Genomic DNA, 144,179 nt, shown 5'->3' with positions numbered 1-144,179 from the left:
TGTCAGGTGTAGTGACTTTTTTTTAATAGGTAAACGCGGCAGCCACTTTGTGCAAGGAAAATTCCACTAAGACCCATTATGTGAATAATTAATTTATCTGGAGGTTGTTGGCCAGGACACTGTGCAAACTTCTCTTCTCTTTTTGAATACTGTCACTAATCTTTAATGTTCACTTTTTGCCCACAGAATACACAGTCACTCCACTTTACAATATATTCTGTGGAGCACGTTGAGACATCTCAACAATGTGATGATGTGCTATATCAAATTCAAGGAACAGTACTATTATTATTATTATTAAACACACGCAGATGGGATCATTTGCAAAGTCATCTGAAGTACAGTACCTCTAACAATGCAGCGTTCCCCTAGTACTGGACTGTGAGCTAAAGTCCCGATTTTGATTGGAAAAACACTATTGGCTCTGAATGAGAATCTTTGATGTTAAAAAGTTAGATGCCCAGAGTAAAAACCAACCCCAGTGATCTTTGATGAGGCCACATTACTCGTCAGTAAAGCGTCAGCCTGGAGTCATTAATTTAGCAATGTCGCGGGGCTATGACACAGGATCCTGAGAGATTGCAGAGAGGAGACCTCTTGGTGTCATGGGTTATCTGTTAAATGTGCCATCTGATGTCTGACTCCCTCCTACATTGCACCTCCCTCCTTCCGACACATAGCTGCGAGCAGTCCATGGGAACAAGACCTTGCTTGCTGCCCTCACAAACCTTGCGCCTCATATTACCTGAAGTGCCTGAGGGTAATTGTCCAGAAACAGTTAACGGCCGAGATGAATCACAATGGTCTTTGAAGGAGTGAAGCTTAGGAGCTCATTAAAGCTAATTTTCTGACAGGACGAAGCAAAGAGCAGTCTGGGGAAATTGTTTATGACACAGGAGGATGAGCTAACATTCTTGTTTTAAGATAAAGTGGGGGGAGGAGGCAGGAGATGGAGATGTAGATGGGATTTTTTTTGATCAACCAGGTGCCAAACACATGCGGAAACCCATCACCATGCTTAAGAACATCCAAACCAAACTGAGAATTCCATGCATCCCACCTACACATGGATAGGATTCTGAGCTTATAGATGTGCAACAAAAAGTGTGCAACAACAACAACAACAACAACTTGGATTTATATAGCGCCCTCCACGCCGGACGGCATCTCAGAGCGCTTCACAGTAACGGATCCCGGGGCCGACCCAGGGGGAGGGGGAGGAAGGTGACCAAAGGCGCAGTCGAAAAGAAAGGTCTTCAGCAGAGACCTGAAAATAGGAAGAGAGGGGGCGAGGCGAAGGGAGTGAGGAAGGGAGTTCCAGAGCCTCGGGGCGTAGTGGCTGAAGGCACGGCCGCCGAGGGTGGAGCGGAGGACTCGGGGGACAAGGAGGAGGCCAGACCCGGAGGAACAAGGGCAACGGCCGCTGTTTTGAGGAGAGAGGAGGTCAGAGAGGTAGGGGGGGTGCAGAGGAGTGGAAGGATTTGAAGACAAGGGTGAGGATCTTGAAGTCGATCCTCTTTGGGACGGGCAGCCAGTGCAGTCTGGCAAGGACTGGGGTAATTGGGGAGCGGAGTTTGGTGCGAGTGAGAATGCGGGCGGCAGAGTTTTGAATAATCTGGATTTTATGGATGGTAGTGGAGGGGAGGCCGGCGAGGAGAGCATTTGAATAGTCCAGCCGAGAGGTGACAAAGGCATGGTCCAGGGTTTCAGCGGCTTTCGGAGAGAGGTATTGGTGGAGACGGGCGGTGCGTCGGAGGTGTAAGAAAGAGGTGCTGGTGGAGGAAGGATAACTGGGGGTCGAACCTGACTCCTAAATTACATATGGGTTCAGAGAGTTTTAGGGGGAGGTCGGGTAGGTGGAGGAGGTGAGAACCATGAGATTTTAGATGTTGATGAGAGCCAAAGAGTGCAGTCAGAAAGGTATATTTTCCGATGGGTTTTGAAAGCAGAGAAGAACAGCAACAACTACTTGCATTTACATTGTGCTCTTCAATTGGGCTAATGTCTCGGAGCATGTAAACTCTTTTAAAGAGTTTAGGAAAAACGAATCCAGAAAACAAGTGAAGGGAAAGTGTCTGAACAATATTTAACAATGGTGAGGCAGAGAAGGCAGGAGGCATGAAGCAGATCTGAGTTGACAGAGCCAAGGGAGTGGCTGGGGAAATAGGGTTGCATGAAATCACGGAGATAGGGTGGGAGCAAATCTGTAGAGGTAAAAACAATGATATTAAAGTTGATCCATTGGGAAACAGAGAGCCAGTGATGCATGGCAAGGTTGCGGGTGATAAGCTTATGGAGCCATATGCAGAAGAGACTTCAGCCTATATGAAAAGCTTGTGGCTGGTAGAGCAGGACATTCAATATGTGACAAAGGCATGAATGATGGATTCAGGTGCATTTGAGATGAGGTAGAGACGGAAGTGGACAATGTTGCAGAGGATGAAAAAATTAACTGAGTCAAGGATGAAGGGATTAAGTGGGGAATCAAAGAAAACACTGAAAATGTCACTGACTCCAACCGCACAACCTGCATTTCAGGTGACTGTGAGCCAAATTACACTTCATACAGGCTGAAGTACAAAACCGTGGGAGAAGTGTGACCCTACACAGCATTTAGTCCTGGGAAAATATGTTTCATTGGTAAAGCTTCACACATGGGTTAGTCTGCCATTTGGGACTCATTTCACTGAAAATCCCTGCCCTCCGACTATCAAAGAAACTTGGTCAATTAATGCCTCAAGTACCAGGTTTAATTTTCTCCCTTGCATGACTAACTGGTAAAAATGTGACAGATTTCATTATTTATCAGATATTCATTTTATTCATTGACTAAAGAAAGAAAAGAAATTCCTGCCAAAAGTGCACACTTAGTCTCGGGAGATGGGTTTAAATTGTAAGCTCATTATCAAATCTATTAAAGTCCGAATATTAATTCTGATGAGAATTACTTTCGCAGTATAAACATTATACCAACAGGAACTTGCATTTATGCAGTGCCTTTCATACAGGATAATTCTTGCATTTGATATAGCGCCTTATCACATCTTCGAGATGTCTCAAAGCCTTCACAGAATATACTGTAAAGACTATAAATTAATAAATTATAAATTAAAATTATAAATAAAGATATAAAGATATAAAGATATAAATCCTTGGAAGAAGTTACCCCCACAATCCCTAACCGATGCCTTGGAGTCCTCTGAACTCCTCTCCCTCTGGCCTTCAACCCTCACCGACCCCTCTTCTCCTCTCTCCCTCCTCCACAATATCCTCTCCTCCACACTCGATACTCTTGCCCCCATCACTTCCCGCACTGTCTCCTACTCCCGCTCCTCCCCCTGGTACACCACCCACCTCCGCTCACTGAAATGCCAGGTGCGGGCTGCTGAGCGCACCTTTGTCAAATCCGGCTTAACGGTCCACCGACAAATCTGGCTGGACCTCCTCAAAATTTACCGCTCCACTCTAGCCTCGGCCAAGTCGTCCTTCTACTCCAGGATAATCCTGGAGGCGAAGAACAACCCCAGGCTACTGTTTTCCACCACATCCCGACTCCTCCGTCCCCCCCGCCACCCCGCGCAGGTCATCTCCTCCAACCTTCACTGCGAGGAGATGCTGGATTTCCTTGAATCCAAGATCAAGGGAATCCGCTCCGCGGTCACTTCCCCTCCAACTTCCACCCACCACCCACCCCTTCCCTCCCACACTCCGACTCCTACCCATCCTCCCCTACACACCTTCGTACCCGTTTCCCCACCCTCTGTCACTGAACTCATCCTATCCCTAAAACCAACCACCTGCTCCCTTGACCCCATCCCCACTCCACTCCTTATCTCCCAGCTCCATTTTCTTGCCCCACACATCACTGACATCATAAACCTGTCCCTCTCCTCTGGCTCTGTCCCCATTCCATTAAAAACTGCCATCATCACGCCCACCCTGAAAAAACCCTCCCTTGATGCGTCGCAGCTATCAAGCTACCGGCCCATCTCCAACCTCCCCTTTCTCTCCAAGGTCTTGGAAAGAGTTGTCGCCTCCCAACTGCGCTCTTTCCTCTCCACCCATTCTCTTTTTGAACCCCTTCAGTCAGGTTTCCGTGCTGCTCATAGCACAGAAACTGCCCTGGTCAAGGTCACCAATGATATCCTGACTATCTGTGACCAGGGCTCCCTCTGTCTCCTCGTCCTCCTCGACCTATCGGCAGCATTCGATACGGTCGACCACGCTATCCTACTCCACCGCTTGTCCTCCCACCTCAACCTTCAAGGCACTGTCCTTGAATGGTTTAGCTCTTACCTTTCCCACCGTCTTCACTTCGTCTCAACGAATGGCTTCTCCTCCACCCCCCGTACTGTCTCATGTGGTGTCCCTCAGGGCTCTGTCCTCGGTCCCCTCCTCTTCACCCTCTATATGCTCCCCCTCGGTGACATCATCCGCAAACATGGGGTTAACTTCCACATGTATGCGGATGACACCCAACTCTACCTTTCCTCCTCTACTCTCAACTCCACGACCACCGATGTCCTGACAGCCTGCCTGTCCGACATCGAGTCCTGGACGAGAGACAACTTTCTTCAGCTCAACGTGCGAAAAACCGAGGCCCTCCTGATTGGCTCACGTCAGCGCCTCCGCACCTCAGGCGCTGACACCATCAGCATCCAAGGCTGCACTCTCCACCTCTCAAAGCCAGTCAGGAACCTCGGCGTTTTGTTCGACCCTGAGCTGTCCTTTCTCCCTCACATCCGCACCACAACTGGCACCGCCTTCCATCACCTCCGGAATATCGCCAGATTACGGCACTACCTCACCCCTCACGCTGCTGAAACCCTGGTTCACGCCTTTGTCACCTCAAGGCTGGACTATGGGAACTCTCTCCTCGCCGGCCTTCCCGCCACCTCCCTCCACAAGCTGCAGGTCATTCAGAACTCTGCAGCTCGTGTACTGTCCCGCACCAGGCTTCGGGACCACATCACTCCCACCCTCGCTCGCCTCCACTGGCTCCCCATCCCCCAGAGGATTGATTTCAAGATCCTCATCCTCACCTACAAGGCCATTCACGGCCTTGCTCCCTCCTACCTCTCCAACCTACTATCCCCCTACCTACCTGCCCGTACCCTCCGTTCCTCTGGCTCCGGTCTGCTCCACGTCCCCCGCCCCAACCGCCCTACTATCGGTGGTCGGGCCTTCAGCCTCTCAGCCCCGAGGCTCTGGAACTCCATCCCCCAGTGCCTTCGCCTTGCTTCCTCCCTTTCCTCCTTCAAGGCCGGTCTCAAAACCTTTCTCTTTGACCGTGCCTTCAGCTCCCCTCTCGACTCTCTTCCTCCTCCTCGCTCCCTCCCTTCCCTCCCCTCACCCTGACCATTTCCCCCTCCTCTCTCCCTCCCTTCCCTCCCCTCACCCTGACCATTTCCCCCCTGCTCGGGTCATGACCCAACTGTGCAGCGCCTTGGGACGTCCTCCTGACGTGAAAGGCGCTCTATAAATGGAATCTTGTTGTTGTTGTTGTAAAGACCCTGTATTTTGTGGGCGAAACATGGCCCACATACAGTCGTGGATTCAGTAAACAATTTTTTTTTAATTTTTCTTTTTTTGGGATGGATTATTACCCCTGACTAACAACCGGGTTCCTACTTACTGCTAGGTAAACAGAGGCGTGTGAAGTAAAGAAACTTGTCTCACGTTTTGCTCCACCTGGGAATCGAACCCAGGTCCTCTCGTTTGCGAGGTGAGTGCTCTAATCACTGAGCTACAGTTTGACGCCAAGCCAGGGAGAAAGGGGTAGTGACCAGGGGCAGTGTCGAAAGGGAGAATCTTTAGATGCAATCTGAAGAGGGATGAAGTGGCAGTAAGGTGGAGGCATTGAACCAAGGAGTTCCAGAGGTGCCAACATTACCTGTTTTCCTGTAGGAAAAAATATTATGCAATCGCAGCATGATACGAGCAGGGACAAGAATGTGGGCAGTTCCCACAGTTACTTAGAAAATTGGTATAAAGTGAGTGAGTGAATGAGTCAGTGACCAAGTGAGTGAGTGAGTGAGTGACTGAGTGACTGAGTGAGTGACTGAGTCATTGTCCATTCCTTTTAAAATAAAAGTTTAAAATTAGGAATGGTTACGCTGGTGTGCGAGATTAAATCAATGAGGTGGAGGTGACATGTTGCAGACGAGATATTAAACTGAAGTCTTGTCCAAACTTTATTATATTAACCCCAGTAATTAATATGATGTAAAGATTGCATGTTGCACCATTTAACTATTTATCCTGGTTGCCTGCACCTCCCTGCTCTGGATATGGTCTAAAAGATTTCAGCTCGCACATTCTGATACTGAAACAAACCCTAACTTTACATCACTGATGGTATTCAGATATCAAAAGTAGCTCTGTGTAGCACTCATGTTTTTAAGAAGGTTGAACAGAAAAATAACAGTCCAGAATATATTCCATGTGATACATCACATCAGATTGGCTGGAGGAGTGCTCCCCAGTGCTGTTAACTACATTGTTCAATTTGCCACTGATCTACGACAGACGTGAAAGGAGCCTGGAATCAGTCCCTAGATCACAGCCAAGGCAATGTTCAACTTAGATGTCAGCTTAGCTCAGTTGGAAGCAATTGGATTGTGGGCTCTATCCCCATGTCAGGATTTTTTGCCCACAGAATATTCGGTCAATTCACTTCACAGTATATTCTGTGAAGTCCTTTGAGATGTCTCGAAGACGTGATAAGGTGCCATATCAAATGTAAGGATTATTATTATTACAGCTGAGTCTCATTGAGCTGCTAATGGCTTTAGTCTTAGCACATTGCTGTTGTTGGTGTTGGTTCTCTACTTATACACTGCCGATAAAAGTGACCAATAATATTGTTTGAGCTTGTTTTGTGCACTGACACTGCTGTGTGCAAAGTGTCTGGTGTGTTTGGCTTAAGACTCTACACTTGACGATTAGTACAGTAAAGCACACTGAGACATTTTGGGGCGATGAAGCAGAGAGTTATTTTTTCTTCCTATATTGAAACTCTTGTGGCTATCAATGCCACCAATCTATTTCTAACAATAAGAGAGCTGACTGAGTCATCGATGTGTAGAACACTCACTGCCGTCAGAGATCAGTAGGTTGTACCTTGTGGGTACATTTGAATGCACGCATTCAGATTTCCGCCACCCTCCATTACACAGCGATGTGAGCAGCCAGTGTAACCATGGCTATCTATTATCACTGGTTAAAGTGTGCCAGAGTCCTCTGAAATGCACTTTAATCTGTAATCCAGAGTGAACACAATGTTCGGTCTCTCTCCACCAATCACCACAGGCCAATAATGATAATAATTATCCTTCCATTTGATATCAAACCTAAAATATCACACCAATTCTCAGCACTTCATAGGCATTTGTTGTCGAGTGTCGTGACTGTGTCTTTGTTTCAAACAATGGAACCCAATTTGCACACAGCAAGATGCCACGAACAGTCGTGAAGTGAACGATCAATTTATTTGGGGGATTGTTGTCCAGGACTCTGGAAAAAATAATCCCTTCTCTTTTCATATAGTACTAATTGGCTCTTTAACGTTCACCTGAATAGATAGTCGAGACCTCGGTTCAACATCTTATCCAAAGGATGACACCTCCAGCATTGCAGTGGCTCCCAGCACTGCGCTTGTAGTAAGTGAAAGAGAGTTCGTAACAATGAAAGTTTAGTTTACACTTCCCTCTTAAAGCAAGGGAAACCATTCTCTAAATTGTAATGAACTGCAGAAAATAAATCCTGCACATCACAGCAGTTAACATTGGCACTGGGTTTACTGCCTATTCCCCAACCTCAAAGAGAGATTAAAAAAAGATTGAGCGAACAGTAATGTACAATAAACCACAATGCTCATTTTATTTTTTGCAGAATACAGTAAACCTTTGTTATAATGTGGTACTTGGGAGTCATCCAAAACATGCATTATAGTAAGATTTCTCTTACAACTGGAGTCCATAAAATGCTGGTGGGGGGTGGAAGGCAGAAATTGTTATCTCTGCTGATAATATGTAGCAGACTCAGCATTAAAATATTAGTTTCTTACCTTAATCGTGTTTAAATACAGCATGTAACCCATTCACCTATAAATTGCACAATCATTTACACTCTAGAGTAAATCCTGTGACACACTTTGAGTGAAAGGCACTATATCAAAAGCAAGGAATGTTATTATTAAAACGTTGTCTCCTGATAGTGCAGGTCTATAATGGGAGCTGTGTAAGCTATACCAAACACTAGTAAACAACCATCAAAAGCCTTAAATGTGATTATGCAATACAGCAGTTTTAGTAGCTGTTTACTTCTCCCACATAATATATGATCCACATAATAGCTCCCGCTGTTTGCAATGACTTAAATAAATTAAATTCTTGTTTTTCATTTTTTTTAAAAAGCAACTCTAATTCCAACACTTGGGGAGAAATGTCAGCTAGATTTAGCCTATATTTATTGTATCTACAGAGTATTTTACACCGACCAGAATTTGGCAAATTGTTGAATTCAGTTTTACTTTTGAAGCCTGTTTTCTGCGGTTCTTAAAAGGAGGGAGAGAAAAACGACTTCAGAACTAAGGCTGTGTTGTAGAATAAAACTTGCCAATTTCTGAATGCTTTAAAATGCTACATAGACAAAGCAAACCTAAACCGTGACATTTCTTCCCAAAGTGTTGGAATTACAGATGCTTTATAAAAAAAGAAAAGCATGAATTTCATTTATTTAAGTCATTGCAAACAATGGGATTGATGATGCCGTTTGTGTAAATCATGTGTAAACACTATACAGGGGGAAGTAAACAGCCAATTAAAATAATTGTACGTACATACTTTCAGTTCATTTCTAAAGAATTTATTTGGACAATTTAACATTGAATTTTCACTGAGCTGCAAAACAGTGTTCCAAATTTGCTGAATTCACATCACAGTCAATAGTGCAGGTTAAAGGACACGATGATGACTGCCCAGCCAGCCTGGCTCATCAGCAGGACTTGGAGGAACAGAACACTGGTTGCAGCGATTTTTCCCATTCCGCTCCTGTTAACCCTGCAAGCCAAAAGTGCTAATTGATAGAACCGTCCTCTCTGGACAAGCAGTGGGAAAGCTTCATAAAACTATGCGGTTTTAGCTGGTTAAACTCCAGCTACCCCAACACACATTCTGGGGTCTCCAAGCCTTGGCACTTGCCAGTGTGCGCCTCATACTCTCCAGAATTAGCACATGAATGATCACGTTAAAAGGAGCAGCGGCTTTCTCAACCTTTTTGGGCACAGGACCCTTTTGTAAATCTTGATGGCCTGTTGCGACCAGCAAATAGCTTTATTCCAAAAAACATCTGGCTTACTAAATATTTCTTACAATATAGTGCCACCGATTCTTCAACCTCCACCTGAGTAGGCAGATGGGATGTTTCATTGTGATAATGGAACGTGGCGGAAATCTACACACGTGCATTCAAATATATCCATAAGGTACAACCTACTGATCTGACTGCAGTTCCTTTATATATACATGCTATATCAATTCTATTAAATGCAATTGTGTCCTATTATGGAGTGGCATTTCATAACATATTTCTTATGATAGATATCACACCAAGAATGATTTAAGAAACATTGCCATTTCACACTCATTTTGTGCTTAGTTTAAACAGTATTGTATGAATTACAGTAGAACAACAAGATTACATTTGTACAGTGCCTTTCACGTCGGGAGGACGTCCCAAGGCACTGGACAGTGTACAGCATTTCAGACCCGAGCTGGGGTCGGGGGGGAGAGGGGAAGAGGGGTGGCTGATGGCATAGTCGAAGATGAGTGTCTTGAGGCGGGACTTGTAGGAGGCTAAGGAGGGGGCGAGGCGGAGTGACTGGGGGATGGAATTTCAGAGGTTGGGGACAGACAGGCTGAAGGCTTTCCCACCAATGGTGGGGCAGGTGGGTCGGGGACGTGGAGCAGACCAGAGCCGGCTGAGCGGAAGGAATGGGTGGGTTGGTAGGAGGTCACAGAAGTAGGGTGGAGCGAGGCCACGGAGAGCTTTGTAGGTGAGGACCAGAATCTTGAACTGGATTCTCTGAAGGATTGGGAGCCAATGGAGTCGGGCGAGAGTGGGGAAGATGGGGTCACAGAGTTTGATGCGGGAGAGGGCATGGGCTGCAGAGTTCTGGATTATTTGCAGCCTGTAGAGGAAGGAGTTGGGAAGGCCGGCAAGCAGGGCGTTTGCATAGTCGAGCCTGGAGGTGATGAAGGTATGAACAAGAGTTTCAGCGGCCTGAGGGGTGAGGTAGTGGCAAAGTCGGCCGATGTTACGGAGGTGAGGGAAGGCAGAGCAGGTCATGGCTTGGATGTGGGAAGAAAAGACAGTTGAGGGTCGAACAAGACACCTCGGTTCCTGACTGGCTTGGTGAGTTGAAGTGTGCAACCATGGAGGTTGATGCTGCCAGAGCCTGAGGTGCTGAGGCGCTGGCGCGAGCCAATCAGGAGGGCCTCAATCTTGTTCACATTCAACTTAGAAATGCAAACACTTGAACCAATTATATATATTTGTATATAAATTTAAAAGCCTTTTGAATCCAAGAAATGTCATATTGTGAAATGTTGCATTCTGTAAATAGTTAAGAGTTAAATCTGTTGGACGAGGAGTCTCAGAAAATAAATTAAGTAAAGCTCTTTAAATGTGCCTAATGACAAAATTGGCAATGGTTGGGATGTCAAGTGGGTTCCATTTATTTTGACAACACTTTATCTTGAAGCCACCTGTGAAACTTCCTTCCCCACCCACCATCACCATAGTGATGGACTTTGGAAAGATTAGTATTAATGAGGGGGGATATGATAATTCAAAAGAAGTAAGAAAGCATAAAGTGTGTAAATGTCATTTGGTCATCAAATTGATAATCAAGGCAACCAGGAGGCTGGTTAGATTGTCAAAGTAGTTATGTTCAGATCCCCCGACATACTCAAGCTCTCGTCAGACACAGTACAGGGGAGAGTAATAAGGTTGATCATCAATGTTAGAGGAAGGAGCAATGATTATATAAGCCAGGGCTCTTTAGTTTTGAAAGGAGTTGTCTCAAAGAGACCTTATAAAAGCATTTAAGAAGTTAAGTGGGAATTAGAAATTAAACCCAGAACAATACTATTGGATGCACTAGGGCAGTAGAATGAGAGAACATAGGGTGAGAATTGCAAAGACAATTTCAGGATAGACACCACAAAATATTTCTTTGCTCAGAGGATAACTAATGACTGGAACAGGTTGCCAGGCAGGGAGTTGAGGCCAGGACACTGAAAGTCATTTAAACAATGGCTTTATGTTGTGATGGGAAGATGGTGGGATGGATATTCCTGAACGATGTAATCAAATGGCTGAAAGACTTTCTTCAACTGAACCAATCTCCTTCCACAGAAAACTTGTAACCCTCCCTGCTCAGTGCTCAACTCCACCCATAGTCTCCTGAGGCAAAGTTCTGACAATGGAAACTCCCTGATGTCTCAATTTAATCAAAAGGTCCATGATATTCAGCAATCCCCACAATTAGTTTGTATAGATTCATAGAATTATACAGCACAGGCCATTCGGCCCATAGTGCCTGTGCCAGTTCTTTGAAAGAGCTACTAAATGAATCCCACTCCCCCGCTCTCTCCCATAGCCTTGCAAATTTGTCCTCCCGAAATATCTATCCAATTCTCACTTGAAAGGTGCAATCGAATCTGCTTCTGCCACCCTTTCAGGCAGTGCATTCCAGATCCGAACAACTCGCTGTGTGAAAAAACAACTTGCTGTAGTGAAAAGAATTAATGGGAAGGTAAGAGAAAAGTCCTTCACACAGCAAGTAGGTTGAATGTGGAATTGTTTGCACATAACTTTGTTGATGCAGAGTTTGTAAATAGTTTTGAATTGTTTTAAAATGCAGTTTAATTTCATTGTTGCTAGAAAAAGAGGAATATTAAAGCCAAATGGGATTATATTAGCCATCTCATTGGTGGAGAAAAAACATCAACCAGACAGGATGGGCAGAATGACCTGTTTCTTTGCCGAAACACTGATTCTGATTCTCTGATCAACCTTTGGAATAATAACAGTAGAATAGCGGTGAGATTTTTCAACTGAAATTCACTGATTCTAACTGGGGTCTCACTAAATGCATCATCAAAAGACAAGAGTCAACACCAAAGAGCATTAAATGTTCTATTTCACCACATTAAGTAAAGAGGGAACCAGTGGTTGGATACACCAGAGATCTTGGGATTGTTTTCTTACCTTCCTTGCCTTTAACATTTATAAATTCAAACAAATTTGGGCGCCTGAACATATAGTTGGGAATAAATCCCACCTGGATCTAGATTTACTGTATTTCAGAATGCCCAGAATTTGGCAACGTGTTGAATTCAGTCTCAACTTGAATTTTTTTTTGTATGGTTCTTGAATGAACGAACAGAAATCTGGCTACAAAATAAAGATTTAATGTATTTAGGGATTTGCAAAATACTAAACATTCTAAAATACAATACAAATTGACATTTATATAGTGCCTTTCACTCAGGAGGTCTCCGAGGCATTTGACAGCCAAGCTGGGAGTGAGTCAATGCAGGTGGGGAAGAGAAAGATGACGGAAGGTATGGTCAAAATGAAAGGTCTTGAGACAAACCTTCTATGTTATTAATAATAATAATTAAAATGCCGTATTCATAGAGTAAACCTAGACCCAGGTGGAATTTCTCCCGCAAGTATGTACGTGGGAGAGGGAGAGCAGGGTTATTGCCTTAAGGAACTGCTTGATATGATTATCTCCACTCGCTGTACTGGCCATTACTCACTCCCGACAGTCATTCATGAACGATACAGCTGTCGCACATCTGCAAAATCAAAAATTACATCACACAAAGGTACGCAAATACCCACTCATTATCTCATCAGATCTCAAGCACTGCTCTCAGGATAGAGATCGTGTCAAGCTCGTGCAGGTCAAACACACCTCAAAGTATTTCATTCCTCCTTTCTAGTTCGAGCTTACAGTAAAAGGAACATTTGTTTTTTCCCCCAACTGCTCTTAGCTGGGCCACCGAACAAGTCTCTTGAGAGAGCGAGGATTGGATCACAAGGGGCCAGTCTGAGAGTTTGCCTGCTTTCTACCTCATTTACTTCACAAAGTTTATGTTTGACTCGAAAGGCAACTGAACAGCTCTATTTTGACTGCTGAAGTGCAACGAGACAAAATCACAAGCTCTGACCTGGAGAAGAGCAAAAGGTGGAAGAACTGGTAACAGATGGTATCATGCTGGGTACGCACTATCCAACACCCTTTACCAATCCTCTGCACATGTGACAAAACAAGAGGGTGATAGGAAGAAAGGACAAAGTTATAAACACCTTTTCAAAACCTACCACGGTCTCTTTGACCGTGCCTTCAGCTCCCCTCTCGACTCTCTTCCCCCTCCTCGCTCCCTCCCTTCCCTCCCCTCACCCTGACCATTTCCCCCCTCCTCGCTCCCTCCCTTCCCTCCCCTCACCCTGACCATTTCCCCCCTGCTCGGGTCCTGACCCAACTGTGGAGCGCCTTGGGACGTCCTCCTGACGTGAAAGGCGCTTTATAAATGGAATCTTGTTGTTGTTGTTGTACCAGACCCAGTCACACTGACAAGCTGTTAGACTGATAGGCTCTTTATACACCTATAACTATTCACGTCATGAGGGTGTCTAAAAACGTTTCACAGTATGTACTATCAAGCGTAGTGACTGTGCATTTTGTAGGGGAAGATGGCAGCCAATTTGTGTATAGCAATGTCTTCCCTCTGGAACTCCATCCCGGAACCCCTCCCCCTCCCTTTCCTCCCACAAGGCCCATCTCAAGACCTTCCTTTTTGACTGTGCCTTCAGTCATTTTCCTCCTCCACCGCCCCCCACCCACCCCATGCCCTCCACCCCTCATTGTCCAGTACCTTGGAACATCCTCCCGATTTGAATGGCAATAAATAAATGCAATTTGTTGTGGTTGTTATTGTTACAAATTGAGAGGTCAGAACAAACCTGGGATAAAATCCTAGGGTGTAAAGTTTCATAGTATTTCAGAGTGTGCAGAATTTGGCAAATTGTTGAATACAGTTTTAACTTTGAAGTTTTTAAAAGAAACTTATAGAAAACCTGCTTCAAAATTAGAGACTACTTAACAATTTTGACACATTTTGAATGTTCTGAAATGTGACATTAATAGAGTAAATTGGGTGCCATTTCTACCCATCCATAGTGTATGAAATTAAGACTGAATTTAAGGTGGAGTCTAGTAACGTAGAGGTTAGCACACTCACCTCGCAAGCAAGAGGACCTGAGATTGAACCTATGCTGGGCAAAACCTTCGGCAAGTTTCCTTACTCCACTCACCCGTTTACCTCGCAGTAAGTCAGAACCCAGCTGTTAGTCGATAAGCGGATCACTTTCCAGAAGTAATAATCCCTCCCCCAAAAACAATTTGGTCACTCAATCCACGACTGTTTGTGGGCCATTGCTGTGTGCAATTGGCTGCCACATTTCACCCACAAAATACACAGTCAATCCACTTTACAATATATTATGTGAAGTCCTTTGAGACATCTCAGCGACATGATAAGGCGTTATATCAAATGCAAGTATTATTATTTGAGAAATGTCCAAAATTGTACACTTTAAGAAAATTCAATATAGTAAGACAATGATCTTAAGGCTAAGACCTAGAGATATTCCAGGCTCCTGTTCATGATCTGGCAACAATACAAGAAGGATGGACTGGGAGAAAGATTTTACAAGGTTGCTGCCTTCAGTACAACATTTCCCAAGCATTGCATCACTGTCTTTCTAATCTAATGTCAGCAAAACCTCCCTACTTTTAAAACCTTCATAGTGCTTGACAGATGATAGCTAAACAGCTGTTTTGTATCTCCCTAAGACAGCACAGAATGCGTAGTGGATAGGGTTTAGATGTCACACCTGGCTCCTTCACACAGAGGAAAGCCCTATATTGTTATTACTTGGGAATCAGAGTGAAAAATCATGAATTCAACAAGAGGAACAACTGTATAGATACCAATTCAGTTGCAAAGATGAATTAATGCAAGTTTAATTTTTGGTACCATTGCTAAAGCACCGAATTGCTTACTGGTGTAATAATAATCCTTGCATTTGGTATAGCTCCTTTGACGTGGGGAACACATCCCAAAACACTTCACGGCATATAATGTGAAGTGCAGGGACTATTTTTTGGGTGACCATGACAGCCAATTTGCACATAGAAGGGTCCTATAAACAGCCATGAAGTGAATGATGAATTGTATTTGGGGGAAGGTGGCCAGGACGCAAGGAGAAACTCCCTTCTCTTTTTGAATAGATCAATGGGATCTTTAATATCCACCTGGACAGGCAAGCAACAACAACAACAAAATTACATTTATAGAGCGCCTTTCACGTCGGGAGGCCGTCCCAAAACGGGGCCTTGGTTCAATGTCTCATTGGAAAGACGCAACTTCCAAAAATCCTGCATACCCCCATTGCTCCACTGAAGTGTCAACTTATACCCTCCTGAGAGTGCTACCAACTGAGCCAGACTGACAGTATCACTCATAATATTGTGTTGTATTTTATATTACTTTTGACCACTGCATAATAACAGCTCGCTGAGCAATTTGAGAGCTACAGGCTGCATCAGAGACTGTCCTGCCTGACGAGGATGATGATCTTTAAGGAGGAGAAAGTTTGCAAGTGGGCTGGGAGAGGGGTGGTGGGGGGGAGTGCAACTGGGAGGGCAAGAGTGGATGGTGTATGTGCGTGGGAGTGAGGAGCTTATCTATTTATGTGGAATCCTTTAGAGTAGTGGTTAGAGCACTCGCCTTGCAAGCGAGAGGACCTGGGTTCTCTTCTCGGGCAGGGTGAAGCCTTAGGCAGGTTTCCTTACTCCACTCGCCTCTGTTTACCTAACAGTAAGTAGGAACCTGCTTGTTAGTCGATTGGCGGATCGCTTTCCGGGGGTAATAATCCCTCCAAAATAATAATGTGGTCACTCAATCCATAACTGTATGTGGGACCTTCTGTTGGCTGCCTCGCCCACACAAAACACACAGTCACTACACTTTATGGTGTATCCTGTGAAGTGCTTTGAGACATCTTGAAGCTATATCAGATGCAATATTATTATAATTATATGGCATATTATTATAATTACCATTATTATAATTGGGCTCACATATTTCAGCCCATCACAGGAATCGTTATCTATCTTTTCATTGGCTTCAACATTTTTCCTTCTGTGTCCTACCTGCACCTTTTCAAACAGATCAGACCTGAAATTCAAATAAGTTTGAATGTTCATGCGGATCAGGCTGATGCTCAGCGTGAATTTTTAAATCTGTTACACAAGTGGAGGAGGCAAGTTAATTCAGCATGATATTTAAAACAAGTGATCTTTTCCCTACGACTATCAATAACAACTTGCATTTATATAGCCCACTTATGATATAATAATCCTTGCATTTAATATAGTGCCTTATCACGTATTTGAGATGTCTCATAGTGCTTCACAGAATATACTGTAAAGTGAATTGACAGTATATTTTGTGTACAAAACGCCCACAAATATTTTGCCTTCACGAGGACCAGTGTCTCAGAACGCTTAACATTGGCGGAGCCTGACGCCGAGCCGGTGGGGAGAAAGGAGGTGACTGTAAGCACAGTCAAAAAGAAAGGTCTTCAGTCATGATATAATTGAAGAGAAGGTGGAGGCAAGGAGGAGGGATTGAGGGAGAGAGTTCCAAAGCTTTGGGAGTAGTGGCTGAAAGCACAGCCACCGGTGGTGGAGCAGAGAGGACAAGGGACAAGCAGGAGACCAAAGCCAGACAAGGAAGAGAACTGAACTTTACTTGTTTATCAATAATAATAATCCTTGCATTTGACATAACACCTTATCACAATGTTATTGAAATGTCTCAATTTGCTTTATGGGATTTATTATAATAAATTTTGTCTGGATTTTGTGGGACTTATATGTGCTAAAGTTGTATATTCAACATGCAAACATCTAATACTGTATTCTATCCAGACCACTAGCATGACATGAAATGTTTTTTTTAAATTATAATGTACTGCAGTTGATTTTTATTAGTGATAGGATTTAAGGTTATTGAATTTAGAGAGCATGGTAGATAATAATAAAAATAATAATCCTTGCATTTGATATAGCGCTTTTCATGTCGGGACGACGTCCCAAAGCGCTTCACAGAACACACTGTAAAGTGAATTGACTGTATATTTGTGGGCGAACGCGGCAGCCAATTGCGCACAGCAATGTCCCACAAACAGTCGTAGATTCAAAATGACCAATTTATTATTGTTTTTGGTTTGGGAGGGATTATTATTAGGCGTGTGGAGTAAGGAAACTTGCCCAAGGTTTCGCCCTGCCTGGAATTGAACTCCGGTTTCTCACTTGCAAAGCGAGTGCTCTAACCACTGAGCTACAGGACTCAGTGAAGATCAGGTGAAGTAATTCAGGAAATTGAATAGGATCATTGGATAGACATATGTGTACCCCTGTCTGAAATTGTTGCTGTGTTGCTTTTTAGGAGGATTCCTTAACGAGGAACCTATGAAAATGTTGTATGTGATGTGATAGTTATTCCAAGTACTAATTATTGCATACATACAGTCCCCCCCCCCCCCTCATCCGCATTGACTGTAAAGCTATAGAGCCAATCATTTAATGGTATCAGATTTTGGCATTGCAATGGTTTTGTCAATGCTAATGTAGATCGTGTCCAGATTTGATTCCTATTCCACTGAATTATAAAACTGTGGCAAGTTGTCAAAGAGGCAGTGCTGGCTCCAGTCTACTCTATAAAATAAAAAAATGAAGTTTTCTAAGTTCCATTAAACAAAGAGTTAGTCAAAATCTGCTATTCCATTCACACTTTTGGGCGAAAAATACACCATGCAATGTGTTAATTCTTGCTGGTGATACTATATTGTGAAATCCTTAAAATCTCCTTCCGATCAATGCCTCAGTTGACCACCCAGTCCTCCCCATGCCTCCTCCGGCTTCATCACAGTGGCTGGACACCAAGCTGCCTCCAGTGGCCCTTGAGAGATCCCCCAGTCATGACTCAATACTGATTTGCAGGAAACTGGTTTAACTCAGGGAGATACCTGCCCTTCGCTGCTCTGCTGTGCCCTGAAATAGCATAAAGGACCAAGCCTTGAGTATCCGACAGAATTTCATTCTTACTGTGATTTTTCATATTCCAACCTTCAGGCTTTGTGGCTCATGAAAATGTGAGCACCTTGGATTATTAATCAGACTTGTTGCTAGTTTATGAATTGATTGGGTTGCAATTCTAAGTTCATGGCTGCCATTAATGCTCAGTATAACCGCATTCTGCATCCCTTGCACAAAGGTTTCCCAACCATTTCAAAATACACCTACAGTGTCTACATCCCACTTGTCTGTAAATTTACTGAGGTGCAGACAGAAAATAGACATCACTGTTTTTAACAGATAACACAAAATAGCACACTTTGCATTAATGTTGGACTATTACCAATGGTAACGTATCACAATAAACGTGTGCTAACACGAAACCCCAACCACAGAACGATACAAGCAAACATCTTCAGAGCTTCCTACAGGCAGCAATAAGTACAATGTACACATTATAATTTAATACGTTTAACTATACTAAATATGGAGAGTACAATCAATTGCCCAGCTTAATATTTGGACGTCAAGAGACAGCTTAAGAAAAACATTAATGCAAAGCTTCAGTGAATGAAGTGGACCCTGAAGCTGTGCAGTATCTAGTAATGTATGACTTCCTTTTAAACTCTTTTCGCGATGTGGGCGATGCTGGAAAGGCCTGGTATGTATTGAGCAGGAAATCTACTGCTTTTGTTTCTACTTACCCTGTCAAAATCATTCCAAACTTTAGAAATCTCAGTTGACGCTCCAATTACCTCTATTCCAACAAAGCAACTTTTCAATTCTACATAACTATAACAATTCATACCTGGCATCATCCCAGTGCATTTCCAATGTACCTTCGTCATGGCTGTTTCATTGCAGAGAATTTGTAGACAAAAGCAGCAGCCACCTACTCCAGCAAAGTCTATATACAGCATAAGATGAACTGTTTATCTGGAGGATTGTTGGCTAGGAGACACCTCCAACAAGCCAACACTGCATTCAACTAAACAGGCAGATGTTACTTACTACACCAATGCAAGTCACATCTAGGCTTGACTTCTCTGACTACTCCAACTCCCTGCTTGTCGGTCTTTCCAACTCTTCCCTCCACAAGCTGCAGATCATCCAGAACTCTGTACCTCATATCCTCTCTCCCACCAGGCTCTGTGATCCCATCACCCCAAACCTCGCCCAGCTCCACTGGCTCCCCGTGCCCCAAACAATAGAGTTCAAAATCCTCATTCTCGCCTTCAAATCTCTCCACAGCCTTGCTCCTTCCAACCTCTGTGACCTGCTGACACCATATCGACCCATCCACTTCCTCCGCTCAGCAAGCTCCAGCCTGCTCCGTGTTCCCCACCTGACCCACCCCATCATTGGCAGTCTGGCCTTCAGCCCCTCTGACACCACCCTCTGGAACTCTATCCCACATTCCCTTCACCTTGCTCCTTCCAGTGCCTCCTTCAAGACACATCTCAAGATCCTCCTCTTCGACTGCACCTTCTGTCACCCTCCTATCCCTACACTCCCTGCCCTTCACCTCTCCCGATCCCAACCTCCTGCTTGGATCCAAATCCCTGACTGTCCAATCAATGCCTTGGGACATCCTCCCGATGTGAAAGGCGCTATACAAATGTAATTTGTTGTTGTTATTTGTATCATTGTTTTTCTTTATAGTGAACTTGTTTTGAATATAAAAGCTTATTTTGTTTGGGCTTGAAAACTCCCTAAATCACATGTTTTCCCTCCAGCAAATTCTCTGCTGAGAAAAGGCTATTTAATTTAATAACACATTAAATAAAACCTAGCACTATTTTCGGAGTTTTATAAAGTCAGAATTTGAATGGAAACACTTCATGCACTGTTAATGAAAAACAGATCAACAGCTCCAAATGTGGGGCATGTTGTTCAGATTCAGTTAGCCCATCCCGAGACTGTTCCTGATGCTCATCACCTTACTTAATGCTTCTTACCTTCTGAAAGCCTCAAATCCCAGAACAGAGTTCAAAGCTAACTATAAGAGCACTACGTATAGAAATTCCATCTTGGTCCAGATTTACTCTATTCCCTCAGCATTACAGAGCATCCAGAATTTGACAGATTCCAAAATGCAGTCTTCATTTTTAAGCAGATTTTTTTTATAAGAACATTAAGACTGAATTCTACAATTTTTGCCAAATTCTCAATGATCTGAAATACTACAAGAACTGAACAAATCTAGAACTTGGTGGAATTTCTCATCCCTAAGCCTTATTTAATAATATTTTTAGGCATCACAAAGATGAAAAGTTCCCCTTAATATCCTCAAGAGATTCAAAACATTTATTTAACATAGTCTGGCTTTTATAATTAGATTTGTAGCCTTAACTCTTGCTTTGGGGTACTTTTGGTAGCACTCATTCTAGTAAGTTGTTTTGTGGGTTGAAACCCAATGCTTGGAATTTGAACTCAGTCTAGGTTGACATTCCAGTGCAGTACTGGGAGCAGCATTGCATTGTCGAAAGTGGCATCTTTCAAATGAAATATTAAACCAAAATCTCATTCATCTTTTAATGTGCATTATTAAATATCTCATGACATTATTTGAAAAGAGGAGAAAAGGTAGTTTCTCCCAGTGTCTTGGCCAACAACCAAAGGACTTTACAGCACAGAAGTAAGTCATTTGCTCCATCACGTCTGTGCTGACTCTTTGAAAGAGCAATCCATTCATCCCAATGTGATACAATGCCTTTTCCCGTACATGCCAGATGTCAGCCTGGCTCAGTTGGTAATACTGTTGCCTCTGACTTTGGATTCAAGCCCTACATCAAGACTTGGAACCCATATACTTTATGCTGGCACCTCAATGCTGGAAGTGTGCTGTATTCTTGGAGGCCACATCCTTTGGACGAGATAAAACTGCCTGTCCAGGAAGACGATAAAGATCCCAAGACACCATTTGGAAAAAGAAGGAGCTTCTCCCTGTGTCTTGGCCAACAATCCCCCAAATAAAATTGGTCACTCACTCCATGGCTGTTTGTGGGACATTGCTGTAGGCAAATTGGCTATTGTAATGTGCATAAAACACACTCAGTCAAACCACTTTACAGTATATCCTGTGAAGCGCTTTGCAATGTCTCAACGATGTAATAATGTCCTACATCAAATGCAAGGATTATTATTTTTATAAAAATTACTGTTTTTTAGATATCTATTTTGAAAGCTAATATGGATTATATCTTGACCACCACTCCCGGCATTACGTTCCACATCTTAACAACTGTTTATGTAAAACTCCTTCTATTCTTCTCCTTTGCTTCTTTGGTAATTATGTTAAATTGAAGCTTGTGGTTCCTGAACTCACTGACCTATGGAAGTAATTTCTCCTTATCTATTATTTTAAAGACCTCTTTCAGGTCTCCTCTCAACCTTCACTGTTTTAGTGAAAATAGGCCCATGTCCTCCAACCTCCGCTCATAGGTCAAACCACTCATCCCTGGGATCATCCTAATAAATCTCCCCTGAACCCTGTCTATAGCTCTGGCATCCTTGCTAATTGATCATTCACCTCATGGCTGATTTGGGGATTCTGATGTTGCTATGTTTGTCTATAGAAACACTCCACCTTATTTCCTGCTATGCACTTGGTAATGTTCCAATGTGATATCGAGTTACACAGATACAAGTTTTTCTGATTGACGTAGGAAAGTGGAAAGAGTATTAGTTGTGTTTTATTGTTGTAAGTGTTCTGATACTTGTGCTCAGTGATTATCAAGAAATAGTTTCACAACCGTTCCCTCTGCGTCCACCCTAATATCCTCATGTTTCTATAATACTATAATAATAATCCTTGCATTTGATATAGCGCTTTTTCACATCTTCTAGACGTCTCAAAGCGCTTCACAGAATATGCTGTAAAGTGAATTGACCGTATATTTGTAGGCGAAACGCAGCAGCCATTTGCACACAGCAGTGTCCCACAAACAGTCGTGGATTGAAAATGCCCAATTTGTTATTGTTTGTTTTTTGGAAGGATTTTTTTTCTACATTCTATCTGCTTGTCAATCATAAGAGCCACTATACTAACCTAAATTACTGATGTTCCTTTACATCAGTCACACCCAGTGAAGCTGGGACATTAACGGAGGTCAGGTCAGGGTGTCAATTCACGACTTCTTAACCAAAACTAGTCATAAATTAGGGAGGCAGTAACCTGTGTGAAGAGAAGAGGCTAATGAATGACGTTTACAGCAGGTAGAATAATAATAATTATCCTTGCTTTTGATATAGCGCCTTATCACGTCTTCTAAGCGTCTCAAAGCGCTTCACAGAATATACTGTAAAGTGAATTGACTGTATGTTTTGTGGGCGAAAATTGAAAATTATAAATTGATCTCAATTCACGACTGTTTGTGGGACACTGCTATGCACAATTGGCTGCCACGTTTCGCCCACAAATATACAATCAATTCACTTTACAGTATATTCTGTGAAGCGCTTTGAGACGTCTAGAAGACGTGAAAAGCGCTATATCAAATGCAAGGATTAAGGATATGTTGCTCCTCGACAGCAGTGAATAAACAGCTCCTCGTCTCAAAGGTAGTGCTATGCCAGCACTGAGGTTTGCAGTGTGACGGAGAGATGATGGAATTGGATGGAACGGAAAAGACAAATTTGTCCTTGGATTAAATGGGTTTGCTGTAAAGCCACACATTCTCTGCACCCCCCACCCCATGCAATTATTGAAGTATGGAGTAAAGTGTCACCTAGTGGAATAAATGGGACATTGCATGTTCACTTGAAAATAAGATGGTCACCTTTCGGATGAGGGAAAATAAGAGGCGTGCAGATAACAAGGCAGAATAAGATTAGCTTCCTCTAGCTGACTGGCCAGCATTGGAGCTTTTGTTCTGGGTGTGTGCGAAATGTGTACTATCAGTATATTGTTTTCTTTGCTAGAACCGATCTTTACCTAAGTTACAACAACAACAAAAAGTACATATTTCAAGTCAGGAGGACATCTCAAAGCTCTTCGTACAACTGACTGGGAGCTGTTGGGGAGATTAAAAAAATGAAAATTAAGAATAATGAAAGATGGGAGCTGAGCAAATCTGTTTGATTTTCGATACAAGCAAGTCCGTCACCTCATATTTGGAGATAATAATAATTGGAGTGAAAAGCGCTATATCAAATGCAAGGATTATTATTATAATCCTTGCATTTGATATAGAGCCTTATCACGTCTTCGAGACATCTCAAAGCGCTTCAAAGAAAATATTGTAAAGTGAATTGACTGTATATTTTGTTGGTGAAACACAGCAACCAATTGTGCACAGCAGTGTCCCACAAACAGTCATGGATTGAAGTGACCAATTTTTTTTTAAGGAATTATTACCCCCGGAAAAGCGATCCACCAATCGACTAACACCTGGGTTCCTACTTACTGCTAGGTAAACAGAGATGTGTGGAATAAGGAAACTTGCCCAACATTTCGCCCTGCTGGGAATTGAACCCCAGGTTTCTCGCTTGCGAGGTGAGTGCTCTAACCACTGAGCTACAGGACTCCACATCTCCATGCGATGGAGGAAACATGGGAGGCTGGATGGAGGGTGTGGTTTGTGGTGGAGAAGAGGAGCCTAATGTTGCCTTTAGCCTTCAGGATGATCCTCCAATAAAAGGTGAATTTAATAATAATAATAATTTGACGGAGGTAAAAGCAAACTTGCCGGGCTGGGGTGATGCCAGGGACGAAATCTGAAATTGAAGTAGCAGCCAAGCAGGATTTTTTAAAAAGCTTCAAGCAACAATATTTAAAAGAATGAATAATTCTAATTACTCCAATTCATATAGTCTAGGCTGCCACTCCAATGCAGTACTGGGGGAGAGCTGCCTTGTTGAATGTGCCATCTTTTGGATGAGTCATTAAATTGAGGTCCTGTCTGCCTGTTCAGGTGAATATTACAAGTCCAAAGCCAATGTTCAAAAATAAAAGGAGTTTCTCCCATTGTCGAACAATACCCGAGATAAAAGTTGTCATTTGCCTCATGGCTATTTGTGGGACATTGCTGTGCATAAATTTGGCTGCCACGTTTGCCCACAAAAATACAGTTGTATTACATTTGAAAGCAGGTTTTCTGCAGTACACTAAAAGAATGGCAGAAAATAAGCTCCCAAATTGAAGCAAATTAATTTTCTAATTTTCTAAATTCCACACCATCAAATCAGTACCATCAGTCAACAACAAAATGACATTTATATAGCACCTTTCACATTGGAAGAACATCCCAACGTGCAATTAATGTTCCATTACCCAGCCCCAAACTTCGGAACCCTCTCTCAAAATCTCTCCATCTCGCTTATAAATTGTTGTTGTCAATCTTACATTTTGTGATAATGGTTGTAAATCAGAGAAAATTAGGATTTTTAGGTCTTGTTACAATGAGAAGCACAAAATGCTCCTCAGAATGAGTCAAAATGCTCCTTAGAATGAGTTCATTTAATATTTCAAACATTACTCCAGTAAATTCAGGTTGGAATTTTCCAATAAATAGAGACATATTTAATTTAATTAATTTAATTAACTTAATTCAAAGCACATCGAATTAATTCATTACAAACATAGGAGCTGATTTCTAAGTCTTTAATCTGAACTCTAACAGTGGGGCTAGTTATCCATTCAGTATGATTCAAACTCTTCAGTCAAAACAAGATCATCTGATTTGCCAACTTAAAATACTCTTCTCAACATTTAACCTGAGATAATCTATGTGTTTTATCAAAATGCAACATGCAATCAACATCAATACCTATATCAATTTAAGTACATTAACATTAGGTAAATGTTTATCCTCAAAGGTTGGACATGAAATTGATGCCTTGTGCATAGTTACGAAGGAGCATCTGGTTGAAAAATGTGTCAGCCGGGCTTGGCAAAGTGGAAAACACATGCTACAAAGAACATATAAAAAATTTCAGAAAATAATACATAAGAAAAACCTGTTAGAATTGGCCTTAGTCGCACTGGACTAAGTGACTAAGTGAAGGGAAAACACAGTCCAGCTTCCCATTTTTGAGCTGAACAATAATCGCAGCTGGAAAACACAGATAATCTCCATCAGTCCCCAACAACAACAAAATGACATTTATATAGCACCTTTCACGTTGGAAGAACATCCCAAGACGCAGTTACTGTTCCATCATCCACTTCCCCCCCACCCCACACACACATTACAATTGAATCGCTTATAACACTCACTGCCTTGATTCACAATTGAAACTTGGCCACTTGTCTTGAGCCTGGCCGCCTGTGGAAACATAACTCTTAACACCATATCTGCCATCTGAAAAGAGGCCGAGAAGAAACAATAGAAAGGGAAAAGAAAGCTTGTAATGAAATCCAAAGAAGCAAATAACAAAAACACAAGAAGGGCATTGTGCCAGAAAGTTGAAAGCAAGTTTGTGTATTAAAAACAGTAACTGTTGTCCTTGAGGGTTTATACAATGTTATTGGTGAAATGCAACTTTTACCCTGTCGGGTTATTTCACCACTGTGGGTAAGGAACTGGAGGATGGGGACAGTGGTGGTGAAGTATTCATTGCCAGACTTCTCATTAGACTGAGTTATATCTTATACTAATGGTAAAATAATAATCTTTTGCTTATGCCTTTTGAAGAGAATTTCCCATTAACGTAGGAAGATGATTGCTATTTTTTGCTATCTGTCTGTTCATGTGGATGTTAGAGATCCTTAAAGGACGAAACTTTAGGCAAATTTCCTTATTCCACACGCTTCTGTTTAAAAGTAAGTGGGATCCCAGTTGTTAGTTGATTGCCGGGGGTAATGGTTTCTGTCAGTTTGGTTAGCAAGTGGTCTGGTCTTCTCATGCTATTCCTTGACACCAGATTATGCTGCTTTCTATCTATCTAAAAGTGTGGTTGCTGTGCAGACAGCAACTTCTACACTATAAACAAATTCCCGCACTTATCTTCGGATATGAAGAGAAAACATTATTATAAAGGTACCATAACACTATTCTAGGACATTTCAATGTTATAGGTGAATAATAAATGCATCAATTTATTAATAATTCTGCATAGAGGACTCGCAAATGGCAAAAAGAGCTTAATTCTGAATAATAAATAACAAAGAGAAAAACTGAAAAGGAGAGATAAAGGAGAAAGAAAGACATAAATGAAGTACAAGCAAATCGAATATAGAATAACAAAGGAAGAGATTGAAAGATGAAGAAGGGAGATACAGAGAAATGAACAAGCAGAATTCAATAATGGTAAAACAAGACATTAGTGGATAGAAATCGAGAAGGGAAATACAAATAGAGAAACAAGCATCCAATGATAATAATTCAAAGGGAATACTGAAGGGCAGAAATCAAGAAGAGAGTTAGAAAGAGACAAATACATATAATTCAACGGTGATAAAAGGAGACACTAAAGGAAAAACATTGTTTAGGAAGATAGAAACAAATAGGCAAAATGTAATAATGAAGAAAAGGAAGATGGGAAAGAATGTTAGTGACAGAATTTACCAACAACAGCAACAACATTTGTATGATTCCATTTATATAGCACCTTTCAAACACCAGATTATTTTAAGCAAAAATGGTGACAAAATAGCTATAGCAAATAAAAAGTGAATAAATGAGAATATTATTAATAATAATCCTTACATTTGATACGGCACCTTATCACATCATTGAAAAAGGGTTTACTGGAAAGGGTAGTGACTGTATATTTGTGGGTGAATACAACATGTTTCTTTCATAAACATGAAAGAAAAGTTACCACTTTAAAAAACGCATTTTTGCCCAGCAATATTTCACAAACAGCCACAAAGTGAATGACCTGTATATGTGGGAATCATTGGCCAAGATGCTGGGAGAAATTCCCTTCTCTTTCTCGAGTGGTGCCATGGCACATCAATTTAACGTCTCAACTGAAAGACAGCACCTCTGACAATGCAGCACTCCTCCAGTACTGTACTGGAATGTCAGTCAGCCTTGACAATTAACTAAAAAGTCACAACAACGGGGTTTGAACCCACAACCTTTTGAATCAGAGTTGAGAGACCTACTACCTGCGCCAGGCGGTCATGTTAATAGGGAAAAGAGGGAGTATTCGACAGCAAAAAATATATACAGAGAAAAATAAAGCATAAACATGAAAGAAAAGTTACCACTTTAAAAAACGCATTATTGGGGGATAAGAGAGAACATGATATTTAATTCACTCGAGCCATTGCTGAAAATTAAGGACAGGCATGCTTAATAACAAATAAAATGGTAAGTCAGTCAGTATCCAATGACATACTGTGTTGTTGTGTACTCTTTGGCACACTCTGCTATTTATCTTTTCAATATTGATTATTCTATCGTTGATTTTAGTTTAGCCTTTGGTTTATTATGTAAAATGTTAGATATTAAACTGGGCGATGAAATTGAGTTAGATATTATACTAAGGATAGAAAGAAAAATAATAATAATAATAATTCTTGCATTTGATATAGCGTTTTCACGTCTTCTCGACGTCTCAAAACGCTTCACAGAATATGCTGTAAAGTGAATTGACTGTATATTTGTATATTTAATATAAAACATTAACTTCAACATTTTGAAGCTGTGGATAATAAACTGAACTAAAAAACTCACACAATGCTCAAATGGCATGTTTAGGGGACAAAACGTTCAAACATAGAATTACTTCAGATCTGAGGGGAGTGGGGGATGTTTAGAGCTCTTTAGCAATGGGTGCATTAAATGGGGATTTGCACAGCATCAGAGGATCAAAGGGGAATTACTCGAAGAAGGCAAACAGCAGGTCTCAGCAGGGAACATGAATTTAATTTAAAATTATAAAGCATTAATTACAAGGGAGGAGTTTTTTATTACATTTTTCTCTGATTTACTTTAATTGGAGAGTGCATAACATTGCAAGCACTTTCCTGCCTGTATTTACTCTCGTATTCCCCTTTGTTGGCCAACATAACACCATTCACTCCATTTCTTTACAAATAAGATGCTGTGTAAATGTTGCTGCTGCTGTTGTTTACCACCCGCAACTGCAGGGACTAACGTTAACAGAAGTGTGAGCTTTTATCTCTCTCCAGTGACTTATTTGAAGTTTGATGGTGTAGTTATAATTTATTCTCACCCCCTTGGTACACTGCAAAAAAGTTCAATCTTGCTAGTATAAAAATAATTATATAAATAATAATAATCCTTGCATTTGGTAATAATAATAATAATCCTTGCATTTGATATAGCGCTTTTCACGTCTTCTAGACATCTCACAGCGCTTCACAGAATATACTGTAAAGTGAATTAACAGTATATTTGTGGGCAAAACGCGACAGCCAATTGCGCACAGCAGTGTCCCACAAACAGTTGTGGATTGAGTGACCAAATTATTATTGTTTTTTTTTCTTGAGGGATTATTATCAGATATGGGGAGTAAGGAAACTTCCCCAAGGTTTCGTCCTGCCGGGAATCAAACCCATGTCTCGCGCTTGCGAGGCAAGTGCTCTAACCACTGAGCTACAGGACTCTACCGTGCGCCTTATCACCTCTTAAAATGCTTCACAGGATATGCTGTAAAGTGGATTCACTGGATAATTTGCGGGAGGAACACGGATGCCAACTGCGCTGAGCATTGTCCCACAAACAGCTATGGACTGACCAAATTTTATTTGAGGAATTGTCAGACAAAACCAGCAAAGAAAGTGAAGACTACAAAACAGCACATCTGAAAGAAGCAACTGCACAGCTTGGGAAAGTAAAAGTGGAGTTCTGAGTAAATTATCTATGAACAATGACCCTTCAGATAAAACTACATACAGACTAGTTTTGTGGTATTTTTTTCTGAGCAAAGATTACAGTGGGAACTATGTATGAGAATAATAATAATAATAATCCTTGCATTTTTATATAGAGCCTTACCAGGTCATTGATGACATGTCAAAGAGCTTCACCGAATATAAACTGTATATTTTGTGGACGAAACACCCAGTTTACATTAAAATGCATTCATCCAAATATAACAGTGAATTCCAACAATGCGCATGAAACAATTATGCAGCAATGAGGAAAATGTGTCCTCAATCTTATATTATATCTGGCAAACTTCATTAGCCAACAGTCCTTTAAACAGATAAATATTAACAGTGTAACCTTTACTTGTCTCTGCAGTCTACTCCCTCCACTGTTCTCTGTTTGGTTGGAGGTAATTACTGAAGCACTCCTATTCCATCATTTCCTGTCACAGTTAAGTAGTAGTGTATCTTCTCTGGCTTTTTTTTTATATTGTTGAAGTGGTTTGGGGCATTTTTTAAATCCCATTTGTTATGGGGACATTGCCTTTAACTGCCCAGTCACCTTGCTCCAATCTATTCACTGCCCTTTGGGATGGGGACAGCGTTGACCTTTGCCGAGTAAGGCTACTCATATCCCTCTGTACCTCATACATTATTAACTCTGAATTGAACTCTGGTATTTAATAATCCTTACATATGATATAGCACCTTACCACATCATCAAGATGTTTCAGTCTTTATGCACACACTTTCTGGAGCTCCATCCCAGAATCTCTTCCCTTCATCTACTCATCATCTCTTCCCTCACCTCTTCAAGGTCCATCTCAAGACTTTGCTCTTTGACTGTGGCTTCGCACATCTTTCCACCACACTGCTCTCAAATCCAGCCCCCAGTTTGGGTGCAAACCCTTGATTGTCCAGCACCTTAGGACGTCCTCCCGACGTGAAAGGCGCTATATAAATGCAATTTGTTTGTTATTTTGGAGAAGATCGGATGAACAAGGTTCTCCAGATCATTTGATCTCATTCTTTCTGGCACCCAACCTAGTGTCCTCCCGTTACAGCTTCAAGCTGTTCCTTAAATAAGTCCAGTGTCCTGACCTCAACAACCCTTCTTGATAACCCATTTAAGTAATTTACTCTCAGGGTAAAGAAATATTTCCTTGTAGCTATCCTCAAACGTTTGCAACCCTAAACCTGTGCCAATCTGTTGTGCTACCTTGGCATGTTGACAAGTATCATTCTGGGTTTACTCTTTCAATCCCATTATCATCTTCTGTATCTCCATACGATTCTCTCTGAAACATCGTTTTTCAAGGTGGAAAAGCTCTAGTTTGCCTAATTGTTGCACATAGCTCATTCCTTTAACACTGGGGATCATCCTCATTGCTGTCTGCACTGCCTCTAGAGTCTGTGCAGCCCCTTTTTGTCATGGTGCCTGGAACTGTAGACAGTGCTCCAGGCGTGTCCTGATCAGAGCACTGTGAAGCTTGAGCTTGGCAAGAACAACAACTTGCATTTATAAAGCACCCTCCACACGGGGTCTGTGTTTCAGGTCAGCTTTCCAATATATAATGATAAGTTAATTGAAATCTATCTTGGATTCATTATTTGGTAATTTGCAGTATTATATCAGGCCTCAATTGGGATACATTTATTGGCATTCTCGGTGATATTTAAGCACTGGGTTGTTGTGTATTTGTCAAATATCTTACATTCCACTGCTTGTAATTTAGTATCTTATCAAAGACTTTCCTGTCATAGTAAACATAGTTTATGATTTTATGAAGCCAAAATAACTACAGGGTAAATGCCATGGCCCAATTTCCACAAAAGGCACAGCTGGGTGGTGCATGATTGATTTTACTCCCATTATGTTCATGTGTACAATTAATTGCCCCCTTGAAATTGGGACATGTCACATCATCCCATGCAGACATGGGCACACATTAAGCAGGCTGTATCTGGACTGATGAGTGCTGCCTAGAATGAATTAGTTATAAAGGTAAGCCATTAATCAAATGTTGCCATCCCACAGGGTTTAGCAGAGAGGAAACTTTTAAAGAGACACACACGTACACACACACACACTCACACAAGCACGGACACATAAGCACGTACACATGCATGCATGCAGGCACATACACGCACAAACTGAAAATGGAATCAAAGAACAGGTTTCAGGATTATGAGGTGAAGTTTGTGGTGTTTTGTCACCCGTTCTATAATTATCACAAGGCACGTGTTGTGAAACGCCACAAATTACAACTTACTTTTGTTTATCTGCATTTGAAGAAACCATAGTGTGGTGGAGCTGGTAACCTGGTTTAATTTCTAATGTCAGAACAGGATCAATACTCTACTGTATCAGATGGCTGTTTAATCTGCTCAGCCTTGCAAACTGGAGCTCAAGTTTAACCAGCCTTTCATCATAGCTGAGCCCCTTCACTGCAGTAATCATTCCTGGTGAACCGTCACTGCACTTGCTCCAAGGCTAGTTTATACAATCTAAATCAAGCCTAAAATTGCAACGTGGGCCACAGCTGGACTGGAATGCTAGAAGATTTAACATTATTTAAATAAAAGAGGATGAGCATTTTTTACTCAGCTGGCCAGCAAAGTGCGCAAAACAGGCACAATTCCATCTGTATCGCTCATGCCCAATCAGTTTCAATGCATCTTCACAAGCCAAGTTCTGGCATCTGCAGGGACCTGAGTTATTTTAGTCTAAATAATTTACACTGTGGCAACATTAATGAGATGCAGCAAGTGTTAGGGCCTTACCACTCATTACCTACTTTTGTTTCATGCCCAAGTTGAAACCACATCACATCCAATAAGGTACAACCCACAAAGTACTATTTCTGTTTCAGTAAAACATCTTGCGTTTATATGGTCTCTTGCACGTAAACATCTCAAGATTTATTAGAAACAAAGCAAATGTGAAAGAGGCAAATATGGCAGCTAAATTGTGCTGGCAACGTCCTACTGACAATACTGAATTCGAACTTTGGTTCGATAATAATAATAATAATCCTTGCATTTGATATAGCATGCCTTCTGACGATGTGAATATAAGCAGGAAGATTGAGAAAAAAAGGAGCAGAAGGAAGGTCCCTTCATGTCCATCTGGACAACAAGGCGTTGTTTTCTGTTAATTAATTTTATTGGATAATTTATGGTAACTACAGGATCATTGGTATGATGGCATTATTAAGCCCTCCGAGATACGTGAAGGGCGCTTTACAAATGCAAGTTATAGATTAATTTAAGTTAAACGTCCTACCTAGCCTGTCTGAAAAGTCCATTTCTTTCTATTTCTCTCACACCAAGTTGCTTTCTTCTCTCAGGGAGTCTAGGTTGATATTCTACTGCAGTGCTGGATGAGCTCCGAATTGCTGGTGCTGTTCTTCAGAAGAGACTTTAAACCGAGTTGCTATCTGCCTGATCAAGTGGATGTTAAAGAACTCATGGCGTTATTTGAAAGAGAAGGGAGTTTCTTCTGATGTCCCGGTAAATAACCCCCAGATAAAATTAGTCATTCACTTTATGGCTGTTTGTGGGACATTGCTATGTGCAAGTTGTCTGCTTCATTTGTTTTGCAAAAACAGTCATTACTAGTGGTTACAATCCCGGAACTTTGGGAGCAGCATACCATACAGGATCTCGGTAAATCCTGTGCTTTGAGATATCCTACAGATGTGAAAGGCACTGTATTAAATGCAAGGGTTATTAGGATTTGTCTTCTTATTAGAAACTGTCTCATGTTGAGTTGTGGATCCATGGCTACGAGACCTTTCTAAATCTTCATCAGCCTTTCCTAAAGTGCAGACCTTTATTTTAAAGCACTAGTTTTATTGATGAATTTACCGCAGTTTAATATTAATGCTTGCATTTGATATAGCGCCTTATCATGTCGTTGAGACATTTCAAAGCCCTGCACAGAATATAAACTGGAGTGACTGCATATTTTGGGGGCAAATTGTGACAGCCAATTGCGCACATGTTGGAAATGCTTCCCCACACAAGGTAAGGGTTAAAATTGTGGTTTCATATTTTTTCTCTGCCAAAAACATTTGCTGAAGCTTATGTGGCTCATTACGGAGCAAAAAAATCAGCACAGATTTGCTAATAATAATAATAATCCTTACATTTAACATAGCACTTTTTACATTAGGAGTGTGTCTCAATGTGCTTCGCAGGATTTACTGTGAAGTGGAGTGACTGTATAATTTGTAGACAAAATGTTGATGGGCCAAATTGTCTGTTTCTATGCTGTAACATTCGATGATCCGACTCTGTAGTAGGTAGTGAGGGTGAAGAACAGTGTGCACAGCGAGTTATGTCCATGGACAAATACTGATGCCACAAGAACTAAAGGTGGGACAAAGGTATCCACAAAGACACTCCAAACAGCCCCACTTTGACCATTCACCTCAAGTTAATCATCAGTCATTTTCTGCACAAGCGGGCTCCGGCCTGTTTCACATCCCCGCCTTGCCTGCCTCACCTTTGGTGTCAAAACCCTCCTCTTCGACTGTGGCTTTGGTCACCCTCCTACTCCTACCATCACTACGCCCCCACCCCTACTGATCCCAACCACCAGCTCGGGTGCAGATCCCTGACTGTCCAGGGCCTTGGGACGTCCTCCTGACTTGAAAGACGCTACAAATGTAATCTGTTGTTGTTGCACAAGTCCTATTTTATCTCTGAACACAATGCAGGACAGTATCCATAGACACTCTTTTTACAACATTAGCTCCGGAATTAGTCTGAGAAAAAAAACTATCCGCTGAACCACAAAAACTGTACAAATCTCGACAGATCACAAGAGATTCGGATGAAGACATTTCTTCAGCTATTTGACCCTTTCAGTAAATCAACCATATAACAACAAGTCGTTTCTTAAATGAGTCCAGTGCCCTGGTGTCTACCTCACTTTCTCATATATCTTCTGTGCATTTTTTTTCTTGTGTCTGACCTAACCCCATGGTTAGCACACTCGCTTCACAAGCAAAAAAGACCTGGGTTCAATTCCTGGCTGGGGCGAACCCTTTTGCAAATTTCTGTACTCAACATGCCTGTTTACCCAGCAGTAAGTAGGAACCTGGTTGTTAATCGATTGGCAGATTGCTCCCTGGGGGAAATAATCCATCAAAAAAAGATTGATCACTCAATCCACGACTTTTTGTGGGACACTCGTGTGCGCAATTGGCTGCTGTGTTTCGCCCACAAAATACATAGTATGAGACATCTCAACAACAGGATAAGGTGCTATGTGAAATTCAAGGATTATTATTATTATTATTAACCCTGCTCTTCAAAACTCTGAACGTGATCATTCGTTATCTACTTCTTTGGAGTATTTTAAATTATTGTTCCAGTTTACATTCTCTATCCCATTAAGATAGTCTGATTGTTCTTCATATCTTCCCCTCTAACAATAATTATTAGCGTCATTGTTCTTCCCCTCTGTACCTCGAGGGCCTGGGTTGCTCCCTCATGTCACAATGACCAGAACTGTACTCAGTATTAAAGGTGTGGTTTAATGGGAGCTCTTTACAGTTTGAGTCTGACTTCAGAGGATCCAAACTCAGCTGATTTGGCAACATAGCCAAGCATCCTGCCTGCTATATTGCTGCCTCACAACATTTAAACAAGGTGAGCAATGAGTCACCTAACACCCTGTGGTATCTTTCACCCTTCCTGCGTAGGTCCTCTGTACGTGTAAGTGCATGTCATAAATATAACACACGCAAAAAAACACACAAAACGAGAGTGCCAGCTTTTTCGTGCTCAAACTTGCTTTGTGTCCTCTTTCTGAGCCAAATTATTTTCCAAAACATCTGTGGCTAAGTGCTTTGTCTTGTTCCTGTATATTTTTGTGAGGTTCACGAGACCACAAGACGAACATTATAAAATACATCTCAAGTGCCAAAAGTACATAAGTGGTTTTTTTGCACACAGCACACTGCTCGGGGAGTCATTTCAACTGATTGAAAACAGGCTGAGAGCTCCCTTCAATGTCACACATCAGGAGATAACAACTAAATCTAAAGCTCCTCACTGCTGATGAAAACCACTCTCACATCCTAACAGTGTACGCATGAATTGTTTTTTGCAATGTTCCGCAATTTCTGCATGAGAGTGTCGTACTCCGTACCATCATGCAGGACTTTTATGAAATAGATCTGATATAGAGTAACTGTGTGTTGGGTTGAGATGGTGTTCCAGGGGATGGGGGCAATTTTGAGTACGAATTTAAGACTGTTTTTCAACAACAACAACAACAAGATTCCATTTATAGAGCGCCTTTCACGTCGGGAGGACGTTTCCAAAATTCCTTAAATGGTCTGAAGCCTCGGAAGAACGTGAGCAATTTCGGGCACCAGGATTGCAACCATCCTCTGAAGCAGTATCCACCTCCTGTAACGTTATTTACTTTGGGATGTAAGGCACATAGGCCAATCAGATAGGATGGAATTGCTTCTTGAAATGTACAGTACATTAATTGTAAATCATAATCCACCAAACTTTGTAATAAAGCTAGCAAGCAACTTGATTAATTCCTAACAATTAATTCCAGTATTTAATAAGGCATGTTCGACATACTCCTAATACATGATTTTCTCTACTTCAAAGTGATCGCTAAAGCCCATGACTTTCAACCAGAGACAAAGCAGCTTTGGGTCAAACAGCCCGACGCCACTTTGCTTCCTCTGATCTCTGGAGACTAGGCAGCAAATCAGATGAGTAAATCATGTCAGGAATTTTTTTTTCGTTCTCTGTCAAAAGATATCATCAATAAATAATTGCACATTGGCTTCTTTGGAGAGTAAAAAAAACATTAAAATTTGCACGGAATATCTTGTGAGCTAAGTGAAAGTGCCAGCCAATAGCTTTCAGGATTGGCACTTGGAACCATTGGCTGCCATGTTTCGCCCACAAATATGTCAGGGGATAATAATCCTTCAACAAAAATAACAATTTAGTCACTCAATCTACGATTCTTTGGGAGACACTGCTGTGCGCAATTGGCTGCCGCGTTTCACCCACAAATATACAGTCAATTGACTTTACAGTACATTCTGTGAAGCGTTTTGAGACATCTAGAAGACGTGATAAGGCTCTCTATCAACTGCAAGGATTATTGCAGTGGAATGCGCAATATCTTCCCCAGAGGCAAACATCTTGCTTACCTAATTCCTGAGAGTATTAGGTGCAGCTTAGCAAGAGCCAAGGCATTCTGGTAAAACTGCATAGCTTGCCACTAAGAACAACAACAACTTGCATTTATATAGCACCCCTCACGCAGGGTAAAGTCCCACAACACTTAGAAACTGTCTGACAAGCTTCTTGCTGCTTGTCCAGCTAGGATCACCCTACTCAATAAGACTTTGATATTGCAGGGTTAACAGGAGCTAAGTGGGAAGAATCCCTGGCCCAGCTTAATCACAGCCAATGTTTAAATCAGACCTCCACTTCACATCAACTCCACTACTAGAAGTGCTATAGCGTTTCTTCCAGAAGTATCAACAGAGCATCAGTAGTTAGGAAGGGCACAAGTCACATCTGATCATTGGAGTCATTTGTTTTAACCATTCTCACATCAATAGATACAGACTCCGCCACTGCCTCACCCCTCAGGCTGCTGAAACCCTCACCCATGCAGTCGTCACCTCAAGGCTTGATTACGGGAACTCCCTCCTCATCGGCCTTCCCAACTCTTCCCTACATAAGCTGCAGATCATCCAAAACTCTGCAGCTCGTGTACTCTCACGCACCAGGCTCCGTGACCCCATCACTCCCACCCTCGCCCGACTCCACTGGCTCCCCATCCCCCAGAAGTTCGAGTTCAAGATCTTCATCCTCACCTTTAACGCCATCCATGGCCTTGCCCCCTCCTACCTCTCTGACCTGTTGACTCCCTACCAACCTGCCCAGTCCCTCCGTTCATCAGGCTCCGGTCTGTTCCATGTCTCCTGCCCGACCCACCCTACCATCGGTGGCCGGGCTTTCAGCCTCTCTGCCCCCACACTCTGGAACTCCACCTCATGGTCCCTTTGCCTCACTTCCTCCCTTGCCTCCTTCAAGGCCAGTCTCAAGATCCTTCTCTTCGACCGTGCCTTTGGTCTCCCGACGTGAAAGGCGCTCGATAAATGCAATTTGGTTGTTGTTGTGCTGCAATTGTCAGAATCAGAACCAGAAATACACGTTTTCAATACAATTTTCGAGATCTAAACCTGGCATAGCCAAACAAAGCTCTCTAGAATTTCATTTGCATTGTGCAAGCATTTTCTACGGTGAATTGGCAAAAAATAAAAGTGTACAATTGACTCCAAATCAATGGTTACAGTTCCACCATGTGGCTCCTGCTGGAGGTGCTGAGGGTGATACAAGCTACAAGCTCAGCAGCAACACCTCTAGGCATTCATTGGAATTGCAAATGTCTTGACATTCATGACCTGTGTCCAGATAAACAAAAAATTGTTTAATAACAATCCTTGCACTTGATATAGCGCCTTATCACGTTGTAGATACATCTCAAAGTGCTTCACAGGATGTACTGTAAAGTATCGTGAGTGTGTATTTTGTAGGGGAAGCGGTAGCTTCTTGTTTTAAACAGTGCCACAGCATTTTTAATGTCCGCTTGAACAGGCATAGGGCACCTCGGTTTAACGTCTCATCCAAAGTACATAGCATCCAACAATGCAGCACACCTCAGCATTAGGTTGGATTGTCATCTTAGAATCCACAACCTTCTGACACAGAGACAAGAGTGCTACCAACAGAGTCAACCTGACACGTACCTTATGGTGGATTTAACGTTAAGACATCAAGTCTTGTTGTGCACCCTCAACATTTTTAGCTGGATATATACTAATACTCTGTGGATTAAATCAATACAAATTAACTAAACCTATGTTATTTGTCAATTCTAAGAAAAATGTCAATGTTATGCGGTTGCTCATAATTTATTATTTATACTTGTAAAATCAGAATCACTTGTCATATTAGAATCAATTTTAAACATACTTAGTAAACACATTCTGATTAAGTGCTTACAATATATGACTTGGAACAGACCACCTTAAAATTATATGGTTATTTCTTGAGAGAATAGTTCAAAATATTGAAATCATGAATATTTGAAGCTCAGTGGGATAGCGTAGAGAAGAAAATATTCTGAGGTCATATGGGAATTAGTGTTCAATTATTCATTCATGGAAACATACAGCCATCACCTGTCAGTTGTCAGTATTGTTCTACTTGTATTTTTTCTCCCTGCTGCCATTATATTTTCTAAGGGAACTATTGCAATTAAAACTTTACCTGGAACTTTACATGCAATTATATTTAATCTATTTCATAGCTGAGGGGATAATGAAAATTGCATATCTGGCAGCTTTATAATTGTCTCTCCCGTCCCACTGATAGCAGTGGGGAGCTTTTGATCTTTGAGGACTCATTTTTGATCAGGAAATTTTTTCATATATATTACAATCACATCGTCGAAATGTCTCAAAAGATCTTGACAATGTATTTTGTAGGTAATGTTGTAGGTAGTTGCCAGTTTGCACACATCAATACTTATAAACAGACTTGAAGTGAATGTCCAATTTCATCTGGAGGATTTCTGGAGAAAATCCTTTTTGTTTTTGAATAGTTAGCATTGCTCAGTTGGTATCTCTGTTGCCTCTGAGTCAGAAGGTTGTGGGTTCTAAGTCTTATATTCTTAACTCACAATATAGGATGACACTCTAGTGCAGAGTTGAGGGAGTACTTCATTGATGGAGGTGCCCATCACTTGGATCAGCCGTTAAGCCGAAGTCCCATTTGCCTATTCAGATGGATGTTGAAGACCCCACGGGACTATTTGGAAAGAGGAAATTCTACTGGTGTCTTGACCAACAACCTGACTCGCTCGCTCCCCTCTTTCACGGCATGTCTCAAAGCATATCTCTTTGTTCGTGCTTTCAATTATTTTCCCCTTCCCACCCATTGGGCTTCCACCATTAGTTCAAGGGCCTATCCAGCACTGTGGATGTGCTTTGGCACCTGCTCTCAACATGCAGTGTCTTTCACGTCGAGAGGATGTCTCGAAGCGCTTTAGAGTGCTGGATGAGCTCTTGAGCTAATGGTGCAAACCCAGTGGGTGGGGAGGGGAAAGGTGCGGTCAAATAGATAGATTTTGAGACATGCCTTGAAAGAGGGGAGGGAGGTGGCAAATCCGAGGAACTCCGGTATGGAATTCCAGGATGAATTATTCAGCGAGTTAACAGCCACGTTTTTGCAATTTTGTGTATGCATTTTCTTCCCCTTAAGAAATGGCACCCACATTATTATTGTTTTAATGAAAATGTTTTAGGTGAACACATGGCATAGGCTCTTCCAATGACATGTTTTGCACGGTTATTATTTTAATAAAATATACAGTCAATTCACTTTACAGTATATTCTGTTAAGTGCTTTGAGACGTCTCGAAGACATGATAAGGCACTATTTCAAATGCAAGGATTATTATTGTTATTATAATGGGTGCATGTTAATTGGTGCATTTGAGTCATATATTGAGTCAAGCGCCTTGGGACATTACCCAGTGTGAAAGGTGCTATATAAATGCAATTTTGCTGTTGTTGTTGCATATTGCTTCAATAACATTTGTTTTTCATGCTATACAGATGTTTCCATTTGAACTAGAAATGTCTTTTATGAATGCACTGCTGCTGAGGAGGTACTAATCTCCTCCTTTGTCCTTTGTGAACTTGATTGTGAATCTGATTTAATTAATGGCTCATTTTAGATCTTCCAAATCACAAAAAAGAATCACCTTCATGGCACCCACATTAGCTATCGTCTTATTTTCATTTCTCTGATAGTTTCAAAGCACTTGAAATGTACTTTTGGTGTAGCTAAGACACTGATGACCTCGTTGATAAATTGCTTGCTCAGAGAATTGGATGTTAAAGAGAATTTGTCATGGTGTCCTGGCCAACAAACCTCCAACTAAACTGATCATTCATTTCATCGCTGTTTGTGGGACATTGCTGTGCACAAATTGACTGCTACATTCACCTGCAAACACAGTCATTGCATTTTACAGAAGTTCTTTATGAAGTGCTTTGAGACATTTTGAATTTATAGGCACAAGATCAAATGCGACAAATATTACATTGTTGGAATTTCCACTCCTGCCATGTACAATAGTAATTTCAATAAAGTTTTCCACTATCCATATGGGATCCACTATACACAATGGAATGGAGTATAATGTCACATAGAAGTATAGCAGTACAACATCAATAGCTTTCATCAATATAGTGTCTTTCATGTATGAAAATGATCTCAAATGCTTCACAGAGATGAAGTGGGATACCAAACGGTGTGGGAAATATGGAATAGGTGGTTTGCTTTGAAAGCGCGATTAGGGATTTACAGTGAGATATGAGAGAGCATATGATATAGTTGCTCATCATGTTTCGAGACGTCTCAACAGGATATACTGTAAAGTGATGTGACTGTGCAAAGCTGTGCGCAATTGGCTGCCGCGTTCGCCCCAAATATACAGTCAATTCACTTTACAGTATATTCTGTGAAGTGCTTTGGGACGTCTAGAAGATGTGAAAAGCACTATATCAAATGCAAGGATTATTATTATTATTATTAATTTGTTGGCAAATGTGCCAGCTAACTTGCACATGGCAATGTCCCACAAACATCCATGGAGTGAACAACCAATTTTATTTGGGAGAATTGTTGGCCAGGACATCAGGAAAAACTCCCTTTCCCTTCAATCGGTGCCATGGGATCTTTAATGTCCACCTGGACAGACAGATGGGATGAGACCTCTGACAATACTGTACACCCTAGCACTGCATTGGAGTGTCAGCCTAAAGATATAGAGATAACTCTAGAGAAAATAAGGTATTAAGAATATTGCTAGTTCAGATTGAGATGGATTCCTCTCACATCAGAAACTGCTTCTTGTGGGAAGCAGGACAGACTGGATTGATTATTTCCTTTAATTGGAGGCCATGCTGAAGGCATCTCTTGTATAACAACAACAAATTACATTTGTATAGCGCCTTTCACGTCAGGAGGACGTCCCAAGGTGCTGGACATTCAACAACAACAACAACAAGATTCCATTTATAGAGCGCCTTTCACGTCAGGAGGACGTCCCAAGGCACTGTACAGTTGGGTCAGGACCCGAGCAGGGGGGAAATGGTCAGGGTGAGGGAGGGAAGGGAGGGAGCGAGGAGGGGGTAGAGAGTCGAGAGGGGAGCTGAAGGCACGGTCAAAGAGAAAGGTCTTGAGAGACTGGCCTTGAAGGAGGAAAGGGAGGAGGCGGCGAAGACACTGGGGGATAGAGTTCCAGTGCCTCGGGGCTGAGAGGCTGAAGGCCCGGCCACCGATGGGAGGGCGGTTGGGGCGGGGGATGTGGAGCAGACCGGAGCGAGAGGAACGGAGGATAAGGGCAGGTAAGTAGGGGGATAGTAGGTCAGAGAGGTAGGAGGGAGCAAGGCCGTGAATGGCCTTGTAGGTGAGGATGAGGATTCGTAACGTGATAAGACAAAGAAAATTACACGGAACACAATAACAAAGATGCTTTTTCTCGAATGCCTTCACACTACATGCAACAAGGAAAACAGGGAACAACAACAACAATTTTACATTTACACACTGCCTTTCACGTTGGGACGATGTCTCAGAAATATTCAAGAGTAAAATAAAACTTGTGATCCGCAGGAAATGTCAGAGTAGGATATGGGAGCCTTGCAGTTTTATTTCGCAGTTTTGAACTGAATTTTGTTTCAACCATTTTGCAATGTTGATAAATCTGGCAATCTTGTCAGTCACTTTCAGTCTGATCTACGTTTATAAGGACTTAGGCTACATACTAAAGTAGACATATTTCGCCCACAAATATACAGTCAAATCACTTTACAGCATATTCTGTGAAGCGCTTTGAAACATCTAGAGCACGTAAAAAGCGCAACATCAAATGCAAGGATTATTTTATTATGAAATGTTTAATACAGCATGTTATGCAACCTAACCTGAAGAGAGCAGGGAGGGAGATAATATATCCTGCAGCTTGGGCGTTAGAGCACTCAACAACAACAACAAGATTCCATTTATAGATCGCCTTATAGAGCACCACATCGGGAGGACGTCCCAAGGCGCTGTACAGTTGGGTCAGGACCCGAGCAGGGGGGAAATGGTCAGGGTGAGGGGAGGGAAGGGAGGGAGCGAGGAGGGGGAAGAGAGTCGAGAGGGGAGCTGAAGGCACGGTCAAAGAGAAAGGTTTTGAGACCGGCCTTGAAGGAGGAAAGGGAGGAGGCGGTGAAGGCACTGGAGGATAGAGTTCCAGAGCCTAGGGGCTGAGAGGCTGAAGGCCCGACCACCGATGGTAGGGCGATTGGGGCGGGGGACATGGAGCAGACCAGAGCCGGAGGAACGGAGGGTACGGGCAGGTAGGTAGGGTGATAGTAGGTTGGAGAGGTAGGAGGGAGCAAGGCCGTGAATGGCCTTGTAGGTGAGGATGAGGATCTTGAATTCGATCCTCTGGGGGATGGGGAGCCAGTGGAGGCGAGCGAGGGTGGGAGTGATGTGGTCCCGAAGCCTGGTGCGGGACAGTACACGAGCTGCAGAGTTCTGAATGACCTGCAGCTTGTGGAGGGAGGTGGCGGGAAGGCCGGCGAGGAGAGAGTTCCCATAGTCCAGCCTTGAGGTGACAAAGGCGTGGACCAGAGTTTCAGCAGCGTGAGGGGTGAGGTAGTGCCGTAGTCTGGCGACATTCCGGAGGTGATGGAAGGCGATGCCAGTTGTGGCGCGGATATGGGGGAGAAAGGACAGCTCAGGGTCGAACAGAACCCCGAGGTTCCTGAAGGCAAAATGTTGTAAGTTTCCTTACTCCACACATCACTGTTTACATAGCAGTAAGTAGGAACCCGCTTGTTAGTTGATTGGTGGATCGCTTTTCCTGGGATAATAATCCCTCAAAAAAAATTCATCATAATTTGGTCACTCAATCCACACCATTTGTGGAACACTACTGTGCGCAACTGGTTGCTACGTTTCGCCCACAACTATACAGTCAATTCACTTTACAGTATATTTTGTGAAGACGTCATAAGGTGTTATATTAAATTCAAGGATTATTATTATTAGTGCAGGCTGGATTGTTGACACATTAATATGAACAACGAACCATTCATAAGTTTTTAAAAATTCCAATACATCTTAAAATTATTGTAAATTGGGTATTATTTAAGTAAGATAGCCTTTATTTTCAAATCACAGCCGATGAAAATAGGAGCTATTATTATCTGCAGAAATCTTTTGTGGAAAATTGCACTTAATGGCAACATTAAGCCATTGTTGTATTATTTGACAAACATTGGACTACATCATCTTATTTAAACAAAACCCTATTGTTTAATGGCAGCATAATAGCACACTGTCTACTATTATCAGATTAGTCTTCACTAAATGAGACCTGGTGAAGTTTACTGTCAGTTAAACCAATAAAACTCTCTCGAAACACATTATTATAAATAATCCTTATATTTGATATAGTGCCTTATGATATTATCGAAGTGTCTCGAAATACTCACAATGTATTTTGTAAAATGTAAAGATTGTATTTGTAGTAAAATGCAGTAGCCAATTTTCATAGAGCAATATCTCACCAACAGCCATGAAGTGAATCATCAATTTAATCTGGGGATTGTTGGCTTTGACACCGGTAGAAACTTCCTCCTGTTTTCGAATTATACCTTGAGATCTTTAATGTGTTTTTCTATTAATACACCACAGCATAACGAATAAATCTAGTGAACGAGAGGCCCAAATTCAGGTAAAGGGGTATACAAAGTGATAGCAATTTCAGAAACCTGGCTAAAACCTGGGCAGGATTGGCAGTGAAATATACTGGGCTATAGGATATTTAGGAAAGATAGGGAACAGGAAAAGAGCAGGGATGTAACATTATTTATTAAGGCCTTTGATACAGTTCCTCTTGAGAGGCTGGTACTGAAAATAAAGAAAGCGGGAATCAGTGGAAGTATATTACAGTGGATTCGTAACTGGTTGGCAGGAAGAACCCAGAGGGTGGTGGTACAGGGAATGTCATCAGACTGGGAAAATGTTACCCGTGGAGTTTCGCAAGGGTCTATTTTGGGATCTCTTTTGTTTAATATTTTTATAAGTGATCTGGAACTAGGAGTCACAAGCACAGTGGCTAAGTTTGCAGATGACACCAAGCTAATGAAGGTGGTAGATTGAAAAGCTGTACAAGGATAGGTTACAGGAGGATTCGCCCACAAATATACGGTCAATTCACTTTACAGTCTATTCTGCGAAGCGCTTTGAGACGTCGAGAAGACATGAAAAGCGCTATATCAAATGCAAGGATTATTATTATTATTGTATTTGAACATACTTGGGAATTCAGCAGACTGGTGGCAGATGAAATTTAATGTGGAGAAATGCAAAGTACTTCACATGGGGACAAAAACAACAGGAAGGGAATATTATTTCAATGAAAGGAAAATAACATGTATGGAAAATGAAAAGGACCTGGGGGTCCTGATTGATAATAAATTGAAGCTCTTGCAACATTGCTCTGTTGCAGTGAGTAAAGCAAACCAGATGACGGGACATATCAAAAGATCGATTGCAAGCCAAAATAGTGGGCAATCCTGCCACTGTATAAATCACTGGTGAGACCGTACTTAGAGTACTGTGTACAGTTCTGGACGCCGCAGTCCAAAAAGCATTAGGGAGAAATCGAGAGGATGCAGAGGAGGGCAGCCAGAATGATTGATTGTACTATGAGGAGCGACGAAGTAAATTGGGCATGTTCACGCTGGAAAAGGGAAGCTTGAGAGGAGATTTGATTGCTGTTTTTAAGACTCTAAAGGGCCTAAACTATATAGATCATGACAGGCTGTTTCAACTAGTCCAGAATAGTAAAACCAGAGAACACCAGAGTGAATAGTAAACATGCGGAACGGGCTCCCTAGGGAAATGGTTGAAGCAATAAGCGTAGATCACTTCAAACACAGATTAGATAGGTTTCTTTTAGGAAATAACATCATGGGATATAGTACATAGGTAGTTCGAGATATATGTGCATGCAACTGCCAGGAAGGTGGAAGGCAAAATAGAAGGACCTCGGTCATTTTTTCATATAACACTTCTTATATTCTTATGTTTTTATATTATCAATAGGAGATAAAATTTTGGCAATTGAGAAAAAGGAATTAAACTAAGGGTGGTCAGGAAATAGATTCAATATGGGTGGAGCTCAGAAACAGAACAGGTTGTTGGAATTTGGTAGCAGTCATTTTATTGACCGCCTGAGAGCAATGATGATGGGGAAGAAATTTTTTATATGCAGATCAGGGAAACTTGCAGCAGAGGTAATGTAGTTGTAATAGGTGACTTCAAGCTTCATATAGCCTGAGAACATTACAGCAGCACTAATAATAAGGACAATTATTATTGGAACCGGTGACCATAACATAATATGTGAATTTAGTGTGGTGTTTGAAATGGAGAAGGGGAGATCACTGTTAAAAAAAATTATTTGCATCATTGTTCACTGTAGAAGATAAAATACCAGTAGTTTGCAGAAGACTAAGAGTTAGTGAAAGTAAGGAACTTACAGGATTTCATGTATACTAAAATGTAATATATTTTAAAGAGAATTAAGCGATGAAATTGCTGAGGTATCAGCTAAAATTTTCCACATTTCACTGGATTCTGGATTGACATCTGGGGATTGGAAAAATTGCGATCGCTCCATTACTCAAGAAGGGAGGGAAAAGGTAGGTAACTGTAATGCATTTATATCGTTTTCGAGACTTCCCATTACCAGTGTAGTGACTGCGTATTTTGTGGGCGAAATAGGTCTGCTATAGGAAAGCTAATGGAGCGTGGCCGCCATATGGTGGGACAGAGGAATACGAGGGACGTGCAGAAGACTATTACTAATAAAAACTGAGGAAAGGGAAAGAAAATGGAAAAATAATACAAAATAATGTGAAGCCAATCCCAACACCTCCAATGCAAGACTCAGTCACGTGATTGCAGCCGACGTTGATAGACAGGTCCGCGTGACTCGCCTCCCTTGCCTCACTGATTGACGTCCAGACCGACCAATCAGCGAGTCCGCTTGCCGGGGTGGAAGGGATGGGGGGAGAACCGGCATCCGATTGGTTGTCGTGGTGTCCGACCGAAGGGGCGGGGACACATGGCCTCACTCGACCAGTCAGAACACGCGTTGAGGGGCGGGGCTTTGGAGACGCGCCGAAGGAGGGGGGTGGGGTCGGTGCTTAACGCGTCATCTATAAAAGGGGAGGGGGAGGGCAGGAGTGGAGTAAACAATAACAGAGGAGGACCGAATCAATGAGAGGACACACACACACACAGTGACACTGTAACAGACAGAGAGGGAGTGACCGACCGAGGTCAGAGGGCACAGTGACAGCTGGCGCTCGAGGAAGCGTTCGGAGCGGTGGCAGTTGGAGCTCGAGGAGCCGTTTGAAAAGGCTGAGGCTGCGCGCGGTGTCCCCGCCAACGGTCGACGGCGGCGGCGCGAGGGAAGGCTGTCAGTCTCTGATGGTGAATTAGACTGTGAAGCGGGTGGGAAGGAAGAAGGAAGGAAGGACCACCACCACCCACCCACCACCACCCCGGGGGCCAGAGAGCTGCTGCGCCTATCATATCATATCATATCATGCCTTTCCTGGGGCAGGACTGGAGATCGCCGGGAGGCTGTTGGGTGAAGACGGAGGTCGGCTGGAAACGCTTCGAGTTTTACCGAGTGGAGGAGGGAGAGGAGGAGGAGGAGGGAGAGGAGGGAGAGGGAGAGGAGGAGGAGGCGGCGATAAATACCGCCGTCGTCCGCAATAACAACATCAACAAGAAGAAGAACCAGTGAGTGGCTCAGACACCACACAAAAAAAACCCCAGACACCAAACAGAGGGGGTATTTCCCCCCTTCCCCCCCCCCCCCCTCCCTCCCTCCCCCCCACCGACCACACCACACACACAAAATAATGCGGCGAAAAAAAAATCACCCCTCAGCTCTGCCAGGGTTTAATTCATTTTTTTTACAGTAGGGCCTCCTCCCCCTCATTGTATTTTTATTTTGGTCATCACCCAACAAACCCCCCCCCAACCCCCCCAAAAAAAAAATAATCCCCGACTGTCGTAGCGCCTTGGGACGCCCTCCCGATGTGAAAGGCGCCAATTACACCAATGGAGTTGTTGTTGTTGTTGTTGTTGTCGTTGTTTATTGCCTGCGTAGAAAGGGGCGAGGAAGGAAACCCCGTCACCGTGCGTCAGACTGCCCCTGAGCCAGGCTGCACTTATAATAATAATAATAATAATATTGCAAGTAACGTGGAGTCCTGCAGCTCAGCGGTTAGGGCACTCGATTCGATTCCCGGACAGCGGGGAAATGTTGGGCAAGTTTCCTCACTCCACACGCCTCTTGTTTCCCCAGCAGTAAACCCGGTTGGTAGTCGATTGGCGGATCGCTTTTCCAGGGGTTAACAATCCCTTTTCTTTTTTTTTAAAAAAAAAGAAAATGAATCCGCGACTGTTTGTGGGACGGACGCTGCTGCCGAGCGCAGTTGGCTGCCACGTTTCACCCACAAAATGTACGGTCGGTTCGCTTTACGGTGTATTCTGCGAAGCGCTTTGAGACGTCTCGACGACGTGGTAAGGCGCTATATCAAATGCGAGAATGATTATTATAATCCATGCATTATGTTTGACGTATGGTTTCATATCCACCTACACATGGAAATGCCCACGTGTTGGGAATGGAGTGTACGCTTCTGTCTCCCCAGAGGCACACATCCTGCCAACCAAATTACAGAGTGTTAGCTGCAGGTTGTCAGCCTGGCTCAGCTGGTGACACTCTTGACTCTCTTAAGTCAGAAGGTTGTGGGTGCAAGCCCCACATTGGGGTTGAATACCCATCCGGTGGTGTCCCGCCATCACCAGTAGCTGGGGACATCCTTTATAGTAAAGTACTTTGAGACAACCTTCTGCAGTGAGATGCACAGAATTAGATGCGAGCATTATTATTGTAGGGTGGCAAAGGCTTGGGGTACAAAGTAAGGGTACTGCTGGAGTTTAACTAATACTGCTAATACTGCATACCTTGCCATTGAAAGCATTGTCTGGCAAGTTTCCTACTATTTATCGAGTAGGACCACCCTACTGGTAGGGGTTTGGCTTACAAGATTAACAGGAGTTGAGTGGGAAGAATCCTCTGCCTCTCCAAGACCTGCTGGTGAGCCAGGCTGGCTGGTCTGTCATCAGCAATGCCCTGGAGTACTGCGTACCCGCATGGGTCACAAAACTATTCTACCAATGTTGCCACGAGAGTTGACTCAATTAAAAGTTGCAGCTGTTTCTTGTTGACTCAATTCTGGTCTTTGATAAGTCGTTTGATTGACTTTGAATAGTTTGTGTTTAAGTTCAAAATTTGGAATTAACATCCCTGTGCAATTTAATTAGCATTCCTTTAAAAAGAAAGGAAACCACTTGCTATTGTAAAATATGGTGTTGTGTTTATTTTTAAAGAAAACCATCAAGTGTCACTTAGAAAATCTCCTCTTCCCCTCACCCGCCCCCAAAAAACTATTCTTTGGCCAGACAGCCTTTGGCTTTTTTGCAATAGTGTGTGTCTCAAGTGCAGCAGTCTGCCCTGGCAGAGGTCCCTTTTTCTCACAGTCTGTTTGGATCATTCATTAGTTGGGCAATTCCACTTAGCTTGAGGGTTGCAGGTGAATGTAATTGCATCTTGCACATCATTGGGTTGTGGGCAGATTATTGTGATATTAATGTATTTCCCTCCTTGCACCTTCATTTACTCTCCCTCATGAATCCTGCTGATATCTAAATAGCTTCTCAGAACTGACCACTTGTGTGAAATTCTATAATTAAGGTTACAATGGACTCCAAACAATGATGTGTGTTTGAACTATTTGTACAAGGTTCAGGGACTTTCACAATGTACTTTTCCTGGGTTCAAGTAATTGTAGCTCCTGGTGTAGGAGTTCTGTTTACTCAACTGGTCCCAGTAACTTTGTCAAAATGCATCAGCAAAGCACCTTGGGATGTCCTCCTGATGTGAAAGGCGCTATACAAATGTATTTTTGTATTGCATTAGCCATCCATGTGCGTCAAGTAAGTTTGTGCAAATCATTGGTTAGGCCACTATTGGAGTACTGTGTTGAGTTTTCAATACCTCCCTTCAGAAAAGATGTTAAGGCCTTAGAGAGAGTGCACAGGAGGGTTACAAGAATGATTCAAGGGATGAAGGACTAAAGTTATAAGGAGGGATTGAAGAAGATGGGCCTATTTTTATTGGAGCAGAGAAGGTTGAGGGGGACCTAATAGATGTGTACAAAATTATGAGGAGTGTTTGATGGTAAATAAACTTTTTTTCCATTCATAAGGAAGTGATGAAGAAAGATAGTTTTTAAGAACAGGGTAAGGAGAATTCTTTCACTCAGACTTGTTGGGATGTGGAATGCCAAGTAGGGTGGTTAAGACAGAGACCATTATAACTTTGGAGAGGGAAATAGACAGGGATATGAAAGCGAGGGGCTTGAAGGAGTATGCGGCTAAGAAAGGGCGGTGAATTGATCTCCAGTCTCTGATCTGGTGCTGATTCGATGAGCTGAATGGCCTCCTTCTGTGCTGCATTGTTGATGGGGTGTTCGGTTATGGGGATATAACCCGCCCCCCAAAACGATCCTTTCTCACACCTGTTGACTTCACAATAAAATCAGACGAATATGGAAACCAGACTGGTGCTTCATAAAGAGAATGTTCTCCTGTTCGGATTTTCCATGCAGAAAGCTGTCAACTTGTGGTTAGATTATAGGTCAACTCTGCCACAACCATCGGTGTCATTGACACAGCTGAAAGATAATCCTTGCATTTTGCATTTTTTTTTGATGTAGCGCTTTTCACGTTTTCTAGATGTCTCAAAGCACTTCACAGAATATACTGTAAGTGAATTGACTGTATATTTGTGAATGAAACACGACAGCCAGTTGCGCACAGCAGTGTCCCACAAACAGTCGTCGATTGAGTGACCAATTTTTTTTTTAAGGATTATTATCCCCGGAAAAGAGATCCGACAATCGACTAACAACTGGGTTCCTACTTATTGCTGGGTAAACAGGCATGTGGAGTTAGGCAACTTACCCAACGTTTTGCCCTACCAGGAATCGAACACGGGTCTCTTGCTTGCGAGGCAAGTGCTCTACCCACTGAGCTACAGGACTCCACGAGATCATAAATACAAACGAACACAAACGAACCCTCTGCTACAAACTTCCCCCTACGCTAAAAAGATCATAAATGAGCATTGAGCAGGATTCAGCTTTGTTTGCCGCCTGTTCCATGAAGATTAATTTGGATACTCAGGACATAGGATTATCAGAAGCTGTAATGACGGCAAGAGATTAAAGGCTAAAATATTAAGTTTAATATAGGTTTAAGGACCTGTTTATCGCAGATATGGCCACATCTGTCTGAGGCTAGTTTCAACACAAAGATTATGGAAAAATACGATGCAGTCCCGCTGATATATTTGGTTCAAAATGTTGTGAAAGGTAAAACAGTCCTTCAAATAAATCTAAAACTATGAACCTGGTGATTTGTATAATGAGCTGAGTACAAAAGCAAATAAATATGTACTGTAAATCTAGAATAATGCACTTGGGCTGATCTGGTGTGTTTACACATTATTCCTTACTAATAGAAACTAGTTGCATCCAGGCACCTTTCAAACTGCATATACAATAATTGTTAAAATTACAATAGACATTGTTTTTGTTTCTGCTTTAGTATGTGTTGTAAAACAGTGCCCTTTCACCTTCACTGAGAATATTCTACATACTATGTATGCCAGCACAGGTAAGTGCTTTGTTGCTAGAGAAAAATTGCAAAAGTGACATAAGATATTCTGACTTCTGATTTTTATTCACTCTCATGATCCCTCCTACATCCATTTCTGTTCCTACAGTAACTGGGGTCCTGCGTGATGGCTATCAGCTGTGCCAATAGAATGGTGCTACATACACCCCATTCCACTACAAACTACCCCCTTCGCTACAAACCACCCCCTTCGCTACAAACCACCCCCTCCGCGACAAGCCACCCCCCTCCGCGCCAAGCCACCCTCCTCCGCGACAAGCCACCCCCCCCGCGACAAGCCACCCCCTCCGCGCGACAAGCCACCCCCGCGCGACAAGCCACCGCGCGACAAGCCACCGCGCGACAAGCCACCGCGCGACAAGCCACCGCGCGACAAGCCACCGCGCGACAAGCCACCGCCTCCGCGACAAGCCACCCGCTCCGCGACAAGCCACCGCGCGACAAGCCACCGCGCGACAAGCCACCCCCCCCCTCCGCGCGACAAGCCACCCCCCCCGCGACAAGCCACCCCCCTCCGCGCGACAAGCCACCCCCCTCCGCGCGACAAGCCACCCCCCTCCGCGACAAGCCACCCTCCTCCGCGACAAGCCACCCCCCCCGCGACAAGCCACCCTCCTCCTCGCTACAAACTACCCTCCTCTACAAACTACCCCCCTCCGCTAAAAACCTGTAAAAATGAAGTTTCCTCAGCGCCCCGGCCTCTGGGGGTTGTTGCCGGCTGTTTACTCGACTCTCTCTGCTGCAACTGTGGGTGCAGCGGCTTCAGATGTGCATACGCGGTGCGGCATGAGTGGGAAATTAGTTTAGCTCACTATGAGGACCCGCTGTTTAGATTTTCTGTGTGTCTCTCCACTCTGTATGTGTGTGTGTGTATGTATGTCTGTGAGTGTGTATCTCTCTGTGAGTATGTTGCTCTGGGAGTGTGTGTCTCTCTCTGCATCTGTGTGCCGTGGCAAGCCCCGAGAAGAAGGAGGTGAAGACCTCCTGGAGCCCCACAGTCAGGACACTGGCCTTCAAGTATAATGCAGGGTGGAAACGTACTGTTCGGCCCTTTGGGCCTGCGCTGAAGTTGGTGACATTCCACCTTGGCTCAAACATGTTGCAAGCACTAAGGGTGTCCATTGCTCATTGATGATCTGTAACTGCCAGTGTCAAACTACCTGAAACCTCAGTCCGCCACCAGCCAACTCATCAGTGTTGGCCTAGAGAGAGCCAGGGATGCATTGTCCTTAACTGGTGGCAATCCCAAGACTTCAAGTTGATTTGTGCGCAAAAGTAGAGTCCTTACAGTATATGATGCAGAGATGCAAGACTCAACTTCTAACTGTGATCAAAGAAAACTCCCAGGTGGACCTGTTTTATCTAGCTTGGCCGGCAGGGCGAAATGTAGACCAAGTTTCCTTACTCCACACACACACCTCTGTTACCTAGCAGTAAATAGGAACCTGGATGTTAGTCGATTGGCAGATCTCTTTCCGGGATAATAGTTCCTTCAAAATAATAATAATAATTATTTGGTCACTCAATCCATGACTGTTTGTGGGACACTGCTGTGCGCAATTGACTGCCTCGTTTCAACCACAAAACACACAGCCACTAAACTTTACAGTGTATTCTGTGAAGTGCTTTGAGACATCTTGAAGACATGCTGCTATTTTAAATGCTCTTTGATGGGCAGGGCTTGCTTGGGCTGTGGTGGTGTTGGATGACTATCTTCACCAATGTAAAGTTAATTTTATCTTTAATTGAGCATCCATGAGCAAAGCACTCCTTGCAGATAAAGCCATTCCCATCTACAAAACCAAGTAGTGATACCAGCAGTCCTTTCAACTAAGGCACACAAATGTGTACTGGGATCCATGTTAATGGAGTTGAGGACAAGGCCTATATCGCAAAGCCATTCTGTTAGGATCTTTACTCTTCTCCTCCCCACCTATTCACCTTTCATTTTTAATTATTGTGCCTTGTGTGGTCTACAGCAATGTGTCGTGGATGATGAAAGAAAAAATATCTACTGTGGGATTGTCTTCTTCGAATTATAGAATCCTCCACACATTGTATTCCTCCCCTTCTTCCTTCTTCTCTTGTTACTTGGGGGTAGTTTGGTTTCCACTGAGAATTGTGGGTGAAAACAAATTAATCCACATCCCTGAACTCGTGGTACATTAAAGGATTTTTCCAACTAAAAACAAATGTGTACCAGCCTGAGACTCAGCAATGTGTGGAGGATGTTTTTTGAATAAAGTCGGGTAATCTTTCCTTAAATTGTCAAAATAATTAAATCATTCAAAATTCTACTAATAATTCTTATACTGAAATTTTAAATCTTTCTGTATTAACTTTGCAGTTGGGAAGAAGGGATTAGCCATATTACACAGCCTTATGTTAACTTTTCAGAGTGCTGTATAGTGTACTGACTGTTTTTGATGCAAACATAGGAGCCATTTTGCACATAGCATGGTTCCATGAACAGTCTTGTTGTGAATGACCAATTAATCTGGCAGATTGTTTGCTAGGATATTAGAGGAAGCTCATTTTTTCCCCCAAATAGCACCATAGGATTTTTAACATCTACCCAAACAGGCAGATAGAACCTCGAGTTTAACATCTAATCCAAATTTCTTGTCACTGTAAGGCTCTGGAATTTCAGAACTGTGAGCCTCAGGTATCAACAAAGTGGTACTTTTTACTGAGAGCAACTGTTATTGGAAGGTGACTATCTCGTAGGAAGGGAAAAAATAACATTGATGAATGAGTTATCTCAAGATCCTTTCCTCCATTGCAGGCAGCTGACCCTCAGTTAGTAATTTTCTACAAATACAAAAATTGGGAAATTATAGTAGATCTATTGTAAATTGAAAGACAGATACAACGATCAAGCTAAATGATGAAGAATATTAAAGCTTAGATCTTTTAGGTCACATTGACCATTGTTCAGATGGGAATGATCACAAGGGTCCAACTTGCTACAGCATTTTATCTTGATCGTTGTCCCATTGAAAAAACAGGGAATGTTTCTTTTACATTGGTATTGGGGGATATCTTGTTTCAAAAATCAGGCATTTCTAATATTAACTGTAAAAGTAAAATTATTGATGCTAGGCTTTTACAGGGCATTAACTTTTTAACACGATAATAATCGTTACATTTGATCAAAGCAGCTTACGTTATTGACATGTCAAAGCATGCCAGTATGTTTCATTCCCTTCTAATTTTAATGGTGGATCCAGATGTTAATGTATTAGTGAAAAGGGTTATTTTGATCATTCTGATGGACACTAAATTAGCATTTGTGCAGGAGGATACAATTAAAAATGTACTGAGGTGAAGAGGAGTGATCAGGTGCAATAATAATAATAATAATCCTTGCATTTGATTTAGCGCTTTTCACGTCGGGAGGACGTCCCAAAGCGCTTCACAGAACACACTGTAAAGTGAATTCACTGTATATTTTTGTGGGCGAACGCGGCAGCCAATTGCGCACAGCAATCTCCCACAAACAGTGTGCTGAATGTGGGACGCATTCAGCTGTAGAAAGTTGGTGCTCATCCATTGATGTCTAACAAGCAAGCGGGCAGAACATCGGTGGACCTGGGGTTGCAGCTCAAAGATGAAAAGTAGATCTGTGTGTCATCTGCACACGTGTGAAAGTTGCCCCCCATGTCTCTGGATGATATTAACCAGAAGAGAATATGTAAATCATAATTTGGTCACTCAATCCACGACTGTTTGTGGGACACTGCTGTGCACAATTGGCTGCTGTGTTTAACCTACAAAATATACAGTCAATTCACTTTACAGTATTTTCTGTGAAGTGCTTTGAGATGTCTCAAAGATGTGATAAGGCGCTATATCAAATGCAAGGATTATTATTATTTTATAAATTTAAGATGATCACAAAATAAATTGAAGAGGGAAAATGAGAGAAAAAAGTCCTTATTGAGAGCATTGGTGGAATATAGAATTCTCGCGTATCATCTTTACTGAGTCTGTAAGTCTCAGTCTGTAACTTAATTTAACAGAATTATATAAATGTTCAAAAAGTGGGATATTCTTCCTGGTTATCCTGTTTCAACCCATATTCTAGCTAACTGAATATGTATTTGTATCCTGTGTATTTGCTTCCATTTCTAATTGAGCTCATTCTGTAAAGTGCTTCAAGATGTTTATTTTAAGTGACAGATAGGATATAAATATAAAATGTTGATTCTGTTATCTAATCTAGAGAACTCCAATTCAAGTCTCGGGTCTGTCTGATGACTGAACATTAAAATTTATTTATAACTTAATTGGCTGACATTTTCATAAATAATGGAACATTCCACCACAGGAGGAAATCCATTTTTCTCGTGTACATGTTAAAATCAGTGCATTTCCAGTTTAATAGCATTTTGTGTTTTCCAGTAGTTGTACTGAATGTGTATCTGTGCTGTATGAAATCTGGTTCCAATTGCAATACCGTATCACATTAACCTGCAGTCTTGACAATTGGATTTATTGTACTGTGTAACAAGAGTGTTGAAACTGTGCCATTGTTTAGCGCTTTGAAATGCTTCACTGCAAGAAGGACAGTATATAATTACAAGTTGCTTTTGAATGAAAAAGATTTGAAAAACAAATGTGTGATACTATTGTTTAATAGCATACACATTGTCCAGTATTGCATATGATTTTACAAGGGTTAATGAGCAACACTTTGCATTTGGTATGTTTGTTTGCGAGACATTGCTGTGCGCAATTGGCTGCCGCATTTCGCTCACAAATATACAATCAATTCACTTTACAGTCTATTCTGCGAAGCGCTTTGAGACGTCTAAAGATGTGAAAAGCGCTATGTCAAATGCAAAGATTATTATTATTCAGTAAACAGAAGTAATATGTATGACTAGTATTGCACATTGCTGTGCCAAGAGGTTTACACATCGCTGAAAAGATTAAGTTCTGCATGGTCAAACAGGCTTTTTTCCCCTCTAATGATCACATTCTCTTCCTGCACTCATGGAAAGCATCTTCAGTAAATATAGTTTTCAATGTTATCAGATGATGGGTAAATGCTGAAATAAATTGTTGATCATTTTACAGTAGATTGCCATTGTTTGCCTGTTTGATATATTCACTGTCAGAAATAGCAAGGCCGTGGATTATTTTGTTCAGACTTTAAGGCATGCATTGCAATGTTTTGGGCTCCACGAAAAATCTTATCTTCCTTGTATATTTCATCTCAATTAGCCTTTGTAAGTTGAGACTTTGTGCTATTATAATTTGGTCTGCGTTCTGTACTGTGATTTAAAAAAGTATCTTAAATGTAATACTCTACTGTGATTACAGTAATTTCCTTAGTTTGAGTAATTGATACTTTACTGTTTGTTAACTTTCCTTCATGAATGGAACATTGCCACATAAGCTGATTTACAATGAATGATTAATGGATAACTTCCCATAAATCGAGAATTGACCTTACTCCATAATTGAGAATTAACCACATGTAACGGGAATACTTTTTTTTCTCAGATTCTCAAATTTGTGCATTTTAAATTTAATGTCAGAATCTTTCTGACTGATTAACTCACAATTAAGGCAAGAGTGCCTCCAACTGAGCCAAGCTGACACCGTTGTTCCAAATACAAAGCGACCTCACTTTAAAGGCGGCATCCTCACAAATGTTTAGTTATATGGGGGAAGAAAGTAAAAATTGTAACTCAATAGAGCAGTTAAAACCACATTTTTGAGAACAATATTATAGTGTATTAAAATTACCTTTATAAAAATAATACCTCTAGTATCACAGTGTGCTAACCTTTCTCTTGTACATTCGTTTTCTGACTATTTCTCAGCTTTTCTTTTCTTTCTCTCATTCACTGACTCACTTCTCTTTAAATGTTCACAATTAAATAAGTGCTTACTTTCTTTCTAACAGCAAACAAAAATCCAGTTGCATTTGATTTCACTAGAATTATGATTTAATTGTGTTGCACAAGGAAATTGCACTGCTAATTGAATGAGAACAATTTTTTTCACTCCTATCTTGTAGCCCTGCTTTGTTCTATTGTATTACTTAGTCCTTAAGGTAAGAATTTTGAAGCTGCAATTTAAGACCAAAATTTTTTGCCTTGTATTCAGAACAAAGTTAAAATTATTGCGATAAATTTATTCAAGTATGAGATTGTGTTATGATTGCATTGTATGCATTAAGTGCTTGAATTCCTCTGTTTGGAATAGATTGGAGGAGGAGACCAAGGAAAATGTAATTATTGCAGAAGAATGTGAGGTGGTTGCAAAAAAGAGGAAGAAGGATCACTTCAACAACAACACAAAGGCACAATGTAAGGTGTTCAATTGTGCATCATTTTGAAGTGAAAGAACATGTAGAAAGAAAGAAGCTGTTTGATTTTGGTATACAAATCTTGCTGAAGAAGTGACTGAACAATTAATGATTGAAATAGTCCTTTAATTGTATGGCAGGAATTTTTTTTTAAAAAAGCTTCCGTAATGTGGGGGGAAGGAAGTGTTTGAACCTGAAGAATGAAATGTTTAATTCTTTTAAATCTTGACATTATCTTTAGAAGTTAAGTTTGTGTGAAGTTTTGTAAAGTAATCTTAAATTCATTCTTGATTGAGAAGCTGTTTATTCATAGTATCCCCAAAAAAGGAACATTAGCTTCGAAATTAAAGCTGAACTAAATCTGTTTTCTAAAATTTAACATGAAATTTATATTAAAAACAATTTTGGTTGTGGTCTTAAGCCTAATACCATGTAGGACTGTGTGCCCCTGATGCCTTAATATTTGAAATGATTTTGTTTTCAAAATTGTGTATTTTTCTTAATTTTAAAATAGATTGTTAACCAATGGGTTGGTCACAAGTCTGTTCTTATGAGAGCTGGATCCAGTACACTCTATATTGATGATATCTCCTGGTTGTAGGATCCCATGTGAAATTAGTTTGGGTCGGCTTGATCTAGTTTCTTCTGAATGGGCCATTGACCAAACTTTTCCTTAACGTGCCACTATACTTTGTCAGCCTTGCTCAGAGAACTCTACTGGCTTATGTGGGAGATGACCATTCCTCCTTTTTTTGTAATCATTCCTCACTCTTGAGCACAAATGTTTACAAAAAAAAACAATATTCAGTTTGTAAATTTGTTTGCAGGTTATTCACTTTGTATGACTCAAAACCAATAGATGAAACCTTTTCTGTAGTATACTTTGGTTGAATCCTCATGTAGTTCCGCAACATTATTTTGCAAGAACCTTCTACCAATCTGGTCCTCAAGGTGCTGGAACATGGTTTTAAGCAGCATAGTTTACAGAAATTGTGTTGTTTGATGCTGAAATGGACACAATTGGTTTAAAGTATAGCTTGTTTCAAGGGTGTGCAATTTTGTTTCTATTTCTGAAGCGATTTTACAATAGAGGATTCCTGATAGAATGTAAACCATGAAATCAGTTGAACAGCTTTTATCTATAGAAACAACAAATTAACCACTAAGTATAAGTGATGTGTCAACTCGAGGGATCCATATCATATGGGGCGGGATATATTTTAATCTACACACTTTTAGAAAAAAATAAAATGTATTGCATTTCAAAACGTTACAGATTTGTGGCAGTAAAGTGGTTGGAAATGTTCTTGTTCTGATTGAAGTAACAGTGCTTTATAAATTGGTCAGAAAACAACATGAAAACAACAAATTGGTCAGAAAACAACATGACTCACCACATATGAACACGTTGAAAACGTATTACAGTAATCAAAATGTTGTCCAATTAAGAGTATAAAACTGTAGTGCAGAATAAACTAATGGATCAGTCAGTGTTGAATCTCATGGTTGTAGGATAATTTGGATCCAATTGTTATATTTTTCAGATTTTTGTCAGGAAAAGTGGATCTATGTTCATAAAGGAAGCACCAGAGAGGTAGACATTTTTTTCTTGGGTGATTTTCTCAGTCAGTTTGGATTTTATTTCACACTTGTTTTAATGTGTGTGTTTTGTTTGTAGAGACATGGTTATTGTACACTGGGAGAAGCCTTTAACCGCTTAGATTTTTCAAGTGCAATTCAAGACATCAGAAGATTCAACTATGTGGTTAAAGTAAGTCACTTGCACTGTACTAAGACACATGTACTTTTTAGGAAAAGAATTTTCATAATGCATTCGCTGCTAACATGCCCTAGTACCTTCCAACATTGATGACTTGATTTATTTGACTACTAATTATAGTGCCAGTCGACTGTTAATGTTGACTTTTGAATCAGTTAAGTTTAATTATGGAAATTATGTTAGTTAATGATTGTGTTAAAAGTAGAATATTTTTATTGGTCAATTCTGAGCAGTGCTTGATTCAACATATCAATGTTTATTTTATTTCAAAAGTTCAGAAACATTATCAAGTGGAGTAAATTAAATGTATGCCCCACTTGAGTTGTCCGCCCTTGAGTCCTCCAAATGTCTTCCTGAGCCAGGCAGGTCCACAGGTCCAGGGCGTTGGAGCTGGCTCATCAGCAGCACTGGGAAGGGTAGACCAATCACTAGGGCAGGGATTCTTCGCACTCAGCTCTTGTTCACCCTGTAAGCCAAAGCCTTAAAGGGTAGGGTGGTCATAGCTGGACAAGCAGTGGGAAAGCTTTCCAGACAGTGACCTTTTTGGCTTCCGTCAGCGCCTTCTCATCTGGCTCAAGAACTGGACTACCGAGAACATGACACAGGGTTGGCTCAATTCAGACATTCTGTTGCCAAATACATTACTTGAGGATGAATATATAGCTTTTATTGTATCAATAGAACTATATCTTAATAGACCCACGTATGTTTAGATAAGATTAACTGTGTACATTGACAGCAAACTTCTATTTTGAATATCTGTAACAAAAGGAATTTTGTTTGATTAAAAGTTCATAACTTTACTGGTTTTAACATTTTAACAGCTACTGCAGCTTATAGCGAACTCTCAGCTAACATCATTGAGTGGAGCTGCGCAGAAGAATTACTTCAACATTTTGGAAAAGATTGTCCGAAAAGGTGAATTATATAGCCCTAAAATACATAAATATTTTATAACATCTATGATTTCATCCCCACACTCCATAAATTCATGTTTACTGCACACTTAATTAGTTTCAGTTGTAGTATGTATTATGTTTTCAGAAGTCTTAATCTAAAATCATATTATAGAGAGTTTCTTTATTTTACAATATAAGCTTCACTTATATATCAAAAACAGCTGAATTTTCAAGCAGTGGAGAATATACAATGTTTGTCTTTCAAACACTGTTTTAGGTTTAAATTCAACCAATGATACGATATGTCTTATATACTACGTTAGTCTGTTTGCAAACTTTGGCGTAATGGTGCTAGAATCTCACTAAAGTTGAAACTAAGCTCTGCAGTTTTTTTCATCCAACCGCAGTTTTGGAATAGTATTGAAATATCGAAACCTCTAAGTTCCATACACAGGCAATTCTTGTTATAATGTGGTGGTTTGAGTCCATAAACTTAGTTTGCCGTGATTTAATGGGATGCTAAAAAATTGCAGCAGTTAGGGCTTCTAGGTCGTGGGCAGGGCCAATAGAAAATTGCAGAAATATTTGCCAAAAATTACAGGGAAAATAACAGGGAGTGAATGGGTGCTATTGAGAGGTACATTTTACTACCAATCTACATTTTTCACTTTACCGATTAAAAACCACACATGGAGAAGTTTCAGGGCAGGCTCGAAAACCCTGGAGATCCAGAAAGCAGCATTGCTCGCCAAGCTCACCAGTGTCCTGACTGCATAGCTGTAGGAGGTCACCATCTGCTGCCTCTCAGGGAGTTCCACTGCACACAGACACCCAGAGGGAGACATGCACACACAGACAGATACACAGAGAGAGCAAGAGAGAGACACGCACATACACACACTCACAAATGGAGAGAAAGGCACACTCACAGACGCCGAGAGACCACACGCACTCACAAATACCGAGACACAGGCACAGAGAGACACTCACAGACACACACACACAATCTCAACAGGGGCCATGGGATGACGAAGCTAATTCCCAGCTCACGCTGCACCACACATGCTCGTCCGGAGCTGCTCCATCCATAGTAGCGATGGGATAACCAGCCGGCAGAGACACAAGCGCCGAGGTTTATAGCGGAGGGGGTGTGTTTGTAGTGGAGGGGAGGGTATTTGTAGTGGAGGGGGGGTATTTGTAGTGGAGCGGGACGCTACCCCGTGTGAAGGGCACTAAATAAATGCAAGTTGTTGTTTGTAGTGGATTCCGCTACAAACAAACAAATCAGAGAGAAACAACGGAAAAATTGCAGCCGTACTTTTCTATTGGCCCAGGTCATGGGGTTTTCATCAGCATCACTTCCTGCTGGCTGCTTGTAAGAAGTTGGTAATCGCTCTTGACAGAGTCTCCAAAAGTTGCTAAGACACCTCTAAAAGCTGGGAATCCTTTTGCAACTTACTTGTATTGGTTGCCATGCTGGGACCATCAGAACAAATCAGAACTGAAACGTTATAAGTGTCTGGGGATACATATCACTACGCCTTCAAAACATGCGGCCAAACATCAAGCTTAGGGTATACAGTATTTCTTTCTAATTTGTCTCTTCTAGCCTCTCTTATATTGTACCTAAGGGAGATATAGGATAGGAATATTAAGCCAGTAATTGCCGTTTGTGTTGTACAGAAAGCTACCTTTTGAAATACATGGCTTCACAAGCTACAAGAAAAATGTCATGTTTTTCAATATTCTGACAATTTTGTATTTGAAAAGCAATTGTATATATAGATTAAACATTTCTAACCAATGGTGCAAAGTTGTTGTTGTGACCTACATAATGGAAGAAAAAACAGTTCACAAATTTCCTTCTACTAATTTTCACATGCAGGAATAGCTAACGCTTTGGGTACATTGCAAGTATGATCTTTGTGCAAAATTAATAGAGGCTTATCCCATTTTAGTGCAAGTTGTACATTTCTAATGTGGTGATTAGGTTGCTAATAAATCTTGATAATTGTTCCTCTTTGATAGACAGAGGAGTGTTTTTAGTTTACTGGTGACTTTTGAGGTTTTTTTATGTATGTAAGTCTAAAATTAAGAAAGTGATTTTTAAAAACTTAAAAAACAAATACAATTTAAAATGTTTAATCAAGAATAATTATAAGGTGACTGTTTAGAATACTATTCATTCTCTCTCATTTATGCTTTTACTATGGATGTTTTGTCGCTTGTTTTACTTACTGAGTAATCCATAATGTGAAAGTGGCCTTTTTAGACAAAAGCACAGCTCTCATATGTAGCAATACCCTTTTCTGGCTACTGTCTCAAAACTCTTGGAATGAGAAATATGTAGAGGCTTGAGCCCCCATAGTGAGTAAACATTTAGTTGGGCAGTTGGGAAACCTGATTTCAAATTCTGTTATTTGAAATAAGTTATTTTTAATAGGGACTTTTCACTTGAGTGCCTTTTATCTATTTTTTTCATTTGCTCTCATCCTGCTGAAAGCAATGCCCCTGCTGAGTAGAATTTATTTTCTCTCCCCCATGCCCCCCCCCGGCCAATTTTGGCACCCATCGCAGGGCCCAGTCAGGTGAACCATAGGCCACATCTAGAGTGTACTTCCATCTATTCTGCTACAACCTCATGTCTTACCCCAACCTATAAAGAGTGTAAATTTGTTGTTTGTTTTCTTCTGATTAAGTGAATGACTCTTCAAATGTGTTTCAGTAATTGAGGACCAGCAGAATCCTCGACTAATCAAAAACCTTCTGCAGGATCTTGGCTCTGCTCTCTGTATCCTAGTCCGAGAGGTGGGAAAGTCTGTTCTTGTGGGCAACATTAACATTTGGGCTTATCGTATGGAATCTATCTTAAATTGGCAACACCAGTTGAACAACCTTCAGATGAACAGGGTAGGCATGCCGAATCAACTTTCTTTACTGCCCTGTTTGTTTGGATTTTCTGTGAGCCTGATCCTCAAAAATCCTCAAAATGGAACTCTCCATGATGTTATGGGAACTCGTGTTTAAACAATAACTATTCAAAGCAGAAAAAACACTCATTAAGATTTTGTGTTTATAGGAAATAAGCACTGGTGTGACACTGAGTGACCTTCCACTTCACATGCAAACCAGTATTCTACACAGGTTTTCAGATGGTCTTGATATTATCAACTTGAGCCAGGTGACTTCTACTCTGCACATGCTCAGTGAAGACAGACATCTGTGGAAAAAACTTTGCCAATACCATTTTGCAGAAAAGCAGGTGCGTCTTTCAGATAAAGGGAATATGGCATTAAAAATACAATCTGTGTATAAAACTGAATGAATAACTTTTAATTGAAAAAACAATTCAGTGACCAACTGGTATTTTTGTGCAGTTTTGCAGGCATCTGATTCTGACAGAGAAAGGTCACATTGACTGGAAGCTAATGTACTTCACACTGCAGAAATATTATCCCAAAAAGGAGCAGTATGGAGATACTCTACAATTTTGCAGGCATTGCAGTATTCTCTTTTGGAAGGTAAGAAACGAATGCTCAGGCTTCAGTAAAATAAGGTAAACTCTCCCATAAGAGATTATAGTGTCTTCTATCTGTGTGTCTTTTATATACAGGAATCCTGTAGCTCAGTGGTTAGAGCACTCGCCTCCCAAGTGAGACACCTGGGTTCAATTCCCGGCAGGGCGAAATGTTGGTCAAGTTTCCTTACTCCACACACCTCTGTTTACCGAGCAGTAAGTAGGAACCTGGTTGTGAGTCAATTGGTGGATCGCTTTTCTGGGGATAATAATCCTTCAACAAAAATAACAATTTGGTCACTCAATCCATGACTGTTTGTGGGACACTGCTGTAGGCAATTGGCTACCACATTTCGCCCACAAATAGGTAGTCAATTCACTTTACAGTATATTCTGTGAAGCGCTTTGAGACATTAAGACGTGAAAAGCGCTTTATCAAATGCAAGGATTATTATTATTTTACTGGGGTCTACTGAAGTGTTGAAAGTGCCATCCTTCATATGAGACATTGAATCGAGGCTCTGTCTACCTGTTTAAGTGAAGACGTTGAGGATCTACACTATTTGAAAAGCAAAGTGAGTTTCTCCTGGTGTCCTAGCCACCAATAACCCAAATAAATTGGCCATTTGACTTCATGGCTGTTTGTGGAACATTATTAGTGTGCATATTGGCTACAGCATTCACCTAGAAACTACACAGCCAGTACAGTGACAACTCTTATTTGTATAGCACCCTTCACGTATAGCATCTCTAAGCATACACTTTCATGGAGTCCTATAGCTCAGTGGTTAGAGCACTCGCCTTGCAAGCGAGACACCTGGGTTCAATTCCAGGGAGGGCGAAACCTTGGGCAAGTTTCCTTACTCCACACACCTAATAATAATCCCTCCAAAGCAAAACAATAATAAATTGTTCCATGTGGAACAGGCTCCCTAGGGCAGCATTATCTTCTACGCTGCTGTGTGCAGTGTAAGGGGAATGCTGCGTCAGGTTTTGCTACTGTGCAAGCTTCTAAAATGTTAAAACTGAAAGTCTTGAAGTGGATCAGTAGTAAGGTTGTGCAGGCCAGCTGTACTGACAGTAAACATTTTGTACTCTTCTTGAAGGCATTGATACCTTTCTGCTTCTGACGTTCAGATGCATGGACACTTTCATGGCTGATTTTTTTGCACAAGATTGGTCTGGATAAAGAAGACCTTTCAGCCTATCCAATCTTATCCCTCCAGAACACTTTCCCCCCCCGCCCCCCCAATCACTGCATCAAGCAACTTTCTAAACGAGTCCAGTTTCTTGGCCTCCACGACCCTTCCTGGCATCCTGTTCCAGTTGTTGATTACCCCTTGCATAGAGAAACTTCCTGGATCTTTCTTGAAATTGGCCTTTACAATTTTAAACCTATGTCCTCTTGTTCTATTGCCTTGATGCAGCCTAAAGTATTCACCTAGGTTTACCTTTCCTTCACACACGCACACCACACACACACTTTAAAAATGGTAAAGCCTCAATGTTGGATATTTTAAAAATAAAGCTGCATGTAAATTAGATTGCTGTCTGAGTAAATCTGAATTTTAATTTGGTCTTTGGATTCATTGTAGCTTTAAATATTTTATTGAAGTGATCAGATTCATTCATGCTGTCAGCAGTATATAAATGAGATGTGAAAACTTTTAATTACTTTTTTACAGTTAATTTACTGACTAGCAACAAAGAAGTGATACAGATTTGATGGGCCGAATAGTCTCCTTTTGCCCTGTAAATTTCTAAGACTCTATGAAAGGATTTCTCCTAGATCAGTTTTCTCTCATACAATACAAAATTATATTTGTATAGCGCCTTTCACATATATATATTATATATACTGAATGTGAATGTAAAATAAGCAATAACTTAGGCTTTTGTAACCTAGAAGCTGGAATGTTGAGTATTTTATATTTGATGGCTTAATTTTCCATGAACTAAAACTAATCAGGAATGTCTGAAATCATTGGTGAAATCCAAAATAACTAGTTGCTATCTTCTATGTAACTTTTCTGCAAATTACGCATTTGATCCATATCAGGCAAAACTGCTAATGTGTAGAGGTTTCATGTAAGGAAATAAATATTGTAATCAACATCTGGCTTCAAGTTGATGTTGATATTTGAGAATAACTTTCTGCCTGGCTCTGTTTATAACCAAAGTGTTTACAGTTATATTGTGGATATTTTAATATGAATGTTTTTGTTAATTTTCTTTTGTTGAATTGGAAAACTGAAATATTGTGTTATGTTTGTGCTGAAAGAAATGTAGTATCCATGTTTCATCAGATCTTTTGAATTGGTGTCTCCCAGCACTATGTAGCTGCCAGTGCCTACCTGATGAGTGAAAATCTTCACTGATTTAATCCTTTATCTAATTAACTAAATTATTTATGTTTCATGTAAGGCTGAATTGGTGTGCAAGACTATAATTGGAAAAGTTAACTGCAAAGGATTAAGTCGGGGAGGATAAATCCTTGCTTCTGCTCTTTTAACTGTTCCTATTTGTCCTTTTCCCCTCTCCCCTTCATGCTTGCCCCTCCTGCTCCTTCTTCCTTGATCTCAAAGGACTACCATCTTGCTTTATTATTCAAGGTATTTTTAAACCTTTACATCCTTGAATTCCAGCTGCAAAATAGTTATTTTACCTGATCACTGATGGTCTAGTCACCGCATTTAAGCATAGTGTTTAAGGATAAGGACTTGCATTTTTAAACAATGTTAAATTGACTGTTTTGATTTATTTGAAGTAGTAAGATGTTCTGAATAGAAGATGTGTCAACCAGTACTATAATCGGCAAGAAAGTTCTTACATTTTATTAAAATTATTTTTTATTTTATTTTCTCTTTGTTAGGATACAGGACATCCATGTACAGCCAACAATCCTGAAAACTGCTCCACATCAGTTTCCCCTCAACACTTCATTGACCTTTTTAAGTTTTAAACGGAACCATTAACCCTTTTCAACAAAATTACACATTTCCTATTTTTGTAGGAGAGCAAATTCTTTGCTGCTTTTCTTATTTTAATGTGCAATACACCTTTTCCTCTTTCAGTGAAGGAAAGGGCTCAGTTTTGAACAAACTACATATGGAAGCACTTTTCCTACATCAGAAAAATAAATTGTATTGGACTTTCAGTTCAAAATACATTTCTGCAAATATAGTAGGTCTTTACCGTTTGATGTTTGCATGAAATTAATTTTAATTGAACAGAACCTTTGAAGTTGCAACTTGATCAATATTGGCTTTAAATACGCATTTTCACTTCTTGGGTACGTTGCCTGAAATGTAGTGCTCGCAAATGAATCAAAGGTTTCTTTTGATGTAATGCATTGTGTTTCAAATCTATTTGCAGAAATGTTGGCACTAAGTTTATAATGTGTTGCTTGTGTATGATGTATTTTTAAGACAAAAATGCACTTTCTCTGTTTTAAAAAGGCTGCCTTTATAAACAGACACTTGGCCCCTACAGAGCATTATGTATGATCACTGTTCAAGACTCTGCTATGTGCCATAGAATAGAACCATATTATTGCTTTGCAGAACTTGTCTTGCTTAATTTTTTTTAGAAACAGTGCACGTAGAGATGTACGGTATATTTTAAAATCATTCCAGGCATTTGTGGGCATTTACTGGGGTAAGAAATTGACTGAAGACAAATACCATATTGTTACATGTTTGAATTGTACAATGTAAAATTAATTTAATTCTTCCCACAAATAGAACAAAGGTCAGTGTTTTACACTTAAGTTTTGAAACACTGTGCAAACTAATGTACTGCCAGAATCTTGTGCAATGTAGATATTTTGGTAAATAAAGAAGTTAGTCAGTCGTGCAATATGTTTGATGTTGTACCATGTGTAGGCACTGGGAAATGTACTCTTCTCTGAGTTGCAGCTCTTTGCTGCTGGTTTATTTGAAATACTAGAATTAAGCATAATGCAGTTAGGACAGTTTCTATATTTGTGATCAGACAAATTGAAAAAACTGAAGAAGTACACGTGTGCACTAACTCGCTGCAAGAAATGCTAGAATGCATACTCATCCTGTGCTGTTGAATTTCAAATTATAAGCAGGCAATTTTAGTGTAGTTATCCAGACACAAGTCCATTCACCAGCTGTATTTTGTGGGTGAAATGTAGCAGCCATTTTACATGTAGCAATGTCCCACAAACATCCGTAGAGTCTGTGACCAATTTTATTTGAGGCATTGTTGGCCAGGGCACAGGGAGAAAAACTCCCTTCTCTTTTCTAATAGCACCATGGAATCTTTAATGTCCACCTAAACAGGCAGATGGGGCCTCGGTTTAATGTCTCATCCGAATGACAGCACCTCTGACAATGTAACAACAACTTGTATTTATATCGTGCCCCTCACGCAGAGTAGCGTCCAAGATTGCTTGACAGTGATGGAGCATAATGCCAGGCTGTGGGGACTGGACCAGAGGCACGGTCGCAGTGGAAGAAAGAGAAACCCTCCAACCCCCGGTTAACTGAAGGAAGAGGACAACTAAAAGGCCGTACATTTTTCTAAAATGCTACCATCTCCAAGTGAATCATTTACAATAATCCATGCATTTGATATAGTGCCTTATTATATCGGCAATGTCTCAAAGCACTTCACAGCGATTACCGTTAAGTGTAGTGACTGTATTGACTGTTTATAGGCAGCCAATTTGCACACAGCAATATCCCACAAACAGCCATGAATTGTTTTATTTGAAGGGATTGTTGGCCAGAACAATGGAGAAACTCCCGTCTCTTCCAAGTGCCATGGGATATTTTAATGTCCTCTTAAACAGGCAGCCGGGATCTTAGTTTAATGTCTCACCTTAATGTTGTACCATGGTGTCAAGCTGATATCACATTTATCTCATTAAATTTCTTATTTTTTACTAAATAGTTCAGGCAGAGATGCAAAAATGTTGCATGCTGCATGTCATCATGCAGTCTGGTTTATTGACTGAATAGAATCAACCCTCAGAAGGGATATGTTCAGCCAGGCTAGCAGTTGCGGAAGCTATCGTTACCTTCAACACTCCAGGTGATTGGGAGAAGGGGGATTTCAGCCAAGGAGTTCCTGGATCCGAAGTATGGAGCACACATGTGCGGATCCCGACTGTCCAGTGCTTTCAGACATCCTGATGTGAAAGGTGCTATACACATGTAATTTGTTGTTGATCATAGTAACTTACAGCACAGAAGAAGGCCATTTGGTTTCCAGGCAAGGTGTTCATTCAATCCCGCTGCCTGATATCCATACCGTTCAAACCTCTCTGTTTCAAACACCCGTATACTTCCCTCATGAAACTACAATGGTCTCTACCACTATAATTGGCAGAGCATACCACATCCCAACAACTCACTGAGTGAAAACAAATCTAAACTGTCCTTTCACTCTTCCTGTGATTATCATAACTATGGCCCCTAGTCACTGACTTCTAAAGCAGTGGATAATTGGGAGAAGAATGATTAGACCGAGCTATAATGTGTGATTGAATAACTATAAGCAGATGATGGTGTGAGTGACCTAATTTCAATGGTAACATTGCCAATCCTTAAAACTACCAGTTGAACTCATGCTAATGAATCCGGAATCAAGGAAGGAAGATATTCCTTCTTGAGGAATAGGAAAATTGGAAACAAACAGGAAATGAAAATTAAAATATTCTATTAAGCTTTTTCTTGCTGCTGGTAAAGGAAAAACTAACAGGATAATATTTTAATTAATATAGTCCAGACAATAATTACCCTGAGTTTGAAAGCTTCTTTTCATAATCAAGTTCACCTTTTTAAATTATACTTATTTACCAACTATGTTTCATTTCACATAAACACAAAAATAGTTTCAGAAAATGAGGATGACTAATATAAAGAAGGAATGCTTTATTAATGGTATCAAGTATGTCAACAATTTTTAATTTGGAAAAATTCTCCAGAGATTCTAATACATTTTTAGCAATAGACTAATATATTGCACTTTTTGAAAGAGAAAATTACCTTTTGCAGAAGGTTATTACTTTAAAGTTTAACAAGAAAAATATCCAAAGCTACATTTATCTTCACACCATAGACTTTGCATAGTTTTTTTTAAAAATTACTCCATTCCAAATGAATGCCACAGGGCATATTGTGTATTCTGTTTATTTTGATTGTATTGTATTTCATTGATTTTATTGGACAACAAAATCAAATAGAGGAGAAATCCAAATATTTTTAAAAATTAAACAACAACAACAACAAGATTCCATTTATTGAGCGTCTTTCACGTCGGGAGGACGTCCCAAGGCGCTGTACAGTTGGGTCAGCACCCAGCAGGGGGGAAATGGTCAGGAGAAGGGAGGGAGCGAGGAGCGGGTAGAGAGTCGTGAGGGGAGCTGAAGGCACGGTCAAAGAGAAAGGTCTTGAGACCGGCCTTGAAGGAGGAAAGGGAGGAGGCAAGGTGAAGGCACTGGGGGATGGAGTTCCAGAGCCTCGGGGCTGAGAGGCTGAAGGCCCGGCCACCGATGGTAGGGCGATTGGGGCGGGGGATGTGGAGCAGACCGGAGCCAGGGGAACGGAGGGTACGGGCAGGTAGGTAGGGGGATAGTAGGTCAGAGAGGTAGGAGGGAGCAAGGCCGTGAATGGCCTTGTAGGTGAGGATGAGGATCTAAAGGTGTAGAGAGAGCAGGATAGTGGATTAGATTGTCCCATATAGAGAAAAACACTGGTGCAAGATTGATGGGCCTAATAGCTTGTTAATGTGTTGTAACAATAATGTAATAATAATCCTTGCATTTGATATAGCACTTTTCACGTCTTCTAGACATCTCAAAGCACTTCACAGAATATACTGTAAAGTGAATTGACTGTATATTTGTGGGTGAAACGCAACAATCAATTGTGCACAGCAGTGTCCCACAAACAGTCGTGGATTGAAGTGACCAATTTTATTTTTTGCTTTTCTTCTTCTTGAGGGATTATTATCAGGCGTGTGGAGTAAGGAAAGATTTCGCCCTGCCGGGTATCAAATCCAGGTCTTGATTGCGAGGCGAATGCTCTAACGGCTGAACTACAGGACTCCACAATCTGTTTCTTTCCAACCCTGAAAGGTTAAAATTAGTACTTACACTTTGTATGTTTTAAAAAAAAGATTCATTTTTGTACAATTGAACAGAGGGCATTGCAATCTAACCGTTTTATATTGGTTAATTTCACAAGACTAAATCTTGAAGGAAGAATCTGGTTTAGGAATGAAAACCTACATTATTATACTGTTGCTTTTAACCATCTTTTATTTTATTTGAGAAATTTGGCAAACATAAAATAATACAGCATAAGTCAGGGATGAATCACTGGGCTCACCAAAGCACACAGCATCTCATAGAGTAGTACGGTATTTTGAATAATCCCAATGTATTGTATTGTCCTCAATTATCTTGCATTGTAGATTATTCCAAACATTTTTGTACTCCGATTGAAGATGTTTTTCCACAAAGTACATGCCAATTGTCTCATTATGTGAAATGCGGAATTTACTGACACTGGGGTTTAGTTTGCAGTTGGACTGGAGGTTCTGCTCCTCCCCCCAACATGTCTCAATGGCAATCTCTGAGAAATTGGATTCTGCATTCATATCCACATCGCAGCTTTCTACTTAAAAGCAAGCTGTGCTGCAATAGCGTTAATCAGCAGTGAAAAACTGCATTCAATCTGCTATTGAGAATATTGAGACCAGGGGGTGGTGCATCTCCCTTTGGCACATCCAGATAATTCATATTTCACATCTGAGAAGTTTCTAAATTTAAATCCCAATGTTAAGATCACTGGCCCATTTTAGATTACGTCCCTGAAAATCATAGGCAGCTGAAAGAAACGTTGGTTATCAGCAGCAGGAATTGCCACTGAGTTGCCTCCGGTGTCTGTCAGTCCCACAAACAAAACCCTCTGATGCTGCACAGCTGTTACAGTAACTGCAAAACTGCCTTGCGCTATCAAGCCAGCACATTGCCGGGGTAACCATGGCACTACTTCATAGAACAATGATCCATGCAAGATAAAGGCCACCGTGTGTCATTATCATTACTATAAAATAGGAGTGTTTTAAATTTAACAAAACAACATGAAACTGGAACACATGCACTGGGCAAACAATACTGCATCAAGAGTTATTCAATTTGTTTCCACAGGAGATCTGCAATAAATTGACTCACGTTGCTGCTTGTAAATTATATCTTCTCATTGAATGATTTAATTTAATATCACACATCTTTCTATGCAGAACCTTCTGTGAATGAATTAGTTCTGCAGGGTCTAGAATAACATTCATGCGTGTTTGAAATCTAACAAAACTATTATTCTTTAATAGCTTTTTCTAGGAATTATTCATTTGGTGTTCTATATATTTTTCTCTGTTTGAATTTTATAAAATGTTCATCTTTACAAATCTGCACAAAAATCATTTCTGTGGATATTATACAAAAGAAAATACAAGCGTAATCTGAAAGCAAGAGGCTTTCAGTATTTGAAGGGTTAACTTTGAGCAGTTTGACAATATTCAGGACTCAGATTGTTAAAAAACTAGATTCCACTAATCAGAAGTCACAGCTAGATGTCTCAATGCTTGGGAGGGGAGAAAATTGGGCTCGAGTCCTGCTACTGATTTCTATCTGGTTATTTTGTACAAATGATTATTTAGTGAGCAGATGATCAGGCTTCGAAACCACCATCACCATGGCTTCAACACCAACTTGGCTCACACATGTAGAATAGTATTAATGTCACCACCACCTGCAATCTGTTCACAGCATAAGCCACTGCCTTCAGGAAGAGGAGAGAAAAGCTGCTCTTTTTGTAAACAACGCATATACTATTATGCCACTGCCTGCGGATCAGGGTCATTGAAAAAAGGAATTTAAAATATTGATTCTCTAATACTATGAAAATATGAGCTGTACAAGATGAAGCATCTCACACCATTCTCCAAAGCCAGAATGGCTTTGACTCGAGCTATTGCAGGATCAAAAACGTCTACAGAATTCCCCCCCCAAAAATAGCCACTTTAAAATAATTATTTATATTCAGTTTGGAATAATAATGGTGGAGGCACATTCATTAGAGATTAACAGTTTAAGCAGCATAGTCCAGGAGCTCATCTGGTGAATCATTGAACTCCACAACAGGATAGTTGGGAGCCCAAATCGTAGCTTCGGCGGACATTCAACATCACTTTATTGAATGGTGTTTGCTTATTCTCAACAAGGCTGGAAAAAGCAACGTACTACAGAGCTCCATCTTTGGTAGGGGGAAGAAAGAGAGCGAGAGAGACAATAAAGTGTCAAGTACTGTCCAGTCCTACAAAAACACACCTATTGGCTGATTGTAGTCAATGGAGACCATAGACCATTCTGAAGCTCAACCATCCTTTCCTTCTGGATGGAGGAAAGAACACGGCTAGAGAAAGCAACAGGGAAAAACGAAACCTATGATAAAAATATAAATAAATAGAATTCCTTTTAGGCACTCAGTTCAACAGGTGTCAAATAGTCACAGATAATGAGCACTGATGGAACAATCTACAGCGAAAGTTCATTTGGATTGAAAAAAAACATAATTACATTTATTGGAATAATTCTGGCACATAATGGAAAAGGGCTAATTGGCTCTTCAACTTAATCAAAAGTGTGGTGATCAGGCACCGATTTCTTCACTTGTGCATTAAAATCATACAGAATTAAAAGCAACAAGATGAACTCCACAGGAAGTTACAAGAGACAGATAAATGCAACGAGGTGAAAACGGGGCACTGAGTCCTGGACTAAAAACGAGAACTGTGTGTTGAACATTATTCCAACTCCTCCCAGAGATCAGTTAGATTTCCTTTGCTGCGTCGCCTGATTCCAGGGAGCTTCCCCGCTGTCATGATGCTCCACCTGGAGCTGCCTGTATTTTCCTCACTGTCCAGGCTTGTGTATTTGGACCCGCTGCTGGCTTCACTCGCCCAGTCAGGCCAGGCTGCGGAGTCAGGCGGATCATCGTTGGGATTCTCAGTGATGAGTTGCGGATCCCAACCTTCTGCCTCCAAGGGAATCTTACTGGCTGCATTCTGTTTTATTCCTAAACTGTCCCAGAAGCTAGATTTCTTCTCCGTTTTGACTTCTTCCTTTAGTTTTACAGCAGTTCTGCAAAGAAACAAAGACGATTATATTCACTCCGAACATTTTGTTTCAATCTGCCTTCATATCGTAGCCAATAACTACTTACAGTTATACGATGGACTGATAAGTTTCACAACTGCCCTGTAATGCTCAACACAGCAAAGGGACAAATTTTGAAGTGATTAATTTATATTTTGCTCAATAGAAAAAAANCAGAATTGCCTGTGATGCAGAACTTTCTGATGTAAACCAGAGAATTCTAATGCAGAGAATTCGGATGCAGAAATAACCTGTGGCATAGAGTTCAGATGAACAAAAATGGTTCACTATTGGAATAGTTCACTATAGGTGGAATTTCAGGCCTCAAAATCTTAGAGTTAAGACTTTCAGCAGAACTCACTGGTTGTTTGGGCCACAACCCAACCACCTTTGTTTCTAATGATATATAGAAACTTCAGGCTGTTATAATTTGCTTTGCTCTGTTGCTATTATTGCTGCCAAGTTTTGCTATATGGCCTTGGATATGTGCAATAGACAAATACATCATTTCACTGTTCATACACAACATAACCATTAACCCTTTAGACCAGAGGAGATTCCACTGTTTATACAGTGTTCATACAGAAACCTCTTACCTTAGGCTGATCAGATTTGCACATTTACAGTTTGCGAACAGTAATGTTGAATATAAATCAACATGCAGTAATAATGCTTCTGAAACATCATGCTTTAATATTGTGTCATTGACCCGCACACTAATTCTGCTCACGCTCACGTCTTTTTTTCAGCTATGTCTTCTTTCCCATTCTCTCTGTATGATTATACTGGAACGGGTAGAAGAGATAAATGGGGTCTCCTTGGGCCTGAGTTGGCTCTAAGGCAATGGGATGTTCTGAATCAAGTCTCTGGTGGTTTCAGTCGTGTCTCATCAGCAATACTTAGAATGATAGGTCGTTCAATGGGAGCAGGAATTCTTCCAACCCGGCTCCTTTAATCCTGCAAGCAAAAGCCCTAAATGAATAGGGTTTTCTTAGCTGGATAAGCAGGGGAAAGCTTTCCGGACAATATTCTCAATGCCAAGCAATGTGGTTATAGCTGATTAAACTCCAGCAGTACCTCAACACTCAGTCTAGTCTGGGTCCCCAAGCCTCGGCTTTTGCAAACCTGCATCTAATACCTTCTTCCCTTTGATCTTTTTCTTACTTTCCCTTCCTCCTTGCTCTCACCATCCGTTTCGGAGGTGGGGGAAACTGCCAACAATTGTCATTTGATTCAAGACTTACTTCTTTGACTGTGTTTTCAGTCATCTTCCCCCTCCCCATCCTTAATTATAATTACGCGAATATGGTCACTCAATCCAAGACTGTTTGTGGGACACTGCTGTGTGCAATTGGCAGCCGCGTTTTGCAAAATACACAGTCAATTCACTTTACAGTATATTTTGTGAAGTGCTATGTGACATCTCAACGACATGATAAGGCACCATATCAAATGCAAGGGTTATAGCTTTTGTTTTTATCTGTCAAAAGGCAACAATATGAAGATTGATATTGAAATCTTAGATGTAATCAGGTTGATTTTTGATGTGCCTTTTTCGTGCGCAGACAGAAAAGGGCTGCCAACAGATGGCCATACCAGTCAGTGGCCCACAGAGCAGTACAGCCGGGTGAGCACACAGTTAGCCAAATATTTAAAAAGTAATTACATTTGATATCGGGCATTTTATGTCAGGAAGGTGTCTGAAAGCACTTCACAGGATTTACCTGTAAAGTGTAGTGACTATATTTTGTGGGCGAATGGAATGCACCACAAGCAGCCACAAAGTGAATGACCAATTTAGCTAAGGGATTGTTTAATAGTAATAATAACCCTTGCATTTGATATAGCACCTTATCACGTCTTTGTGACATCTTAAAGCACTTCACAGAATATACTGTAAAGTGAATTGACTGTATATTTGTGGGCAAAACGCGGCAGCCAATTGCACCCAGCAATGTCCCACAAAGAGTTGTGGATTGACTCTCCAAATTTTTTTTATAATAAAGTAACAGACAGGAAGCTTGAAAACTTGGGATACAAGTGTAAAATTCAGGGGAGCAGTTTCTGATATTAATTTATTCGGGCTAATTTAACAATTAGTTACTGCAGTAAATTAGGGTAGTGGACGGGGAGGATTATTGGCAAGAACACTTGCCAAGCGGGGAGCGGCGGCAGGACAGCGCGGGGAGGGGCTTGGGCCTACCTTTTCAGGTAGTATAAAGCTCGAGGCGGCAGGGAGTTCAGCTCGGGGCGGGGGGAGAGTGCGGAGCAGGTTAACCGCTGACGTCATAGTTTAGTTTCAGGAGTGTGAGCGCGCCACAGAAAAAAAAACCTCTGCGCCCCCCCCAAGGCTTGCATCAGGGACCACCATGGTCCTGTTGGGTTGGCTGCCCCAGCCCCAGCCTATGGGCTAATGCCATCCACCTGACCGCTCGCTCCCGGTCCCCACGTGCGCACTATGGCTGCCGCTCTGACCCTCACCCCCTCCCTCCCCCATCCTCCCTCCGCCGAAACCCTCCCCCCTCTGCATCTCTCCAACTCTCCTCCTCTCTCTCCGTGCCCCTCGCCTTCTATCCCCACTTGACCCTCCCACAACCTCCCTCTGTTCCAGCCTGGGAATCCTCCGCCGGGCTCACCGTGGCACTCGGCGTTGGCTGTCCAGCAGCAGCCACACCGACTGCCCCATTCCCCACCACCCTCACCAGCCACCCCAGATACAGACCCGGGGAGCCAACCTCTCCTCCCTCATCCCCATTACCCCACCCCTGCCCCACAACCTGGAACCCCCTCCCTCCCCACACACCCTTCTGTCAACCGCTCCCTCCACATTGGACTACAAAACGTCCGCTCCTTCTGTAACAAGGCCCTGATCATCAACGATCTCATCCTTGATGAGAGTGTTGATATCATGGCCTTAACGGAAACCTGGCTCACCCCAGGCGACACCTTCCCCCTCACGGAGGCCACACCACCCGGCTACACCTCCCACCACATCCCTCGCCCCAACCGCCGTGGCGGTGGTGTAGCCCTTATCTCAAGGACACCACTTACCCTATCCCCCTACTCCTCTGGCTCTTTCCCCTCTTTTGAACACCTCACCCTCTCCCACCCCTCCTTTCTCGCAATCAAAATCCTCCTCCTCTACCGGCCCCCTAAAACCTCTCCCACCTTCATCTCCGATATTTCTACCCTCCTAACATCTCTCTGCCTCTGCTCTGATCGCCTCATCATCCTGGGCGACTTCAACCTGCACTTTACCCCTCCTGCTCCATCTCCTCGGACTTCTCCTGCCCGCTCTCCTCGCTCAACCTCTCCCTCCACATCAACTCTACCACTCACAATCACGGCCACCCACTCGATTTGGTGATCACCCGGGGCCTCAGTGTCTCGGATGTCACCATTAGCGACAAGGCCGTCTCCGATCACCACTTCATCTCCTTCACCACCTCCACCCCCCTCCCCACCTCCACCAGACCCACCACCATCTTCTACCGCCCCTGGAAGAAGTTACCCCTACAATCCCTAACCACTGCCTTGGAGTCCTCTGAACTCCTCTCCCTCTGGCCTTCAACCCTCACTGACCCCTCTTCTGCTCTCACCCTCCTCCACAACACCCTCTCCTCCACACTCAATACTCTTGCCCCCATCACCTCCCGTACTGTCTCCTACTCTCGCTCCTCCCCCTGGTTCACCACCCACTTCCACTCACTGAAGAGCCAGGTGTGGGCCACTGAACGCACCTGCCTCAAATCTGGCCTAATGGTCCACCGACAAATCTGGCTGGACCTCCTCAAAATCTACCGCTCCACTCTAGCCTCGGCCAAGTCGTCCTTCTACTCCAGGATAATCCTGGAGGCAAAGAACAAGCCCAGGTTTCTGTTCTCTACCACATCCCGACTCCTCCGTATCCCCCACCACCCCGCGCAGGTCATCTCCTCCAACCTTCACTGCGAGGAGATGCTGGATTTCCTTGAATCCAAAATCAAGGGAATCCGCTCCGCGGTCACTGCCCCTCCAACTTCCCCTCACTCCCCATCCTTTCCCTCCCACACTCCGATTCCTAACCATCCTCCCCTACGCACCTTCGAACCTGTTTCCCCATCCTCTGTCACCAACCTCATCCTGTCCCCGAAACCCACCACCTGCTCCCTTGACCCCATCCCCACTCCACTCCTTATCTCTCAGCTCCACCTCCTTGCCCCACTTCTCACAGACATCATCAACCTGTCCCTCTCTGGCTCTGTTCCCATTCCCCTAAAAACTGCCACCATCACTCCGATTTTGACAAAACCCTCCCTTGATGGGTCGCAGCTATCAAGCTACCGGCCCATCTCCAACCTCCCCTTCCTGTCCAAGGTCCTTGAAAGAGTTGTCGCCTCCCAGCTGTGCTCTTTCCTCTCCACCCATTCATTATTCGAACCCCTTCAGTCGGGTTTCCGTGCTGCCCATAGCACAGAAACCGCCCTGATCAAGGTCACTAATGACATCTTGACCATCTGCGACCAGGGCTCCCTCTGCCTCCTCGTCCTTCTCGACCTATCGGCCACATTCGATACGATCGACAACGCTATCCTCCTCCACCGCTTTCCTCCCACCTCAACCCTCCTGATTGGCTCGCGTCAGCGCCTCCGCACCTCAGGCGCTGACAGCATCAGCATCCAAGGCTGCACTCTCCACCTCTCAAAGCCAGTCAGGAACCTCGGGGTTCTGTTCGACCCTGAGCTGTCCTTTCTCCCTCATATCCACGCCACAACTGGCATTGCCTTCCATCACCTCCGGAATATCGCCAGACTACGGCACTACCTCACCCCTCACGCTGCTGAAACTCTGGTCCACGCCTTTATCACCTCAAGGCTGGACTATGGGAACTCTCTCCTCGCCGGCCTTCCCGGCACCTCCCTCCACAAGCTGCAGGTCATTCAGAACTCTGCAGCTCGTGTACTGTCCCGCACCAGGCTTCGGGACCACATCACTCCCACCCTCGCTCGCCTCCACTGGCTCCCCATCCCCCAGAGGATCGAATTCAAGATCCTCATCCTCACCTACAAGGCCATTCACGGCCTTGCTCCCTCCTACCTCTCCAACCTACTATCCCCCTACTTCCCTGCCCGTACCCTCCGTTCCTCTGGCTCCGGTCTGCTCCACATCCCCCGCCCCAACCGCCCTATCATCGGTGGCCGAGTCTGCAGCCTCTCAGCCCCTAGACTCTGGAACTCTATCCCCCAGTGCCTTCGCCTTGCTTCCTCCCTTTCCTCCTTCAAGGCCGGTCTCAAGACCTTTCTCTTCGACCGTGCCTTCAGCTCCCCTCTCGACTCTCTACCCCCTCCTCGCTCCTACCTTTCCTCCCCTCACCCTGACCATTTCCCCCCTGCTCGGGTCCTGACCCAACTGTCCAGCGCACCTTCGGACGTTCTCTCGATGTGAAAGGCGCTCTATAAATGAAATCTTGTTGTGTTGTAGAAACTCACTTCTCTTTCCGCATAGTGCCACGTGATCTTTATGATTTGCCTTAACAGCTTAACAACAACAAATTACATTTGTAAAGTGCCTTTCATGTCGGGAGGACGTCCCAAGGCGCTGGACAGACAGAGTTACGGACCCGAGCCGGGGGTTGGTGTGGGGAAGGGCAGGGGAGTAAGCAGGGAGATCAAAAGCACGCTCGAAGAGGAGGGTCTTTAGATGGGTCTTGAAGGTGGCAAGGTAGGGGGCGAGACAGAGGGACTGCAAGATGGAGTTCTAGAGGGTGGGGGCAGAGTGATGGAAGGCCCGCCCACCAATAGTGGGGTGAGCAAGGTGGGGGACATGAAGCAGCCCGGAGTCCGCTGAACGGATGGAGCGAACAGGATGGTAGGGGGTTAGGAGGTCGCAGAGGTAAGGGCTTTGAAGATGAGGACCAGGATCTTGAACTGTATCCCCTGTTTGTGGGAAGCCAGTGGAGTTGGGCAAGGATGGGGATGGGTCACGGAGCCTGAAGTCTCATCCAAAGGATTGCATCTCCAACAATGCAGTATCGAGCTGTATTTGGAGTGTCAGTCTGGACTATACGAGTTCAAACTGCTGATGTGGGACTTGAAGCCACAACTTCATGACTTACAGGCGAGAGTTCTACCAACTGAGCCAGGCTGACACCTAATTTAATCCCAGACTGAAATAAAAGAAAAAACAAATTGGGTTTCAAGTACACACATCATATACTTGACATCCAACCTGACTGGATTACAGCTGGTTTACAAGTGACATATTTTTGTTTTGACATAAGTTTATCCTTTCCATTCCATTGCAGTGAACATTATCTGATTGATTTGGATTGGATCTTGCCTTAAACCGACATTCTCATCCTAGAAATGTATCATTTTTCATGGTGTTTATTCACAACAGAACCTTAGAAATGTGACCAGTGACAATTTGGCGCAATTTTAAAACTGAAGATTATAAAAGTAGAGAGATACAAACAGTGTGTTCACCAAAGATTCTCCTGTACCACACATGACAAGACTTTAACCCTGATGAGAAATCGGGAACAAACTGAAATTCACACGACTCGGCACACTGAAAGTGGATTTCCCTGGAGAAATGAAAATTCCCTTGGCAGGAGTTTTGCCAAGGGTCACGTGACTGGAGTGCACTTTTAGATGCCCTAGTCATTATTTTGAGGCCTGTTGGAAAAACATCAGCTGCAGATAAACAAACCAAAATAATTTCCCTATTCTTCAGCTGATTGTAGGGCATTGCTTTTGCACAAATTGGCTGCTATGTTTGTGTACAAAATACACAGTCACTACACTTTATAGTAAATCCAGTGAAGCACTTTGTGACATTCTGCTGATGTGAAATGCATCAATAACAACAACTTGCATTTATATAGTGCCCTTCATGAGGGGTAGTGTCCCAAAGCTTTATATCGAATGTAAGGATTATTATTAGTAGTAATACTTTGCAATAGACAAAGAATTGTCATTAGCTCTGCAGAGAGCTCCAAGAAGGTATCAATATCAGTGATTTAATAAATGGTGGCTAAAATTCTAAGATGGAATGATTTCTCAGCGTTGTAAGAAGCCCCAGAGAAACAACAATGAAAGATAAACCCAAGTGTACTACAAATTGTTCAATACTTCAGCTTTCAAATATATTAATGCTACACTTACTGTACTCCAGAAAGGTTTCTCCATAGCTAGAAGGGATAAGAGGATTATTTTCTGGTCAATGAAGATTTCATGCTATTCTGCTCACTGTTTTAAGCATCACCTGTGTGATAACAAATATAATCTCAGGAGAGTATGGCAGAAACACAAATCAAGTTCACTGGTAATAATGTCATGCTGAGATTCTTTGAGATTATATTGGATGTGACCTATTAGTCTGGCTCACTTGGTGGGACTCTTGCCTCTGAGTCAGAAGGTTGTGGGATCAAGTCCCACAGCGGGACTAAAGCTTCCTCGAAACTAGATTGACACTTCAATGCTGGAGTTGAGCACGTTGTTGAAGGTATTGCCTATGGGTGTGACGTTAAACTGAGGCCCTGTCTTTCTACTTAGATGAATGTTAAAGATCCAATGGCACTACTTGAAAAGAGTTTCCCCAGTGTCTTGGTCAACAATCCCGCTAAAATAAAATTGGTCATTCACGTTTGTTAATAGGACATCGCTGTATCCAAATTGGCTGCCATGATCATCTACAAAAATACAGTCACTCCATTTTACAATAAATTCCGTGAATCTCTGAGACACCCTCCTGATGTGCAAAGCCCTACATGAAATGGAAAGATTATTATTATATAATTTAGGAAGTGGGAGAAAGTTAAACATATGAACACATTGACAATTACACTTTACCTTAATGGAGAGAGTCTGCTGTTGTATTATTTGAAAACATTTAATACATTCTATTACATTTTGAAATTTTTGTAATGAAATTTTTTCCTGGTAATCAATGTGTATTATATTGAAATCTAACTCAGTTGGAAATTTTCTTTACTGGATAATGTGAATTGGGTTTCCTTTTTTCGGAAGTTTTTTAACACCGTTTCCTCCCTCTTAAGTTCCAATAATGCAATGCACGATTTCTGCATTGAGAGACAGGTGGACGATCTGAACCCCTGGGCAAAGCTTCAGAATTCCTCCCCCCAACAATAACATCAACATAGCACAGGACCCAACTTCCAAACACTGCCTCCACCAAATGTATAGCAGAAATGTAAATTCACTAGATTGTTGGTACACAATTGCCACAAACTAGTTCATTGAGATTCCATTAAGCTGCAGTTCAAAACTATTGATTATCCTCTTGGGGGAGAGGAGAGGTAAGTGGGAAGCTGAACTGGCTCCAACGTGACATGCTTGGCAATGGAATGACAGAATCAAACCAAACCTCTCTGATAGTCTCAGTAGTCAGTTTCTTAAGACCAGCAGGTCTGTAGTACTCCAGGCACTGCTGATGACAAAGCAGCCAGCCTGGTTCATCGGTAGGCCTTGGAGGGGAGACCAGTCACTGGGTGCAAGAATTCTTCTCATTCAGCTCCTGTGAACAGTGCACATTTGCCAGATGGTGTTCTCAATAGCAAGCAATGAGTTTTTAGTTGGTTAAGCAATGCCCTAAAGCACACTCTGGGGTTCCAAAGCCTTGGCTCTTGTCAATCTGTTTGTCTGGAATTAGGAAAACAGGAAGCGTCTCTCCAGAGAGAATGTCCATTCCAGACACAGGGATACATAGAACTCTGTTTGGTTTGAATACTCTTAAGCATGTTGATGGGATTCAGACACCTAGCTGACCAAAAAAAATAGTTACAGCACTTCACAGCAGTTCCCTGTGAAGCTCTGAGACATTTTGACATTATTATAATAATAATAATAATCCTTGCATTTGATATAGCACTTTTCACGTCGGGAGGACGTCCCAAAGCGCTTCACAAAACACACTGTAAAGTGAATTGACTGTATATCTGTGGGCGAACGCGGCAGCCAATTGCGCACAGCAATGTCCCACAAACAGTCGTAGATTGAAAATGACTGATTTTTTTTTTTGGAGGGATTCTATTCTAATTGCAGCACTATTGATATAAGAGTCGGTATGCAAAAGGTGGAAGACAAGGGGCATGAGCAAAATATGAATTTGTACCATGCTTTTGTGGAGGTGACAGGTCTTTCTAACCTTCAGCAGAGATAGCATTTGTAACTTTTCCAGCTTTGGTTATCAGCAAAACTTCATGGAAAAGCAGTCAATTACATAATTAGATGCTATGCACACTGGTGTTTACAGTTGCTGATGTATCTCAATCACAGTTTATTTTATTTTATTTTATTATTGGTGCTATATCATATGCAAGCATTATTATCATGTTAGTAACTGTTGGGCATCACCATGAATTCCTCAGGAACATTTGAAAGTTCACAATTACAATTATGGATAAAAAGTTTGACGGGCTTCCAAGTATAGGCACTATGACAATATGCACTGGAGCACACATGGGTATGGTTAATAGGAAGAAGGCAATTCCTTAATCCGATTTTACACCTGTCAGCAATAAACAGTTTCCTAACTTGTACAATATAATTGCAATGAGTCACGTTCAAGACTGTTTGCAAACTATTATATAAACTATCACTGGCGCGCCCCCCCCCCCCCCCCCCACCACACACACACACAGACACAATGGGGATGCTGAGAAAACCGGATGGTTTTGAAGTCCTTGTTTGGAGTTAAACTCTGTTTCAACATCTACAGTAGGACACTAACTATATATAGTGGTTGACTATAAAAAGCTGGTTTCCTGTGCGTTTTGAATAAAAAAAAACAGGATGTCATGAGCTGTTGAGGAGGAGCTCTGGATAGGAGCAGAGGCTGGGAGCAGGACGCTGAGTCCAGAGGGTAAGTGGCTGAGTGTAAATACTGAGCAAATTTCCAGTGTTCCTCAACATCATTTCTTACACTATTTAATACGAGGAATGGGTTAAGATATATCGCAAATTTCCCCCCAAGTATATTTAATTCTATATCCGGTGCCAAAAAATACCCTTAAAATTGTAAAAAGATATCCTGTATATAAGTCATAGAGGTAAATGACACTCATTTTCAGGGTTACTGAACTAAATAAGTTGCTACCATTGGGTGCTGACTGCACTGATTTCAGCAACACCAATATTTACTATTTAATCCAAGTTTTATCCCATAAAGGATATTTGTGGAGTCCTGTAGCTCAGTGGTTAGAGCACTCGCTTTGCAAGCGAGAGACCTGAGTTCAGTTCCAGGCAGGGCGAAACCTTGGGCAAGTTTCCTTACTCCACACGCCTAATAATAATCCCTCCCAAACCAAAAACAATAATAAAAAAAAAAAAAAAATTGGTCATTTTCAATCTACGACTGTTTGTGGGACATTGCTGTGCGCAATTAGCTGCCGCGTTCGCCCACACATATACAGTCAATTCACTTTACAGTGTGTTCTGTGAAGCGCTTTGGGACGTCCTCCCGACGTGAAAAGCGCTATATCAAATGCAAGGATTATTATTATTATTATTATTTCACTCCATTTCAATGCAACAAAGTTGCACTCACACAGTTTAATGGAATAAGAGTCTCACAACATCTAAAGGGATATTGATCACAACCAAGATCCATTCAGTCTCAGTAAAAGCTTCATTTAATGTTGACTTTGGCAGCTGGGAGCCTTTTAGTGTGTGAATTACAAAGGAAAGTGTCATCATTTACTGGCTGCTTCTTTAGAATTTACTATCCTCTGCCTCTGTGAAATGGACTTACAATAAATGAACAAACTTATAATTCAACCATGTTAAATTTGGTTAAATACAGTTAAACCCCCACCTTGTAGTAAGACACTAGTTCAAATCGTCTTATAACAAGGTCCAATCAATAGTGTCCACTGATCAACCACCGTTCAAGCACGCAAAAACCTGGCCAGCTTTCTGCCCTAACAAATTAACAACGTCCAGGTCATCAGGTCACCAGAGACAACAATTCCTACTTGTCATGCATGCTGTGAACAGGAAGTTTCCCACGCTCAAAAATGAGCAACTTCCAGATCATCGGATCACTGCTGATGTCACCTCCTGGACTTCTGCACAGGAACCACATGAGCGATATAAAGTGACATTGGCAGCAATCTGTCAACCGAAGCTGTTGGTGGGTGTGCTGGAAGCCAACTAGTCCAAGCACAATAAACGGTGAATCCATAGAGCACCTGCATTTATAAGCAAATGAATGCTGTAAGGGTTGCCTTATAAGAGGGTTCTACTAAGAGCGCTCTGGGACGCTACCCTGCGTGAGGGGCTCGAAGATGTAAATGCAAGAAGTTGTTGTACTATAGCTTGGTTGTTAAGTTCTGCTTTAAAACTGACTAAATCACTAACACGAAATTGCATTATTAGTTACGATCAGGAAGGCAACAGGCTCACCAATGGAGTAAAGTAAGCCATAGCCTTTTCTGTTCCATACAATCTATATAAATAACTGAGTCTCAATGGGTGGTGACAGTATTAAATCCCATCATGAGTTGATTTCCTTGGTAAGTTAATCCGTTGCTTCACTTTGATCATGGATGGCCTCTGTTAGTGCAGTTAAATTGGTACCAAAATATTTGAAATGTGGAATAGTCGATGATATTCATGATCGAAAACCATCTGATATCATCAATATTTCAACCTACTCTGACCTAGAATACGTACCAATACTAAGCATATGGCAGAGTATAATAATCCTATTATTTGATGTCACATCTATAACATTGAACAAAAGTATTCATAGTTAATTCATGTCAAAAGCAGTGACTATACATTTCAAATCTGAGCAAGGAAAGTTCCACAAAATGCCAATTAAGTGAATCGTCAATTTATCTGGAAAATTGTTGGTAAGGACAACAAGAGAACAAGAGAAACTGCCTTCTCTATCTGAATAGAGTGATGGGATCTTTAACATCCACTTGGACAAGGAATATTAACCATCTTATTCAAAAGGCAGCACTTTCAGCATTGCTGTGCATCCCTAATACTGCAGTGGAATATCAGCCTGGACGACAAGCTAAAGTGCTGTCCTGGACTGACTTGAAGTCCACATCAAGGCTGTAGATGTAATAAGATATGTAAGCAAGAGATTGTATACCTGAAATCTATTATTAACTGCTAACAATCCACATGTTCAATGTGTCTCTAATCTTCTAAACCTATAAAGGCAATGGTGAGAATCCTGAAAGAATTGTCTCATAGGGGCAAGATAAACAGCTTCTGGCTTTCATTCCTCATCTTCAAATAGCAATGTTATCCAGCGCTGTCATCACTATCAGGTCATAAACACGAGATGGCATAATCCTGCTACCTCTGCTCTCCGTCCCTGTAACTGCAAGTCATTCAGCTGCTGAGAGGGAAACACAATTGTTTTTAAAAAATCAATTACCTAATCTTTAGTTAGAGAAATACTCTCAATGTAGCCAAGGCTTAAAAAGCCCATCATCATTTTTGTGTCCAGAGTTTGCTTCAATTAAAGTTTCACAGCTGCCATTTGGACACTGGACAGCTTCATGTCCCCTGCTGTACCTGATCCACCATTGACAGTTGGGGTTTCAGCCTATCTGCCCCCACTCTCTGGACTGGATTTCCATCCTGGGGTCCCTTTAATTTGCTCCACTTCGTTTAAGGTCCATCTCAGGGTCCCAAGGTCATTGACCAATATCTTGACTGACATCCATCCAGCTAAAACTGCTGTGGTGTGTCTTCCGCTGGTTATTTCAATTTTGTAATGAACTTTCAAAACTTTCAAACATTTTTATCTATAAACATGAGGTGATAGGTTGGGCTCTAGAAAGCGACCCCTTGTGTCACTGCTAAATAGTTACATAGTGAGATATTTCACAGAAAGAGTCATTCAATCAGGCAGGACTTTATACTCCATACAATCCCTCACCCCTCCGAATCCCACTCTATTCCCCTCTCCCTCAATACATCACATTTTCTCTAAAAAAAATTAATGCCTTTTGCTTAAACCACAGCTTCCAAACATCTTCCACATTCTCACCACCATCTGTATGAAAACATTCCTCTTAAACTCCCTCTTAGATCGTCTGCTATATAATAATAATCCTTGCATTTGATATAATGCCTTATCACGTCATTGAGACGTCTCAAAGCACTTCACAGAATGTATTGTAAAGTGGATTGACTGTGTATTTTGTGGGGGAAACCGGCAGCCAATTGCACACAGCAGTGTCCCAAAAATAGTATGGATTGAGTGACAAATATGTTTTTTGGGAGGGATTATTAGCGCCAGAAAGTGATCTGCTAATCGACTAACAACCAGTTTCCTGATAACTGAAAGGAAACATCTAAAGTTTTGCCCCATCTGGGAATCGAACCTGGGTCCTCTCGCTTGCAAAGCAAGTGCTCTAACCACTTTGCTTATACTTATTCCCTCTTGTTTTGGACTCACCAACAAAATGGAAACAACCCATCAACATCCACATCAGAATAGCTGCTGACAAATGGGCTTCTGATATACACAGAGGTTTTTCTATGCATTCCCCTCTGTACAGCACGCTCACTTATGAGATCTCAGCTCCAGTGAGAACTGTGGTCAAAGCCAAGACCCTCTCAAGTATTTATCTCCATGAAATTGACACAGTGCTTCAGTTGTCTTCCTTTGGACAGCGAATAATGTGGGCATAGTAACTTGGATGGATGGGGCTGAACTCAAGCCTCCATTAATGCAACATTTATTATACTTGTAGGATATTGCACAGCCACACATTCAGCATTGAGTGAGAACAATTAAATCACAGGAAACACTGTTGTTATGAAACTGCAGAACAAATCCAAGCTCACCCTCAAAGATAGAAGTGGATGGCAAAAACTGTAAGATAAAGCTGCACCCACTGGGACTTAATTATGTGCAGTAGGATGCAATCTGCAGCTAACAGGGAAAGAATAGTTGAAGATGATTCATAATAATAGATTGTATTTCTTATTATCAGGAGACACAGTGAGCCCATTGCAGCACAAACCCAGCTTTCACCAGACATTAAATTGATCCAAATTGCTTGAGGGAAGGGCAGAAATGGAACTCTTCCAGATATTCAGGGCAGCTGAAATTTAACATTTCAGGGAAATCTAACCTTCAAGATCTTCATGAAAGCCACGTGAGAATCATTCGGGACTTTAGCCCTATCAATTATTATATAGTTTACACCATCAATTCCTCTGCAATTATCTTCTTCATGTTCAGCACAGATGCACAAAATGTACAGGGCATTTAAGAAGTCATAATATTATTTTCAATTAATTTTTCCTGTTATTTTTTTCGATGAACTTTCCCAAGTATTTTTCCTGCAATGAATTTTTTTGCAGATTAATCTATAGTAATAACAGCTGATACCAGTAACTTCCTCGTCACTCCATCCACGTTACCGAAGATCTTGCCCCGAGTAGGGTGCAACAGATCTGCCATGAAATTGATGATGCTCACACCAATCCTCCGGACGCCTAATATAGTTAAACTCTTGTACTAAATACAATTAAGTAATAATTATTATTATTATTAAGTACAGCACTTCCAAATTCAGTTTTGGTACATCTTCAAACCCAAGGGACAAACAACTGATGCTATACCCAGTCTCTCCGCAAGAGAAAATTAAGTTAACATCCAAGTATCAAGCCCTACTGGAGATAGGAATTTCAGTCCGACCTCACCTTACCCTATAAAATATAGGGTCACTACAATTTACAGTAAACCCTGTAAGCACTTTGAGATATCCTCCTGATGAGAAAGGTGCTATATCAAATGCAAGGATTGTTTTGATGTTTTTTGTTCATTGTCACAGTTGCTGTGATTGTACAAGTAGCTAAAACAAACTCTGAAATAGGTATTGTGAGCACTAGAATTAGAACGAAACGTCATGTTCAATATCATGAGGCTGGCATGCCATCAATGGGACAATAGTACAATACGTGTTACATTCAGAATTTAACTAAGCTGCTTATAACAATAAAAGTAAAATCTTTCTCTACAAAAAAAACTGCTGCTGCCTCTGTTTTGAGGTGGATTGACGCTTGTGCTATTCAAATTACTCCACCTGGAGAATCGTTTTACGATTGGTGATTAAAAAGGTTGAACAAGTTGAAAAGAGGCAACTATTTAACAGGAAACCCAACCTATCACCAGGAACAAAAGAGAGAACACACAAGAATGTTTGATGGAATATAAGTCTCCCACTGGGTACAATCTGTGTTATTGGCTTTGTCTAGGTACCAAAGGCCATTGTAGGTCACTAGGTCAGGTTGTAATGATTTTGGGTCCCACAGCAGTTGTATTTCTCAGATGTTTGTGCATCAGTTAAATTACTGAAAGCAGAGTCATATTAGAGTTACGTTTGAGTGTGATAATTCCAATTCCATTCCTCTCCAAAGGAATGTTAGATGAAGAATCCCAAAATATTGATATAAACATAAAAATATAAATACAACAACAATGACAACTTGTATTTCTGTCATGTGCATCACCTCGAATAAAGCATTGGAGCACTTCACAAGGCTGGGGTCGAGCACCGAACTGGGGGAGGGGAGGTGAGGTGACTATATGTATGGTTGAAGAGGCAGGATTTTAGATGGGATTTAAAGAAAGATATAGAGGAGACACAGAGGAATGGGGGAATGTGGGGGGGGGGAGACCGGGGAATGAGTTCCAAAGGTTAGGGGTGCAGTAGCCACCAAAGGTAGCAGAAGGGAGCAAGATTGATGCAGCAGGCCTGAGATGACCTAGTGAGGGAGTGATTAAAAGAGTTGCGTAGGAGAAGGTTGCAGACATAAATGCTGGGATGTAATGGGATTTCTGGGGGAGGACCTTGAAGTTGATTTACTGAGAGAGGTATAGGGTAAAAGTGGGTGAGTGGGACTAGTTGGATAGCTCTTGCGAAGAGCCGGCACAGGCACGATGGACAGAATGGCTTCCTTCAGTGCTGTAAGATTTTATGATTATTATTCTATGAGAGCCTGGAAAAGACTGGGTATACCAAATTTTGTGCAGGTGGGGAGGTGGGCTTGTGAATAGTGGAATTAGGAGGACCAGTGAGGTCTTTAAAGTGACGTGAAACAACTGGGGGAAGCAGGTACAAGTTTGCTGGAAGTACAGTACCTGGAGAGACAATTAAAGTTAATTGGAAGCAATTGAACAATATAAAAATATTAATATGCTATTAGCAACTGTATTGTGGTTTATAGGCTGATGTTTTGGGAGCACTTGCATTAAACTTATATAGCAAAATGCTATGAAATCATTCACTGGAACCTCATATGAAGGCTTTTTCTTTCTTTTTTTAAAAGTCGATATAACGTTCTAGTACCTGCTATCCACCTGATGTCATGGTCAAAACATGATCAAAACAGAGAAGAGCAACAAGGCTGATTCCCTGTGTTAGTGGAATGAGCTACAAGGAACGATGAAGTTAAATCGTTAGGGCTCTTCAGCTTTGAAATGAAACATTTCAGAGACGATCTTACAAAAAAAATCAACGTTCTTCATATAACTGAGAAACCAAACCTTGAACAATACTTTCAGATACTCGAAGGTAGCAGAATAAGAGAGCACAGGTTCAGAGTTGTAAACAGCAATGTCAGGAGAATCACTTAGAATTATTTCAAGACAGAAGAAAGTTAACAATTAGAACGGTTATAAAAATAATCACAATCCTTACATTTGATACAGCACCTTATCAACATATCTTAAACCATGTCTTAAGACTCCAACATGTGGAACTTGTAGCTCAGTAGTTAGAGCACTTGCTTTGCAAGCGAGGGACATGGGTTCGATTCCCGGCAGGGTGAAACCTTGGGCAAGTTTCCTTACTCCACACGCCTAATAATAATCCCTTAGAAAAAGACAATAATAAATTGGTCACTTCAATCTACGACTGTTTGTGGGACACTGCTCTGTGCAATTGGCTGCCATATTTCGCCCACAAATTTACAGTCAATTCACTTTACAGTCTATTCTGTGAAGCGCTTTGAGACGTCTAGAAGACGTGTAAAGCGCCATATCAAATGCAAGGATTATTATTATTATTATAAAACGCTTCACAGATTATCTAGTAAAGCAGTGGTAGCCAACCTTTTTTCTTTATTGAATTTTTCCTAATTTATGGCTGTGCCCACAGGTATCGCGCCTCACTAGCCACTGGAAACAAGGTACTATTTTGGTGCGGACTTGCCTGGACTGGTGTGGGTGTTCGGCGGCAACTTCTTGACGCCCAAAAGTAGCCCAAAGCCACGGCATCAGTGTAATGTGGTGGGCCACCAAACTCACTGTCAACAGAAACTTTGCGGAGGGGCAGAAACATACTCCCTCCCCCCTCCTCCCGAAGTTGGGGGCATTAACAATGTCTCACAAACAGCCATGATGTGAATGATCAATTTTATCTGGGAGGTTGTTGGCCTGGACACCAGGGAAGCTCCCTTTTCTATCGAATAGTGACATGGGATCTTTAACATCCATATGAACAAGCAGACTGGATCGTGGTTTAATGTCTCACCCGAAGGAGAGATCTTTTGACAATGCACTGCTTCCCCCTCACGAATGAATGCATTGGATTGTGGGGCTTAAATCAAAACCCTTATGACCCAGAAGCAAGAGTGCTTCCAACTGAGCCAGACTGACACCGCAAGAACCATAAATTTTTGCCCATGTTTTCATAAAATTATTTGGTCCACCAAGAAGCCATTCATTCTAAACCCAATTCCCTGCTCGTTCTCTGAACCTGTTAATACCCAACAGGGAGGGTGGGTGAGGCCTGGACACTAGACTCAACTATGAAGTGGCTTGATGCTGTAATGAGAGGACAGTAAAGTTCTGTAAGAATGAGTTCAAACTGATCTTTCTTAATCCAACCCTCCCTGGTGAGCGAGTTTAGCACCCCTAATGCTAAAAAAAGAGGAGACAGAAATTGGGTTTTGGTTTCAGACTATGGCTCTGGAACTCTATCCCCCAGTGCCTTCGCCTTGCCTCCTCCCTTTCCTCCTTCAAGGCCGGTCTCAAGACCTTTCTCTTTGACCGTGCCTTCAGCTCCCCTCTCGACTCTCTACCCCCTCCTCGCTCCCACCCTTCCTTCCCCTCACCCTTACCATTTCCCCCCAATGCTCGGGTCCTGACCCAACTGTACAGCGCCTTGGGACGTCCTCCCGATGTGAAAGGCGCTCAATAAATGGAATCTTGTTGTTGTTGTTGTTGTTGTATACTAGAAACTGTGAAACCCAAATGGATCTTCTGCTGTTCTCCCACACAAACAAAATTGAGTACTAATATTATTGAGTTGAAATGCTTTTAAATGTGTAGATGGATGCATTGCTGATTGCTGTATGTATTGCAACCCTAAAAGAAAATACACAGAAACCAATTGGCAAGTAGTCAAGAGTGTTGATGTTTGATGTTAAAAGGCTTTATTCAGTTATTGATAATAGGATATGGGAGTTCAAATAGTGAATGCCAGACAGGAAATGGAATTGCATGATTCAAGGAAAGACCATAAAAATATGTAACAGGTGGTGTTTTTAAGGCAGGAGAAATTGTATTGTTGTGTACTAAACATTAAACTATGGGGCTATTGGGAACACGTACATTATTCTTGCAAAAAAAACTCCCAAGTCTTTTGTCAATGCTGATCATGCTTTATGTTAACATTTCAGAGAAATGAACCATTGGATGCACCAGTACTCTCTGTTTCAGTATTCAGCTAGGGGACGGAAGAGAATATTCAAAGAGCAATAAAAATCCACACAGACCTCCAAAAAGACCCAGGTTCGATTAATTTGAAACAAAGCAAGAGGGCAGCCAAATCTGCTGTTGCCCATGCTAACCTTTTCCTTGATACTAAATTCAATAATAATAATCCTTGCATTTTATATAGCGCCTTATCACGTCATTGATACGTCTCAAAGTGCTTCACAGAATATATTGGAAAGTTAATTGACTGTGTATTTTGTGGGTGATTCGCGGCAGCCAGTTGTGCACAGCAGAGTCCCACAAACATTCGTGGATTGAGTGAACACATTTTTTTTGAGGGATTATTACCTCTGGAAAGCGACTGCTAATCGGCTTGTCACCGGGTTCCTACTTACAGCTTGGTAAACAGAGCCGTGTGGAGTAAGGAAACTTGGCTAAGGTTTCGCCCCACTTGGGAATCAAACCCAGGTCCTTTCGCTTGCTAGGCAAGTGCGCTAACCAATATTTTACGGGACTGCAAGTTGCAAAAGGAAAAGATAAATGATACAGAATTTTTTTTTGAGGCTTGCCAAAATCCAAACAGTAAACATAGTGCAGAATGAATCACCTCTGTACAGTGATAGCGTGGGTCACACAGTAAAGGTTATGCATCAGTAATAGTATGTGTGTGCAGTGGTAGACTGGATCCCCAAAAGGGCTTGGGATTTTCAGGTGAAACGGGGGCACCAAGGTGTGCAGGTGCCAATTCGACGTAAAACCTCCGCGCATTTAAATACTTTGTTGCAGCTTAAATAGGATGGTGCGCAATTGGCTGCCGCGTTTCACCCACTTTACAGTCTATTCTGTGAAGCCCTTTGAGACGTCGAGAAGACGTGAAAAGCGCTATATCAAATGCAAGGATTATTATAATATTATTATTATTATTATTATTATCTGTGGAACAGGCTTCCTAGGCTCCCTCTTGTTCCACTGTCATGATCAATCCTAAAATATTTACGTTTACTTTTTGAATCCAATTAAAATTCTGAACACCTCTATGAGGTCCACTCTGGGTCAATTTCTCTCTCGACTGAAGAGTCGTCATTGCTCATAATTCATTCTTCCAACACTGGGGATCATCCTTGTTGCTCTCCTCTGCACCGCTTCTAAGTCCTGGCCAGCCCCCTAATGTACCAGTGACCAGAACTACGTGCAGTATTCAAGGAGTTATAATGAAAATGGTTAGTAAATAGTGAGCAACTTTTTAAACTAATTTCCAGCATCTAGAAACTAAGAAATCTACTCACCGCTTAGGCTCACTGTCAGTCAGCAGTCTGTGCTCATCATCCTTATTGAACAGTGAAGTTACTTCCTTCCAACCTTTTAGACTTGCTCCTTGAACCTAAATGAAGCAAAAGAGTGCATTATTGTCAGTAATTATTCTGCCAGGTGTGCCATTAAGCCATGTATCTACAGCACCTTCTCACTGTAAAATTCAACTATTCTTAAAACGTCAAAAAACAAAACAATACAAATATACATTTATATCTATAGCGCCTTTCCCATCAGGAGGATGTCCCAAGGTGATTAACAATAATGGCGTGTTACCCAAACTAGGGGTGCCAGCTGAGCGGGGTAAGGAAGGGAAAGAGGACCGAAAGCACTGTCATACACAGAAGTACAGATTGAAACAGGTGTTAGTCTGATACCGTCGATAACAATAAAATCCTCAAGATTTGCCCAAAAATTCTCTTGGTCTCAGTCTTATGAGCACTGCTGTAAAATTTAAGATCTACCAAAGAAATCTGCCATTTTTCTGACTGGCCTGAAGGTAAAAATGTGTGTTTTTGTGGGTGAGAGTGGGTGGGTATTAATGTGTTGGTCAAGTATGTGTATGTGGGTGTGTGTGTCTGTGTGTGTGGGTGTGTGTGTGGGTGTGTGTGTGTGGGTGAATGCGAATGTGTTTGTGGAGAGGAGGTTCAGCCGCAAACTTGTCTATAGGAGAAGATGATAACGGCATTTTCTGGTTCTTGTAAAAATAATCTGCATTTTCTATTCTTGTCATCCTTATCATATATTGAATTCCCCCCATCTTTTGTTGCCACACCTTTACTACCCACTTATGTTTCCGCTCGGTCTCCTTTCAATCTGAAGTCAGGAAGTTCACCTCACAGACTCTCAACTATACACCAGTTTGATCTAAGATCTAACGGTTGTATTTATTTCTGAAACGGTGCCCGATTATTCCATTGTTTTCAACAAGTATTTCCGTAGAATTTTGTGCTGGCCTTTCATCAAAATAAAGTAAACGGAAAGGGTGTCAACTTGGCTCAGTTGGTAGCACTCTCGCCCTTCCTAGTCAGAAGGTTGTGGATTCAAGTTCCCTGTCGGGACTCTCAACTCATGTAGCATAGGCTAACACCCCAGTGCAGTGCTAGGAGTGTCTTCCTTCAGATGCAATGTTAATCTGAGACCCCATCTTCCTGTTCAGGTAGACATTAAGATCCCATGGCACAACTTAAAAAGAGAAGGGAGTTTATCCCAGTGTCCTGACCAACAATCCTCCACTGCATGGCTTTTTGAGGGACATTGTGTGCAAATTGGCTGCCGTGTTTGCCTACAAAATATACAATTACTACAAGTTACAGTAAAATCCTGTGAAAGAACTTTGAGATAATAATGCTTGTATGTGGTACAGCCGAGACGTTTCAAAGCACTCATATGATTTTACGGTTAAGTTTGGTGACTGTATATTTGTAAGTAGTGACCATGTAATTAAGATAGCCAATTTACACAGAGCAATGTTCCAAACCTGTTGATAAGACAGATTTTGGTGAAATTTGTTGCCTTTGATGTCTGGAGATTCCCTGTTGCTCAGTGGATTGTTTTGAAGTTCCTCACACCATCCTATCTCTCCGATCTCCTCCTGCTCACACACTCCGCTTGCCTAAATCAGACTTTCCACGTGCTCCCCACCCTTCGTGAGTCAACATTGATGGCCGAACTTTCCAAATCTACACCCCTAACCTCTGGAACTCCCTCTCCCGTAACCCTCTCGCCCCGCTCTATATTGGTCTTCAATCCCAGCTTAAAACCTACCTCTTTGACCATACTCATAGTCATTTCCCCTTTCCTTGCTCACCCCGCTAGGCATCCATCCCCATCACGAAAAGAGCTACGAGTCATTATTGTACATAAAAGGTACTAACTAAATGCAAATTGTGGAAGTCAGTGGCTAAGTGCACATTTTGGTAACTGGTTCCGATTCGTTGAAGTGGTGCTCTTCTTGGTATGGTAATTCCCTTTACTTACTGTTACACTGCACAGAATGTTACAGCAATCCAAACAAGAAACGGATGAGATCCCAACTATTCCTTAACTTGTTGGCTGTGTAAACAAACTTAAATGTCAAAAGACCATTCACTGTTCCCATGGAATATGGAAATCTTGGCCTCTGCACACATGTGATAAAGATCACACCATCTGTAGTACTGAGTTACAGAACAGTTACATGTTAAATAATATATTTTAAAAAACTGCTTGGATGGCAACACAAAAAACGCATTGCAAACTTTATGCCAAAGTAGATTTTTCTTCCCTTTTGTATTGAAGTCAACCAGTGACTCAGCTAAAGTGAATGATCTGCAGGTGCTGGCTTCCTTCCAGTACCTTGTCCAAAGGAGCAATTCTTTATTTTCAAGCTATTCAGTACTCTCAACACTGAGTCAGAAGGTAGTGGGTTCAAGGCCCATGTTAGCCTGAGCTCACAGTCGAGGCTAACACTCCAGGGCACTGATGGTGGGAGCTGCCTTGTTAGCAGTACTGTCCTTTAATTGAGACGTTAAACCAAGGTTCTGGCTGCCTGTTCAGGTGGATGTTAAAGAACTCATGCCACTATTCGAAAAGAGAAAGGAGCTTCTCTGGTGTCCTGGCCAACAATTTCCCCAGAGCACATTGGTCATTCACTCCATGGCTGTTTGTGGGAAATTGCTGTGCACAGATTTCCTAATGCATTCACCCACAAAACCACTCCGACCTACTATCCCCCCACGTACCTGCCCGTACCCTCCGTTCCTCTGGCTCCGGTCTGCTCCACATCCTCCGCCCTAACCGCCCTACCATCAGTGGCCGGGCCTTCAGCCTCTCAGTCCCTAGGCTCTGGAACTCCATCCACCAGTGCCTTCGCTGCTTCCTCCCTTTCCTCCTTCAAGGCCGGTCTCAAGACCTTTCTCTTTGACCGTGCCTTCAACTCCCCTCTTGACTCTCCACCCCCTCCTCGCTCCCTCCCTTCCCTCCCCTCACCCTGACCATTTCCCCCTTGCTCGGGTCCCGACCCCACTGTCCAGCGCCTTGGGACGTCCTCCCGACGTGAAAGGCGCTCTATAAATGCAATGTCGTTGTTGTTGTATAGTCACTGCACTCTGCAGTAAATCCTGGGAATCACTGTGAGAAATGTTGACAACAGATAAGGCGCTATATCATATGCTACCTTTCAAGTGAAATTCTGGAGTGTCTGGAGTGGAAATTCAGTTGTGATGCATCTGAGAATCACTATTTACAAATCCTTTAGCAAATCTCGCAAAGTAGACACCAATGTCTGTTAGACTTTAGCATGACGATTGTGAAAACGAACTTGAACTTGCTGATTAATGGTTCCCTTCCTAACTCACGAGTGCAAGTTGAATCCTAATCCCTTTGCCGCTATCTGCTAAAATCAGTTAACTCACCACAAATCAGGGATTCAACCAGACACTTTCAAATCTGTATGATCTATATGATCAATTGTGGTGTTCATCAATGGAGCAATCAGGACTTTCCCGGCAGCCAAGAACTGAAAACTATGTGAAAGGGTAATGTTATTTGTTTAATTAGTACTAGCGCACTGCAAAAGAACAACCAAAGAATCATTTTGCCCACAAAAATACACAGTCAATCCACTTTACAGTATATTGTGTGAAGTGATTTGAGACGTCTCAACAACGTAATAAGTCGCTATATCAAATGCAAGCATTATTATTATCAGAATGTTAAAAAATATTGATAAACCTCTAATACTGAGTGTTGACACTCAAACACCATGCTGGTCCACAATGTCCCAATACATACAGGCTCACTATAGAACATCAACAACATGAAGTTATATAGCACCTTTCACGCTCAGTAATGTCTCTGAATGTTTAACGGTGGCATAGTTTGACACCCTGTCAGGGAGTGTAGGCACAGTCAAAGAGAAAATCTTCAGGAACAATCTGAACCCAGGCAAAGCAGGATTGGGGCAATGTCATGTCCTGCTTATATACATACACGAAGCAGGAAGGACATAGACAGCAATCTGATGACCCGGAAGTTGGCCTTTTTCTTACCGAGGGAAGCTAGAATGTCTGTCTTCTGGGTCATTAGGTCACTCCTGACCTCACGGATTCCTTTGCACATTAACTCTGGAAGTGACATCAAGAGCAACCTAATGAACATAGCAGGCAGGTGGGAAGCATGCAAAATGAACGGGTCCACAGTGCGATCACACTATAGCCAAATTTGTGTTATTGTGACGTGTGTTATAGTCACTCTGCAGTGCATCTAACCAGAGTGACAGTGGCAGATACTGCAACACAATTACTCAGTAAATATTACAGGGTTTATTGGATCTGTTGTTAAAATAAATCTAAACCACAGCGATCTGAATTGGGATTTCTCAGTCGGGACGTTCGAATCTTGATTCAGAATTCCTCTGGTAACCAGAGTTAGATCACTGACACACAGGCACTCTGCTCCAACCTGCATCATAAGTAATTATCGTCATGTGTGATGGCTGTTCTTGTCGGCAGCTGTGACATACATGTTATTTTTCAAGACTGAGGTGGATAGATTTTTGTTAGGGAAGAGTATCAAGGGATATGGGGCAAAGTTGGGTAATTGGAGTTGGGGTACAGATCAGCATAATCTAATAGAATCGCAGAACAGGCTCGAGGGGCTGAATGGCCTACTCCGGTTCCTATGTTTCTATATTGCACCGTAACTCATCATTATTTGATTTGACAGGGTAAAAGCACTAAAAGCAAATGATGTTTAAAAGATCGTTTTTTTTAAGAAAAAAAAGTTAGATTTCAGACCAGGCTGAAAATGGTATCAAAATAAAGGTTAAGTAAGTCAGCCAACCACTGACTTAGTGGTAAACAGATAGTTATTTTTTAAACACAAGCAACCATGAGCAAAATATTTCTCTAAAGTGGCTCAAATGCAGAGCACAAGGCATTGAATCTGCATTTTACTGCAAGATCAATATTTTATGTAGAAAATGGATCCAACTGCACTCTACTGTTGACTTCCCAGATGCAGATCTTGCATTTATTGTGCAGAGCAAGACACCGTTAATTTTACAGGATCCCCTTTGTGATTGACTCTCTGTCTGTCAGCTGTTGGGAGATGTTGGCTGGGGGTTGCAGAGCTCAGTGGCGAATGAGACAAATTTCTGCAGGGTCTAAGATGACTTGCTTGCAGGCAGATAATGAATAATGAATGACTGGTATTGTACTGGGAGACGGAGGACAGGCAAGTTGATGTGAAGGAGAGATGACAAGCCAAACCCTTCAATCAGCTTGTTGTCCTTAACTCCCCACACGCTGCCGGAGAGAGTCAACTGTTAGGATCAATTGTCTTTATTCCGGAGACATCATTCAGTAGGTTTTCTAAACAACCTGAGAGTTTGTAATGGACTTTCGGACAATGTGAAATAGATTTTCAGGCAGACTGAGGGCCATCTGTGTCCTTGATGTAATTTATTTGAATCGCGCCAGTACAGAGTATTCCGAGACTGAGCAATCCATCATTGGCACTAAAGACTATGTCAGACACTCATCAACCAAAATTGGCATTAAACAACTACAACAATAATTTTACATTTATATAGCACTGTTAAGATCTCAAAGTGCTCTACAAGCCGACTGGGAGCCTGAGCTGAGGAAGATAGGATGGAAGTTAGGTTGGGCAGCTTACATGAAGACAATTACCAGTGTAGACTCGATGGACTGGGTTACCTAGTCATGATATTTAGCATTGTAACTCTGTTAAGGTTTTTTTAAAAAATGCAGATTTATCAGAAGTTTGCAATTACAATGTTTTGAGCCGATGAACTAATGTGAGCTGGTTTCTCAGATATGTTTGTTACAAAGAGATTTTTAAATATTTGTTACTTAGACATGTTCAACTTGAGGTCCAACAAAGCAGCTGCCAGATTCTTAATATCTTTATATCTCACTGGCAGGTCTCCCCCCCCAGATCTCCTTCCACTCCATGTTCATTTGCTTCCTGAACTTTTAGTTATGCCATTACTTGCAGCAGTTCGAGAGCAGTTTACACAATTACTTAGCCCTTCCAGTTGTATGCTCCTACTATATGGTAATCAATCTGAATTCTTGTCTGTGCTGAGTTAGCAAATTTCAACTGGATCACGATTTCTATTTGGGGTGCTACAATTGGCCTTGGTTCCCCCTGTTAAGGTGGGGGGGAGCGGGAAATCCATTATTACTATTGATCGCCATTCATTGACCCCAGCATGAAAGTGTGAGAGTCGGGCTTTGTTATTATGCTGCACTCCTCCCCCCCACTCCCTCCCCCATGTTCAAGTATTTCTGAACAATCCTTAAATCTTTTTTAGAATTTTTTTCAAAAAGCCTCCCTTGCTGCCTACTTTGTTGACTTTCGTCCCGAAGGAGATATTTAAAGGGAAATTCCTCATCCACTAAATGTAATAATATTTCGTGGGTGTCAGCGGACATTGTCTTTGGTTGATGTTTGCATACAGGGTGACCTCGTTTTAACACACTTTGGCCCACCTCGGGCCCACTTACAGCTCAGGCAGACAATGACCTTGCACTATTCTGCAAGTGAACCATACTTCCAGCTTTCAGCTCTGCTGCCTGACTTCCTCCGCATAGCATGCACATACATGTCACTAGGCTGATGGCGCTGATATTACTTCCTGTGCACTACACGTGCGCACTAAGTTCAGGAGGTACTGCTGACATCACTTTGCACAGAGAAATTATGTCGGCGGTGACTTGACGACCCCGAAGTGCTGACACATCCATTGAGTTTTCAAAACCAAACTGTTTCTCAGGATGTGGGTGATGCCAGCAGGGACAGTGATTCTTGCCCATCCTTGGTTGGCCTGACAAGGCAACAAAGTGAATGAGTCGCTTTCTGGGTCATTTCAGAGGGCATTAGAGTCAGCCACGTAATGTGGGACTGGAAACACATGTAGGCCAGACCAGGTAAGGTTGACAGATTTCCTTCCCCAAAGGACATCGTTGGATTTTTAGCTTTGCAGCCACTTTTCCAGTGTGAGCCAGCTCAAATGACTGCAATTTGGGAATTTAAATGACACAATAACCATAGCAGGTTCTGAACCCATGACCGTTGGGTTGCTAGTCCAAAAACATTACCAACTGGTGTGTGCATTATGTGTGTGTATATGTCAGGCTTGTATGTGATTTCCTCCCGCCATGCTTGAAAAGTCTGCTCACACTTGTTGAATTGGCTCACACCTGAATGACCACTTGGTCACATACCATAGGATGGCCGGTGCCCAACAACCCAAACCTGAGCAAGAGTCAACATTTTTAGGAGAGGAGGAAAAGGTACAGGAGAGCAGGTGGCAACGGGGGAAACTGGTGGGTGAATTGACTGTATATTTTGTGGACGAAACCAGATAAAGATGCGTTTCGACCACATAATATACAGTTAATCCACTTGTGGGCGAAATGCTGAACTAAAGCATAATTTTGCCCACAAAATATATAGGTAATTCACTTTGAGGTATATTCTGTGAAGCGCTTTGAGATGTCTCAACGACGTGATAAGGCTCAATATCAAATGTAAGGATTATTAGATTATAAAATCCTATTAACACTTTGGGCAAAATAAACCTTCGATCTGACAAAAGAATGTGGACTCCTCACAATACACACAAGGACCTGATCTTTACCTCGGGATTGGAGCACGGATGGTGTTAAATATCAGCTACTTTTGAATCCAGAGGGCTATGAGTGCCCACCTACTGTATCTGATAAGGTTAGAAGCAAACTAATTATTTTCATTCCTGTATAGATATATCCTGTTAAAAATTGACCATGAAAGCACAACAATATTCTTTAAACAACTGGACCAAAACTAACTATCAGCCTTGTGCTCAGAGGGAATTAGGAATGGTTGTGCAATGAATGGTAAATTAATGCATATTCTGGCATTCATTTGCAGCTATCAGTTGCAATTTACGCTCCATGGTTACAGAAGAACAAAATGACCAACACATTTGGTGGGAGTGTAAAATCAACAGGCCATGCACAATTCTTTCCACGCAAGTACAAAATTAGCACATACAACTCCATGAACTATACAGAAGCCCACAGAAGCTCACAGAGTGACAGTGGCCCTCGTGATTCTCGGTGTTTCAGAAAACAAAGGTGTCAGATGATCAAATTCTGTTAAAGGTTAGCCCAGAAATCAGATACACAGGCAGTCAATTAATGCTGTCAAATCAATAGATTTTAGATGCCAAAGCCCTACTTAAAGAATTGCATAAATGCTAAGTCAGACTAACTCTGTACCTCTGTACTCTGCAGGTTGGTAGGGGGATAGTAGGTTGGAGAGGTAGGAGGGAGCAAGGCCGTGAATGGCCTTGTAGGTGAGGATGAGGATCTTGAAATCAATCCTCTGGGGGATGGGGAGCCAGTGGAGGCGAGCGAGGGTGGGAGTGATGTGGTCCCGAAGCCTGGTGCGGGACAGTACACGAGCTGCAGAGTTCTGAATGACAGTACACGAGCTGCAGAGTTCTGAAGGACACCTCAAAGCGCTTCACAAGATATACTGTGAATCACTTTGAGATATCCTCCTGATGCAAAAGGTATTTTGCATTTCTCACATCAAGTTCTAGATGAGTGCTAACTTTCTCCAGTTGAATGTCAACAAGACCGAGGCCCTCCTGATCGGCTCCCGTGAGCACCTCCGCACCTGAGGCACTGACAGCATTACCATCCATGGATGCACACTCCACCTTACTAAGCCCGTCTTGAACCTTGGCGTCTTGTTTGACCCTCGACTGTCCTTTCTATCTGACATCCATGCCATGACGTGTTCTGCCTTCCCCCACCTCCGCAACATCGCCCGGCTCTGCCACTGTCTCACCCCTCAGGCCGCCGAAACCTTCATTTATGCATTCATCACATCAGGCTTGAATATGCTAACTCTATGCTTGGCAGCCTCCCCAACTCTTATCTGCACATGTCCTCTCCTCTCATGTGCACAGCTCATGTCCTCTCCTACACCAGGCTCCGTGACCCCATCACCCCTACCCTTGCCCAGCTCCACTGGCTCCCCATCCCCCAGAGGATAGAGCTCAAAATCCTTGTCCTTGCCTTCAAGGTCCTCCACAGCCTTGCTTCTTCCTATCTCTGTGACATACTAACCCATATCAACTTGTCCGCTTCCTCTGCTTAGCAAGGAAAGTGCTGCTAACTGAGCCACATTTAACAAGCAAAGGACTTGGATAAATATAATGACCTGTGATGATGTGTGCTCTTTCAGGATTATCTCACTGGACTATAAGTGCACGTTGCCAAACATTGGTAAATTTGTAGTCAAGCAAAGGAACCTCCAGTGTGTAATTATTCACTCTGGATTATCCAATGTGGTGCAAAAATACTCACCTGCATGCTGATCTTAATGCCTGTTTGGACTGTGAAATTGGAGATTCTCTTTCAGGCTGTCTTAAGGAACCTGCTGTGAATATCCAACCAGACCCAGCTGAGGAAACCTGTCAGTGCACGAATCAGGCAGACAACCTAATGCTCCCAACGCATGAATGGAGACAGAGGAAGCTCTAGGTATTAATCTTTAGGGAATGTATTAGGGAATCATCCTAACATGAGCTGAATATGCTCAGATGTTGCTGTTGGTATTGACAGCGTATTAGATAATATATTTGGAAAGGACAAATTTGCAGGGCTTTGGAGAGAGAACGGGGGAGTGGGATTGATTTGGATTGATTTTCAAAGAGCTAGCACAGAAACGATGGGCCGAATGGCCTCCTTCTGTGCTCTATAATTCTATGATTAACAGTCTGTGGCTGAGTTCTAGCTCATGAATCTGAAAAAAGTATTTCTCACAAAATTTAACAGGCAAAGATTATGAAGTGGAATTATTGTTTTGTAGTGTGTGTCTGCACTGAGCCCCAAGAAGATTACAACAACAACTTACATTTATATAGAGGCCTTCACATGGGCTAGTGTCTTGGAGCATTTAACAGTGGCAGAACTAGATGTCGAGCCAGGGGCTCCTAGGTAAACAGAGGCATGTGGAGTAAGGAAACTTGCCTAAGGTTTCAAAATGTGCACTTATAGTCTAGTGACTAATACTTTCTAGAACTAGGTAAGCAGGGTGCATCCTTCTAGGGAGAGAATGTGCAATCCATTTCAAGTCAGGGAAATTTCCACGTGAAACTCTTAGTCTAGGTTGGATACACAGCATGCGTCAGACATCTAGTTGAACAACCAAAAATAATGGAAGAGAATACTTCTTTTGTAAGAATACAATATTTGCTGATTGTATCATGCCCCAAGCAGGTATGAGGGAGATGAAAAGCATTGATAACTTTGGATCAATTAAGCACTTGTCCGAGGGAACAGCAGGTAGATTTTAACATGAAGAAATCAGGGCAATGCATAATAGAATGTGTACGAAGCAGTGCATGTTAGCAAACATGGAAACGGAAAAAGGATGTGATTGCTTCATCGCTGAAAAGTTTCCAAATTAATATGAAAATCTTATCAACAAAAGTCATCAACTACTCAGTTATATTTCAAGGGCATACATCAAACTTGATTATATCACCTTTGCAGCAATTCTGCATCAGGAGTATTGCATACCGTTTTATCTTCAATCGGAGTCGGAAGCACTGGAGGGTTCAGGTAAGATCAACAAGAATGATTAGGAAATGTAGAGATCTTAAGGTCTTAATAACACTTAAGATGAGACCTTTTTTTCACTAGAGAAGAGAAGTTTAAGAAGGGATCTAACAGAGGTGTTTGATAAAAGGGTTCGATAAAGTTAGCATAAATAGGCTGTTCCCACTTGTTGAGGAGGCTGTAATCAGGAGGCGAAGTACAAGATAGCAACTCGGAGATCAAAAGAGAATTTAGGAGGAACTAGTTCACACAGAGGGTAGTGAGAATGTGGAACTCGCTGCCCAAAGCAGTGGTTGAATCAGATAGTATAAATTCAATCAAGGGAATGTTAGACTTCACATGAGGGAGAGGGGAAAAGGGTATGGGAGGGAGTAAGGAGTAGGTGGAGTATAAATACCAGCATGGACCTGTTGGCCTGCCGCTGTGCTCTCTATTCTATATAAATACAACACTTGAATTTTCTTTTGTTGGGAGAAAAGATCAAGTGGGACACAATCCTGGCTTTTAAACTGATAAAGAGGCATAGATGAGGTTTGACTTAGATTGTGAGCACGCCATGAGAGGACACAGTTTCAAATGAACACCATCTTGATTAGAGATACAAAAAAGCACCAGAAGAAAACTTTTGTCCCTGCACAACATCTATATGTTTATATGTGGTACAGATTCCCAACTAAACAATCAATACTATGTAATTCAGCTCCTGGGAAAATGTCTGGTTGGTAATCGAATTGGAGATTATGGGGATGATCAAAGAATGTATGAGACACAAAGTTTCTTTCCGAAAGGGAATACGAGGGAAAGGAAATTAGGAATAAGTTACATAGAATTGAGTAGAATAATAAAGCATGGAACCAACCCATTTGGCACAATTATTTTAGTGCTGGTATTTATACTCCACGTGAGACCCCACCCCACTTCTATTGCCCTCTCCAATATCCCTTTTTCAATTAATTCAATTAAAAAGTATTCAATTAATCTACCCCACTCTCTGGAACTCCATCCCAGAGTCCCTTTGAGTTGCCCCAGCCCTCTCCATTTTAAATGCCCACCTCAAGATTTATCCCTTTGTTTTCTCCTTGGGTCATCTTTTCACTCCACACCCTCTTCAGCTACCCCTCGCCTCGGTTTTGGTCCCTAGTCAGCTGCGTAAAACGCTTTGGGTGAGATGTCCTCCCAATATGAAAGACATTATATAATTGCAAGATGTTTTGTATTATACTTCATTCTCCATCGCATACACGTCAAGATTCCCCTTAAATACGTTGATGCTTTTTGCTTCAACCATACATTTGGTGAGTTTCATATTCTCACCACCCTCTGTGTGAAGAAATTCCTCTTAAAATCCCCATTGAATCTAATGCTATTTATCTTATATATATGCCACCTTGTTTGGGACTCACCAACAATCAACAAATCAGATTGCTTTTGGATACCAAGACAACTTCAACAACAAATTACATTGATATAGCACCTTTCATCTCAAGAGGATATCTCGAAGTGCTTCACACAATGAACTGATATGAACAAAATAAGACAAAATTAAAGAAGTATTTAAGTAACCTTTGGTAACCTTTTTGAGAACTTTGGGGATAATGTAGGACAAAGTAGGCTGTTGCAAACTTTTTTTCAGGAGACTGAATATAATAATATATAATACTCCTTGCATTTGATATGGCGTCTTATCACATCTTCGAGATGTCTCAAAGTGCTTCACAGAATATAGGGTAAAGTGAATTGACTGTATATTTTGTGGGCAAAATGTGGCAGTCAATTACGAACAGCAGTGTCCCACAAACAGTTGTGGATCGACTGACCAAATTATTATTATTTATATATTTTTGAAGGGATTATTAGCCCGACAAGCGATCTGTCAATCGACTAACAACCGGGTTCCTACTTACTGCTAGGTGAACAGAGGAGTAAGGAAACTTGCCTTACCATTTTGCCTTAATGGATGGGACTCAATAATAATAACAATAATAATCATAATAATCTTTGCATTTAATATAGTGCCTTATCATGTCATTGAGGCTTCACAGCATATACTATAAAGTGGAGCGACTATTGGCAAACACACAGCCAATTTGTTTACAGCAATGTCCCACAAAGAGCATTGTGGAGTGAGTGACCAGTTTTATTTGGGGGATTGTTAGCCAGGACAATGAATTGTACAATCTTTGCAAAAGGAAAATATTGGATGGGCAAAATGTTCCTTTCATGGTCTATGCTTCCTTATGTCTTATTCATTCTCCAGAACGATAAATGTTTCATGTGAAAAACATTAATGGAAATGGCTAGAGGCCATTAGGAACCTCTACCAAACAGGAGTATATATACCTATTGCAATTTCCAGAAAAAATATTGGATTGACAATTGCCATTTCACTTGAGCGGTTATTATAAATGAAAGTCAGCAGCTCGTTCAGTAGGTAAAATATTTGAACTAAACTATGTGGTCAAAAGCTCCCGTGTTGTATTGATGGGATTTATCCTCTCCATAGTAACATGGCATAGAAATCCTGTGTGACTGACCTCAAATAGGGGATTTAAATGTATTGTACTAAATAACATTAATTCCACAGATTATCGTGCTAATACTATTTACTGGAGCTGGAAAATACATATTCCCGGAATTCAAGAAACCAGGCACAATGAAGTATTCACAAAAAGAAATATCATGAATTTCTGAAAATTAATCTATAAACTTTCACCCAGTCTTAGCCGGTAAGATCACTCTGTCTTAACATTTCAGGCTTCAAAGAATGGTCGGAAATTCTTAAATCCATTCTTACTTTGAATCCTTTTTTTCAATAACTGCAAAAAAATTAGCATCCAAATTAAAACTGGGTTTACGATTTTTCCGCTCAGCCCCAAGATCTTACATTTTACAGGATTACAGGCTAAGATTAGCCGGAATTTTGGGGCCTTACATTTTTGGCAAAAGCAAAGTTTGTTGAATGGGCTGTCTCTTCCAGTTCTCTGACTTCTACCGAGTCTTGTACAAGTGTGAGCGCAAGTTGAAATACTGTCAAATTACTAGTCAACAGTTGCAGAGCTTTAGCTTATGTGAAGCAGAAACCAAACTTAGGGTAAAAATGCCGGCATCTAGCCTGAACAAAACACATTTATACTCCTAGAAATCTTCAATTACAGTCGAGATCTGATTATCTGCACTAATTGTGTCCAGCCCCATTGTGGAGAGGCAAACAGTGAGGATAATTGGACATCGTACAATTTTGCCACCTGCCAACTATTCCAACAGAAACACATTGTTTCTCTATCTTACTCAAACTCTTAACTGTTTATTTCTCTTTTACTGTATTTCTCCCTCTCTCTCTCTGAATCTCTGTATCTCTGTACTATCATGTGTTTTTCTCTTTCTCCAAATCCTTCTAAATTTCTACCTCTCTTGTTCTGTTTCTACAATTTTCTTAATCTCTTTTTGATTCCAATTCATACTATATGAAAGTACAAAAGGACTTAACTTAGTGCCACCTACCTTCATGCTAACCAGCAAGTCAAATCCTGTTGTTACTTAGAGTTACTTGGAATGAAACAGCACATGAACAAGTGATTTGGCCCAAATAGTCAATGCCGGTGTTAATACTCCACACAAGCCTCACCCCCTCCTATTCTCCTCCACTATAACCTGTTCCCCATCCATACCCATTTAGGCTCCACAACCCTATCACCCCCATTCTCGCCCAACTCCACTGGTATCCCATCACACAGAGGATACAGTTCAAGATCCTGGTTCTCACCCTCAAACTCCCTCCATGGTCTTGCTCCCTCAACCTTTGCGACCTCCTAACCCCCTACCATCCTGCTCACTCCCTCTGCTCAGCGGGCTCTGGCCTGCTTCACACCCCCGCCTCGCTCGCCCCACTATTGGTGGGCGAGCCTTCTGCCACTCTACCCCCACCTGAAGCAGGACTACTATCAAGTGATCAGGAAGCGTACTCACACTGGGGTCAATCTCTCTTCTGATCTCACATTATATTTTAATTGACCGTGTACTCACACTATATTTTAATTGTTCCAGTCTTGTAGCTAGCCAAGTGTTTCACCTGAATTCTGCATGTTTGGAAGCACCAGTAAAGCCAGGGAGGGTCATTTAAAGATAAGGTCTACAGCCCAAACACTGAGATGAAAGAGAAAAAGATAGAGCCAAATGTTTTAGGAAACAGACAGAATGGGAGTTCTGCTGCCAGAACTTCATGTAGCACGATTGGTGACCTGGAATCTCCATTTGCTGAGATTTTATGAACGTGTCCTGGAGAGCCAATAAATGCCATTCAAGATAATAATCTCATTTTACAACTTTTGTTGCGTGACTTATACTTTGCAGTTATATCAGAATTATCTATTCATTCAGAGCTGATTGTAGGCAATATAACATTCTATATTGAACCCTAGTTTTTTTTTAAAAAATCTATTTATTTCAAATCATCATCCCTTTTATCAATTAAGCCATTCATTTCGCTCTTGTCTGCCTTCTTATTACTGCTATTTCTAAGAAAAGTGAAGTATTTCTTTCGACTATCTAATAATTAGTCCCTCCTCGTCCAAATTCCCATTCTAAAGTCTATTAATTGGTTATGTTTGTCATGATAGGATGTTGGTACCATTTACCTTCAGCTTCCACACTTGCTTCCATTAACAAGATTCACTTCATTTCTAATTCATCTAATTCTGTAATATAGTGGCTGATTTTAGCGCCTTGGGATATCCTCCCGACATGATAGTCACCGTACAAATGTAATTTGTTGTTGCTGTTGATTTGTAACACACACGCATACAAAAATGCATATTGCAGTATAGTGTGCTTTGTTTTTCTGAGGTTACTTTGTGTCATACTGCTGTGACAAATTAAAGCCTTATAAAGGCTTTAATTCCACATAAATGAGTCGAACTGGCTTGATGCCGGGACAATGCTCCTTTTAACTGTATTTTTAGCATTGATTCAATGCAATTTCCACATCAAACCAACCCTTATAATACATTAAACATGATGATTTTTTTGGGGGTAATCAATTCATGTTAAGCCCTGCTCCTCGTGCTATTAACTGTAATATAGACCCACTGTATAGCACCTCATTCCAACTAACTTTTAAACTTAAAACACGAAATTTAGAAATTGTATGATTGTCTCTATTTGGCCATCTTTGAGAACTTTCACATTATTATAGAAGTGGTCACCTACAGTCTCCCTTAATAACCACAAACAAGATATCACAGTGCATCGCACAGAGCTTTAGTTGCACACTCTCTGAGCTCTCCTCAGCTCCTGGTGAAAGTAATTCAGAGAGAATCAATACACACCTGGATTTGCACTCTGAATTGCTTCACCATTTAAAATAATATCCCATCACGGCAATGATATAAAAAATGACAACAGTGGCAAAAGTGGAAAACACGACTGTTTTCCTCACTTCATCAAATTTTCACTCAACCCACCCTCTTCCCCTAAATAAAGAGACATGTTGTAGAATTTTGCTAAATTGAGCAAAATTCAATGTAAAAGTTTCAAATAAAAGAAGTTTATTGGTGACTTCTTGCAGGAAATCTACAACTACCAGCTGATTTTCTAGCACCTGCCTCCCAGCATTCTGTACCATTTACACTTTTAACAGAAGGAAATGCTCCATTCTGGGTGCACACAACCACAAAATATATAGTCGCTACACTTTACAGTAAATCTTGTGAAGCGCTTTGAGATGCACTCCCGACATCAAGGGCACGGATCATTATTTATGAGTTCCTTAAGGATAATAAAAAAGTCATTGCAACCAATAGATTTCAGTTGCACATCCATAACCAATGAAGTGGTCACAAACTGTAAACAATAACAATAATACTTGTATTTGGTATTACGCCTTTCACATCAGTAGAATGTATCAAAGCACTTCACTGGATATATAAGAAAGCATAGTGATTGTGTATTTTACAGGGGAGCACGCAAAACATTCATGCACAGCAACATCCCACAAACAGCCATGAAACAGCCATGGCATTTTATTTAGGGGTGTGGGTGGGGTAGGTTACTGGGAGAAACACCCTTCTCTTTTTCGAATAATGCCCTGAGATTTTTAACCTCCACCTGAATGGGCAAATGGGACCTCAATTTAACGTCTCATCCGAAGGATAGCACCTCCAACAATGCAGCACTTCCCCAGAAATGCATTGGGAGTGTCAGCATAGATTCACGTAGACTTTTATGACTTCACAGTCCCAATGTGACTCAGAGGAGAGTGCTACCAATTGAGCCAGAAAATATAAAGGCTATTCAATGTATCACAGTAAACATTTCCAAAGTAGCCAACTTTACTAACAACTATGAATTAATTACAATTTTAAATGTAAGACATTTTCTAATTGAAAAAAATGTAGCAATGGGTCATTGAAATAAATCTACTGTGATAATCTCAGTTGGAGAAATGTCCCTCACAGGGTTAAATATATAATTGCACTTGTTTTTCTGCCATCAGTCTTCCACTATTGATTATTCTGTCTTTACTACAAAACTAATTCATAATCCTCCCCTCTCCCATCAGCACATTCCAATCAAACATTTGATACCTCTGCAAAAATAGATGCAATGAGTAATTAAATAATGTGCGTTGGACTTTCATGAATATTATCCAGATTAACGCAGCTCAATTGCGAGTCAGAGATGTTTAACGCCAAGTGAAATTTAGCAACAAAAAATCTAACACAAAAAATAATTAAAAGGACGAATATAGGGAACAGAACATTACAAAGCAATCCATCTTAGTACAAAGTGAATCTAAGTGAAAACAGACTCCCTCCTACCTTTGTAGCAAGCTGTGAGACAGAGTTTGTGGCCTCTTCTGGAAGCAATGGATCCTTACTCTGAAACAGATCATATAAGAGACATTCCAAAAATGTTACTGTTCACTGGGAAACCAGTGCAGTCTTTACAGCACCAAAGCATGGGAGCAAAATTTCTACTGAAAGTCAGACCTTAAAAGGCAATATAGTGGTTTACAGTATAGTATTAACCTGATATATCAAAGTGTTTATTCTGCTCTCATGGACTCAATATGTTACATTAGGTAAAATGTTGGAAAAGAGTTACAGAGGTTTATTAATCTACATGGCAACTAAATACATCATCATCCATCAGGTTTCTCACGAGTCGCAGTTTATACCCAGCAAATCTATCAAGCACTTGACATGGTGAAAAGTATGCTTTAAACTCTTTGTACAAATTTGGCTTTATATTTATATATAAATGCGTTTATGTATATATATATATACACACACATACAAAGAGAGAGAGATTCCTGTAACGTATTGGTTAGAGCACTTGCCTCACAAGCGAGAGGACCCGGGTTTGATTCCCAGGCAGGGCAAAATCTTTGCCAACTTTGCTTACTCTACACCCCTCTGTTTATCTTGCAATAAGCAGAAACCCAGTTGTTAGTTGATTGGCGGATCGCTTTCCGGGGTTAATAATACCTTCAAAAAAATATAAATAAAATATAAATGGTTGCTCAATCCACGACTGTTTGGGGAACACTGCTGTGCGCAATTGGCTGCTGGTTTTGGCCACAAAATATATAGTCAATTCACTTTACAGTATATTCTGTGAAGCGCTTTGAGACATGTCAACGACGTGATAAGGCGCTGTATAAAATGCAAGGATTTTTATTATTATATAAACACACCCATATATATAAAGTAAAACCCTCATTTAATAATTCCTCCCTACCTCCCTGATTTTATTCCGCAGGTCTGTTCCCTGCTGGTGTCATTATCCTCAATGGGGCAATCTATACCCACAACCTCTGCTGCTGATGGGTTTGGTCGCTGTTAAATCCCCTTGAGCAATGCAGAACCGCACCATCTCCCCCACCCCACACCCACCTCACTGAGCCCCAAAGTGAATCCTGACCCTGGGGCGAAAACTCCAGTGTGGACGTGAGACGAGATGGAGATGGAGATGAGAGGTCCTTGCTTTGGCTGAGAGCTCTGAGCTGTGTTGAACAACAGCCCATGTCGCACATTCAGAAATAAGAATAACATTGACATTCAAACAGAGTGGGTTTCCAAATCCACTCTCTGATACCAGTCTGTCCACATATAGTGTATATGATGCATCACATACAATGCATAGTTCTCCATCTGCATAAGTATCCAAATATGTATGTATCCAAACATCTGATGCAATAAAGAATATATTATCTTCTATATTGGGAGATGGGACTGAAAGAGCAAAACACTTACACATCCTTAAAAGCATCTAACAGACTGCAGTGCTCTCTCTCTCTCTCTCTCTCTGCTTCTATCCAGCCAGGATCCTTTTACACAGTAACAGCAAAAAATAATAAACCTTTTTGCAGCCAAACAGCAATGAGTAAGGGAAATAAATGTTCTTACCTTGCACACTTCATGTGGTTTTTCATCCTCCAGGTCCAAATCCTTTAGCCCTTTATGCTTTATTTTCCACATTGTGGGGCTGTGTATGTGTGTGTGTGTGTGTGGAGGAGATGCAGACTGCAGTGGAGTAATGGCCAGGCTGCCTTTTAATGTTCTTTTCCCCTGCAATGGCTGGAGGCTACAGGGAGTTCAAACTCCTGAACACTGCATGGAGAGAGCAGTCAACAACACATCCAGACCCCAACAGCACAGCACACAACACAACACATGCACACAACACACACAGACACAAAACTAGATGTAAGTTGGAGGTTGTCCAGGAGAACAGTTATAATCTATTCACATGATTAACTGATGACAGTGCTCTTGCAAGGATTGTTTCAACCAATGGCTGTAACATACAGCAATATTTGGTTTGCAGCCTGTTAGGAAGTGGAGATCAAGGCAAGGCAGTGAGTTAGCAACTGAGCTCTTTCCTCCCCCCACTTCCCCTACCCTTACCCTACCTGTGACCTGCACACACCAAATGGAAAACAAAAGAGCCTCTGCTTGCTCTTGGCACCTCACATCAAGCAAAGGTTCTTTATTGGCTTTTCCAGTTTCCATGGCATCGCGGAGCCTCAAGGCTACTTTGGAGAGCTTGACCAAAGGCTGAAGGGGATCCTTTCAAAGTAAAAGCTCTCGCCTGCTGCTGAAGAGTTTCCGAGGCCTGAAGTACAACTTGGACTTCTGCCCGCAAAGCCCACTTTCTGCTAAAATGTTGATCACCGTATCATTGCGGAATATGTCTCGAAGACGCAATAAGGGGCTCTTATCAAATACAAGGATTATTATTATTATGGTTAATATTTGAAAGCTGGTTTAATTCGGTGTGGTCAAACCACACTCCTGGTAATCGCTCAGAGACGCACACTACTCACGTGAAGGGCTCCATATAAATGCAAGTTGTTTTTAAGCACTGCGCAGCAACTCAGAATCTCCAAATCAAGCCTGACAGAGTGCCTTACATCAAACGTGTCAAAGCACATTACAGAATATACTGCAAAGTGGATTGTATATTTTTATGGGCAAAACGTGGCAGCCAACTGCGCACAACAGTGTCCTTCAAACAGTCATGGATTGAGTGACTAAATTATTATTAATTTTAATTTTTTTTGAAGGGATTATTACCTCTAGAAAAGAGATCTGCCAATCAACTAACAACCGGGCTCCTGTTTACTGCTAGGTAAACAGACGTGTGTAGCAAGGAAACTTGCTTAAGGTTTCGCCCTATGGTTGTGGTCACTATATTGTTTACAGGTTAATACTAGGTGGGAATACTCCTCTAATGTGAGTCAGTGCTCCTCTCCCCAGTCAAAAGGTGAGAATAACTTGCACTAATTTTCTTTCACAGTGAAACGTTGTTGAATTAAAACTTTTTTTTCGGCACAAAGGCCATTTCAGAACACTGAGCAAACGTAGCGAGACGTTTTTCTTAATTAGCCAAAGTCTGTCCTCAGGACTAGAATTTGTATCAATGTATTTTCTAAAATTTCCAGCTGTTAGAGTGAGCAGCGGTTGTTTTTTTTCCACAGTGCTCAGGCCACAGTTCATCAATGAAACATATTTTGATAGCCTGTGAACTGAACTATCAAAAGGTGTTGCTATAGTAACTTGGGCTTCATCTTGATAATTTCCACATCTGCCATTTAGAAAACAGGTTAGGTAGACTGTTACCAGCTTCAGGATATCCGAACAGGATGGAGATAAGATCAGTGAGCCTGAGAGACAGATCAGGTGATCGGAACATGCCTTCCACCCAAACAATGACTGGAGTGGGAGCTCCATTGTCACATCTTTTTTTAAAATCAAAATAAAGCCATTTGAACCATTCCTCTTTCCCTTGCACTCACCCGACATGTACAGAGGTTGGAGTTAGCTTTCAGTCAGTGTAAGGCAAGTTCAAAAAGCATCTTCAAATCCTAAGATATGCAAAGGGGAGGGAGTGGGGGAAGAGCGCTGTATAGCATATCTGGTGCGCACATCAAATCCAATATCGATTTGTTTACATGCAATTCAATTACAAATGGACTCGGGTTCTTTCCACTGTTTGACTTGCTTCCTAATGTAAGAAGTGTACTCACTCTGAAGGAATCTAATAAAAGGTCCGTTATATTGCTGTTGTCCACACAAGTTGGACATTAAAAGGAACCAAGTCTGTCAAATCAACAGGATGGCAATTTTAACTCGATATAACTACACAAAGTATGCTCAAGTTTTCAAATGTATTTTTACGCAGTACATACAAATAGGCATTTTTCGCTCTACCGTGAAGAAATTACGCCAGGGTCCAGATTTACTCAGGTTATGTTTTTGGAGTGTTGAACTCAGCCTTAAATTTGAAGATGGTTTTCTGTAGTTCTTAAAGCAACTTAAACCAGCAGATAAATCTCTGATTGTTTCTAACAATATTAAGGGGGTAATTGGATAACCAGTGAACTTCCTAAATGTGACACTAAGTTTAAGCATTTCCTGTGGACCACAACCACGACAACAACTTGTATTTATATAGCGCATTTCACGCAGCATAGCATCTCGGAGCACTGCACAGTGGCGGAGTTGGATGGCAAACAATGGAGAGAGGGAAAGTGACCATAGGTGCAGTTAAACAGTAGTGGAATTAAAGATACAATACAATACAAATTTACATTTATATAGCATCTTTCATGTCGGAAGGACATCCCAAAGCGCATAATACTCCGGTATTGGTACCTGAGCTGAGGGTGAGAACTGAGGGGGAAAGAGGTCCAAATGTACATTCAAAGAGGCATGCATCGAGACAGACCTTAAAAGGGATGAGGTAGGGTGCAAGTCAGAGTGACTCTGGGCTGGAGTTCCAGAGCGTGAGGGCAGATAGGCTGAAAGCCTGACCGCCAATAGTAGAGTGGGTCGGGCAGAATCATGAAGCAAGTCGGCTGGTGCCTGCTGAGGAAGGGACCAGCCAGGTCGGTATTGTTTGAGGAGGTTGCAGAGGTAGAGTGGAGCAACACTGAGATGCTGTCGCACCTCTTCCTCTTTCACCGTGCCTTTGGTCACCTCCCCTCTCTCCATGGCTCGATGGCAATCTCCGGTGCTAATGAGCATTCAGAGATGCTACACTGCATGAAGGGTGCTATATAAATACAAGTTGTTGTTTCTCTGAATTCATCCCACTAGCACTGCCTTTATGACACAGGGATGTTACGGTTATGAAAGCTGCAAAGGATGCTCTGCTTGTGTAGTTGGAAAATACGTTCTGGGGACTTGAAAGTAATAAAGTGGCCCAGTATTCTGTTTGTTGTTTTTATTGCTGCTCGATAATATTTGGGCATGTGAGAGATGAGTTAACAACCATTGGTCTCTTTCTACTTCCCCTTGACAAGTTCCATCCCAGCCAGAGAGGGCTCAATCCCTAATTTGGGTTTAATTCCCTTTATGTCTACTCCCTGCTTCCTTTCATTTAGCCAGTTACTAATCCATGTTTTTCCCTTGATGTTGACATGCTTTTGTTTGTAAAATAATAATAATAATTCTTGCATTCTCCCAGTTAAAGGACTACAAGTAGAATTGATTGCACACTCTGTGGCTGTCTGTGGGACATTGCTGTGTGTAAATTGTCTCCCATGTTTGCCCACAAAATACACTGAATAAATCCTGTGAGACTCTTATACTGTCCAGCATTTTGGGATATCCTTGTGATGTGAAAGGCGCTATATAAATGCAAAACACTTGTTGTTGTTGTCTCTATGACATGACAAGGTGCTATATCAAATGCAAGGATTATTATTAATAATATTTAATTATTTAATAATTCAATAATTTATTATTATTATTTAATATAGCACCTCATAATTTCATTCCAATAATGTATCTCGTGAATTTCCATGTCCATGGAATTCTCAGTTTGGTTTGGATACTCTTAAGCACGGTGATGGGTTTGCGCGTGTGTCAGACACATGGTTGACCGAAAAAAAAATCATGTCTTAAGACATCTACCTCAAAGCGCTTCACAGGAATTATTGTAAATGTAGTGACTGTGTATGTATTTGTAGATGAACGCAGCACCTAGCAATGTCCCACAAACAGCCATGAAGCCAAATGACCAATTTTATCTCAGGGAAAGAGTTTGTTGGGTAGTAATTTAATCAAACGCTTTTTGGAAAACAAGGCAAACACAAATATATGGCTTCCCACTATCACTGTCAATAATTATAGTAACCCTCACATTTTGTATAGTGCCTTTCAATTTGACGAGTTTCAAAAACCTTCACAGAATATCTATAAAGTGCAGTAGTTTTGGGAAGCAAAATGCAGCAACTAATTTTTGTGCACAGATGTGTCCCACAAACAGCCTTGAAGTTATGATCAATTTTATTTGAGGGATTGTTGGCAGGATGCAGGGAGAAACTCCCTTCTCTTTCGAATAGTGCCGTGAGATCTTTAGTGTCCACTTGGACAGGCAGTTAATCTGAAGGACGGCACCTTCAACAATGCAGCACACCTCCAGGACTGCACTGGTATCATTTTAGATTATGTGAGTTCAAAATCTCGACTAGTGGCTTGAATTCATTCAGAGGTGAGAGTGCTGCCAACTGAGCCAGGCTGACCTGATTTGGAAAAGATATCTCAACAGAAAACATTAATGACATTAATGAGGTTGATTAGGGAAGGTCTACTATACATGAAGATGTTTTTTTGGTCATTTATTAGATTAGTTTTACATAGATGCCATTCCAATTGCTTCCAATGATGGAATTCAGTTATTTTGGACAAAATGTTGGACAAGTTTCCTTACTCCACACGCCTCTGTTTACCTTAGCACTAAGTATGAACCTGGTTGTTAGTCGATTGGCAGATCACTTTTCCGGGAATAATAATCCCTAAAAAAACAAACAAAAATAAATAATAAATTAGTCACTTCAATCCATGACTGTTTGTGGGGCACACCTGGGGTGTTTAGCTGCCGCATTTCGACCACAAATATACAGTCAATTCACTTTGTAGTATATTCTATAAAGCGCTTTGAGACGTCTAGAAGACATGAAAAGCACTATATCAAATGCAAGGATTATTATCATTATTATTTTCCAATTGTTGACATCAGACTGTAGTGTCCGGTGTTGCTTTACCCCCTTCTTGAATATGCAAACCAAATTTAACCATTATATGTCTGTCAAAACCTCCCAATATTTACTTGTTGGTAATTCTCAAACTCCTTCATTATGTTTCCGAATAATGCTGGAATATAATGATGCTCTCCAGTACTGCAATGCAATTTCAGCCTATACCATGACTGCAGGGTCCCAATGTGGGATTCAAACCCACAACTTTCTGACACAGACACAAGAGTGTTACCAACGGAGCCAAGCTGACATCTTTCCTGTTACAATATTGGAGGTATTTTTTCGATGTTTCCCATCTGCTACTATGCCTTTCTAGTTCCGTCTTGTCACTTCCCCTAATCTCTTCCTGACCTACTTTTATATAATCTTTTGTAAATCAGTGATTGCCTTCTTCCTTCTACCTAGAGGCTTTCTGAACCATGCTTTATTTCAATTTTCCATTTCCATACTTTACTCCCACTTCCCCACTTGCTGCTTCTGATCTGCGGGTTCCGGCCTCCTGTTCGTCCCTCATGCCCTCCCCTTCACCATCGTTGGCCGTGCCTTCAGCCACTACGCCACAAAACTCTGGAACTCTCTCCCTCAATCCTCTGCCTTGTCTCCTCCTTCCTCCTTTCAAATCCCGCCTAACGACCTTCCATTTTCATCGAGCTTACGGTCACCTCCCCCCTACCTCTTCCTCTGGCTTGGAGTCAGACTCAACCACTGTCAACCTCCACCCCCGGGACGCTACCCTGTGTGAAGTGCTATGTAAATGCAAGTTGTTGTTGTTAATATTCTTATTGTTAATTGTTGTTAATTTTTATTTTAAGCCCATGTCCGTGGTGTGTACTTGCCCTGCATGCTCCACACAATGTTTACGAAGTAGTTCTATCTATCTTTGACAGAGTTTCCTTTGGTCTGTCATTGAGCTCAGCCCTCAAATCCATGAAGTTTTCCCATGTAAAGTTTTAGACAGTAAGTGGGTTTGTTTACATGTGTCCAACAACATCATCAACTAACTGCGTTTGGTAGTGCAATGGTAGCAGTCTCGTCTCCAAGCCAGAAGGTTGTGGGTTCAAGACCCACTTCAGCACTTGGAATCACTTAGTCTAAGCTGGCACTCCCATGCAGTGCTGGAGGGGGTGTTGCATTGTTGGAGGTGCCATCCTTCGGATGAGATGTTAATCCAAGGTCCCATCTGCTGGTCAAGTGGACATTAAAGATTTCATGGTACTATTTGAAAAGAGAAGGAGCTACTCCTAGTGTCCTGGCCAACAATCCTCAAATAAAATTGGTCACTCACCTCACGGCTGTCTGTGGGACATTGCTGTGCTAAATTTGCTGCTACGTTTCGTCCACAAAACACACAGGCAAATCCACTTTACAGTATATCCTGCTAAGTGCTTTGAGACAGCTCAGTGATGTGATAAGGCACTATCAAATGCAATTATTATAAAGCACCCTTCACATGGGAAAAAAATCTCAGAGCGCTTCACAGTGGCGGGTATGGAAGCTGAGCAAGGCAGAAGGGAGAGGTGACCAGAAACACAGCCAGAAAGGTAGGTTTTAAAATGGGATTTAAAAATAAAGGAGTGAGGCAGAGGGGTAGAGGCAAGGATAGAGATGAGGGTCATAGTGTCTGAAGACTCAGCCATTGATGGTAGGACACAGGGGGCAGGGAACACATAACAAGTTTGTATTAGCTGATTGGAGGAGGCGAGCAGATCAAAGAGATTTGTGGAGTCCCGTAAAATAGTGGTTAGAGTGCTTGCTTCTCAAGCGAGAGAATCCAAGTTTGATTCCCTGTCAGGGCGAAACCTTAGGCAAATTTCTTTATTCCACAAACCTATGTTTACCAAGCGGTAAGTAGGACCCCAGTTGGTAGTCGATTGGCGGATTGCTTTACTAATAATCCCTCAAAAAAAAATTGGTCACTCAATCCACAACTGATTGCGGGACACTGCTGTGCGCAATTAACGGCCACGTTTCACCCACAAAATACATAGTCAATCCACTTTACAATATATTCTGTGAAGTACTTTGAAACTTCTCAACGACATGATACGGCGCTGTAGCTATGGGGAGAGAGCAGGCAAGTGGGATTGAATTGGATAGCTCTTTTCAAAGAACCAGCACAGACACGATGGGCCAAATGGCCTCCTTCTGTGCTGGATAATTCTATGATTCTATGATTCTATATCGAATGCCAGGATTATTATTGTTATATTATAGGTAGAGAGGTCCTGGGAGGTTTCCTTCATCACATTAAATTTAATCATGCTCTGATCACCATTGCGTATCTGTTCAGCTACTTTTACTTCCTAAATAGTATCTGGGTCACACACAAGAACAAAACTAGGAAAAAGTTGGCTCTTGTGAGTTCCTTGATGAATTGAATCAGGAAGTAGTTATGCACAACATTAACAGGCTTAATATGTATAGACATGGGTCACATTGTTGTGTGAACTTAACATCGTTGTGATTGAAACAATGGGGTCTCTTTTACACTGGTAACTAAAAATACAGTAACAATTGTTTTCACTTCACTTCATAGTGATTTTTTGTACCATTATAAAATGGATAGACTGTTATTAAATTGACTGATGGAGGTACATTAACTGCCAGCTGTTAGGTTGTTCTTGTGCTTTTCCCTCCCCGGAACAAAATTAAACTTAGAAGTAGCTGTGTGAGACATTAAAATAAAAACATGCATTTAGGCAGCACCTTGTACGTAGGATGAAAGTCTTGAAGCACTTCACAAGGGTCTATAGAGAGCATCAAGCAGAGAGGAATAGGATAATTTAAATTAAATAATAATAATAATCCTTGCCTTTGTTATAGCTCCTTATCCTGTCTTCGATACAGCCAATCTCACGCAGCAGTGTCCCACAAATTAATCATGGATTGACTAACCAAATTATTATTTTTTCTTTGAATTTTTTTTGAAGGAATTATTACCCCAAGGTTTTTTAATAGGGATTTGGATGCAGAGAAGACAATGGTTTTAAGATTAAGATCATGGCAAATTTGGGGCCTCTTTGCACAAGCATTACAACAACAACAACAACAACTTGCATTTATATAGCTTCCTTCACTCAAGTCAGGGACTTGGAGCACTTAAGAGTGGCAGAGCATGACGCCAAGCCGGGGGGAGGGAGAAGTGCCCATAAGCACAGTCAAAGAGGAAGGTCTTCAGTCATGATCTAAAGAGGGGATGGAGGGGGCGAGATGGAGGGATTGGGGGAGCAAGTTCCCGTATTAGTGGTTCATAGAATCCAATAATACTCTTCATAGCTCAGTCAGTTCCAACCACATTTCAGGCAGTCTACTTAAGGCGAAGGTCATGATACATTTTTTAAAATAATTTAAATAAATTACATGATTAATTTTAGGCTGTAGAAGCAGAAACATTGGCAAAAATAACATAAGATTTACCAGAATGCAATTTTCAGAAGCTGTGCAATGTCATGACAGATCCATTGCTATTCATCTCCGACAACCTAACAACCTCTTTATCTCCAGTTGGCTCAGGCTTGGCTGACTGCAGCCTTTTTCCACAGATAGAAACAAGAAAAATTATCTGTGATCTATTCCATACACTAACAACTGTCTAAGAGAGGGTTCCCATCGATGGTTTCAGGATTGTATCAACATTTCTGGTAACGCTATTCAGCAAAAGACTGAGTCAAAACCAATCAAATACCATATATAGAATTTGCCTATTGTACTGCACAATAATAATATAATAAGCCTTGCATTATCATATCATCAAATTGTCTCAAAGGATATATTGTAAAATGCAGTAAGTGTGTATTTCATAGGTATTTCTAAGGTGAACGCAGCAGCCAATTTATATACTGCAGTGTCCCACAAACAACCATGAAATGAATGCTCAATTTTATTTTGAGGATTGTAAACCAGGATATAATAATAATCCTTGCATTTGATGTAGCTTCACAGAATATATTGTAAAGTGAATGGACTGTATACTTTGCGGGCGAAATGCAGCAGTCAGTTGCACACAGCAGTGTCCCACAAACAGTTGTGGATTGAGTGAACACATTTTTTTAAAGAGATTATTAACCCTGGAAAAGCAATTCACTAATCAACAATCAACTAACAACAAGGATACCGGGAGAAACTCCATTTTTTTTACCAATTTGTGCCATGGGATCTTTAATGTCCATCTGAATAGGCAGTCTAGATCTTAGTTTATTGTCTCATCCAATACAGTGCTGCACCAACAACAACAAAATTACATTTGTATAACAACAACTTGAATTTATATAACGCCCTCCACGCAGGGTAGCGTCTCAGAGTGCTTAAACAATGACGGAGCCTGACTCTGAGCCAAGGGGAGGGGGGAGGTGACCATAAACATGGGACTTGAAAAAGGGGAGAGAGGGGCCAAGGCGAGGGATTGAGGGATAGTGTTCCAGAGTTTTGCGACGTAGTGGCTGAAAGTGCGACCTCTGATGGTGGGGCGGAAGACATCCCAAGGTGCTGCACCTTAGCTTAGACTGTGAGGTCAGAGTCCTAACTATAACCTTCTGACTCAGAGACGAGCCAGGCTGACTTCCATTACAAATTATCCTTTTACTGAACTGAAGTCTACACACTTATCTGAATTAGCTGTAACATTGAAATCTAACATGTTGTACACTGTACGCAATGTTACACATAAAACATTTAAAGATTTGTGGTAATCTGTCAATTTGGGCCTGAGAGAGCTCATTATGTTGCTTTCCTTACCCCGAGATAACAATTCTTCAGTCTGTGATGAAAGAAAACAATTGACAAATATGCAAAAATACACAGTGCTCAATAAATGGCCTTTAAGATTTCAAAAAGACACAGTGGTCCTTTTTGTACTTTAATTAAAAGGTGGGTAAATGTGCTGCGGTCAGCATTCCATTTGAGAACAGAAAGGTGATCTATCTGTCTGACTAAGGAAAATGTTATTATTTGGTCATGACATCTTGAATTGAAGCCATTCATTGTATCAGGCATCGCTGAAAGGGCTATCGGAATTGCAGTGTATTGAAGGACTTGGGAGCGGATGTGTTTTGGGTTTTAGAACAAAGAGAAAAACTTTGATCTATATGTATATATACTGTATTTGCTTTGTGCAATTGGCTGCCGAGTTCGCTCACAAATATACAGTCAATTCACTTTACAGTGTGTTCTGTGAAGCGCTTTGGGACGTCCTCCCGACGTGAAAAGCGCTATATCAAATGCAAGGATTATTATTATTATTATTTGTATTTCGCCCACAAAATATACAGTCAATTCACTCCACAATATATTTTGTGAAGCGCTTTGAGGCATCTCAACGACGTGGTAAGACATTATATGAAATGCAAGGATTATTATTGTTATATAAATAGGTGTAGAAATACTGAGATAATGCTTAGGTCATTCGAAGAGATGCTGAAGAGAGTTTAAATGTAAATGAGATGTGAAAGTAACACTTTAAACATTTCTCTGACAATATAGGTATGAATATACACAGCAATTCTGTAAAAGACACCTCAATGAGCAGCTCAGACTGCTTGGGTCACAGCATTGTGTATCACGGTGAACTCCTGGGATAAAGCTGAAACTGCAACCCCCTACGTACCGATAATAATCATTACCAGGAATGATAACACCACATCAGTGATAGTGGACGAGTTATGTTTATTATCTGTGCGGGCAGATAGTTTAGTACAAGTTAGTGATTTAGACAAACGCTATCCTGAGTAAACTTTGTTGGGGTTCAGTGGAACCACGGGTATTGAATCTTACAAAGTGAAGAGGTTACCTTTACAACAATAACAACTTGGATTTATATAGCGCCCTCCACGCTGGACGACGTCTCAGAGCACTTCAAGTCATTAACATTATTTTGTGCATGACTTCAGGGGATTCAGGGCAGGAGCTTCCTCCAGCCCATTTGCAAAGTCCAGGATCAAGCATCAAGGTGGATTTACGGCAAACAGGGAAGTGGCTGCAAGGAGGGAGGGCACCGGTCTACACTGACCTGTCGCTAAACACCCTGGAGGCTTCACACCAGGCAGATCTATTTGCCAAAATCCCTCATATGAAGTCCCGGATGCATCAGCTAGTGCTGAGTAAGTCTGCAACATGATATTAGACCTCGCGACGAGCACATCACACACTGTCCTGTAAAGATCCTCCCACCACACTGAAAGCCGATGTCTGTCAGAAAGCTGATGAGGAAACTCTGAGGCTTGTGGCGACGGCTGTTGGAAGGCTTTACCTGGTGTCCGAATTCCTGAACACGCAATTGTACTTCCAACACTTGGAATCCACCTTGATTAGTTTGCAGAGAGGCAAGCAATACCTAATGTAAAACATTTTGAGATATTTTGATGTATAATAATAACAATCCTTGCATTTGATACAACGCCTTATCAAAGTTGACACACATGGCAGTCAGTCAGTTTGTGCACTGCAATGTCATACAAACCGTGAATCACCAATTTGATTTGGGGGATCCTTAGCCAGGAACAGCAGGAGAAACTCTTTACTTGGCTGCAATTGGAGGTACAGTGACTGATGTTTTTCTCATCAATGGTTGTTATTATCCTCTTGAAATAATAATGTAGTTAATGGACATATGGTGAATATATGATGAAGTATACAGAAGAGGGAGTTTCCTGAGGAAACTGCTCTCTGTGAAGAAACGTTCAACAAATCTCCAGAATTTCCAGTCAGTTTTATTGACTTATATCATCATAGAGAATTGCTAGGTGAGAGTTTGGGATCTTTATCAACCACCTGAATAAGCAAATGGTATCTCAGTTTAATGTCTTATTTGAAGGATGAATAGGAAAATAGGAAACCAGCTAAATTCAGTCAATATCTTACAAAAGCAGCTAGCTGCTAGTAAGTTAATAAAAATTAACACATCAGCCACCCCTACTACAAATGAAGATGTGGGTGAAAATGTTATAAGATGATTGTACGGACAGAACCAAAGGGAATGTTTAGAACTGAAAAACAGTCAATAATTATTGAATGAAATTCTGCCATTTCATACTTGTTCAGAAATGTCACAAAATTACCCCCGATGCGTTCATCGTTCTTAAAAAGCAGGAGTGCCTTTGAAAGTCGTAATGTCCCTGTGTGGGTGTGGGGGCAATTGCCTGAATGAGCAGCATTTTCTCAGCTGGTATTGAACTCAAACAGGATGCAACTCAAACAGTTGCTCATCTTGAATTCTGGTTAGTTCTCATTGTGAGTAAAGACTGTGAAATCCCAAGGCATGGAACTGTCTGACACATAGATCCAGGTTCTAACAGCAACAATTTACATTGATATATCACCTTCACGTCAGAAAGACATCTCAGTGGATTTCACACAGCTGACTGGAAATCCAACTGGGAAGGGAGGGTGCGAGAGCTGGGGTTAGGGTGGAAAGTGAAGGAAAGTGTGGTTGAAAGATAGGTCTTAAGGCAGGTCTTATAATGTCGCTTTTTAATAAAAATCATTATGATTACATGGAGCAAAACTTCATCGCAAGGATTATTGATAAGTCATGAAGTGAGTATTGCCTGCAAAAACAGAAGCATGTTAATGGGCACCTCTTTTTATGGGAACATTTGTTTTTAGGAATTATTTAATTGCTTGTGTGTCGATTCATTGCTGATACATTGTAGAGGACTCGCTCATCAGGAATAACAGGATAAAGAAAACAGTTTGTTCTTCACAATGGCTGGGAGTAAGAAATAGTTTACACTGTGTGCTTGTACTCTCGCTCAGCCTCAACTAATTGTGCGTGTTTTAAATTCCTGCAAAGTTTTCAACTAATAAAGCCCCGAGATATTCAACGATCTATAATCCTATTATCTGCAAATCTTAAAATCCAATCTGCTGCAGTTTAAGCAGATTATGGTTATGAGGTACATTACCAGAATCTGCTGCATGTGCATTTTTACTACTGTATCTCTTTTGTTTTGTGCCTATCAGTGAAGTTACAGAGTTATTGCAAATAGTAGATGAAATAATTGTTTGTGCTTTTGTCGCAAACAAAAGGAATCACTCCGCTCACTCCACTTTTTTGCTATTACAGAAGGTGCATTATCGCCATGCTGTTTAGGGCACCGTTATATAAAGTTTGCTTATTGTGTAACAATATAAAGGAGGCACGTGCAGTGAAATTCATTTGCTGGCAGTCTGCCAGGTGGAAGCAATGTTGCTTCATTCTTAACTCACTGTTGAGTGGCTTTGGCCTAACAGTACAGGTTAGGTCACCTTAGTTGTAGGTATCTAATAGCAGCGTGGAAACAACAGCAACAACTTGCATTTGTACAGTGCCCTTCACGTTGGGTAGCGTCCCGGAAGGCTTGCCCTGACCCCAAGCCAGGGGGAGAGGGATGGATGGGGGAGGTGATCGTGAGTAAGATCAACAACCATTGGGCGGGATTTGAAAGTGGGAAAGGAGGAGGGATTGAGTGAGAATGTTCCAGAGCTTTGGGGCATAGTGGCTGAAAGCACAGCCGCCGATAGTGGAGTAGAGAGGGCGAGGGTTAATTTCAAGCAGGAATAATCTCACCAATTTACAAGTCAAAGAATACAACTTGTGAATGAAATCAGTCCTGAAAATAATAACACCAACAGCAACAACAATTTGCATTGATGTAGTGCTCTTCAGTTTATACAGTGCTTGCACTCTTGCTCAGCCTCGGGTAGAGTCTTGGAGCCTAATAATAATATATCCCACAAATAGCCATGAAATGAATGAATGAATGTGTGACCAACTTTATTTGGGAGATTGTTGGCCCAAGTCACTGGGAGAAACTCCCTTCTCTTTTTGAATAGCGCCGCGGGATCTTTAATGTCCACATGTGAAGCGGGTTTTCATGTCTTGTTCCATGTACAACACCTCAGAAAATACAATAAACCCCAGCACAGAGATGAGAGTCCAAAGCAAGTAGATTTTAAATGGGGTGTGTATGATTTGAGATAAGATTGAGAAGGGAAACCCAGAATAACACTTTGATAGGCCAAGGGCATCAGAACAAGATGGCACGGGTACAGGATTAGAAAAGGTAATTTCAGGAAAGACATCAATCAGGCAGCATTCCCTTACCCAGAAGGTAATTAACAATTGGAAAGGGTTACGAGGGACAGTGGTTCAGGACAGGACACTGGACTAATTTAAGAAACAGCTTTAATATTGCAATGGGAGGACAGTATAGTGGGTATTCTGGACAGATGAGTGAAATGCGTGACAGGGCCTTTTTGTACAAAATGTTAAACCAAATAATTAATAGTCTTTCAACCAATTCTCTGCAGCACAGTGCTATTAGTAATGTGTTCGTACTGATGCTAATAGTGACTAAATAAATTAATCCAATTTCCCAATTAAGGATTTGATTTGCAGTCTGTGCAAAGCATGTGCAAACACATGTGCTAGAGGGAAGAACATGGGGCCTTAGTTATGTAAGTAACAACTAATGAACAGGATAACCAATAATCATTAATATTAATTGTTACATAATAAGGGCACCAATAATTAATCCTGTATACATAAATTTGCACGTGATTAGTACAACCCACAAATTAGACCTGTTTGAGATATATTAATATTATTAATCCTTGCATTTGATATAGGACTTATCACATCACCATGACACCTCAAAACAGTGACTGTGCATTTGTGGGTGAAAATGGTAACATCAGTTTCTTTCTTGATTGAGTTCAGTGGTAAATAGAACACATCAATATTCCAGCCCTACTAATGCATAGCACACAGAAAATCTGTTAATCGTTTTCCAAATTACATTGCAAGGCTCTGGGTGGCTCATTGATTTAGCATATTGTCCTTTTACCTCTGGGCCATGTTTCTGAATTCAACCCAGACAGATGGATTGAAAGTCTCCTCTCTCTGAAGGTTTTAGAGGTCATAAGTGAATATGTTTGACCAGCCTCAATCCAGTTGGTAGCTTGTCTGGCTTCACAGGGCAAAACTGCCCACAAATTGGCACTAAATGTACAATCTCACTCAGAATAGCTTTTATAGGAAATGGAAAATATTTCACTGGAACACGAGGAGTTGTTCTTCTGAATCAGGGATTTGGGCATTTTGACAGAGCTGGTCAAAGCAGCGGGAGATTGATGGTTCTTTACATTACTGAGTTATATTCTAGATAAACATTCTAACACTCTTATCTCTGAGTCGAAAGATTGTGGGTTCGAGCCCCATATTGGTGACATGAATTCACTTAGTCTGAGATGACACTCCAATGCAGTGCAGAGGGGATGTTGCATTGTCAGAAGTGCTGTCCTTCCAATGAGATGTTAGTCTGAGGTCCTGTCTGCCTGTTCAAGAGGACGTTAACCATCCCATGGCACTTTTCGAAAAGAAAAGGGGGATTCTCCCAGTGAATTGGCCAACAATTCCCCGAAATAAAATTGGTAATTTGTTTCGCAGATGTTTCTGGGACATTGCTGTGCAGAACTGTGCTGCCGCATTCGCCTATAAATGCACTTCACAATCCTGCGTGATTGCCGTTCTCTCAACCTGAAAGACGCTAAACCAAACGCAAGGATTATTATTATATATTATATTACGAAACTGGGGGAGCTCTGCATTGTCAGATGCAAATTCTTTGGATGCAACATTAGACTAAACCCTATCTGCTGGTCCTCAAACAAATGTTAAGGATCCCCTGGTACGATTCGAAAAGAAGAGAGACCTGTGCTCCAGCCAACAATCCTGCTATTTAATTGGACATTCCATTTGTGAGAAGATGCAATGGAAAAAATGACTGCTGTGTTTGCTCAACAAAAAAAGTTACCATGTTGTCAGTAATTACTATAAAGCACTTTGAGATGTGTATACCTGATGTTGGCAAACCCACAGTGGAGAACCTGCAATACTTTACCTCCAGCTGGTGCTGTATCTGACCTGGGAGTTGATCTTGACCCAAGGTAACGAAAACAGGAGAAAACTTTCTATTCCCCAGCACTGAGGTTTTTAACCTTACAAAGTGAGACTCGTTTTCAGAAATTATCAACACAATCCACTGAGTTTGGAGATCAAAAAGCAATTCCATCACTGCAGAGTTAAAGCTCTGTTATAAGTTACATTGTGCTTTTAGCATTGAAACAATAGAAAAATGGTGTTGAATTAATACTCAAAATACAGCTCCTACTTAAGCTCTGACTCATCCAAACTTCTGTAGTTCATATTCTCTCCACACCAGGCTCCTTACCCCATACATTCATTGCCATTATGTTTGTCAGCCTGCTGCAGTGGTAGCACTCTCGCCTCTGAATCAGCAGGTTGTGGGTTCAAACCCCACGTCGAACGTTGGAATCACATAGTCTGGGCTGACACTGAATGCAGTGCTGGGATGTGTTGCATTGTTGGAGGTGCTGTCTTTCGGATGAGCTGGGACCACAAGTCCAGTCAAAGAGATAGGTGTGTCAAACACACTTGATCAAAGCACATATCATCACCTCTTAATGTGAGATTTAAACAGTGCCCGCCTCTCTCAATCATTTTGCTGCTGGAAAAGATTTGAATTTCCTACTTGGAGTAGAAGTAGGACATTAAGAAGTTAGCCATTAACACAAAAAAGCTCCTCAATGGAGAAATCCATCACTATAAAACAAGTAACCTTGTAGGTCACTCATTGCAGTTTCTGTATGCAGTTCAATGGCTATGAGTGCCTTACAAGGCAGCTCACAAATCATAGGCTTCAATTCAACTGCAAAGTGAGCTGCAGCAATTTGAGGCTGGAATACCAAATCGACTTAGTTATAAGAACTTAACGTTGTGCAGAATTTTGAAGGAGTGTAGAAAACTGGTTTAAAAAATAACCCTCAATATAAGACTTTTTCAAAATTCTGCACAGTCTTAAATTTTACAACAATGGTCTGGAGGTTAGGACTTTGATGCATTTGGGAGTTCCTGTGACCCTCCTGCCCTCCTGTTCCCTCCACTCAACAAACACTGTCCTGTTGTAAGTCCTCATTCACTCCTCAACATTCACTCCCTGGAACTTCATCTCAGAATCCTTGCCCCCTCCCTCAAAACCTATCTCTTCGACTATGTTTTTGGTCACATTTCTTCCCCCCACCCGCGCCCCCCCACCCCACTCCCCACCACCCTTCCTCCTCAGCTCCCCCTCCCCCCAGCCTTGCTTTCGCAGTTAGTCGTGTGAGATGCTTTGAGACGTCCTCCCGACATGAAAGGCACTATGTAAATGTTCGTTGTTGTTTATGCAGCTCCTCAGAACACTATCTCTGTCCTCTACTAGGTTGGAATAACGTAGTACACAAACGTAGTACAGGGGTCAGAAATCTGTGCAATGAGCACGTCAGCGTTCTGCAGTGGTGCCTGACATTAATTAGTAAAGGTTACCCATCATGTGACAACTTTACCAAGAATGAATGTAACATATCGACTGCATGTGCACCATTACAAATCATTAAATCACATCATGTCCTGAGATGCAGTGAACACATCTTCCCTGTGGAGCTGCCCCTCACATTACGTTCTGATGATCACACACGTGTCCTTTGATGGGATTGTAAAAGTAATTACACTCTGCAATGCTCATGTATTATGTGAAATTTAACAATGAAACATTCACGAGAGATGTTAATCCCCTGTTAATCATACAGATTAAGGGTTCAATCGATTTAGTTTCCTTTGCTTTGCACTTTTTGATTTTATTTCAGAGGTCAAGGCACATAGCAAATCCCTTTGAAAGATTACAAATTCTGTTTTATTTTAAAGATCTTTTAAGGATCTAATATGAGAAGGGAGTACAAGGGTACAGTAGAGGTAGAGAGGATTAGGAGGAACGGAGACTCATGTGGAGTATGAACACTGACTGTGGCGTTCTGTGTAATTTTACGTAAGGTATTAATAGTTAGACTCGAGCAGTACCCCAACGTACACTCTGGGGTCCCCAAGCCTGGCACCTAATACATTCTGGAATTAGGGAAGCAGGAAGAGAGTGTGCATTCCATCAATTTATCTCTGGAATTAGCACCTTTCACATCGGGAGGATGTCCTAAGGTGCTGGACAGTCAGTATTTCGGACCTGAGCTGGAGGCTGGGATCAGGGAGGGTGGGGGCAGAGGGGGGAAGGAGGGTGATTGAAGGCACAGTCAAAGAGGAGGGTCTTGAGGTGGGTCTTGAAGGAGGCAAGGGCGGGCTTGAGGTGGAGGGACCATGGGATGAAGTTCCAAAAAGTGGGGGCAGAGTGGCTGAAGGCTTGCCTGCCAATAGTGGGGCAGTCAAGGCAGGGGACATGAAGCAGGCCAGACCCCGCTGAGTGGAGGGAGCGGGCAGGTTGATAGGGGGTTAGGAGGTTGCAGAGTAAGGGGGAGCAAGACCATGGAGGGCTTTGAAGTTGAGGAACAAGACTTGAACTGTATCCCTTGTGTGATGGAAGCCGGTGGAGTCGGGTGAGGATGGGGGTGATAGGGTCACGGAGCCTGGCGCGGGCGAGGACATGGGTTGCAGAGTTCTGGATGATCTGCAGCCTATGGCGGGAGGAGTTGGGGAAGCCAACAACCAGGGAGTTTGTCAAAACATCTCACAGCACTTTATTACAATTAATGCTAATCTTTTGAAGATGTAAGACTGTAAAATAACATAAAAGTAATCATGTTTTATTAATGGATCAAATGATCATGCCTTTCCTTCCATTTTAGCTTTAAGTCAATTGGCTAAAACCAGCTTGAACAAAGACGAGGAACTCTGGCTTTACTGCAGACTCATAGATTGAGAGCTGATTGATCACGGATTGCAATTTTACTCTCCAGCTCTTGCTGGAACTGTAGAAATATTACAATTAACAACTGCATTGAATGGGGGATGAAGCTTTGCACTCGAGAGCAACAAGTCAGAATTCAATATGAACTCTGCGGCCATGATCTTAGTCCAGTTGGTATGAACCTTTGACAAAATGCATTCTGCCACTTGAGCTCATGAACATCAGCTGATGCCAATAATACCATTAAGCCGAGAGGCAAGCTTCTTGCACATGCAGATCAGGAAAGCTTTCCTTGCACAAAAATAGGAGCTGCTCCTCCATTCATCCATTATTCATAACTGAAAGCAATTATTGGCTTTGGATTCAATACACCACATGAATGTACCTTCTTTACATTTATTACTATAGTTTTTTCAGCCCAAACAAACAATGTTTTTAAGGATCACTTTCACTCCAGTGGTACAAGTGTTGGTTCAAGTGTCAGCACACACTGAAAGCATAATCTCACGGGTATAAACAATAATAAAAATAAACTTTTGATATAGCACGAGTTATAATAATAATAATAATCCTTGCATTTGATATAGGGCTTTTCATGTCTTCTCGACGTCTGAAAGCGCTTCACAGAATATGCTGTAAAGTGAATTGTCTGTATATTTGTGGGCGAAACGCGGCAGCCAATTGTGCACAGCAGTGTCCCACAAACAGTCATGGATGGAAAATGACCAATTTATTATTGTTTTGTTTTGGAGGGATTATTATTAGGCGTGTGGAGTAAGGAAACTTGCCAAAGGTTTCACCCTGTATGGAATTGAACCCAGGTGTCTCGCTTGCAAGGTAAGTGCTCTAAACACTGAGCTACAGGACTCCGCATGAGGAGGACGTCTCAAGGTGCTTCACAGGATTTACTCTGCAGAGGCTTGCAGGCCACTGTGTTTGCTTTGGGTAGCAGCTGTTAAGGAATCCAAAAGGTACAAGTGCATAAATGTGATGTCTTTGTAAGGCACAGATCGTGCAGTTCTGTGGATTATTTGTTAGAGCATTCGCCTCGCAAGGACCTGGGTTTTCTTGCTCCACATGCTTCTGTTTTCCTAGCAGTAAGGAGAAATTCAGTTGTTAGGTGATTGGCGGATCGCTAATAATAATAATAATAATCCTTTAAAAAGGTCAGTCAATCCACGAATGTGTTTTGGGACGCTACTGTGTACAATTGGCTGCTGCGTTTTGGCCACAAAATGTACAGTCAATTCAATTTACAGTATAATCTGTGAAGCGCTTTGAGAAGTCTCAACAACATGATAAGGAGCTATATCAAATGCAAGGATTATTATTATTATTATCATCATCATTAAGCAATCCAAAAAATAGAGGTATGTGATTTTGATGTCTCTTGTAAGCCAATGCACAGATCCACTGATGTACTTTCTCTGCCAGATACAATTCCATTGTCACTGGTGCTTTGTAAGCCTCACATATGGGCAACCGTCGATCTAAACTCCGTAAATAATAAAAACAAAGAAGCTGCAGAACTAAAAAGTCAATTTAAAGCTGAAGTCATGTTACATTTATTTTATCCTTTGTGGCGGGCGATGGCGGGAGAGTCAGCAGATTGATCCTGGATTGTCGTGCAAGCAATCTCCAAACTGAGCAAAGCTGTTGATACGTTAATCAGTCACGGGCATGTTTCACTGTGGCTCTCAATGTGCTGAAACCTCCCATGTAATTGCAGTGTGATGCAAATGCAAGAAGCCGAGGGGAGCAGCTGGTCAGGCCCAATAACTGTACATCCGGTGAGAAGTCAAAAATAATAATAATCTTTGCATTTGCCTTTGATACAGCGCCTTATCACTTCGTTGCGACATCTCAAAGCGCTTAAGAACATAAGAACATAAGAAATGCTAGACGAAAAAAGACCAAGGTCCATCTAGTTTGCCTTCCACCTTCCTGCCAGTCGCATGCACATATGTCCCAAATTATGTATGTACTATATCCCATAATGTTATTTCCTAAAAGAAAACTATCTAATCTGTGTTTGAGAGAATCAACACTTCCTGCTTCAACCATCTCCCTGTTCCACAGGTTCACTCTTCACTCACTGAAAGAGTATTTGTGTAGATTTGTTCTGAATCTACCCCCTTCAATCGCAGGCCATGTTGTTTGGTTTTGCTATTCTGGACAAGTTGAAACAGCCTGTCATGATCTATATTGTCTACATCGGTTCACAGAATATATTGAAAAGTGAACTGCCTGTGTATTTTGTGGCTGAAATGCGGCAGCCAAACAGTCCCACCAACAGTCATGGATTGAGTGACCACATTTATTTTGAGGGATTATTAACCCCAGACAGCGATCCGCCAATCGACTATCAATCAGGTTCCTAATTACTGCTAGGCAAATAGAGGCCTGTGGATTAAGGAAAGGTGCCGGAGGTTTCACCCTGCTCGGGAATTGAACCCGGGTCCTCTCGTTTGCGAGGCGAGCACGCTAACTATCTTGCTACCGGACTCCACAAGTGAAAACGGTTGTCAAACTATTGTCAAAACTAATTCAAAACGCGGCCGCTTGCATTCTCACCCACACAAAACTCCGTACCTCCATTACCCCAGTCCTTGACAAACTCCACTGGCTCCCTGTCACAAAGCAGATCGATTTTAGGATCCTCACTCTTGTATTTAAGTTCCTTCATTCCTTGATTCAATTCCCGGGCAGGGCAGAGGCTGTTTCAACTTGTCCAGAATAGTAAAACCAGACAACATGGCCTGCAACTGAAGGGGATAAATTCAGAAAAATCTAAGCAAACACTATTTCAGTGAGCGAAGAGTGAACCTGTGGAACAACAAAAACAACAAGATTTCATTTATAGAGCGCCTTTCACTTCGGGAGGACGTCCCAAGGTGCTGGACAGTTGGGTCGGGACCCGAGCAGGGGGGAAATGGTCAGGGTGAGGGGAGGGAAGGGAGGGAGCGAGGAGGGGGTCGAGAGGGGAGCTGAAGGCACGGTCAAAGAGAAAGGTCTTGAGACCGGCCTTGAAGGAGGAAAGGGAGGAGGCGGCGAAGGCACTGGGGGATGGAGTTCCAGAGCCTCGGGGCTGAGAGGCTGAAGGCCCGGCCACCGATGGTAGGGCGGTTGGGGCGGGGGATGTGGAGCAGACCGGAGCCAGAGGAACGGAGGGTACGGGCAGGTAAGTAGGGGGTTAGTAGGTCAGAGAGGTAGGAGGGAGCAAGGCCGTGAATGGCCTTGTAGGTGAGGATGAGGATCTTGAATTCGATCCTCTGGGGGATGGGGAGCCAGTGGAGGCGAGCGAGGGTGGGAGTGATGTGGTCGCGAAGCCTGGTGCGGGACAGTACACGAGCTGCAGAGTTCTGAATGACCTGCAGCTTGTGGAGGGAGGTGGCGGGAAGGCCGGCGAGGAGAGAGTTCCCATAGTCCAGCCTTGAGGTGATAAAGGCGTGGACCAGGGTTTCAGCAGCGTGAGGGGTGAGGTAGTGCCGTAGTCTGGCGATGTTCCGGAGGTGATGGAAGGCGGTGCCAGTTGTGGTGCGGATATGAGGGAGAAAGGACAGCTCAGGGTCGAACAGAACGCCGAGGTTCCTGACTGGCTTTGAGAGGTGGAGAGTGCAGCCTTGGATGCTGATGGTGTCAGCGCCTGAGGTGCGGAGGCGCTGACGTGAGCCAATCAGGAGGGCCTCAGTTTTGCGCACGTTGAGCTGAAGAAAGTTGTCTCTCGTCCAGGACTCGATGTCGGACAGGCAGCTGTCAGGACATCGGTGGTCGTGGAGTTGAGGGTAGAGGAGGAAAGGTAGAGTTGGGTGTCATCCGCATACATGTGGAAGTTAACCCCATGTCTGCGGATGATGTCACCAAGGGGGAGCATATAGAGGGTGAAGAGGAGGGGACCGAGGACAGAGCCCTGAGGGACACCGCATGAGACAGTGCGGGGCCTGGAGGAAAAGCTGTTTGTGGAAACAAAATGAAGACGGTGGGAGAGGTACGACCTAAAACACTCAAGGACAGGGCCTTGAAGCTTGAGGTGGGAGGACAAGTGGTGAAGGAGGAGGATAGCGTGGTCAACCGTATTGAATGCGGCCGATAGGTCGAGGAGGACGAGGAGGTAGAGGGAGCCCTGGTCGCAGATGGTCACGATGTCATTGGTGACCTTGACCAGGGCGGTTTCTGTGCTATGGGCAGCACGGAAACCCGACTGGAGGGGTTCGAATAATGAATGGGTGGAGAGGAAAGAGCGCGGCTGGGAGGCGACAACTCTTTCAAAGACCTTGGACAGGAAGGGGAGGTTGGAGATGGGCCGGTAGCTTGATAGCTGCGACCCATCAAGGGAGGGTTTTGTCAAAGTGGGAGTGATGGTGGCAGTTTTTAGGGAAATGGGAACAGAGCCAGAGGAGAGGGACAGGTTGATGATGTCTGTGAGAAGTGGGGCAAGGAGGTGGAGCTGAGAGATAAGGAGTGGAGTGGGGATAGGGTCAAGGGAGCAGGTGGTGGGTTTCAGGGACAGGATGAGTTTGGTGACAGACGGTGGGGAAACGGGTTCGAAGGTGTGTAGGGGTGGATGGGTAGCAGTCGGAGTATGGGAGGGAAGGGGTGGGGGGTGGGTGGAAGTTGGGGGGGAGTGACCGCGGAGCGGATTCCCTTGATTTTGGATTCCCTTGATTTTGGATTCAAGGTAATCCAGCATCTCCTTGCAGTGAAGGTTGGAGGAGATGACTGGTGGGGGTGACAGAGGAGTCGGGATGTGGTAGAGAACAGAAGCCTGGGCTTGTTCTTCGCCTCCAGGATTATCCTGGAGTAGAAGGACGACTTGGCCGAGGCTAGAGTGGAGCGGTAGATTTTGAGAAGGTCCAGCCAGATTTGTCGGTGGGCCGTTAGGCCAGATTTGAGGCAGGTGCGTTCAGCGGCCCACACCTGGCTCTTCAGTGAGCGGAGGTGTGTGGTGAACCAGGGGGAGGAGCGAGAGTAAGAGACAGTTGGGGCAACAGGCTCCCTAGGGAGACGGTTAAAGCAGGAAGTGTTGATTCTCTCAGACACAGATTAGATAGTTTTGGCACCAGCAGCCCCCATCTCTTCAACCTCCTTTATCCCTACACTACAACCAGCTGCTCCGGGCTCCTCCTTATCCCCCAGAACTTCCGCCCCGCCATCGGCGGCCGTGTATTCTGCTACTACGCCCAATTGCTGTGGAACTCTCTTCCTCAATCTTTTCGCCTTGTCCCCTCTCTCCCAATTTTCAGGTCACACTTGAAAACCTTCCTCTTCGACCGTGCTTAAAGTCACCTTCCGCCTCCCCTTGGCTCGGCATTGGGCTCCGCCACTGTTAAGCTCGCTGAGACGCCATCCGGGATGAAGGGTGCTATATAAGTTGTTGTTGTTGTCTCCAAGAACCTAGCCAGTTTTGTTAGACAGCAGGATTACAGATAAAATCACACAAGTTTGCGTCGCTCTGTTTTCCCGAGGTGTCATGACAGTGGAATATGTGTGCAAATTGTTAATAATTACTGCATTGAAACCATTAGGAAATGAACCATTTTCACCTCAACATTGCATGAATGGAGATCCACTCAGGGAGTTATTTTTATTCTTGAACAATGGTATTGGATTTCACAGACTCCCACTGGATGTTGGTCTATCACAGGATGCTCTCAGTTTCTCTGTCAAAGGAATCAGGAAACAACTGTTTCCCTTGTAAACCTAGTCCTTTGATCATTTATTTATCTCACTTATTGTTTCACTTCAGTCCTTGCCTAGTCCCTGCATTGCTCTACAGTTCGATCTGACAGATCAGTTTGATACAAAGATATTAAACTGGTGGGGCATACCTAGTGAGTGGCAAGTTATACAATGCAATTTACATTAACAAATGCACAGTCACTACACTTCACAGTACATCCTGTGAAACACTTTGAGACGTTTTCCTTTCACTCAGTGAGCACTGGCTTGCTTAATGTCCCCCGCACTGTCCTCGCCACTGAGGACGGATGGGCTTTCAGCTACTCTACTTTCTGGAACTCCAACCCGGAATCCTTTCCTCCTCTCGTACAAAGAACACCACAAAATGTCCCTCTTTGACTGTCATTTTTTCCCTCCCACCCCCATCCATTCTCAGCTCCCACCCCAGCTCGGGTGCCCATCTAGCACTGTAAAGTGCTTTGAGATGTCCTCCCGACGTGAAAGCCGCTATATAAATGTAAATTGTATGTTCCCTGTTTGGGTAGAAACATGGATAAGCACTACTAGTGTTTTTATCACAGTATGTCAGATCCTGTTGGTGATTGGGGAGTGGAATTAGAGGTTTGTCCCTAATGTTAATCTGAGGTATGGAGTAGAGAGAAGAATCTCTAATGCTGATCTGAGGAGGGCAAAGGTCAATCTGTTTCTAATCTGAAGAGGGCAAAGGTCACTTTGGTACTAATCTGAAGACGGTACAGGTCAATCTGGTTCTAATCTGAAGAGGGCAAAGGTCACTTTGGTTCTAATCTGAAGAGGGCAAAATTCAATCTGGTTCTAATCTGAAGAGGGCAAAGGTCAATCTGGTTCTAATCTGACCAATTAATGTAATGTAATCTTAATCGGTCATGAAGTGAGTGACCAATTTCATTTGGGGGATTGCTGATCAGGATACCCGAGAAGCTCACTGTTCTTTTCCAATAGTGCGATGTCCACCCAAAACAATCTGTTTCTAATCTGAGGAGGGCAGAGGTTAATCCTTGTGTCCAGGAGAAACGATGACATCTCTTTCATAATTTGTGGTGAATGATGCAAAAATGTTAAACATTCGCTTACATCAGGATTCTCTCCCGAAATTTCATCTTGGCTTGTGTGTATTCATTGAACTCTTTGGTGAACATCATTATTTGGAGTCCTGTAGCTCAGTGGTTAGAGCACTCGCTTTGCAAGCGAGAGACCTGAGTCCAATTCCAGACAGGGCGAAACCTTGGGCAAGTTTCCTTACTCCACACGCCTAATAATAATCCCTCCAAAAAACAAAACAATAATAAATTAGTCATTTTCAATCCACGATTGTTTGTGGGACACTCCTGTGCGCAATAGGCTGCCGCGTTTCGCCCACAAATATACAGTCAATTCACCTTACAGTCTATTCTGTGAAGTGCTTTGAGATGTCGAGAAGACATAAAAAGCGCTATGTCAAATGCAAGGATTATTATTATTATTGTTATAACATTATTTCAAGTGGGTAAAGTCTTATGGGCGCATTGATGTACAGTAGTTAGGAAATGTCCAAAGAGTACAGCCTTCAGAAGGATCCAGATTAGTTGAGGGCACCAAAGAATTTGGGAGCCACGATTAAGAAAAATAAATTGTAAACTAACTGCCATGTATTGCAGCTCAGGACAACGGGAGCTTTAAACCTGCTGTAAACGGCAGTGACAACTTCCCAACACACATCGTTTTGCTTAAGGCATTGGTTCCCAAACTGTGTGTGTGATATCTACATTAACATTGCACATTTTTATTTATTTTCTTTCATTCTTTCAAAATGATGTTTGCAATGAAACAGTGAAACTAAGGCCAGGCCAGGCCAGGGCGATACGCTTGGCAAGTTTCCTTACTCCACACGCCTCTGTTTACCTAGGAACCCGGTTGTTAGACAATTGGCGGATCGCTTTTCCGAGGGGTGATAACCCCCTTAAAAAAAATTGAGTCGCTCAATCCACCACCGTTTGTGGGACACTGCTGTGCACAATTGGCTGCCGTGTTTTGCCCACAAAATATACAGTCAATTCACTTTACAGTGTATTCTGTGAAGCGCTTTGAGATGTCTCGAAGACGTGATAAGGCGCTATATCAAATGCAAGGATTATTATTATTTTTATTATTAAATATACAATGGATTTGTGTGGTGGGGGGTGGGTATCCACTTCATGAGGATACCTAATGTCATGGGGCCCTTGAGCCCACAATGTTTGAAGCCCTTGGGTTAATCAATGCCAAAATGTATCCGAGCTGAGGATTGTGCTAGGGATGGAAGATGTAATATTGATGAATTTACTTGTGTCGGCCTGGTTCAGTTGGTAGCACTCTCGCCTCTGAATCAGAAGGTTGTGGGTTCAAGCTCCATGTAAGGACTTTGAACTCACAATCTAGGCTGTTAGTTTTGTTGCCAGAGATTCTTCAGTCATGTAGTCCTGCAGCATAGTGGTTAAAGCGCTCACCTCGCAAGGGTGAGGACCTGAGTTCGATTCCCAGGCAACACAAAATCTTAGCCAAGTATCCTTACTCCATACACCTCTGTTTTTGTAGCAGTAATTAGGAACCCGGTTTCTAGTCGATTGTCAGATCGCTTTCCAGGGATAATAATCCCTACCACCCCACCCCACTCAATCCACGACTGTTTCTGGGGCACTGCTATGGGCAATTGGCTGTCGAGTTTTGCGCAGTCAATTCACTTTACAATATATTCTGTGAGGCGCTTTGAGATGTCTCAATGACATGATTAAGACGCTATATCAAATGCAAGGATTATTATTAAAATGGTTGCTCTTTGCTAAACTTCCAAATGTAATGAGTTTCCCCACTTCCCCTTTAAAAAGGTCTGATTACTTGTTATCTGTACAGGATAGCTTTTCATCTTGTAATAGCAACATTTTATCAGTAGGTGTCACCAGGGGAACTTTTGAAGTTTATGCTCAAGTTTGAAAGCTCCTGGTTTTGTGAATAATATTCTGAATTTGAGTTATTTGATGACCTTCACAGTCTTAATTTTACATTTTAATTCCTAAGTTTTGTTTTGTTTTATTACACGGTATATTTACAATGAAGTGTAGTGACTGTGTATTTGTATAGGCAATTTGCACACAGCATTAACCCACAAACAGCGTTGAAGGGAATTTCTCATTTCATTTGGGGGAGTGTTGTCCAGCATACTGGGAGAAACTCCATTCTCTCTAACATCCACCTGAACAGGCAGACGAGACCTTGGTTTAACATTTAATCCGAAGGACAGTACCTCCGCCAGTAGCAGCACATCCCCACTACTGCGTTGGAATATCAGCTTCAGTTATTTGAGTTCAAAGTTTCAATTGATGTTTTGAACCCACAACCTTCTGATTCAAAGGCAAGAGTACCACCATATGAGCCAGGCTGTCACCTAAAACTGTATCCCTGAAAACTACAGTATTTAGCTTTTATAATACTTGCATTAGCATTTGATATAGTGCCTTATCATGTTGTTGAGACAACTCAAAGCTTCACAGAATATACTATGAAGTTAATTGACTGTATACTGCACACAGCAATAATATTTCTTTCTTTCTTTCTTTCTTTGGCGATTACTACCCCTGGAAAGCAATCCACCAATTGTCTAACAACCGGGTTCCTACTTACTGCTCGGTAAACAGAGGTGTGTGGAGTAAGGAAGCTTGCCTAACGTTTTGCCTTGATGGGAATCGAAACCAGGTCCTCTCGTTTGCAAGGTGAGTGCTACAGGACTCCACATACATTACAGCACTCCCCAAATGTACCTGCTTTAATATGTGGAATACACCACCCAGGGAAATGGTACAGATGAATTGTACTAAAATATTCAGGAAGGAATTACACGGTACATTTTGTAAATAGATTGATTGAGGGGCTCAAGACACAGTGTTGGAGTATTTTGTTTTACTTTAAGACCAATTAGATGGACCACAGTAGTCTTTTCCAGTCCTGTATATGCCTATGCCATTAATTGTGTACAAGATGAAAAGCTATGATTCATAGGAAAAACAGTTACAAATAAGCATTTAAGATTTTTTTGGAAAATAACTCACCATTTTTGATACTATTATAGTGGCACAGTGTACAGTGGTGACAAAAATGTTCCTAAATTATCAGGAGAAGCTCCAAAGGTGCTGAAGTGATAGTGAGGAGATGATTTGTAAAGGCAACGAAGGTTCAACATGCGTCAGCACCTCCAGGTGGTCTCACATTTTAAGCCTCCAAATCCCTCAACATAAATGTGGTGTTACGTTATGTGTGTCAGGCTGGCTCAATTGGTAGTACTCTCGCCTATGACAACAACAACAACTTGAAGGGAGGGGGTGGCTGATGGCATGGTCGAAGAGGAGGGTTTTGAGGCAGGACTTGAAGGAGGCGGCGAGGCAGAGTGATTGGGGGATGGAATTCCAGAGGTTGGGAGCAGAGTGGCTGAAGGCTCTCCCGCCAATGGTGGGGCAGCTGGGTCAGGGGACGTAGAGCAGGCCAGAGCCGGCTGAGCAGAGGGAGCGGGCGGGGGGTTAGGATATCACAGAGGTAGGGTGGGGTGAGGCCATGGAGGGCTTTGTATGTGAGGACCAGGATCTTGAACTGGATCCTCTGAAGAATAAGGAGCCAATGGAGTTGGGCGAAAGTGGGGAGATGGGGTCACGGAGTTTGGAGCGGGAGAGGACACGGGCTGCAGAGTTCTGGATTATCTGCAGCCTGTGGAGGGAGGAGTTGGGAAGGCCGACAAGCAGGGAGTTTTCATAGTCGAGCCTGGAGGTGATGAAGGCATGAACAAGAGTTTCAGCGGCCTGAGGAGTGAGGTAGTGGCAGAGTTGGGCGATGTTACAGAGATGAGGGAAGGCAGAGCGGGTCATGGCTTGGATGTGGGGAAGAAAAGACAGTTGAGGGTGGAACAAGACACCGAGGTTCCTGACTGGCTTGGTGAGTTGTAGTGTGCAACCATGGAGGTTGATGCTGCCAGCGTCTGAGGTGCCGAGGCGCTGGCGCGAGCCAATCAGGAGGGCCTCAGTCTTGTTCACATTCAACTGTAGGAAATTTGCCCTCATCCAGGACTTGATGTCCGACAGACAGTCTGTCAGGACAGCAGTGGTCCTGGAGTTGAGGGCGGAGACAGAAAGATAGAGTTGGGTGTCATCCGCATACATGTGGAAGTTGACCCCATGTCTGCGGACGATGTCACCAAGGGGGAACATGTAGATATTAAAGAGGAAAGGGCCAAGGACAGAGCCCTGGGGGACGCCAGACATGACAATGTGGGAGCTGGAGGAGAAACCGTTAGAGGCAACAAAATGGAGACGGTGAGAGAGATAGGAATCGAACCAGGCAAGGGCAGATCCGCGAAGATTAAGTAAAGTGGAGAGGCGGTCTATGAAGATGGACCTCATATAGTATATACTGACATGGTAATGCAGTGCTAGTGTTGTGCTGCACTGCTGAAGGTGACGTCCTTCAGATGAGATTTTAACCGAGGTCCTGTCTGCCTGTTTGGGTAGACATTAATGATCCAATAGCACAATTCGAAAGAGAATGGAGTTTCTCCAGGTATCCTGTCCAACAAATTCTCCAAATAAAATTGGTCATTCCCTTCATGTCTGTTTGGGACATTGCTATGTGCAAATCCGCTGCTGTGTTTGCCCACAAAACATACAGTTATTCTACTTTACAAAATATCCTTGTGTTACACCAAAAGGCGCTACACTAAATGCAACAATTATTATAATTGTTATTATTATTACACAACGTTCCTGAGCTCTCTGCGACACTGCCAGCGTGAAACGTGCTATATAAATGTGCTGTATAAATGCACGTTGGTGTTGTCATACAGAATGTCAAAGAACTGAGTGGGGTTAAAAATTAACGTCTTCTTGAAAGATTTGTTGATCATGATTCTGTGGGCAAGCCCTCATGTTTCCATATTGCATGTTGAGTTAGTCCTCACATGAATAAAACTTTAGCGACATCTAAGTTATCAAATGGGGCTGAATGCATACTGAATGAATTTAGTTTGTCTTCTTAATTCAAAGCTGTCAATAAGAGCTGTAGCTATCATGTGCTATAGCTGTTTAGCACTGCAAGGAACATCAATGTCTCTTTTCCTTACTTATTCGTGAGAATTTTCTTCTGGGCTTGTTTAGTGTTGAGTCGGTACTTTGTTTCAGAATTTGGTTTAAGTTGGCAAACAAAACTGAATTTGTTTAAACCCGAAAATCCATGTTCTGCTGGTAATATTGTTCACTTTCCCAAGTAATGTGGTGACATAGCAAGAGGTCACAATTCATCTATCCATATACTTACAGGGTTGTAAGACTCCAGGCTTAGGAAAAAGATGCAGCTTCCATACTATAGGGGCTGTGATCTAGATACACAAACTGTGGTGTACTCCGCGTTCAAGTCGGAATCAATATAAGAGAGTGTTTTGTACAGTAAATAGATGTTGCTCCGTAAATAACTCCACAGTATTCAATAATGCGCAGCATTACTTTCACATACTTTTGTAGACATTTGTAATTTCATGCTCAGGCGAATGAATACACCATGTTTGTTAATGATTGTGAAGATGGCATTGTAAGAAAGCTAAAACAATAACTTTTTAAGCAAATAAATCACAAGAGATCCCACAAGAAATTCCTGACATTGGAAGTCAGAAGTCAATCAAACAACATTGCTTGTGATATTTCAACATTGCAAGTGCAAAACTGCTTTAGATCTTTGTGGAGATTCTGGTATGCAGGAATGTTACTCAGGATGAATTATCTGATGCTTCAAAAAAATGTACAAACCATATTCATATCCATGAAAGTAGCTAGAAATATGAATAATT

General features: G+C 41.9%; 2 protein-coding genes across 3 annotated transcripts; one reads left to right on the top strand and one right to left on the bottom strand.

Moving 5' to 3' along the window:
- Nucleotides 1–46,350: 46,350 nt before the first annotated feature.
- Nucleotides 46,351–67,372, top strand: fbxo25 (F-box protein 25). 2 transcript variants are annotated; one of them, XM_007894014.2, is made up of 10 exons: nucleotides 46,351–46,964; nucleotides 57,216–57,319; nucleotides 58,863–58,912; nucleotides 58,997–59,089; nucleotides 59,923–60,016; nucleotides 62,723–62,907; nucleotides 63,077–63,259; nucleotides 63,375–63,518; nucleotides 66,100–66,126; nucleotides 66,387–67,372. In XM_007894014.2, the coding sequence occupies exons 1-10, from the start codon at nucleotides 46,765–46,767 to the stop codon at nucleotides 66,474–66,476; spliced, it is 1,170 nt and encodes a 389-aa protein (XP_007892205.2). In that variant the 5' UTR covers nucleotides 46,351–46,764; the 3' UTR covers nucleotides 66,477–67,372. The 2 variants fall into 2 exon arrangements, with proteins under 2 accessions (XP_007892205.2, XP_007892206.2); XM_007894015.2 differs by lacking the exon at nucleotides 66,100–66,126.
- A 3,423-nt stretch (nucleotides 67,373–70,795) lies between these two features.
- On the bottom strand, nucleotides 70,796–113,031 carry LOC103178983 (testis development-related protein). The gene is made up of 4 exons (XM_007894016.2): nucleotides 112,759–113,031; nucleotides 111,169–111,228; nucleotides 93,701–93,795; nucleotides 70,796–73,694 (listed from the first exon to the last, which is right to left on the bottom strand). The coding sequence occupies exons 1-4, from the start codon at nucleotides 112,828–112,830 to the stop codon at nucleotides 73,358–73,360; spliced, it is 564 nt and encodes a 187-aa protein (XP_007892207.1). The 5' UTR covers nucleotides 112,831–113,031; the 3' UTR covers nucleotides 70,796–73,357.
- Between the last annotated feature and the right edge of the window lie 31,148 nt (nucleotides 113,032–144,179).

The sequence above is a fragment of the Callorhinchus milii genome, unplaced genomic scaffold, assembly GCF_018977255.1.
Source record: "Callorhinchus milii isolate IMCB2004 unplaced genomic scaffold, IMCB_Cmil_1.0 Scaffold3, whole genome shotgun sequence".
Classification (NCBI taxonomy): domain Eukaryota; kingdom Metazoa; phylum Chordata; class Chondrichthyes; order Chimaeriformes; family Callorhinchidae; genus Callorhinchus; species Callorhinchus milii.
This window is presented reverse-complemented; position numbering and strand designations above follow the sequence as displayed.

Coding starts and splice junctions, on each gene's coding strand:
- fbxo25 (XM_007894014.2), top strand. CDS start 46,765: ATGCCTTTCCTGGGGCAGGACTGGAGATCGCCGGGAGGCTGTTGGGTG. Junction 59,090..59,922: donor GATTCAACTATGTGGTTAAA/GTAAGTCACTTG, acceptor ACATTTTAACAG/CTACTGCAGCTTATAGCGAA. Junction 60,017..62,722: donor GGAAAAGATTGTCCGAAAAG/GTGAATTATATA, acceptor AATGTGTTTCAG/TAATTGAGGACCAGCAGAAT.
- LOC103178983 (XM_007894016.2), bottom strand. CDS start 112,830: ATGTGGAAAATAAAGCATAAAGGGCTAAAGGATTTGGACCTGGAGGAT. Junction 93,796..111,168: donor TCTCACAGCTTGCTACAAAG/GTAGGAGGGAGT, acceptor TGCTTCATTTAG/GTTCAAGGAGCAAGTCTAAA. Junction 73,695..93,700: donor ACTGACAGTGAGCCTAAGCG/GTGAGTAGATTT, acceptor GTTTCTTTGCAG/AACTGCTGTAAAACTAAAGG.